This window comes from Seriola dumerili, unplaced genomic scaffold (genome assembly GCF_002260705.1).
Source record: "Seriola dumerili isolate Sdu_G_001 unplaced genomic scaffold, Sdu_1.0 BDQW01001323.1, whole genome shotgun sequence".
In the NCBI taxonomy this organism is placed as follows: domain Eukaryota; kingdom Metazoa; phylum Chordata; class Actinopteri; order Carangiformes; family Carangidae; genus Seriola; species Seriola dumerili.
The window spans coordinates 150274-291018 of NW_019175578.1; the positions used below are offsets into that span (position 1 = coordinate 150274).

Genomic DNA, 140745 nt, shown 5'->3' on the forward strand with positions numbered 1-140745 from the left:
TTTGTGAAATAAAACAGCATTTTAATCAAGTGATACGTCAACCATATTCCACTTTACCTGTTTTACTCTGCTATAGATCCGCAATTACAGAAAAAATGTTATATCTGTTGAGTATGAGTGGAATTTCCGGTGTTTTGTTGACCATCTTGGGCGCAGTGTGGTTGCGCGGTAAGGCCAGCTTATTTACATGTGACCCAGCATGATGGACAGGACAGCCCACTGGGAGAGGGCGGCCCATAAATGTAAAGGTCACACCATGTGGCCTCAGATGGCTGTTTAGGATGTTAAAGAAAGGATGTGCGGGCTCCTCCTGGAATAACGCTTGAAATTAGAAATTCAAGTCAGGTTTTCCGAGTTGTAACACAACCACAAGGTATTTTATTCAAAGGCTCGTAACAAAGACATGTTTGTATGTGAATACAGCACAGGAAAGGGACATAGTCAACCCACATTAAGACATACAAAGTGACTTTTATTCCACCAGACACTGGTTGAAGACAATTCAAATAGTATTACAGGGAAGATTGTGTAAATTAAAACAAATATTCAGCCTTTAATATGGATTATTGTTATTATTGATTAAATATCTTTATAGAACAGCGTGAGCAGTGAGTGAGTGAACAAGTAGGACAACAATTGAACAGTCTGTGAACACCAGAGCAGCAATGTGAGATACAGCTGTCACAGCTGAATGTACAGTGACGAGCTGAGACTCCTGCACACCGACACTCGCAGCCATGACAACGTTTTTCTGGTCGCCATCTTGTGCACCTGCCGTATATGAGCACTGCTATCATTTTCAGTCAGGTCTCTTTCAATGTGTATATAGTCTATGTAATGAATAGCACTGCCACTGCTCAAATGTACTAATATCCCACCTAAAAACTGCTTCTCCTTCACACCTTAAAACACCTGGGAACTGATTTCCTTTCTATTTCCTCTCTTCAAACTAATGCAGCAATCATAAGAAATTAAAAGAGGAGAGCAGAGACAGGATGATGTAAACTGGATGATGGATTTACATTCTTGTAAATGTGTATTAAGGAAGTCATTCATTTTGCCGTGACAACTTCTTTCACTTCCATCTGAAACAAGAGTCCAGTATTTAAAGTCCGTTCTCTGGCCTTCTGTCTCAGATGACTGTGGAAGATTGTTTTGAACTGAGGCGTCTGGCTCTGCGTCGGTATGTATCCACTGTGCTGTCAGAGAGTCAGTCCAGGAGGCCGTCGTCCCGCCAGCCTGCTGCATAGACATGCTTTTGTTGATGAGCTCAAGTCCAGCTCACACGCCGCATACCGGATTCCATCGACAACCTATCTCAGAATGCTGCACCTACTGGTAATCTTGGCAAACCCTTGATCTGTGCAAACTGTGGGCTGCTCAATAGTCTGACAAAGGAATGTACTACATTGTTTACTTTTACAGCACACAACACTGATTTGTTCATTCAAACAGAATAACTAGTTACTTCAATGGATTAAGTTGTGGTTTACACCATTTCAACTTGCATCCTACCTGAGGAATTTAAAGGCATTCTTTTTACATAGTAGACAAAAGTCTGGTTTATAACAGTTTATTTTAGCCTGTCTTCTAATTTCCCAAACATATTTTTCTGAAACTTTCTGTCTTTTGTTAAAGACTCTCTTTAGTTGTCATTGAAAGGATTAGACAGTAAATTCTTTGGTGTTTGCTTCCCAGAATCAACATGGAGACTTAACAGAATCATCAGTGCTGTCACACCTTTCTGATGACTTTCTACTTCTGGAATTGGTATTTTTGTAAGTGTTGTTTTTGTCTCACAGTGGCCATGGATGCTCATGATGACAGCTGGTGCTTTTAAATACTTTAGCAAACTACTGTTGCTGTCCTTTCTGTGGCTTACAGAAAGGCACTTCACCAGAGGGTGCATAGGTCCCTATTATATTTATGTACAGTGACAAAAATAAATGCTAAGGGCTTAAAGCTTAAGAAGATATATGTTCGGTGACTGGTGTATTTCAACAACTGTCACCAGAGTGTAGCAAAGCATAAATACATGCATATGTAAATTTACAGACTAGTACTTTTAGGGCAATTGTTCATTAGCTTGACTACCCTGACAGGGAGGAAAGAGGGCAGGCTTGACTAGAGACATAGAGTGAGTACATTGCAAAACATGACACCATTTAATGAAAAAAGAAATCAACAAGTAATTCAATATATATGTGTTTTTCAACTTTGTGACTTATACCTGGGAGTTCAGGGCTTAAAACTATGAGCTGACCAAGTACATACTAACACTTACTGGACATTAACTAAACGGATCACATCATAGTGTAAAAAGAAACACGGTTAACATAGCATCATATTTAGTTCTTGTTCTGGTTCTCCTGCACTACATTTGAAGCAACTCTCCAAAAACCCTCCACTCTTCTAGCATGGATAAAGTTACTATGAGCATTAACAGTGTTTCATGAGTTTGTTAATGACAATAAAAAATGAAATTGCTATATTCAATTGAAATTAGTATTGTGCAGTTTGATTCAATGCTCTGTGATATGTTTAATCTTATACAAGTATTCAATGATGAACACAATTGGGAGTGGTAAAAACCGCACAATAATGTAATCACCCTCTGATTTCTCAGCACACAATGTCATCATTGTGACTCATGGCCAAGTGACACTGCATCTGAGGTCTTATACATCCATTGTCTGAGCACTGGAGTGGACTTCAGATCATCAAATGTTAGATTCAGCTAAAACTGAACTACTAATAATAAGTTAAATCTTTCCGAATTGTTTTCAAAACAAGAGATAACCTAGAAGTACGTTAAAAGGCAGGCTGTCAATGTCGCTTCACTGTATTTGTCAATTTCTTCAAATTGCCACCTCCCTTCCTGTTTAGATTCTGTTCCACTAAAGTTTATTTCATCAGCCCTCATGAACTTGTCGGGAATATGATACTAGGTTTTTCTCTGTGTGTACATGCATATTGTTATTGATGATCACCTCCTAATTTTGTTAGCATTTAGCAGCCACAGCTCCCATTAGCCATTGAGGCAGTATCAACTTTCCTTTTTAATTATATGTTATGCTTAATGCTAACAAGATAATTATCATTTTAAAAATAACTAGGTTCTACAATCTATCAAAGTAGACAGCACACTGTGGACAGAAAACCAGGATATCATGTTTGAGCTTCACAAAAAGGTGGGCTAGGGCGAGCGCTGCACAACAGTAGCTAGTTTTCAAATCCCTGTTTGCTGATTTTCATCCTGTGAATGCTGCCGCTCTTCCTCACTACAGTTTGTTCACCATAATACATATTAAATACATTTTCAGTTCGTCTTTTAGCTATAATCTGGCTTCTTTATTACAGTTTTTTGTGTCAAAAGTGCTAATTCTCAGCCCACGTTTAAAACCACTCAACCTAACAAAGTGACTCCACTGTAGCAGTGTTTAAAACACTACACATATAACTTTGTTTAGCTAAATCATGCACGCAACGGCACAATTTTAGCTTTATCAGCCGCCATATTGGAGCTGGACACTGCAGGGATGTGGACGACACGCCGGTTGCCATGACAGCGGCATCATTTAAAACGACTGTGTCAACTGTTGGACATTTTCTGTGAACCCTACAGCCTCAGTACGTTCATTACTGTGCTTGCCTGTAACACCCCCGCCCCCAGCCCTTCAACCGCCGTCCTCCCCCTCTCCTTTTACCTCTTACGCAAAAAGCAGCGGAAGATTGTGATTTGCTGGAGTCACTCCCTCCCACTTAGGGGGTAACTTATTACGGGAGTTTGCGGGCGGAGCCGGTTTCCCTGAGAGATAAATTGTGTGTGGTACAATTGGTGGAGTCGGGTACAAAACTGTCCTTTTTCGTTTCCTGAGAGGGACGGTTAACAGTCTAGGCTAAAAGTACCCGAGCTAAACGGTTGAATCACTTAGAAAAAAAAAAAGGGGGATATTACCGGGGAAGCAACATGTCGGGAAATAAAGACAGTGACGGCGGATGGAGGAAATTTGTGTGGAATTCAGAGAAGAGCGAGTTTCTAGGACGTACGGGGATCAGTTGGTGTAAGTAGTCGATTTTAATGTATTTCACTTGAACTAACGAGCTAGCTACTGTTCATAAACGACGGCATGGAGTCAAATAAGCAGTCATGTCGCCCATTTGGCAGACGCGGGGTGGAAACTGACTGTGTTAGCGGGTATTTTTCTTCTTTTTCTTTCTCCGTTTCCTGACTACAGACACACAGCACCTGTTAGAGCTCGGTGGCTGTGACACGCTGCGTCGTGACTTCGTTTTTCAATGGAGACTGTAGGTAGAAGTTGAGCCGTAAAATCTGAATAAACTCCTTTGTGAGAGATGAAACTGGCTTATTTTAAAAAAAAAAGTTAGCCTACTGGATACGCCACAGGTCGTGTGTAGTCAAAATTAAGACTAATTAATATATACATATATATATATATGTGTGTGTGTGTGTGTTTTTAATATATGTTAACTCGCACTGTGAGTGAATGACCCCCCTTTACACGTTTGCATTGATTGTCTGATGTCAGCTTATATGATTTTATATTTAAAATAGACAATTGCTTTTATGGTTAATACATTGTAATATGAAATGGTTGCCCGAGGCGTAAACCATATCGGTCCATTCATTAATAAACGTCCTTTATGAAAAGGTCATCTTGAAGGACAGTGTGTGGTGGGCCAGAACTGAACCAAATGGTGAAAGTTGGGGCAGGTTTATTGTCTGCCTCACTGGACCACCTCTTTAATTTAGCCTTTCAAGGTGAGCAGAAAGGAAACAGAGGACATTTTATCCCCCCCCCCCATTAATAAACTGAATAGCTAATCTCTGGCTCCTGTGCACAGGCCCGGTTAGTCTTCCCTCCCTTTCACTCAAACCCGAGATTACTGGATCCAGCTCTAATCGTTTTACCACTGTTTTCAATACTTTTAAGACGAGGGAATGCTCGCCTAATCCGGCCAGCAGTGGTTGTTGATTTGATAGGATAACTACACGCCATTATATAGTGCTCTTTAAGATCACTAAACCGTTTTACAAATTATAAATGGCATTCTTTTTCACCCCCTCCTCCTCCTTGTGTGAAACAGCCAGGTTTGGCCAGACAGACATCGCTTGGTAACACGGTGCTGTGGAACAGATCACGACTCACATGTCTCAAGGGCCGCCCCTCTCCTTCAGCCAGTTATTTATTTTTTTATTTCCTGGAAAACAGGAGACCTTGGGTCTGCGTGTTTTTCGCCAGTTTAAAGCTCTCACCCCTCAAACCTCTGAGCTCACACAGTTCATTTCCGAGAAGAAGAAGAAGAAGAGAAAAAACAAACAAAACAAACAGTAACGCTGCCATAGTATCGCCCTCATAAGCTGGTATGTGGCAGTCAATAGCGAGTTCATAGCGAACTTACCGGAGCTGCTTAAAGGTGAAATTTAAAATCACCACACGCTAATGTTGTAGTAATATCTACCAGTCACGTAGTTACAGTGTTATGGAGCATCTATTACAGGGTTACCGTCGGTGTTAGTCGTGAGGGAGAGTGATGTCGCACCATGTAAAAAGTGAGCGATGTTGCCCTAAAAGCAACAGGTATGTCTGTGCCCTTGAGTTGCTGAAACCACCACAGCTCGTCGAGTGAAACCCCCCCACCCCCACCCCCCCCTTCTGGAAAATGTTAATTTCTTAGGTTAGACTGGGTTTTGAAATCAGCTATTTCCAATTGTGTTGATCGAAATATGGGAAAATACAAGGAAATGACGAGTGTCAGCGTTAGACAGGGCGCTCGTATCTTCACCCCCCCCCTCCCCCCGGTGTTTCTGTGTGTTCATTTCGTCGTGTTACGCCGCTGAATCTGTTGGGAGAATACACACACACCGCAGAGCTGGTGAAGCGTGGTGAGGGCTTCGACAGAAACCGTCAGTAAAAGTCTAGAGACATCAGTGTGGTGTGAATGTGGCGATGGCCCCTTCACAAGACGCTGCAGCAGTCTGGTGGGGGAGGTGCTCTCCATTCAAACTCAGCCCTTTCAACACCAGCAGCCCAGTCTCTGTGCCATTGACGTTTTGTGTTGATATCTGGCCTTTTTCTGGCCACAAAAAAAGGTGCTGTGGACCCATATCACCCACGTGTACCGACACAAAACTGATCTCCTGTCAGTATAAAGCTCATGTGATTGGCTATAATGCTCATTACAGTAGTCCTGTTCTGATTTTAACCAGTTGAGAAACAGTAAAGTAAAGTCACTAGGCCACAAAGAGAAACACTGGCTGTAACCTCCAACATCCTGGCGCACTCGTTCACCTGATCTTCAGCTGCACCCATGAGACAAAAATGTAATTTGTTTTGCAAATACTACTTGTCCATACAAAAGGTCTATTATTTCTCCGAAGGCCCATTCCTAACAAATCACCTGCAATTCTACACAACTCGTCAGCACAGGATGTGTAGAAGACAAAAGGCAATCAGTCTAGAGTTTACATCAGACAGAAATCCTGCCACCATGGCTGCAGACTTGCTCATTAGAAAATACCTCACCAGGCATTTACATTGGTAGCAGGTGTTGTGGCAACTGGTAGCCATGTTACAACACAAAATCAAGGGCATCTGTCTCCACTAAAGACATTAAACGATTATTCTGATATCTAACTCTTATTTTGAATAAGGTTAACATTTCCCTGCTTCTGCTGGGAGTTTTTTTTTTTGTTGTTGCAGTTTTGATATGAGCCACGCAGTCTCATATGCACAAGGTTCAGCATCAGAGCATCAAATAAAATGTCATGTGCTGGAAACACTGCTCACGTGTTCTAAGTAGCAAAAACTGGCGGTTTTCGAGTGAGACAAACGAATCTCCTCTCCACAGTCAACAGTCTGTGGCAGGAGATAAAGCAGTGGCGCTGAACCTGCGATCAACCCGCCAAACTGGTTTCACAGTGGCTGATTTGAAAATGTAACAGGCGGCCGGCCGAAAGACATTTTGAGGCGGTGCAACGACAACAGCAAATGCATCAGGAATGAGAACAGTGATGGTGAACTAGCCGAGAGCTGTCTGTCTGTGGTGCGGCATCAAATATGGAATGAGGTTTGGCATTGAAAGATTTGCAATATGTGGCAAGGCAGAGTAATAGTTAAGTTTTGGAATAAGAGTTATGTAAATGCATATTAAATATGTTCAATTCAATACCCATACCCAGTCCAAGAGGTGCAAGTGAAATCAGATAAACCTGTTACTGCAGAAACATGAAAGTAAAGTTAACTGTGGGCTGCTTTGAACTGGTGCAGTTGGATCAGACTATAAAGTAAATTCTGGGCTTCATTTGAGTCATATGCTGTTTCCAGAGATAATCTGATCTGAGATCATCTCAAGTGGCATTTTTACCACCACATTATGACATCTCACAGTTGTAGTACAGATACCGTATTTTATAGCTGGAGAACAAGAACAACAGGTCTAATCTAAAGGTGATAAAAAAAAAACTATCGACAAGCCACAGCACAAGCCATGTATTTCTCCCCCACTGGAATTGATTGAAACTAGCCAAACAAGAAATGCCAATTACAAGTTTCTGTCTCCAACAGTGGCACGAATAAAACCAGAGACAGAAACAATGAGGCCGTTTTGTTCATGCAAGCGAGGATAGTGTGGTTTTTTTTTTTTTTTTTGCCTAACCTGTTGTAAGTGGCGACACAGCGGGGGAAGGGTCCGCTGTGACAGGCATGACCAGTGACTCATCTTGTTCTACTGGAATCGCAGCCCTCCTGCTGTTGCATAATTGGGTGAAGTTTTGAATTGGGAGAAGAAGAAAAAAACCTGTCATTGTTCTAAAATGGCTTTGGTGATGAGAAAAGAAAGGGATCATACTGAGTGGAAGCAGTTTGTGGAGGATCTATTTAATACAATTCCCAAGGTTTTTTCTTTTCTTCTGGAGGTTTTGTCCAAATTTTGCTCCTGAATGCTAACAGTTGTTTAAAGACTCAGGACAATAAACCAAGTGTTTTTCTGTGAAAATAAAAGCCTTACTCATTAAATCCAACATCACCTGATATATTCACTTCATTTCAAGCTGGTCTTATTCTATGATGTTTAATCAAAAGATCTCAAAATCGTAAAAAAAATAAATAAATAAATGTCCAAGGTGGGATTTAAATGCATTGATTTGACCGACCAACATTGACTTCTTTACAATGATGTAAAATTGAGAAAAACAGCAAATTCTCATTCTTGAGAGGCTGAAATCAGAAAATGATTATTATTTTTGTTTCATACATGAATGAAACAATACTGAAAAATCAGTAAATGTACTTCTTCTTCAGTGTTAATTATTAAAATTGATATTTATGACATTTACTTTTCCCCCCTACAGTTAAGATCTTCTTGTTCTACGTGATATTCTACGGATGCTTGGCTGGAATTTTCATTGGGACCATTCAGGCGTTGCTGCTTACGTTAAGCAACTACAAACCCACCTATCAGGACAGAGTTGCTCCCCCAGGTAAACATTTTCCAAAACCTTTTTTTTTTTCTTTTCTTCTTGCTTTTGCCTTTTCAAACTGATCTGCTGGATGTTTCATCAGCTCAAAAGTTAAACCAACGAAAGAATGGACACTGATCAGAAAAGTTTTAGGCTGAGTGTCTGAGATAATGTGGCTGTATGTCTTGTCTTGTGTGATTAAAAATAACTGTTGGGGTGTGTCTGTAAGCTGTTACTCTATCAGGAGTCTCTCTGACCTTAGATAGGTTCAGCCATTTTGTCCTTCACTCCTCTCAGCCAGTCAATGTTTCCCCCCTCAGGCTACAGGGGAACTGTTGAAGCTTACACCCATTGTAACAAAAAGAATTCATGTGTGCTATGATTATGCGTCACAGCCTACATGTTTACATATGCATGTGTGGCAGCCAGAGTTTGTTAGTTTATTTATTAAAAAAGATTTGGTTTTGCCTCAGCTCAGAGGCCTCTAAGCTTGTTTTGCTGGAGAAAAATTCTAATCTGTAATCTTTTGAGAACAACACCATCAAACACTGCCACAGTCATACTATGAGCGTTTCGAAATTTCCTGCAAGCTTGGAGACGGAGTAGATTTTTTTTTTTAAAGTGCCCAGCCTCGACTTGTTTGCACAGCACATGCTCTGCCCTTGGCGGTATTTTTAGCAGCCAGTGTAAATGAGTGGCTCCATGCACACGGGTTAGTTTGCCTGCCGTTTTGTCTGTCAGCCGTCCACGGCTGTTGACAATCAAAGAGTAGCCCGGCAAAGCAACAAAGTAAGTGTGGAGTGCTTTGAGCTGAAGTGAGTTTCCAGTAGTGGCATGATAAAGGAAGCAGAGAGTGGTTAGATTTTTTTTTTTTTTTTTTTTTTTTTTTTCTCAGAGCCCGCCTCTCACTCTGAGGCTAAAAGTTTCCATTGTGAGAGAGACACACACGTGAGAGTGGATGGGTGGGGACAGGGGGATTGGTGAACTTTCACAAGCCACCACTGAAATTGTAATGACTAAATGTTAGTTCCCTCTCTCTCTGCTGCACACACAACTCCAGTCCTGCTCTTAACTAAAGCAACAAATAAACAAATCCACCAGTGAAGCTGGAAAAAGGTTCACAAATGTCTCGTTTCCTTTCACTCCCTGTACCCATCTCATTCTCCTCATGCCACGCCTCACTGAGGCCTTGTGCACAAGGTCTGTGGAAAATTACTGCTATAAAGAGCTGACAGAGACCATCTGAGGAAATCCCCAAGACCCTACATTGTGTTGTCCTAAGATAATAGACAGGGACTCTCTCTGGGCCCCACAAAGAATAGCTTGCATGACACACAGTGTGGCTTCTGTCAGGAAACTCACTTCTTTCCACAAACAAAAGAAGTTGTAAATTCTTTCTCAGTTGTTGTATTTAATTCTCTTTTAATCAATACATTACCCTTTATTTTATAATATTTTATCAATCAACGTTCTGTTTTCAGGTCTGTCACACACCCCACGCTCAGAGAAATCAGAAATTTCTTACAAGAGGTCTGATGAAAATTCATTTAAGAAGTACATCGACAGCATGGATAAGTTCCTTCAACAGTATGATGATGGTGGCCAGACTGAACAAATGAAATTTGAAGACTGTGGAGGCAAGTATAAGCCAATCATCAATCAGGGATTGTCATACTCTCTGGCTGATCCCTGATGGGTATGTAAAAATCATCAATCAAGATTTGTCACTCATATGTACAGTATCTAGATCCATTAACGAATACATTCTCACAACAAACAGCAGCCTAATATTAATTATCCTAACTTCATGTTGATACAAGTAAGAATGTGCTTGAAAAAAATGGTCTAATGTGTCTTTCTTTATCTCTTGCAGACACTCCTCAGCCATACAAAGAACGTGGAAGTGTGGAAACTGACGTGGGACAGAGGTCAGCCTGCCGTTTCAGCAGGTCCTTGCTTGGCATTTGCTCAGGGATCACTGATAAAACTTATGGCTTTAAGGATGGAAGGCCCTGCATTATTGTCAAGCTCAACAGGATCGTCAACTTCAGACCAAGGGTAAGTGTTTTTAGCATTCACACTGAAATAGAAGGTAGAGTTTGGAATTAAATGAATGAACATGTTCTACAGGGCATGGTGTTGGAAAGTGAGCTCAACAGACTTCTGCTCCTCATCTGTTTGAGGCTAGTAGCATGAGGCTACATTAGCCGCTACTAGCATAATGACTTTCGCATCAACCTCCAACTTGTAAATAAGAATCTGAGACATTGCGAATTACTGACACCGACGAAACCTCCCGCTTGGTGAAGAGAAAAACAGACATGCACAGATGCACCACCGCTGGCAGCTATATAAAGATAAAATCCAACATCGACACCGATACAGCGATCGACTCATTTTACAGGAGTTCTTTGTGTCTTGTTTAACTTGGTCATGAACAACCACATAACACAAAAAAAAGAAGCTAATTCAGGCTGTTTATCCGAACACCGGGGCTGACCCTGTCGGAATAATGCATGGACACCACAAACTGTGGCTAGAGTTGCACTGTGGGTAATGTAATTTTCAGCAACTTTTACACAGACAGATCTTGATATATTGCCGTTAAGAAGACTCCTCGTTACGCTGCCTTTGTCGCGCGCCCGTGTTCCGCACTCAGAGGCGTGACGTGTAACACAACAGCGTCAGCATCCTACCTGCTCGCCCTTTTACACAGATGTCGATCCGCCTCTGCTGTCAGCATAAAGGCGGAACAACACTACCCCCACACCCACCCACACACACACACACACACACACACACACACCCACCCACACACATTCCACGTTCGTAGTTTTTACACAGAACAGAGAGGAGGAATAACAACCCACATTCCACAAAGTGACCATGTTCAGCGTTAGGAAACTTGTCACATTTAAGGTGGCGGCATACTTCAGTACTGTTCTCAATAATAAACTCAAACCACACTAAGCTGCATGCAAGTTGCAAAATGTAAAACCACTTATAGCAACAGCAGGTTCTGCTGGGGATCGAACCTAGCGTAACCGTCTGCTCAGGATGTTGTTCATCCACCACTCTCTCTTTTGTTAGGCTCCTGCTGACAATCAGTCACTCCCGGAGGCTCTGCAGGGAAAACTTCCGCCCAACCTGATCCCCATTCACTGCAAAAATAAGGTACGTTTGATTTGACAGCGTCTGGCCTCGATGTATTAGCACTCATATACTTGTCTTCAGCATAATGTTGAAAATGGGTTCGATTCTAAATGAAACTCTGCCATCGTGTTTGCAGAGAGAAGAGGATGCAAGCAAAATTGGAGAGATCAAGTACTTTGGCATGGGCGAAGGCTTTCCTCTCCAGTACTACCCGTACTACGGCAAACTGCTGCACCCTCAGTACCTGCAGCCTCTGGTGGCCATTCAGTTTTCCAACCTCACCCTGGACGAGGAGCTCCGCATCGAGTGCAAAGCATATGGAGCGAACATTGACTACAGCGAGAAAGACCGCTATCAAGGACGTTTTGATGTTAAGATCACAATCAGCTCGTGACCTCAGCCATGACGAGCACTCTCATTTTAAAAACAAATAAAATGTAGAGAGAATTAAAGAGTTCAGATAAACACCACTAGTCTTTGAACATTCATAATATACAGGACCTACGCTTAATCCGTGTGCTTTACACTAGCTTTTCTGTGTGTTTGTCGAGGGTTAGTATGTAAAATACAAGAGTAGCAATAGCAAATATTTATTCTACTGTAAATGAAAATATTCCTTGAGCCATGGGATGTGTTCATCTATTACTGTAAAACCGCAATTCCACTACTGACGTGTTTCTGTCCCCAAAGTATTTCATCCTAATGTGGTTTCTATATATTTTTGGAGTGTCCAGTGCTGTAGTCTAGTCCTGTTGTAATCTCTTTTGTCTTATGTCAGCTTTAGCGGTCCAAGGTGTGTGCGTGTGCGCTCGTGTCTGTGTGCAGGTGTGTTAGTTTATGTGAGTGTGTGAAGTGTCTGTTAATGTGCTCTGATTAACTGAAATACTAGCATGGTACTCTGAACCTTTAAGGCCCATGTATGAGTCAATGACTGCGCTCCATGGAATCTCTTTCTTTTTTTTTTTTTTTGATTGTTTCTCTATCCGAGTTGTTCAAGTTGACTGTGGAAGGATACATTTGTACACCTTTTCTTTGTTGTTCACCTTAGCTGTAGGATATGGTTTGATGACATTTCTGTTTCATATTCTTACATCTGTTCATTCTTAATTCATAGTGTAGAGCTTTGTGGGTCCAGCCTAGAAGACTGTCACCTCCATGGAAACAGTGGCAACTCAGTGCTTTGAAATCTGTTTTGCTGGAGACATCACATGACGTGATGCTACTTACTATTGAATGTTTTAGCCATTTTCATGGTGGAAGAATTTTATATTTATGCAGTTGTACATTTTTTTCAAAGTGTAATGTTTGAATCCAATACCAAAGTCGCTGGTCAGAAAGTTAGAGAATATCAGAGGCAATGCAGTATCCCGTGTAATAAGATGTTTAGTTGGTGTGAAAATACTTAATTCAGTGTTGAAGATCAAAACACTTGTCAGGAGTCTGCTCTTGTCACTTTATTTAATCTGCATAAGGCTGAAACAATAAACTGAAAAATGAGACAACTGTGAAGTCTTTGAGTCTGGAGTGAGCATGTTTTCTTGTTTGTATTCATCCATCCAAGATCTTGAAGAAATACTGCACCTGGAATAAGAAATGAAAATTAATTACAGCACCTACTGAATCAAAACAAAACATCAAAGTGTCAGCCAGTCCTCCCTCTCCGATAACAGAACAGTCACACAGTGAACTCTCCTCTGTACAAGCCCTTTCTTGGCCACTATGTCCCAGTCTTGGGAAAATGGCAGCTCAGTCAGTCACAGGCTAATGTTTAACAAGGAGGCATTTGTCCAGGCCACAGATCAGGAGTTTTCCTGAACAATGACGCTCGATGGGTCAGACCCACTCCCTGTTAAACAATGGTTTTGTTTCAAATTCCTCTGCCATTCTTGTTCTCCTCAAAACCAGTGTGATCTAAGGTTGCCCCAAGCCCACAGAGCAGAGTCATGAGACTCGGCTTCACAGAGTCGAGGGGGTTTTGTTCTTGGCTAAACACAAGGTAGTTATGCATGGACTGAAAGACAATGAGGAAACCTATTTGTAGGATCAGAGGCGCTACACAGATGAAATAATGTGGGTGTACTCTTCAGTACATGGAGAGTACAAGAGTGCGTGTGTCACTGAAATGCCACCCACCTCCAGAACACCATCCTCAGGGAGGTCTGTGCAGTGGACTGCGTTTTTCACTTTGTCTTTGCCATAAAGAGCACGCAATGTGGTTGGACGAAGATGCCGTGCAATTTCCTGTTGGGTGAAAACATCTGGATTGAGATTCCCTCACTAATAAAACACTGACAAAATAATTTCAGGAGCACTCAGCTCCTACGTGAAACAACAAAGATAAAGACGACGAGAGATCATTTAAAAAAACAGGTTTATACAATCATGAGTTTTGAAACAGAACATCCTGTACTGTTGTGTGTAACCAGAGTGATTACTCAGCAACTGAACATGTGATCCTGGGGAGGAAATGACAAAACACTGACACATGCAAACGTCTTACACACTGAATGTCGGGGGACAGATTACCACTGCCTCCCATTTACATTTCATGATGTAAGAAATGTCTAAGTCTCTTGCTATAATACCACAACAGGTACTATCTCCTTCAGTTCTACTAGGATTACTACATGATTACCATGTTTTTATTCCATATTCCAGATTAGTTTTATGAGTATATTTAATGATTTTCTGGAGTTTGTAACTCTTAAAAACTACATGTGCCACCACCCTCCACACAGTTCCACATTTCTGAAAGCTGTCAAGACAAAATGTCCAAATCTTCTCCGATGTTCTCATCACTGCACACTAAAAAATAAGGTATGGAGACATTTTATTTAACGGCTTAGCACAGCTCCTTTGTGTTGCTCACAAACGGTTAGCACTTATTCTCCAGGCAGCAGCTTAGTCTTGAGCGCCTGTCTATTTCCTTTCAACATGAGACACTCCCAAGGTCAAAGCCAGGCTTCCTTGCCCTTTGCTACTCTGTGCCGGGAAACACAACCCTCCCACAGGGTCCACCATCAGGGGAGGGACAATATGGGAATAATTAATTCACTGAGATGACTACTAACTCTAAAGGTTATGTAACATATACTTGTGTAATGTTTAATACATTGGGAAAAAGCAAACCATGTGATATTTCGCTCTAATAAAAAAGTTTTTTTCTTTAATGAGTATAAAGGCCACCATCAAGGAAAATACTGTAACTCTCAACTGGCCTCCTGTTTATGACAGATTCAATTATACAAGATAGAAATACATCTTTATAACACCACCAAAGGTTGGCTTTGGCTTTGGCTTTGGCCTTGGCTTTGTCTTTGTCTTTGTCTTTGTCTTTGTTTTGTAAAGTAAATAATCTGGCACTGGCTTGCGGCAGTGGAACATTTCCTATGACAAGGTCTTTATCCTGCAGTGGTTAATGAGGGCGCACACAAAAGGCAGGAATAAGTTTCAAGGTCGTAAATCAACGTACCCTTCTCCTCAAAGCCGCTCACCGTCTTTTAAAGCTAAAAAACATGGGACAAACGAGTCTCCTGGTTTAAATGACTGTACTATACAACACTGAAGTGAGTATGAAAGAAAAAAAAAATGTTCCAAGGTTCAAGGATCATGGGAACTGTAGATCACCAGGGAACAGTGGCTCCACTGAGTTATATTACACTTTTTTTCCAAAGCGTGTTGTATTTTATTACGTACACATTGTCAAATGTTAAATTAGGAAAATTATTATGGAGCATTTGACTATTATAGTGCCACGTATATACAAAGCCTGAACACTTTTTTTTTCAAATATGTGCCACTCTGAAAATGACTGACCTGATAACTTTCAGTGATGGCTGCTGCTCACTGGACAGACAGAACCAGGAAATTATAAAAACAAATCATGCACAGGTTCGGGATCTAAAGGCCTACATTTAAGACACTATATGGTACTGGTTTTGTGAAAAATGAAACCTGCAGGTACTTGAACAGTGCAAACACATGCAAGGTGACTGATTACAGACACAATGAAAAGCGACAGTATCTATGAGCCGATTATTGCCGGCATTAGCATTTAGCTCAAAGCACTGCTGCGTCTACGTACAGCCTTACAGAGCTGAGAGCATGGCTGCTAGTCTTGCTCTGCCAATTCAGTGTCATTATCAGTGATGAGCCGCAGAGGCCAAACAGTGAGGTGTTACAACTATCTTGATAAATCGTGGTATTGCAGTCCAGTGAAAGTGGTGAACAAAGCAAACAAGAAGAAACAGTAGCAGCACTACTGGTCTGGTTGTTCAGTTGTGAAACATCTCAGACTCTCAGAATAAGAACACCAGTCTCTACAATCTCAGTTTGTGTGTCAGGAAACTAAATACAGCCTCCTGTGCAGAACTGTCTACAACATGGATCTGACCAGGTAGCTGCATGTCATTTACGTACCACATGACACATGAGCCTGAAGCCAAGGATGGCAAAGGGGAAATTAGGGGGAGATCTACCTAGAGATAAAAGAATTCTTTGCGAAGCGCCGTCCTCTGTAATTGCATTAGCTACCCATGAGTGACCTGCTGTCAGAGTTTAATTTGATTTTAATGGGTCCCATAGTGTGCTAGACTGATGATCACGTAACAACTGCCTTCTTTTGTGGACAGTAACAGCCATGGCAGAGTGACCTGGTGGTTACGTGACCGTTCCAGAAATCAAAAAGTCTCACATCTGATCTGTTCATGCACTGCTGACTGTGCAACATTTTTTTTTTTTTTTTTTTCAAACCCACATTTCCTTTCGGGCACTGCTCCATCAAATGATTCTGCTACCACTCACACATCCATCCATACATACTAGTAAAAAAGTGAACAACTACTGGGGACATTTAAAAACTACCTAGAACTTTGACACAATGAAACAACTGAAGGTTTTGGTTGGCTCTCCAAAATAAGAGTTCTCTCTATACTTCCAAACCGAAGATATCACAAGGATTACTGCAAACAACAGACAGAAAGCAAATATGTACTTGTAGATATGTCTTGCACAAATAGTTCATGGAGCATTATTATTCATAACTCATATCTTTTTTTTATTTGATCATAAACATTTACTGTTGCTTTGTTGTGACCTTATTCCTTGTGCCTTTATTACCTCGTACGGTTTTTATTCTTTTATTACTACCACTACTACAACTCCTGCTACCGTCTGTTAGCACATCGCCTCTTTTATTTTTTATTTTTCCACATGATGACCGACCAGATAAAGAGCGAAAGAGTCTGAGCCTGTTAACGAAATGTCATACGTATACATGATGAGGCAAGAGTTGAATCTCAGTGGATTTGACAGAAGTTATAGTTTCTCTCAATCAGCAACATACTATTGCTTTAATCAGAATAAGAACATTTGAATTGTATCTTCTGTCAGTGATAAAGTGCATTAAATTTAGCACAGTGTCCACCAGGAATAGCTGATATCTTTTTCCACAAAAGCATTACATAGATACAAAATCAATATGTAAAGCATGTTTTATCTCAGCATGCGACAGGAAGCTTCGGCCTATTTGATCATATCTCACATTCATCCTCTACTGTAAGACAAAGTGAAGCAACACAGCATGTTGTGGCCGCTAGTTAGGAGCACTGACGTTTGATTACGTTGCTGATTTAAAGGAGACGTGTAAACTCCAGGCTGGGTCAGGACTGGCTCACAGACGACCGTTGTATCCGTCCACTCTGATATCAGGACACATCACAAGACAGAGCACAATCTCATGACTGAGTGAGTGCACGGCAAGGCAGCGCCGGGTGTGGAGGTGTGAATACACGATGGGCCTTTTTTTTTTTTTTGCAAGATACACAGCGCCTCGTTGAAGACCTGTTATATCTAGTGTCGCATACTTTGATGTTTCTGTTCTCTCATGTAAAATAAGCACCACAATTAAAATGATCTGCCATCAACTCTAAGATGATGAATTGTGTTTGAGGTCCATTAATCCAGCCATCCAGCTGTACAGTCACGTGTTTATTCACACAAGACCTGTGTTGTTTATAGATTAGTCTTTAGTCAACTGGAATTAATCAATAGCCTATTCTTATCACAAACAACTGACCCTTAACTATTAATAGACAGTCTGACCTCTGCATGCAGACTGTGGGTGCAGTGATTGTCCAGTCCAATCTGTCAGCCTGATAATGATGTGTGGAATGTCTTCACACACAGTGTTTAAAAAGAAAATGTACTGTACTTTGGTACTAACTCGTCAGAACAATGTTACATAGAGCCACACATGCCCTGTTGGTGACCTCATCAGATAGCCTCAAACACACTGATCTAGCTTACAACTTTTCTTCTTCTCTGAGATTTCATGGCTGCTGTGACTTTCCACTTATCTCATGTTTCAAATGACGAGGAGGAGTGCTAATGTTTAGGTTATTTGTCAGATAATACTGAGGTGAGTCTGAGGTCATGGAGTGATGAAACTGCTCGACCTCCCAGTTAGTCAGTAACGTCTGAAGCAATCAGAGAGGTTACAGACGATGAAAACAAATTAAAGCAGCTGAAGGAGAAAACAAATTTAAAGATAAACAAAACATTTATAACTATAATTATAATTCCACTCTTTGGATTTTTGGGTGCTTCATTGGTGCTTCAGTTGTGACGGTTGCATAAAACTACATAAACACAAAGAGCTTCACAGCAAGTGTTAACTGGTAAGAAACCAAACCACAGCCAGCTCTGAACAGAGTAACTAATAAAATAACAGAGGGCGGTAGCAAAGGCTTAATTATTTTGGCATCAGTGAGCAGTGGTGTAGTGTCATGTGACCTGGAAATCATTAGCTAATTAACAAAGCCTTTTCCTGCTCTGTGGCTGCAATGTCAGTAACATTTTGACTGTGGCCTGGAGGAGTGGTGATTAAGCGCAGAACATATAATAAACAAAGTAATTAATGTAAAAAAAATCACAAAGAAAGGAAAAGCTGAGTCATGGACAAATGCTGAGCTTGTAGAGGAATTGTGCAGGTGTGCGTAGTCCCTCATTTTTATGGTAACAACACAGTGATTGGAGGCAAAGCCTCTTATCATTAGATTTCACATCACGCACTAGCACAGCCCTGCAGCACTGGTTCCACAGTATCCAGGAACATGCATGCACGTGTTCACACACACACTCTCACTCTCACTCTCTCACACACACACACACACACACACACACACACACACACACACACACACACGCACACGCACACGCACACAGACCCAAAAGCCAATCTTTTAAAATGTACACTAAATTACAGCTATAAAAACCAAACATATTTTTACTTTTCATGCGATTGGTTTTGAATGAATCAGCGCTTGAGATCAAATATAAAAATCAGTTCAGAAATTTGGGGCTCCTCATTCACGTTTTGTTCCGGCTGGATTATCAGCAGCTGTGTCCCAGACTACACAGTAAAACCTCAACTCTGAAGATGTAGCCTGGTTTATACGAGGCTACAAGACACAAGGATTCCCACATAATTACCTGCAAAACATTTTTTAGAGTGTATGAAAAATATTTGCTCTGATCTTTGAAATATGAAAAATATTAGAACCTTCATGAAGGTGAGCTCGATTACAGGGCTGTTGTATTAGTTTTAGCTACATGTACATGTACCAAATAAACTGGCATTTATTGATAATACATGTTTTCTGTTATCGTTGACAACAAAGGCATTTGGAAAACTCACTTCAAAAGGATGATGGATGGAAATATTGATTCCCACCAAATTTAACTCAACTTTTGACATTTTACTTGTCAGACAGATTTCTAGTGCAGAATATAAAGAGGAAACAGGAGATAATTTTACGTATGTTTTCACTCACTGGATCGGCAGGCCCGCAGAATTCCCTGAATGTCTGCTGTGTGTCTGTGCTGTGGATCTCCAGGACCATGCAGGGTCCAGAACACAGCTCGGTCACCATACTCTGCAGGGAGTCGAAATGCAGTCAAAACAGGTTTTTGTTTTGTTTTTTTAAATGAAGAGTTGGTGATTACTGATAGTGATAATACTCCACTGACAAAATCTGTCACATCTTTTATGAGTACTCCAGATCCTGTCAAAAGATTAGGTAATGTTTGTATTTCTATTATCATCTAAAGTAACAATCTTCAGAACTACGATGCAGGTACTTGCCATGATGGCACAACAACACAGTGTTTATACTCACAGGATACTCTGCAACAACACCTTTGTAAACTTCATAGAATTCTTCTGCATTTGCCCGGTCCACATTAAACTGCGAAAAGGGAAATATTCCAGTTAATGAAATGTTTAAAAAACAGTAGAGGACACAACGAAGGATCTTTTATTAATCAAATGAAAATACTGAAGTTTAAAAACATTAACCTCAGTATCATAAAAATCTTTTGTAGTTTCCAAAAAAATAAGTTCTAACTAATGTATGAAGAACATGAAAGATATGAGATCATATCCTTGGGCGTTTATTTTATTCCCATTAATGCACAACACACTCTGCATGTGGTCACAGTGATAAATCCCTGATTGATTTATTTTTGTCCTTGGGCCCAGACTGTGCATCACATCTGATTTGGCAAAATAAATGGACTGTGAGAGGTCAGTGTTTGCAGCAGTGACGCTGACTTCAATTATGAAGTCAGGCTGGAGCAGAGTAAATCAATAGAGTACACATATTGGTTTCATGGGTATAGCTAAGATATATGGGGGTACGAGCAAATGAAATTTACTTTAAAACTGATTTACATGAACAGAGTGAAATCATATCAAGCTCAGTAATTGCATGACACTCTACAAGATCACAGCACGAGGACATGAGAATTATTCGTTAAACTTTTACCATCTGAAGGGCTGAGATTTCAAATCCAGCTGCAGATATGGCGTTCAGGATCTTCCCAGCCAGGCCTGTGAACACATCAAAGCTAATGTTAATGTCTCTTCGCTTTTATGAGCTTTTAAGTTTACACACACTGACAAGTGAGGTGTTTAGTGCAGCAATAAACTGTTCAGTGTAATCCTAAACAAATTATCTCTTCAGCAACAGTCACAGTTCAGACCACACGATCAAATAAATAATATTGTTCTTATTCTTATTCAGTGGCTTAGGTTATTATTATTTAATGTGCTATTTAGTTAAGAAGTCTTTATAATGCTGCTGCTCAAACATGAATGTTATCTTATGTTGCAACATCCTCAGATTATAGTGTCTCCTTTGCACAGAGCACAGTGAGATTGTCTTACAGATGTCCTGTCTACGAGAGGAGAGGAGACATTATTTTTGCCCAGACAGTCAACACTTCACAGATGCAGAGACTGTACCTCTTGTCACTGGGGCTGTGCATTAACGTAAAAAATGGCAGAGTCGCAGGGACGAAGGTGCAGCAGTGACAGTGAAGGTCAGACGGCTGCAGACACACATAATTGAAAGAGGGCGCCAGCCGCATAATCTCAGTCAGACATCCTGATAAAAAGTAGCCTGTGCTCTTGTCAGGCAGGTGTCTACATTTTCCATTAATACCAAATGCTGCTGTGTGTAATCACGACTTTCAGTTTGGACCAGGTGCTTACACCAGCGTTAATGAGTTTCTCTTATTTGTGTAATCGTCCAGTCCGGTACCGTATGTATTAGGTAAGTAACCACCTCCTGAGTCCTCTGTGCCCTCCCCAGCCGGCAGCCAGCAGCCAGACGAGGGTAAGCACACACTCAACGCAGCTCCCAAAAGCAGCTGGTGCTGTTGCTAGGAGATCCTATTCTGGGTGCCTGGCAACAGAAGCTTCTCTATTCCAGTCATGTCTGATTGCATTTCAGTCACAACTTGCTTTGTCACTACTGTGATTGGCTGCGCCCCGTACACGTAGCGTACATTAACCTCTTGAGTGATCCTCGAGGGAAATCAAAGCAAGCTTCTTGTTTCTCTTTGTCGTTGAATCCGACTAAAAATCTCAGCTTGGGGTCAGCTTGCCAAACCTCTCACACTGAGTTGCTATTTTTGGCTCAGACCACAGGTGTCAGCTCGTGACTGAAGGTAAACATTGCGTGATCACATTAAAATGTATGACCTTTCAGTGATGCAACTTCAACCCGAGCATCTGAAAATATGAATATAATCTCTCACTAAGCCAAATTTATTACTTATGGGCTTAGTTTGTGCTGTTTGCTGTAATACCTGCAGACTTTCTGTAAGACTGTTCTGATAAACACCAACTGAGTGTGGCAGACAGAAGCCAGATCAACCAATAAACTATGGAAAGTCAGTCGGGTGATGACAATCGTGAAGTGTGAACGTAAAGTACAGCCCGTTTCACACCTCGCATTTACTCAGAAATTGTTTTTGTTTGTTTGTTGGGTAGTTCAGACTTTGACAACCGTTTTAGCCACAATCTCTTTACAGCATAAATATAAAAAACCAATGGCAATACAGTAAGTGTGTGTAAATGAATGGGTCATAATGTCTCAGTGAGAAATGAACTGTCAGTTATACTTTAAACAGCGCGGCCTACTTGAAATGATGCAATCCAAATACCTACTGAGCTGCCAGCAAAGGGAAATTTGTGTTTACTTTGTACGGTTGCATAAACTCCTCCTAAGATAAAAGCCTACGGTGGAAATACTTAGATCGAATGTACTTTAACACCATTGAGAGAACATGTATTAGTGATAGCAAACTGCTGAAAGCGTCTGACTGAATTAACAGCTATAAACCTGCAGTTCTTTAAATTTTCTTCACAGTTTAACTTGTACAATAAACCTATATGTGACTTGTATTTTCTTATTTCAAAAGACACATTTTGATTGCATTTACTTTTTCATTTTCAGACATTGATCTTCGCAAGAAATTTGACAACTGCATGAGTTACCAGCCCTCCTCCCTCTAGTTTATTTTTTAAAATAAACCAACGAAACTGAAAGACTGAGAGAAACAAGAGAGAACTTTTGACATACTTAGTGACACAGATCTTAATGATAACACCATTGCTGCATACTGTTGAGAATAAATGAATTATTATCAGTAACCACTAGAATTAACTGAAGCATGCACACATGTGTACTTTGTGTTTTGGAGGAATTTAACATTGCACCTGATTTTGAATTCATCAGTTGCTCAATTATAACCTGCTGCAAAACAGAGCATGCCAGTACTTGTGTAGGTTTTTCAACAGGTCCTTTCTCATGGACTTTTCTCACAGCAGACACTTTTAACTTGTCACGACAGCAATAAGATTAATTATGACACCATTCCATGTAGGTGTGGCAGGAAGTCGTGCCAGTGAGCAGCATGCACAGAACCACGTTCCTGGCACACCTAGATATCATGCTGACACGCTGAGGATTAAAGACGTATATTTTTAAAAAACTGGACAACAATAAGTGCTCTAAACACATGATTACTATCTAATAGTATCTTTTCTGTCTGGTCCCTTTTATGTAGTTCTTCCTTTCAGATGTTGCTACTGAATAAATATTTCAAGCTAGGAGAAGAATCTCCTAATCAAAATGTCATCTTGTAATGTCTAATGTGTTGTATGTGTTTTTGACAAACAGAGAAGGAGAAAGACGAAGCACAAGTCCTGTACATACATTGAGACTAAATATAAACCAACTTCAAATCACCTACCAAACAAATTACCACTGAGGAAAAGCACTACACATCAAATCAGCACCACAGATCAGATTAAGTTACATGGCAGCACGGTGAGCCTATTCATTTTAATGAACTGCGTTTGGGCTTATATGTCCTGCACCAGTCCAGTCAACAATTTTTTTGTGTGCATACTTCAGCTCTGTGCAGAGAATTGCACATTTCACAGGTCAGAGCTCTAGTGGCATGCTCCATGAACAGGGATCAGGGCAGGGATTTGGAAAAATCCAAAGCCAAATTTGGTCACCATGTAGTGCCTTTGTGTGACAGAAACACATCAACTGCCATAGGTGGAAAGGCTTATACAAGTCCGCTCTTTTCACACACTGACTAAATTATGGATGTATCAACAGACAGACAGCGGCAGATGCATAAATAAATAATGTTGGCGTGTAGTTCTATGGATACTGAAAATTATCTCCAGCTGCAGATACTCTGAGTAGATGTGTGCTCCTTACCTTCTGACACAGCATGAGGTTTGATGATGCAGCATGTGCAGTCAGTATAGATAGCTGTATTAGAGGGACCATGGCCAATTGTAGATGGGAAAAAAAATTCAAGCTCCTGATAAAACAAAGAAACAGAGGGGAAAAAAACCAACTTAGATATCCGGTCACAATATCTGGCAATGTGGAGCATGGGGCTACAAGGGCACATATGAACATGCACAGGTTTAATGTCCTTACTCTAGCTGCTGCAGCAAGTGAGTCAGAGCCATGTCCAACATTTTTGATGCCATCTGTTCCAAACTGGGCACGGACACTCTGCGGTGCCTCCCTCCGTGCCACAGCAGAGTCTGCAGGTCCCAGGAGCCTCCTCCAGATAGACACGGCCTCATCACCCATCAGCTCCATGGCAACCACAGGCCCCGAGGACAAAAACTGCACAAGGTTACTGCAAAATGGAGCGTTTATTTAAACGCAATATCTACCAGCAGTGGGTCAGCTGCATTAAATGTCACTGCAACTTCATTATGATCATTGTCACTCAGGTTGAGCAGGTTCTGCTAATTATAGTGGCCAGCCGCTGCAAATCTTGTAGTGTTTCATACCTGCTCAAAACTGGGAAATCGTTTACACAGACACTCACTTGAAGAAAGGCTTTGACTGGTGTTCCACATAAAAGTCTGTTGCTTGGCTCCTGTAAGAAAAACCATAAACCACCGAGTTAAGGACCGACCAAGTTATCGTGCGTATTCAGTATAAACAGCAAAAACATTTACAGAGCTCAGTAATATTTCTGCGGAGGAACTGGTCCTTTCTGGTGAGTGAGATTTTATCTTCTTAATTGTTTGGGAAAATAAACAACCTATGACCCAGTATTTTTCCAACAGAAGTCTATTCCTGGCCGTGCGGAGAGGGCTTTGAGACAATAGTTAGACCTTTATATTGGCTAATGGAAATGGTAACACCATTTCCTAGTAATTTTCCTGGATGTTTCTGGAGAAAGATGTAATCTTTGTAAACTGGTACTAGTTATAGAGAAAACACAGATAAGAATTTAACCAGTTGTGTTATGTTCATAACAATTTATTGATTTTCAGTGACATTTCCAGAAAAAAAAGCTGCTCCATTTAAATACAATTTAGGCTAACAAAATAACAAAATGATAAATAAAGACTTCTGTACTTCTCCATTTAGACCTTCATGTTGGGGAAAAATTCCAAACAGTATGTAGTTACTGAACAGTAAAATGTGAAAAATCCAAGGAATTGAAAGATTGTTTTTGTTTATCTCAAGATTTTAGGGTGATGAGGGTGGGTGTGACTCAGTATTTTGAGGCTAAAGCCCTGACTTCAGATTCTTTAAAATACCACAATGTAAAAACACAACTACAAGCAAAGGTTCTTCACTCATAAGGAATATTTGCAATATATATATATATATAAGTACTCATTATATCCATTTCTACATCAGAGACCCTGACTGGTTTGATAAGATGATTACACCAAGAATGAACACCTGATAAAACAGTAAGCAGGTAATTAAATGCCAAACCCGTCTGGGCCTTGAGAATGCCATATGTTCCTAATGTGTGTGAGAAAGCAGAGCCATCCATCTGTTTATGTGAGGATACTGGCACCAAACAGCCCGTGTCTGCCTCTTTGACAAGCGTTTCTCTGATACATTACCAGAGTATGATTGTAGTATTATTAGACACTGACCAGTGAGGCGTTTGTCCTTACCATGTAAGCTTTGTCATTTTGGCTTTGGTCACAATCAAGTTGGAGGAGTATATCAATTCAAGGGCATCTCCGATCTTGGTAACTACATCTGGTTTTATCAAAGCCAGAGTTCTAGAAAAATGGGGAGAGGAAAAAACAAAGAAACATAAAGAGGAAAAATGCATCAGGATGTGAAAGGATATCTGACATTACAAACAACAGGAGACCTTAAGAAGATCTACACCATAACAAAAACACCTCTGCATCACAGTAATGTAAATGTATTTAGAATTTATAATGTATTGACATGTAGGGTTCAGTATTATACCTGAATGTACATTGGATGAAATGGAAATTGTGAGCACAAAGAAAAACCAAAAGCTGACAAGTTCTTGGTTAGTCTGATAGTCTTAGGTTTATTGTTTTATTACTTAATACTGTAGTTTTTGAGTTGTTGATGGAACTAATAGACAAAAAGAAAGTTACTTTGGTATTATTAGCAACAGCTAAGTATCGTATTTGCACCAGATTTGAAAAATTTTGAGTGATACCCAGCCGAAATATGAGGTACAATAAGATAGTCAAACACATTCACCTGAAATCAAATTGTTTGTTTGATCACAACAGAAATCTCTTTTCCAGCAGATGGTGCTTGATAAGCATGCATCACTGACAATACTGTATTTAAGAATAGAAAAAGACCTTCCATCAAATTATGAAAGTAAATTATGATAGAAAATGTAGAACAAATGTAGCTTACACAGCAGTTTAACAAAACATGTTACAGGAAATATGATTAATTTCCAAAAGATAAAAAAAAAAAGTAAATAAAAAATAATAATGTTCGGATAAAGATTATGAGCCACACTTGGTCGGTTTAATTACGGGGTGGGACAAACCTGTGAGGCATGTAACTGGTGAGGATAATACAGACTTATTGCACAACCTAAACAATCGTACCTTTCTTTTTTGCTGCCAAGTTTGTTTGCTGTGTATTGATCCCCATATTCAATCAGATTAAGTTGCCGTGAGAACACATTCACTCGATTCCCAACAAACAGGTCCTCTTGATGAATGTCATCATATTTGGTCCTTCTCAAAAATATTCGCTGGTTCTTTACATCAAACTGCAAATAAAAACAAGCATGTTAGTAGTTTTTCAAACATAAATGTGATGAATATTAAACTTTAGCACTTATAAAGATATCAAGTACTTAAAAAGTCAGCAATAAAAAAACATGTTCTAAAATCAAAATTTTATCCAAGGCTGTCAGAATCCATATTTATTTGATGTAAAGAATTCATTTGCACCTTACCCTACCAGTCACCAAAACATTCTGACTTTGATGCTAAAAAGCTTCATACATTTTAATTAAAATATCCTTGCTTTTCTAAGTAGCCTCAGAAGATGAAGCACCCAATGTAACAACAAATGTAGTATTAATTGAAATAGTAAATGTCTACCATTTCCACTGAGCTATCTTTGGGGTAGTAGAACAGTTGGTAGCGCCGCAGGAGAGCTGCAGTTGGGTCATACCACTCAGCAAGAAAGGCAAAGCGAACCTCCTGATAAAGTCAAAGGACAGAACAAATTAGAGTCATTTGGAGGCACAAAATAACTCATACTGTGGTTTACAAACATCAAAAATATATCACAATGCCGACTGAAACAATGAGGCTTTGATTCTGTTGCAACCAAAGTTAATGTCTTTATGTGAAATTGATTTTGTGTAGGCTTCAGTCACAGACACAGTTACCCAAATAGTTTCACAATAACCCTAAATGAGAACAAGGAAAACACTGATTAGTACGAGTCCAAACAATTCATGTTTAAGTAACATTTTTGCCAGGGGCAAAAACCCCATACTTGCTGCAGTAGATCTATCTGTCCATTAAGTATGTAAAACAGCCATTTCAGTGGAGTTTTTGCATGTTCTAGTCCATTTACTACAACTAATTATTCATTATTCACTAGTGTTAAATATTTTTCAATGAATGCTTTTGTGTTTGAGGTTTTTGAATGTATCTTCCAAACTTTTAGTTATCATTATTTTTGGCTAATTAGGTAACACAAAGCAGTGAACATCAAATCTAATTTATTTTGTAAAAAAACAAATGGTCAACTGATGGTAACTGTATTTAATAAGTCTATGCAAGACAACTGAAAGCATCCAAAAACATGAGTATGGTTCTTTAAAGAGCTAAGTTTAATCACATGGCAGACTATGGTAGACTTTTCTCGTTTAGCGAGTCTGGGCTACTACAAACTCAAGAGTAAAGTTTCTGGAAATCTCTCGTTAGCATGAAAGCCATCTTCAAATCAAAGAAGTGCTAAATGTCACTCGTTTTTGTGATTGTACTAACAATTAAGACTGACTGAGAATGACCTAATGTAAACACTTGAGCAAAGATAGACCTGGTTTTATTTATCTATTCTACCAAACCACACTGAGATTCCAAAAAGCAGAGAACACTAATACATACAAATGATTGCCTCAAATTAATTTGTCTTAAACCTTTAAAGTTTACTGAGGTAGCAGCTCAATTGTTAGCACTGTCACCTCATAGCAACAGAGGTCTGTGTTTGGCTTCCAGCACCCTCTGTGCAGACAGCCACCATGGGAGCTCTAGTTTCCTCCCACAGTCCAAAGTCATGCAGGTCAGGTGAATAGAAGACTTCATTCTGACTGTAGTCTGAGTGGGTTTGTGTCTGTGAAGGACAACATGTTCAAGGTGCTTTCTTGTCTTCTGCCTGTTGTTAAATTGAAAAAGCTCCAGCTCCTGTGACCTTGACTTGGTAGGCAAATAAAATAAACAATCCCCTCTTCTGCTCTACAAAAATGTAGGGGTTGATGACATAAACTCTACAAATATTTAGGTATTTATTGGATGAAATAATTTTATGAAACAAATTATCCAGGAATTCGTTTTTGTGCCTGGCACACACACAGATTCACAACATATTGGAAACATATTTAGATGTTTAATCCTGTTTAGATTCCCCACTGTCACAGAAAAGTCTCATAAACATTGAGATCAGTGCCCCAGATTCAGTGTCTTGCAGGAGGGCACTTAATCAGAACAGGTGAGTAACTTGTGCTGGCCAGCAAGCTAGCTACCTGAGACAGTTTGGTCCCTTTACAATGAAAGCCAAAAGGTTTTGACCACCCAACGTAGATTAACCTAATACACAAAAGATGTATATTCTAGCCGAATTAAAAACGACTCATCCCAATATCGATGTTGTTTTGTGGACGTAAGAAACCAACACTTTAGCACTAAATTAACGTTAGCGAGATTTAGCTACAACCTATCTTAATAATTAATATGTTGCTATTGCCATTAGCTCGTTTGTTGTTACTTATTGTTTCAAAGCACAATGTCTTACATCATTTGGTTACTAAAAATTGCTTACATTAATAAAAATGTCTAGGTTTAGTTTAGCTTAGAATAGTTAACAAGCTAACTAACTGATAACATTAGCGGAAATGCTATGTTTCCCTGTGGTTGTTATGCTAACATTAGCAAACAATTGTTCGTTTGGTTCGTTCAAGCGCACCTAAGTTTCTACTGGTGTGGTATACTTTTATAACTTATAAGTGAACAAGGACATATTAACCACTTACCATTTCTATAAAAATAACAATATTTTCATGACCCACTGTTGTCGTCAGCTTGCAAACGTTAGCTAGTCGGTGCTATGCTTCGTTTCTATAGTAACTGTAGTGACAAGCCAAGGTGCGTTCAAGAAACGTTGTAACGGTAACTTCTTTCAGGTTTTGGGAATGCAACTAAACTAATGATACAATTAAAATAATTATGGGGGATTGATGTTACTGTAGAAAAAAACAACAAAAGTAACAAGAAATATACAACACGAAATATAGCATTCATATATATTTGGAGTAGCAAGTTGTGGGTAAGTGAATGAGGTAGACGAGTACGGTTAAAGTCACATCTGGAGAAAGCCTGGCTGAATGGTGCTGTAGCCTTGTTCATTTCAGCGACAGAAGTCACAAGAACTGACTCATTCATGAGCTGGTCTGTACAATACCACACATCGTCTGATTCTGAATCATTGCAGTCATTGTGTAATGCGCCATCTAGTGGTGGCCTCACGGAATTGTGGAGGTGGGAATCACCCTAATATTTAAGTTTCGAGTGGCTTTAAACGCATCATTTGAACCTTGTCTGTAACCCGGAACAACAACAAGTCTGAAAAATAACCTGAAGTATTTCATGTACTATATAATACTGTCTGGTAGCAGTTTATTTATTGTGTGTTGAGTGTGAACAAAGTCTAGTCTTGGACATAACGTCAGTGCCTCGTAATTAAAGTGTTTCTCCATGGGTTCTCGTCTAAGACCTTATATGAGTGATAATGGACCTTTGATCCTGGACGGTGGACTAGCAACTGAACTGGAAGCACAAGGAGCTAATTTACAGGTTAGGCATAAAAAATAATTAAAAATATAGTAATCTGCTTCACACCATTAACTTGGGTCTCTATTCGACCACACTGCACAGTTTAATGTCAATGACTACCTGTCTTTTTTTTTTTTAATCATGCAATTAGCACCAATAAAATTATTCTATAGCTACATCTTAACTATGTGAGTCAAATATAGACTAATACACTTTATATATTTAAAACCTGTGCTTGGGAGTTTGTCTAAAACTAACAGGACTGTTACTGAAATTGCTTTAAACTGACTGACTATAATAAACAGGTGCCTGAAATTAAAAGTGCGTCATTTTGACCGTGTAGAGTTAACCAGCCTTAAGAGCTGTGCTTCCAGGGGGTTGGCGAATGATGGGAAAAGAAGACAGACATGGGTCATAATATATTATTGTGGTTTGATAATAAAATGGGGACTTGGCTGATTGGTTACTCCAAATTGATGCAGTAACATGTAAAATGCATTTTAGTGTTGTAGCCGGCTGCTTTAAAACTAATATTACTCATCTTATGTAAAGCTGGGTGATTTAATTTACTATACATGATCATTATATGTCTTGATCTGTAAAGTGTCTTGTAAATGTAGAGGAGAAAAAGTATATAGGAACATAACAATTAAAATACTCCAGTACAAATCTGAGTTACAGTAACTATATGAGATGGAGCCTACTTAGTTACTTTCCACCTCTGGGAAAAGATCTTCATGCTTTTGCTGTTGATGCAGTTTGAATGCACTGGGTGGAGCCACAGGCCACGTGCCCTTTATTCCTGTGTGTGTGGGTTGAGATGCCTCATTCAGCACTCTTACCTTCTGGTGCATGATCTGTGGAGAGTACACTTTTATTTTAGTGAGGTTACTGCGACATAATATGAATATACCACATATATTTTATGTGACTATATTGGGATATAACCAATATAAAGTTTCACATGTTGTTTACATACAATAAATAATCACCATGCTTGTGCTGCACTGGCAACTAATATTTTTGAGACATTTTACGAGTGTATGAGTGTATGATGCCCTGTATCAGTTTCAAATGCAAGAAGGAATCTGATATATTTTTATATCAGTCAAACACATTATTTTGAAAGGTGAAATGTCTGTGTCTTGTATGTCTCCAACAACTAGGGAGATCCGCTGTGGAGCGCCAGGCTTTTGCATACTACTCCTCAGGCCATACAAGATGCTCATTACAGGTAAGTCCGTGTAAAACATCTGGAGTCTGGATGTGAAGAAACGATAATAAAGTGCAGAAAACTTTTTTTTCTTCATTTGGCCACAGGTTCCTCCTTAGTGGAGCTGATGTCATCACCACAGCTACATACCAGGCAAGTATTACAGGATTCATCACTCACCTGGACGTGAGCTCTGAATGCGCCAGAGAGCTGCTGATGTCTGGTGTTCAACTGGCCAAAGAGTCAGTGGAGAGATTTGTCTCTGACAGTCGTCCGACAGGTACAGAACTACACACTCTTTGATATTTTCTGTCTCTGTGATGCTATTTCAATGTGTTTTAATTTTTCTTTTTATCTCTTAAGGGCAGAGACATCCCTTGGTGGCCGGCTCTGTTGGACCGTACGGGGCTTTTCTGCACAACGGCTCAGAGTACACTGGGTCTTATGCAGAGGAGATGAGTATAGAGGTGGGTGGCTCTCAGCACACTCATACTGATTCCACATTAAAGTCATTATTTATTATATAAAGCATTTATATTGCTTGTCATTGGACTTTTAACCTGCTTTTGATGAGTTCAATTTTAATCCTGGTGTAATTACTTGATTATCAGAGACGTCTTTGTTTTCTAAGGAGCTTAAAGTTTGGCACCGGCCTCAGATTGATTGCTTAACAGCAGCAGGAGCTGATCTCATTGCTTTTGAGACAATCCCAAGTCTGAAAGAGGCGGAGGCTCTGGTGGAGCTGCTGAGAGAGTTCCCGAGCTCTAAAGCCTGGCTCTCCTTCTCCTGTAAGGTAACCATTGCACGTGAAGAGCACATTTAGTGTTGATCCACTAGTTTATCAAAATGACTCACGTTTGTAAAAAAAAAAACAACTCTGTCAGGATGGGAGGTGTATATCAGACGGCAGCCCCTTCACAGATGCAGTGCAGATGGCTCACAGATGCACACAGCTGGTCGCTGTAGGAGTCAACTGCTGTTGTCCAGCCGTGGTGGAGCCGCTGCTGGAGTCTGCCGGGTCCCTGCTGAGCCCAGACATGAGCTGGGTGGTGTACCCCAACAGTGGAGAAGACTGGGACACTGAGAGGGGGTGAGTGGGAGTTTTAGTAATAAAGTCACAGCTTTAATAGCTACTGTGTTTTTTATCAACAGATGTGACATGTCAAATTCTTTTTCAACAAAACACTGTACTGTATTTTTTTTTTTTCAAGCTGGCGATGGAGAGACTGAAAACACACTGACACATCTCTCCACATAAAATAATAAAGCAGTAGCTGGTCACATGAACAGTAAAAATATATATATTCAAATGTGAAAGAAAGGCGGGAATAAAATTCTCTAGTTAACGTCTCAAATGGCAAAAAAGTGATATTTGATTGTGGAATAACTGAAATTAGTGAACTATAATTCTTATTCTGCATTTTCTGTTATTGAGACAAAGATCTAATGTGACTTTTAAAAGACACAGACATGGATTAAACTTAACCACGATGTCGAGCAGTGGTTTCATTTCAAAAAGTGACATGGCAATGTGAAAAAAGATGCGTAAATGTTCCTTTTCTGCTTTTACATATTGTGGACAATATGGGGACTTATCTGTTGAAATCTTGTTCATCCTAACTCACGTGAGACAAGATTTGTGAGAGACATACAACTAACTCTGTTCCTGTTTTCATACAAAGGTGGTCAACACCAGTGAAAAAATCAGCATCGATACCTGAGCTCAGTCGTACGTGGATGAAGCGAGGAGCTGCTTTGATCGGTAAGACGAACTGTTTTCTCTTCTTCTGTCCTCATTTTGTTTTTCAGTGCTTTTCTCTGACGAGTCTCTTTGTCCATTAGGAGGTTGCTGCCGTATTGGACCTGCACACATAACAGAGTTACGACAGCAGTTAAAAGGAAGTTGCACGTCTCCAGCCTCTGCAGTGTGACTGGACGGAAAATGTAATGCTTGTTGTAAAGAAAGACGTCTGTTCCAGGAGCTTATAAAAATCTTATTTTATTGTAAAATAAATAAATAAACCACTACATCAAATCCACGTGAGTACACAAAGACATCTGTGTTGGGTCAGGGACAAATGGCAGCACAAAGGTGCAAACAAAAGTGTGAGAACAGATCTCGTCTGAAACTAAACCATGCAGTCTTCACTTTCTGTGGTTCACATTTTGTTTCCGGGTGAATGAGGGATTCCACGATCATCTTCTGTACAGCTCCTGTCTTTTTAAAAACTGGGATCATCTACACAACAGTCTCACTGTAGGTTTCACTAAGCACAACAAAATGTCAGCTGCTTTCACAACACTTTGACTGGACGCTATTTCCACTGAACTAACCACTGTACGTCAGGCGCAACACAAGCCCACTTACTGTACCTGTACAATGAAGTGTGGAGCTGTGTGTGTTGTTAAACAGAATTTACAGCAAATGCATCTTTGTCGTGTGTTTCCTAGACAGCACTAGTTGAATGTAATGTGCACTCTCACAGTATCACTGCAGTCAGTTAAAGATGATATGATATAAACATACTTAAATTCAGAGACACATGTTTGTGATTAGTATTAAGATGACATGAAAATAATCCTGTGGTGTGACTAGAACATGTAAGAACACCTAAACTACCACTTTTGGTTGAAATACATGGGTGGACAAAATAAAAGAAACACCTTATAGTGTGGTGGCCCTTTGAAGCTCACGTTGCCAAAAACCGTGTAAGTTTTGATTCAGTCAACTTCGTGTTTGAGGCCATAGTTCGACGTCTGCTGTCCCTCGTCAGTGAAGTTTTCTTCTGTTTGCAATATGTCATCATGAGTTTTGAGACTTAAAACATTTGAAACTGATGCTCAAGCAATCCAGACAGCAACATCTGTCCTCTGTGCGCCTGCAAAGGTGTCGCATCGCTGCCTCGAAGGTCGACTTACAAAAACAGTAACAGTCAGATCACGATTAAAACTTGTTGCTCACCTCTAAAGAATAATCAATTCAATATGGCTCACTTGTGTAGCTGCCTGTGTCACTGTGCTGGTGCATCAGTCGCAGTCTAATGACATAAATGTGCCAAAAGAAAATCTTTCGAAAATCGCGAGGACCATCAAAGAGGAACAGTAGACCAAAACCACCCTCAAAAAAACACTGAACAACGCTACGGCCTCAAAGTGACAGTTGGGTTGAATCTAAATGTGACGTTAATTCAGCAACATTAAAGGAGAAGTCTGGTGATATTCTATATTTTTCTTGTTATTAACAAAATACCACAACTAACAATGAATGTATCCAGCTAACGAGCATTACATGTGTATGCAGAGCCTGGTGTCTCTGTATCTATTGTCCTAATATATTGAAAACACATCCGTGAGACGCGCTGTTGCACCGGTATTATGCTGCAGGAAATCCTCACTAGAGCGCTGATTGTGTATTAATCCACCGCAGAAAATAGTCCCCTAATAAAATTCACAATTTACTCCTCTTTGAATATTGTTTTTCTAAAAGCTACAGTGCCAAGCTGCGTTCGGACATTATTTAGCATTTTTGTTAAATGAAACTATATATTTGTGATACATTTTTGAGGATTTACGTCGTCGGTAGGAACCAGTGGGCTTGTGTAAGTGCTACAGACAGGGTAGAGGGGTCAGAGAGTACAGACAAGAGTGAAATACAGAACAATACCAGACTTATTCTTCAAATGTATCTTAAGGCTACTGTACTGTGTTACTTTGTCCTCCCACTGTATGTGCCGATAAACCTCTTCAGTCTGCGATGTCTTCTTCCAGATCGCTGCCGGGGGAGCTCTTCTGTCTGTACTCCGTAGTGTTGGACATGCGTTTCCAGCTGGTGTCTTTCTGGCTTCCCATACTGTGTGAGCGTCCCAGGTGGGCCAGGCGCTTGCTCGACGTCCTCTCCTCCGTGTCCTCTGAGGCGCCGCGTCCGTGGGCTCGCTCCGCGCCGGAGTGGTGGAAGTCGTGGCGCAGGTTCTCCAAATTCAGAGCCCAGGGGCCGAGCTTCTGCCAGTTCACCCTCTGGAAGGCCATGATGCAGTGCAGGTTGCCACCCACCTGTGAACCAGGGGACGTGTTTTAGTGCTCGTGTGTTCACATAAAAGAGCAACACTTAAATTGACAGATGTGAGAAGAGGAACCTTTTTGGTCTTGCGGCGTTGAATCCCCCTCTCTGTGTGACGGATGTCCAGGTAATCTGGATTCTGTGTGTTGAGGTCGGTCACGATGTCCAGCCATCTGAGAGGAGAGCTTTAATATTATTCCACTGAACAACAGTGCTGATTAAAAAAAAAGGTAGAAGCACAGAAACAGAACTTACTTTTTACAGTGAATCGCTGGGTGTTTCCTGCTGGGCTCCCCAATCAGGATCCAATGCTCCATTTCATTTGTGGGTAGAGGGCCCCTTCGCACAGCAGAGAACATGCATCAGCTTATAAACTCTTTAGAGCTGAAACAAGTTGATTAACTGATTAGTCAATCAATAGAAAAATATTCAGCAACTATTTTGGAAGTCGATTAATCGCTTTTTCCATTTCCAAGCAAATATGAATTGTAAACGTTCTCTCGTTCCAGCGTCTCCTGTGTCATTATTTCCTGCTGTTTCATATCATTATGAAAGGAAATGTTTTTGGATTTTATACGGATAGTTGAACAAAACAAGACTGATAATGATATCCCTCATTTCACATAAAGATCCATAAACCTGCTTAGAAATCATAGAGGAAAGATGCTCCTAGTAACTCCAGAACTTGCCTGAGAATCATCCCGTGCACATATTACACTTTTGGAGTTTTTGTCTTTCCTTTAGTGTGTTGTTCCTGTATCATTTAAAAAGTTCTGCTGAGTTACAAAGCCCAAAGAAAACACTGCTCCTGAAGTGGCTGAAATGCCTCGTATGTAACTTATCTACATCACTGTTTTAACAAATTCACATACTTCACGTCTGCCAGCTCGTTAAACCTTAAACTTGGATGGTTGAAGTCTGGTTAGTTTCAGCCTGTCACCGCGTAGAGAAGACGCAGTTTTTCTGTGCAAACACAAAGTCTCTTTGCATACTAATAACGGACGGTGCAGGTTTCCTATAGAGTTGTTTGGCGACAGCAGAACAACATTTTACCAGCAACGTTAGCTTTGGTATTTCCTGGCAGCAGACGTTTCCACTTCAGTTTCCCACAAATACAGGGACATTTATAGAAAGAAACAAACATACTGATTGTGATTGAAAGACTAAATCCCCCCTTGTGTCACACAATAAGCAGGTAATGGCCGTAACATTAACTGAACAGAGACGTCCTGCTGTAATCTTTGTTGTGCTGTCAACTCTCATATTTCAGGCTTGAACGTGTACGGATGGATTTGAGAAGCTGCCAGTTTTATTACTTAGTTTTACAGTTTGCTTTCAGAGGACTCAGTGCTGCCCCTCAGCACAAGTTTGGCCAAAAAGGGGCTTTTAAAAGAGGCCGATATTTCCTTTTTGAGTCATCGGCAGTATGAGATAAATAAGAGCTTTCTTTGAACTGTGAATCATGCAAAGCTGCTCGAGTGAAGCTGGAAAGGAGCATAACAGGTCGCCTTTAAGTTTTCCTTCAGTGTCAAATAATCCAGTGCAAACAGGAACAGCTGATAGCTAATTCAGCATACTTTTAATTGTGCTGAAATGTGAAGAAAACCATGCAAAAAAAAAAAGGGGGGGGGGGATCAAGTTGTAGCCGACAGCTCTCTAACTGACTCAAGGGCAACATTATACTTCCTGTTTACATCCTCAAAAGAATTATTGGAACAAAAACTAACAAACACAAGTAAGAAGTGTGTTTCTCAATTGTGTCTGAAAACCCGTGAGCTAAACGTCTAATCAGTCATTCACAACAATAATCACCTATAATGGAAAACAAAGGGCTTAAACTGCAGCGATGCGACTTACCTATAAGCCTTTGCTGCTTTGAGTGGCGTGGCTTCAAAGCCCACCGGGCAGAAGTAGTGGTTCTGGCAGTGGTAGATGTAGGCCATAGTCTCATCCTTCAGCCCTTGTGTCAGTTTCATCAGCGCTCCTTCAGCTAAACAGATCAGAGCGGTTATCACTTTTGCTTTAGCTCTTCATGAACAGACCTGCAGGCGAGTTCGGGGACTCACCCGTCTCTCCTGCTGTCTTGTGTTTTCCGTGTGGTTTGTACAGAATGTAGGAGCAACCTCGCACTCGGAAGTTGTCATTGATTTGTCTGAACCACCTGTAAGACAGACGCACTGATTGCACCGAGCTGCGTACATTTCCTGAAGTCCGGTGATTATTTACACATGCTAAAGGAGCAGTTTGTTTACCGCATCAGAGTAGCGTTTCCTGTGAAAGGACCAAACTTGATTTCTTCAAAAGGCGGCTGAAACCCCAGAATATGCAGAGCCTCCTCCTGAGAGATGGGTGGAAGACTAGAAACACAGACAAATGTTCAGTCATCAGAAAGTGATAGCAGCCAACAAATCCAAAACAGCTTAAAGAGCACCGGCCACCCGCCAGTCGTAGCTCGTTGTGCTGTTGTCGTCTCTTTTTAGACTCTTCTTGTGTGTATTTTTTAGCTAATTGTACGATATTATAAACTCTATAAACTCTTTGTGCAACACATTAGTTTCACACCCTGTTTTGAACCTATATCAAACTGCATTGTCCCAACAAATAAATAAACTGAACTAAAACTAAACTGAACAGTCACTCACTCACTGACCATCGACTTGTTTTAAGGGTTTTGTATTTTCTGACTGACAGACAACAGAGTGTTGTAGTGAACGGCTGTTTATCTGGAGCTGCAGTAACAAGGACGGGCTCGCCTCAAGGGTGAGGGAAATCTAATCGCCTTTATTTTTCATCATGTTGACTGACGGCTGCGGAGGCTGCAAGGACCGTAGCTTACATGACGACACTGCACTGCGGTCTCTCCTTCACAGTCCAGAGCAGGACCGTGCCTGTGCTCTCCACACTTTTGTAAAGTGGTGCGATGAAAATTTTATGTAGAATTGATTGTATCAAAAAGCAATGAACTAATTGCTGATTTTAGACAAACTCAGTTAAAAACAACTTAATCTTTTAACCTTTTCTTTTATTTACTGGTCTGACAGAGACAGAAACAGCCTCAACGTTAATGTTAAGATCTGTCCAAAGATTATTGGCGATCTGACTTCATTTTGTGTCGAGGAGGGAAAACAATGAGCGCACTGAACCTTCCTAAAGACGTCACAGCAGGTGAGTTCTCGTTGCTGCGTTCAGGACATCAAACCCACTCGAAGTGACCTGACTTGAACTGAGTGTCACATGAGCCGTATTTCTACATGAAATCTGACAGAAGACAGAATGTGCTGCTCACCTTCCTGCTCCCAGCGTGCTGTATAAGAAGTTCCAGCAGGACACCAGAGAAGAGATTCCACATGAAGTCTTGTACTGAGGCCGACTGATGCAATACCTGACACACAAAGTAATACACAAATCCACAGATTAAATTATATCACATTCATCATGTGATGTAATGTTGTCATTTGCAGTATTTGGTCTGTAAAGAGTAGCAGCTGTAAACGATATGTTTTTTTTACTATTTCTGCCCTGATGAGGCTGAATAAAGGTTTTAATATAACTCCTGTCCTTGCTCTGAGTAAAAGTGCCGGAACAGCACTCTCTTTTGTGATACTTTCTTTTTACATTTTCAAGTACGCCTTCAGGTTTCCTCCTGCTCCTGCATGTGTAACACAGTGAGCGCTTGGCCTCCTCGTTTTTCCATGAATCATTATGTACTGAAAAGGATTCAGACGGATCTGCCACAGGCGAAGGTGAAGCTCACTTTAATGCGTTTTTCTTTTAAAACTTTTGAAGCACTAAAAGTGACTTTACCATCTTCTGAGGTCGAGCACTTTTCTCTGTTTGATCTCCTCCAGTGAGGCATGAGGGGAGACGTCTTGCAGGTTTCGGCTGGGTCTGTCTGATGACTTCATCTTCTTGGTGCTGCATTTCTTCGTATTGCCTGAAACACAGTGTTAGTCACTAAAGGATGTGCCAGGATTTAAAGCATCCAGCAATTAAAGACCAGATAAACGGTCATATTCTTTCCTGTTTAAAACAGAAATGGCAGCTTTGGGTGATGACTGAACCGTCAAGGTGAATAATTCATACCAAAGACTTCAATAATGAGGAATGATTTTTCTTACTTGTTCTTATTTTTCTAGTAAGCACAGCATCGAAGTCTGTTGTATCAATCTCCCAGGCCAAAATAGGCTTAGTGTTTCCAGAAGACACTTCCTCCATGTCACAGTCCCCGTCTGATCCCACATGGGCCCCTCCGGTCAGACCAGCGCTGAAGTCAGCTGAGGATTTGGGCTTCACCAGCGGCGGCCCGTCGTCCTGCTTCTTCTGGGCCACGTCTCTGGCTGTGTTTGGAGGACAGTACACGGAAGCGGCCTGGTTGAGGAAAGCATAATCAGAGCAGACTGTGTAGAACTTCTCCCGGGAGTGAGTGACCGGGCAGGTCCACGGCAGGTGCAGCTCGGCGCTCGATGCCCTCCTTACTCTGGCAGCGTCCCGGGCGAGGGAGCTGAGCAGACCGTGGTCCTCCTCCCCATCAGTGGTCCTTTGCAGCCCTGACGGCTCTGGTGGCCCGGATAGGTTTGCCCCTTGACCTTCTGATGTATTAGGCATTGAACTGCCACTTGTATGGTGTGTGGGTGAGAGAACTGGCTGAGGCTGATTGTGATGCTGAAGTGATGGCTGTCTCCTCTGGGAATGAAAGGACAGGCATTTTTAGAAACAGATATAAAGGGAAGACGTAGGGGAGGCGCAGTGACACAGAGTCCCAACACTGTGAACTCAGGGGGGGGGGACATCTGATCTCATAAACAATCTTTAGACAAGGGTTTTCAAAGTCACAACCCTGACTGTCTTTGTTTTAACTTCCAGCGACATTAGACAACATCAGACAACATTACCTTTGGCCTATAGTAAGTCACCTATTATAAGTGGCTCTTATTATTAAACATTAACTAACATTTCACCTGCGAAGCCGCTTTGGTCCAGATGAACACACAGCTACATCAGGGCTGTATTGTAGTTAGCCGATGTCAACACGCCCAGCTGTTACGTTAATTTTCCCATCATACCGTGCGCAATGTCTCACGACTGAACGGGGCTGTGGGTTGGCAAAACGTCAAACTAACAACATATCGTTAAACCTCGGTGGACATTAGCCTGGGACCTGTTAAAAATGAACCATAAGGGTCCCGAGACGCCGTCCTCCTGACCCGTATCCTCTTCCTGTGCAGGTTTAACGGACCGTACCATTCCGAGTAACAAACGGGGTGTCCTAAAAACAAACAAACAAAACAAATAAAGCTGGGTAATTTCATAAAAACACTCAAGTGAAAGACAATGTCAAATACAAACTGTATTTCGCTTATTTAAGACATTTTATTGCATTTTATTTAATTCACTTTGAAAACCTATGTCACTTCCTTAGCGGCTACACACCCGTGTAAGGAAACAATGAAATGATCCTACAATTCAAACCAATCACAGGAGCGGCTTCTGCGCCCCTTTAAAGTTTACTTCACAGACTAGAGGTAAGTGTGTTCACTTTAATCCTTAAAAAAGCTAAAAACGATAACTGCGCTGTATATCTGACAACTTAAGGCGAGACACGGTAGGTGACAACAGCGTTTTTCCAAGCGCTGATCAATTTTGAGATTTTGTGATATTTTGCTTCCTTTACATGTCTTCTTTCATGCTAGTAAAAAAAATATGGTCAAAATACACATTTAGGTGTTCATTTCACTCCACTTTGTCCGTGATGCGCCTGTAGATTTCTCCTAAATTCACTAAAAGTCAGCTTTTTGAAACTGCGCGAGGCTCCGCCAGCCTCGTCTGTGCCCTGTCATATGTGGTGCCGTTGGAAAGCTCTATTTCCCCTGCACGTCTGTCAGATCCAAATATGGGCATATCCGTTGTATTAGCAACCAATCATGAAAGTAGAAAGGCAGGTCTGAAGCTAAACTCAACATCTCATTGGTTGGTGACGGTTTCTGACAACGTGATTGGTTCAGAAGCGTCATGTGACTGGCTGCGCTCCGCTGCTCTCTTCCGCGGGGTTTTAGAAATGCCGGGCAAGCCGCGAATAAAGACTTCTAAAAGAAGACAAAACCAACTAAAATACGCACGAAAACATCGGAGAAAGACAGATGAAGGAGAGGAGAAGGGAAACCCGACCTATGTAAGTTCATCCGGCCATAAGTTGTCCTTAGGACAAGGCAACGAAGGGGGAGACGAGTACGTGTCTCAGCAGTGGCTTGTCATTCACGTTTCACGTCTGAATGAACTGACAAGTGATCTGATCTGTCCAGTGTGTGGGAACACGGGCCTGAAAATAAAAATAGATTCAGAAAACCAAGGCTTCTGCAGTAACCTTCTGCTGGAGTGCGGTCTGTGTGAAAGTAGTGATCGATACAGAAAAGGTGTTTACACCTCCACTCGTCTCCATGCAGAAACGCGCAAGAATGTTGCGTTTGACGTGAACGTCAGGATGGTGCTGCTGGCACATGAACTTGGGCTGGGATATGCAGCGCTAAATAAAATCTCAAAAGTGTTGGGGATCCCTGGGCTTCACATAAAGACGTACCAGAGACACGACAAAAAAGTGAAAGGTGTGTGACATTTTTGCATTGTGTGTATGTGTGTGTGATATTGATGAAATAATAATAAAACCTGACCAGACAAAGATAAGCAGCATCACACACTCTACATTTCATTTCAGTTGCAGAAATTGAGAGAGGGCTACAGTCGCTGCACAAGGCCAGGGAGCAGATCAGGCAGGCATATGCAGATGTAGACCCAGATGTGGCGGAGTTGCTGAGGGAGGATGCAGATACAGTCCCACTATGGGATTGGTGTGTGCATTGACCTGCTCACAGGACTGGTGATAGACTATGAGGTCTTGTCTTCTTATTGTCATGCTTGTGCCCTGAAAGAAAGTGCAAAGCAACAGAAAAAAATGACAGTGCAGGAGTTTGACAACTGGAAAGAGGGACACAAGGACTGTGCTAAAAACTTTGCAGGCTCAAGTAAGGCAATGGAGAAAGAGTCAGCGAGGAGGATGTGGACCAGTACTGTGACTCGCCACCAATTGCGTTACACTGAAATGCTGTCAGATGGTAACAGTACAGCATACGGGGAGGTTGTTGCACTGAACCCATACAATGGGCATGAAATTGTCAAACTGGAGTGCATCAATCATGCCCACAAGCGGATGGGCACAGCACTAAGAAAGTTGAGTGCAGAGGCTAAGCTGGGAGGGAAGGGTGTGGGGAAGTTGACTGCCAACAAGTGTAAAACCCTGCAAAATTATTACAGAGGAGCAATTCTCAATAACCAGGGCTCACTTGATCAGATGAAGGCAGCCATATGGGCAGGTCTCCTTCATGTCATGTCCACTGATGACAACCCCCTGCACACCAGGTGTGATCCCTCCTGGTGTTGGTACAGGAAAGCAGAGGAGAATGGGGAAACACCTGATAGCCATAAACGCCATGCTGGAAATTTTCTAGCACGAGAGGTGGGCAGGAAGCTGATTCCAGTGTACCACCGCATGTCCAGTGACAGCCTGCTACAGCGGATGCAGCATGGAGGCACGCAAAATGCAAATGAGTGTCTCAACTCCGTTATATGGGCGCGGTGTCCAAAAACGGTGTTTGTGGGGAAAACCAGACTCGAGGCAGCAGCAAGTATGGCCATCTCCACTTTCAATGAAGGTGCCTCTGCCATGATAAGTGTAATGGAGAGGTTGTGGCTTCAGAGCACACATGTTACCATCAGTGCAATGAGGGAAACTGATACGCTCAGAGTATCAAAAGCTGAGGCCATCGCAACTGCAAGTGCAAAGCGTAAGCGCAAGAGTCTGAGCACAGCTAAAAAAGTGAAAAGACATCAGCTAGAGCTGAGTGAGGGGCCGACATATGGAGCAGGCATGGACAACTAGCCTGGCATGACTGGCTGACATAGTTGTGCAGGACAGACAGGTGTGTGTGTGTGTGTGTGTGTGTGTGTGTGTGTGTGTGTGTGTGACTCTTACTGTGTTACCTGGTTTGGACTCAGCAGTTTTTGTGGTTCTGTTCAGGTGAAGTTTATACATTGAATTATAAATGTAGATGATGAATGATTTAGTTGAAATAAGGATGTAAATAGGGCAGACATGCTGTTTTTCAGTAATATATTCATTTCATTGTACCTGTACAGGTAAATAAAGATCTTAATGTAAAAACAGATCGTATGTTAATAAGCCATTGTCTCATAATCAGTCTATGCCTGTTATAATAGTTATAGTTATAATATTAAGTTATAATATGTAACTTAAAATGTTTTCAGCATTTCTCAAACTGAGAGAAATACGTGATTTTAATGGGTTATTTTTTTAAATTTGACTTTTGCAGAAGACCATGGCAACGAAACTGGTGATCATCGACACAGACTGCGGCATAGATGACGCCCAGGCCATCATGATGGCGCTGGCAGCACCTAACATTCAGATCCTGGGCGTCACCTGCGTGTTTGGGAACGCAGCAGTTGAGAACGTGTGTCAGAACGTTTTGAGGGTTCTCTCCGTCTGTGAGCGAGAGGGGGTAAGGTCACTGAAGCTATTACTACATTCATTCATACAGGATTGACTGTTCAACACTTTCTAACTGATATTAATTTATTTATTATTTTGTCGTTTCCTTCCAACACAACCTGTGTCACTATATGGCAGTTTTCTGATCTGCTAAATCTGAAGTGAAGGTTTGGATTGTGCAGCTACCTGCTGTGGTGATAAATTCAGCATATATACTGAATGTCCATTAATTCACATTTTTCATAAACATAAGAAAATATTTTCTTGACTCTGATTTTCTACTTAATGCTTGAGGTGTTACAGCATCTGTGGTCGTTGCAGCAGTGTAAATATGCAGTAATGAAGGGAAGAAGTGGAAGCAGCCTGCAGTTTAGTCTAATACACTGTCCTACTATTGCTGTTCTTTTTGTTGTGTTGTTGCCATCTGCTGGGCTGGACCAGTGGAGCAGGTAATGACTCACATTGTGGTAATAGAGAAGTGTGTCTCTTACTAACACAAATATTAGATCTACAGACCGGCTTAAATTTGCTGCTTCTCTAACGATGAGCTTCAATTATTGATAGTGTGAGAAAGACAAACAGACACAGTGTCGCTTTTATGAGGTCTTGTTTGACTACTCATGAATCCCAATGTTTTATTGGGTCATTTACACCAATATATTGGATGCAGGAGGAAGCTAGTGCTGAATATTGCTTGGGACATGGCCCACAGGAAAGAGAATACAAAATACACAGTTTTTTTGCGGTTAATTTTATACTGTACAGCTTTATGACCAAACTTCAACTTCTTTTTTTCCATTTTAAATATATAATAATATTAATAAAAATAGTAATATTCATGAAGTTTTGTGGCTGGTGGGGTGCTTGACGTCACCCTCTATGAACGGCCATTACTGGTTCCATGCTATTCATATTAGCAAGAGGACGCTGTCAGGAAAATGTAAACATAGGTTTTTTATTAGCATCTTAACAAACAGCGAACGAGAGCGAACTGGTGAAAATAAACTCAGACCTTTTTTTTCAACAAATGAGAAACAACAACACAAACCCGTAGACGCCCAAAGTGCCACGGTTCCATACTAAAGATAATATCTTGGGAACAGGAAGTCAGATTTATGGCACCATGACATTGTGGGCCACTTGTCTGAGATAGCAGGGTGGTTTTTTTTTGTTTGCTCATTGGTGGGTTATATTTAAAGATCCCATCCAGTGTAAAGGTCTCTGTCCATGTGTAGTGTGATTATAGATCAGGTCTAGCTTCTATATTAACACTGTGAAAGTATCAAAGCCTCAGTCCACAGAGAAATGCACACAGCCTGTATTCAGAAACTGAGCCTTAAAACCAGCCGTCAGGACTTCTGGAACTTTGTGATGTCACAACAAAGCAGTTACCAAGCCCCGCCCACCTGGACCCACCATCCAAACCTTGCAGGATTTGGTTTCTCTGAGTGTTTTTACCTGAAATCTGCTTTATTTTTATTGGATCACTCAGAAAACAGTCAGCCAATCAGAAGAGATGCTCAGAGCCTCCTCTCTTCTGATTGGCTCACCGACCTGTTGTTACTAGAGCTCCAGAGAGAAGCCTGAGAGAGGAGATGTAAAACTACACTGAGATGGTTTTTGGTTCTTGAAACCACAAATATATCTTCTTATGGATCAACACTTCAAAATAAAAGACAGGAAAAGAGTAAAATACGGGACATTTTACGAATCTTGTTCTAGATCTTTGACGACTTCATCCTCACTTCAATGCACACAAGAAGTTAACAGCTGTGGTCATGTGATTATTAACACTAAACAGGTAACGCTAATTAATATAAAATAAATATTGTACTTATTAATTTGTATTTGTAAATGTATAACCTGCAAAGTAGAAACGTTTTATTGGTCACTATTGTGTTCAGTGGGATTAAATGGGTTAATTAAAAAATGGTGACATTTTGTAATAAGGAAACATGAGCAGCCGGGTTTATGCTTTAATAGTTCACAAGAAGGAGACGTCTAATAATTACGCTGGACCGAATCTGTGTCAACAAATCCCACTGAGCAGAACTCTTTGTTCCTCAGATCCCAGTGTTTCGAGGTTGTGGTGGTCCTCTGGTCGGAGACAGTAACTCGAGTAGTGACCACTTTGGAGGTGATGGACTCGGAGATGTGATCACAGACAAAGATCCACAGTGGGAGGAGAAACTCCAGAGGGAGCATGCGGTCAATGCAATGATTAGACTGGTGTCTGAAAACCAGAACCAGGTGAGAACCAGCCTCTCTGTGGTGTGTCTGTAATCTTTGACGACTGGAGGAATACAACTATTAATTTCTAACAACCATCCATCGCGCCCTCTGCTGTTACTGAAACGCGCCTCCACAGGTCTCCCTGGTGGCCCTCGGCCCGCTCACTAATCTGGCTCTGGCCGTCAGATTGGATCCAAGTTTTCCTCAAAAGCTCAAACATCTGTTCATCATGGGTGGAAACATGGAAGGTGACAAACTCCACGACATGAATACAGTGATTGTATTTGAGACATTCAGCCGCGTATAACCTGCTTTTGTCTTTGTAGGAAAAGGGAATTTGACGCTATGTGCAGAGTTTAACTTTGCATTGGACCCAGAGTCTGCCCACATTGTCCTTGAAGACTTTCTGTGCCCTACACACATTGCATCATGGGAATACTCGTGCAGAAACGCACTGACATGGGTAAGATGTGTAGAACTACACACACAACCGTGTATAACGACTATCTCGCTTTACTCTGATCTCACTGCTTTCGCCTGTGCAGGAGTTCTTTGAGGAGCTGATGAATCAGGACGCACCTGCTGCACGCTTTATGAAGACGATAACATCTAAATGCTGGGCCTACTCCAAAGAGGCTATGAAGACGAAGAGGGACGTGTACTTCAGACCTGGCTTCGTCTCTTATGACGCCTATGCGATGGCGGCCTGCATCGACGGCAGCGTGGTGACAGAGAGCATCGAGTGTCCTGTTCGTGTGGAGCTGCAGGGGTCGATGTGTCGCGGCATGATGGCTCTGGATCGCACTAATAAGCTAAAGAAGAGTCACAGTGTGTTTGTTATGTCTAAATGTGATGTGGCCAAGTTTAGTCAGCTACTAATGGAGTCTCTAAGACAACCGTGTAATAAATAATCTTTGGTGTATTCAAGGAAAATAGATATGTCTCATACACTGGTGAGAAATAACACAAATTTAGAGCGAATGGTTTCTTGAGTATGACCATGATGTGAATCAGATGCTGTGACCTTCAGTTAGAAATGAAGAAGACGTTAGACAGCGCTCTCCACCACCATCATTCACGCAACAAACGAGGGAATATCTTTTAGAAGAATGGTGTTCATCTCTCCAGTAGAGACTCCACAGACACAGAAGCTGTTTTTAATGTTTTTGTCACCAATGTGTAAGTGTGTAGATGCAAATGGAATCAAATCACAAAAAACAAGATGTTTTGCAGAAATCCTTTATTTAAATTTGCTGACAAAAAAAAAAAGGATACCATACAAACCTCAAACTTAAAGTACTCTTTTATTACGTGACCAATTTATTCTCACAGAAGGCTTTGATAGTTTCAGGGCAGAGCCCATTTTAAAATGGGGAACATGAAGCTTTCTGGGCCATTGGTGTTCTTAAGAATCACGTGTCAGATTATGAAAGATCTCTGCTGCCAAATAAAAGTCTAGCGCAATGATTCAAATCCAAATTTATCCAAATTTGACTTTTCAAACCAAGTTTTATAAGAAACCAATAAGATGCAAAATGATTGTGAAAACAGGATATGGCTTAAAATAAGATGTCTGTTCCAACATTAATACTGATCTGTGCAGAGACTGCGCCATGTTTCAATCTTTGAGAAGGAATGCAGCATCACCAGCCTTTTCTATATCAGCAAAAAATGTCTGCATTGGTATTAGCATACCATGCTATCAACATTTTTAAAGTAGGGGGCACCTGTTAAAACAAATCCAAATAAAAGTTAGCATTTCTGGCCCCATGAATAAAAAGCTGCAGAGAACTATATTGCACGGTTGGTAACCTAGAGCACTGGGCTACCAAACGTTTCAGGTAACGTTGCTTTCTGTTGGGATTCTCCGTTTAAAAATAAGAATTTAATTCAGCGCACAGAGTATATCAAATCCTTGACATGTCTCTGTTAAGTGCCATCATGTGCCGTTTAACTGCCGTTGTCAGGGGAGCTAGGCCAGGGCTCTGAGCTACGCCTGCTCAGGGTGGGGCGCCACATGCTCCACGGGTTGTAGGTCCGACTCATCTCAGTAGAAGCTGGTGGCGACGGGGCGGAACTGTTGCCCAGACCGGTCAGAGCTGTCGTGTTGGTCGTCGGAGCAAAAGGGTGTAAGGCTGAATCTGCGCTCGTAGACCAAATGGAGCTGCCGAAGGGTGTGGTTGTAGACCAGGGGTTGCGGGTGTTTCCCAGGAGTGACTACACAAAAAAAAGAGAGAAGAAGCTTCACAATAGTAACATGAACCGGAAGGTGGATCTGGGAGCTACATCGACACCAAATAAGGGATCTTACTGCAGTCGGGGCGGTGGGTGAGCTGGAGTTGCTGGGCCAGGAGTGCAGGGAGTCACTGTTTGGTATGTCCCAGATGGAGGAGGGTACGGTGTTGAACTCAGGCCAGCTCTGCTGAGGCTCAGACGATTTTGGGAGATTCATTCCACTGAAAACTAGACCAGAAAACACAAACACACTTTAGCCAGTCAAGTAAGCCAGTCTCCACATTGTTGTGTTTGTTTGTGACCAGCCACACAGGTTACCTCCTGTCAGGTTGAAGGAATTGTTGGGCCCAAAAGCGGAGAACGAGTTGGCAGAATGGTAGTTTGGACTGCTGGCCGTGTCAATGGGACTCCATAATCCAGAGCTATGGGAGGAAAAAGTATACAAACTCAGCTGGGGTCATATCTTGACGTCACGTCTGGACGTCTATTTCGTCTTTTCCCTCACATTACCTGTCAGAGCTGTCACTTTCCACTGAAGTCATGTGAGCCAGACTCTTTCCTTGGCTGTCAGTTTTACCTGGACCGGAGCCGCCTGACGAGACAAACACAGCATTAGTGTAAACGAATCACCGTGAGAACGATGTGAACGTTTCCATCCAGTGTTTGTCGTTACATATTTACCTGGGCTCTTGTCATAACCAGCAGCTACAGCGGCAAACGTGGGGTTCCCATTTTTGCCTGGGAGCGGAGTGGCTGTAGACAGTTTATTTCCCGGGGCCTTCTTCTGGTGCCCCTCACTGCAAAACACGTCAGAAACACACAAGCAATCCGGATCAGGTTCAGGTGTTAGTTAAAATGTCATGACATGGTATTTAAACAGCATAGATCTCAGTGTCATCTGTATAACAATGGTACTGAACCTTTTGTGTGCAGATAATGTGAACAACAGTGGGCCAAGGACAGAGCTCTGCGGAACACTGCACAGTAAAGATCGGTCTATAATAGTGATTTGTTCAGTGCTGTTTAAGTTTCTTACTCAAGAATGCTATTTAAGTACATTTGGGAAAATAAAGTAAAGTTAATTATGTTCTAAATTAATTTTTTCTCTCTTACAAAATAACAAAAATCACAGATAAGAGTACCGTTAAAATACCTGATCAATAAGTGCTATTGATAAACGTAGTAGTACTGTTAAAATCTAAACGATACCCAGAGATTTTCTGTATATAGTCGTGAGAGACCAGGTGCTGTTTGGCTGCTATCCCACGCTCAGTTATCTTTAACTTATATTGTAAAAACACTTAGACACAACACTTTTTGTTTTGAAATCTGAAATGTTTAAGGTTTAGTAAATGTGCAGTGTTTCCAAAGTCAATAAGTAATCTAGACTACCTGATTACTATGAGCATTTGTACAGAAATTATTCTGTCCCAAGCTTTTTCATCCATATAAGCTGTTGATCACTGCAGGTTTCCACTGTGTCTAAAATTTAAAAATTTCCTTAGAAATGGGAACGTGTTTAAGGCCAGAAACCAGCGGAAAGAAAACCATTTACAAAGGTTAAAAAAATGACAGCAACAAGAAATCTAGTAGGAAAAAAAATGAAGGGCTTGATTTGAATTTAGCATCTATGTCCCTTGAAGAGCACAGAGGAGGACAGTCACATGATATCAGGCTCCTGATCTGTCTTATGTTGTTGAAGAAGCATAAAAACTTTTCACAAACGACAGAATTTATAGTTTTAAAAAAAGGACCTTGGTGTTGTGACAGTTTCTGGAAATGATGCTGGAGAAACAGGAAGAGCTGACTGTTTCATTAGTGCCGTTAAGTTGTGCGTTCGACCACCAGTGGATACCTGTTGCTGTTGAGCACACTGCTGTAGGTGCCGCGGGACAGTATGCTGGGGGAGGTCGGCGGAGGGGAGCCGGTCCCGGCTGTGGCCGATCTCTTCAGGAAAGGGTCTGCGTTTATAGTCTGGAGGGAGATCTGCTGCAGACTATCTGCCTCCGCTTGAGGAGAACAGGAGAGCGCACAGTGAATATTTGAAACGGGCACGAGAAGCACAGTCAGCTGACATGACGGGACGGTGTCGGGGGGGTCTCCACTTACGGATGCTGTTTTTTGTAAGAGGAACATCCCACTCCGGAGAAGCAAAGTCCTTCTCGCCCTCAGAGCTGCTGCTGTGGCCCGGTTCAGGCACCGAGCTGCTGGACAGGAGTTTGGCCAACAGAGACGGACGCCCGTCCTCCAGATTCCCATCTACTGCCAAAACAAACGTGTCAAACACATCTGGTATCCAGACAAAAGGCAAAGTGACGACATTAAGAAGAACAAAACTCACATCTTTGCTTCTGCAGGGGTTTCGTCTTTGGGATGGCGGCGAGAGGGTGGAGATTTTTGGATGTGAAGCTCTTACGCTGTTTGTTCTCCAGCGGCGTCACATACGGCAGCTCCAGAGAACTGAGGACAAGAGATCTTTGTCAAAAAGAGGATAGAAAAAAAACAAAAGACAAAATGACATTTTAATTAAAAGCAAACCTGGATTTTTCTGCTTGGGCCTCTTTCTTTGTGGTTCCTTGCTTCTTGGTTTTGGGCTTGATTGAGAAGTTTGAAGTTTCTTCTTTCACATTTCCAGCGGTTACCGTCCTTCCTTTCTTTTTCACTGGTTCCTGGAAGACATGATGGGAAACGGGTTTTAATAAAATCCATAACTTTAATACGTACAACAAGAGAGTTAATGTGAGATGGACAACGTCATTATTATTTACCTCTCTGATGTTTGTCTCCACATCTGGATTGGAGGTCTCTGTCGTGGTGGAGGAGCTGTCGTCGTTGTCAGCCAGGTTATCTTTCAGCTCGTCTCCCTGAGTCTTTCCTGTTGATTTCTTCTCCTTCTCTTCCTTCTTCCTCTGGGCTTTTGTTTTACCCCGCAGCTTCCCTTTGGATTCCAACACTGTGCAAACAATAACAACACCAGTGTTAACCTCAGAGGGGCATCTTGCAGAAGACACCTGTAACCATGGTAACTACACAAAGAAGGTGACAGCTGTAGCCTCAAAACACTAAATGTAAATGTATGTAGAAAAGGAGACGGACATGTCTCATTTTAAAAATCAAAAATGTTAAAAAAGGATAAAATAAATAATAAAAATCAACTAAAACTAATTTGTGTTTTCTGTCAAAAGACGGATGCGCAGGTATTCTCGACCTGTGAGTGGTTACAGAGACCCGTGCTGTAAGAACCTGTGTACCTTTGTTTTGTACGGACTGCTCCTGTAGAGCCTCGGCACTGAGTGACTCTGGACGGTCGAGGTCGTTGTCCATGGCTCCTATCAGGTTGGCGTATTCTGCTTCCTCAGGGCAGAGGCTTCTGTGAGGCAGCGACGACACGGGTAAAGTTTGATTCTGGAGGTCCAGTTGTTTGGTGCTCCGAGCCTTGCGGTTGGTTAGCTGGCAGGCGGCTGGAGGACCTTCTTGGCCTGAGGTTGTACTTCCTTTGGTCAGCTGGGAGGAAGTAGCTTGCATAGGTGGGCGGCTGAAGCCGATCCTGGACCTCTTGTCTTGGCTGTCGGAGTCTGATATGGTGCGGCTGTTGGCCTGTCGGCCTCCAGGCCGCGCTGCTCCGTTGCTGGACGCATACAATCCTCTGGAGTTCTGGGGTGAGTCGCTGCAATGATTCAATGACAACATTGACAAAAGTCTGTTAAACGCTCTCCAGTTACATTTCTGACGCTTAAATCCACTTTCTTTGAATCTGTTCATATATTATAAGGTATTGACTTCGTTCTGTCGTCAATTTCCTCTTCATTTCAGAAAGCAGAGAATCTCCTGGAAGTGACTTTCTTAGTTACTTTTTTTTTTACTTAAGTTTATTGTCACGTCAGTTAAGATAAGAAATTTTACACGAAGATCCATGATGTTCAGGGCCCTGACGCACTGAGCTGACCTCATAGAAGTAGAGCCAACAGAAGCTGATGAAATGTCGTGTATCACTCGCACAGTCTCATGTCTTCTGATTAGACAGAACAAAAACTGTGGCTTCCGTCAGTTTTAACTGACTGTGTGATGTGCTGCTGTGAGGTTCAGGTTCAGTCTGTGGTTTGCGTCTGGATAAAAGACAAATGTAAGGAGAGGCTGCACTTGATGGGTGAAATCACTAATTTGCCTGTGAGACAACTCGCTCTCACAGTCGGCCTCAGATTAAACATACAAAGCAGCTGAATAGCCAGTGATAGAGGCCGATTAGTGGTTACAGCACCATGCATGGCAAAAACTGTGGCCAGTGGTTAGCCACCGACACTTCACCAGAGTCCAGGAGCAGCTGAGCTTCTTCAGTGTGTCCGAGCCGTTAAATCACCTGATCAATCAGAGTGACCGCATGTTACTCGAAGGCTTCAGAGCCGATTCAAGAGCAGTTAACAAGGTGTCGATTAAATGTTCATGTTACGCTCCAAAATATTGAATACTTTGTTTTTAAAGTTGGTCTTTATCCACATTAATTTAACAATATATGATTCTGTGTAGTGATAATATCATATGGCTTGATAAACGATGCAACTCACTCTTTTCCATGTGTCACTTACTTTGAATCACTGTGAATTTGCACAATGTCCCTGAGATTAAATGGTCTCCCAGTCTCCAAGGTGGAGTTGGACTCCACAGACACACGTCTCTTGAAAGGCTCCCAGATGCTCTGAGCCTCCAGGTACGCCGTGGCAATCACCAACAGAAACATGGAACTGCAGAGACAAAAACAGAAACAATCCTCAGCTGTTCGTCAGGTTGAAGTAAAGTGTTTTGGCGTTTCTCGTGTCGTCTCGATGCCACGGAGCAACATTTACCTCATAATGAGAGATACTATGATGTAGAGCTCCAGCTCCCAGCTCGGTCTGGGCAGGGTCTCTGCACATGCAGCTAACATGTGGTAGGGCAAGGAGGCGTTCAGGACAAACACAAACTCAGAGCCTCCACATGTCACTAATTTCAGCTCCCGGATCACTCGAGATGAAGTGAAGTCGGGTGTAAACCTGTGAGAAAAAGGAGAGAAATGTCTTTTTTAAAATCAAAAACCTGAGATCCAAGTAGGACTCTTAATTACAGCCAAGAGATCAGAGGACACGAGTGAAGGCTAATTGGAAAACCTGGGAGGTGATTCAGGAATCTGTGAACCATCTGTCAGCATCAGCATCTAGTCTGTGGTCTGAAAACACTAGTTCAACAGTCTTTTCAATCTGCCCAGTGACTGCGAAGTGTGGCGTGAGAAGGTTTGAAATCTCCTTTGTCTGGATAAAAGCAGCAAATGTCCTTTACAGACTGACAGTTAAAATGAACACATCTGAGGCGGGGCGTGCAGCAAACCTGTTTGAGAAAGCCGCGTCTCTCTGGCACTGCAAACACATCGCGCTGCATGTGACCCTGAGCGTTTATGGTACAACTTATCTCTTTTCTGGCCGATCAAGTAGCTGCTAGAGCAAATTTAAGTTCAAAATGTTGTGAAAGTGACAGTAATAGAAAGCACAGGGGCAATTGATAACATTAGTAATTGCCACATTCCATTTGGGTGCGTCAGCACCAGTCCCTGCCATTGTGCTTTCTGGCTAACTGGCATGATTCAATGTCTGGGTCACTTCAATAGAACAAAGTATCAGGAGCAGGTGTTGTTATTGGCTCCACCTGTGCTTTTCCTGCAATGATGAGTCAGAGTGTCTGCTGTGTGAGAAAAGTCTGAGGCAGAATGAAACTAGATGGAAAAGTTGCGAGTTCACTTTGTTCACCATTATCAGCAGTCGTTGCACTGGTGCCGACATTGATAAAATTTAATGTGCAATATCTAAAGTTGAGCTGTGGTCAGACCGAAATCCGTTCAGCAGCATTTACTTGCAGGCGGGACAGGAAACTGCCAGGGAAGGTAGTAAACACAAACTGTGAGACGTAACAGAACACAGTTATAAATTATACATTGTTTTATCACATTTTACTGTCATTACCCTCACGCCATTACACTTACACTGCACCTACACAACATCCTGCTTTCTCCTGCAGTCATAAAACAAGAATCTAGACAAACAATAGTTCCTGAATAAGAGGTCTGTCCCACCCTGGGTGTCTGATTGGCTCCACAGGGAACAGCCTCACAATTTTGCATGTTTGATCAGATTGAACTCTGATAACTGAAGGAGGCAGGTCCATTCGTCCAAAATGTGGTCCGACTGCACCATCACTTACAGGCCACACCTCAATCCCCCTCAGAGATCTGCCTGAATCAGCTGCTACCTCCTAAACCAACTGGATCACTCATCTAAATACTGCACATTTTATTCATACCATCTGAATGTAAAATGCATCATAAGGTGGTATGCAGTTCACTGAGGCAAACGATCTGATTACTTGTCACGACTTGCTGCCGTCGTGTGGACTCTGAAAGCGAGTAGCAAGTGAGTTGGCGAGCCGCCAGCATCTGCTCCTTTACAGCCGGCAAGCTTAATCCAAATCAGAAAAACTATCAGTGCAGTTGCCGTGGCTTTATGTTTGATACATTGGACACTGTGCAAATGAAACACGTGTTTTCAGTCATATCGGCTGATTACAGCCCTGGGCAGAGCTCTGCTAGGAGTCGACTTTATCACAGCACACATTTTGGGTGTGTTTCTATTAACACGGCTCAGCGTCCCAGTCGAGCCCCGACAGTGGACCAGCATCCACTAAGTAATTCATTTCATTATTTACATTTGTGCTTTTCCTGCTGCCACATGTCACAATGTCTTCTTCTGTGAAAAAAGGCCCGTTTTCTACCAATGACAGCGATAAAGGTAGAAATTGCGACAGGTGTAGGTTAACATTACGTTCACACCCACAGTTCTGAGAAGAGGTAAAATATGTGGAGACACCCATGGGCGTGTAGGGCTTTTAAAACATGTCACTTCAAAGTTTAATTATAGGAGCAGATTTATCACTTCTATTACAATTTCAGCAACTTGTTATGTCATCATTTGATTGTTGGGAGTTTACAGTAGTTTAATAGCTTATTATTAGTGTCACAGCAAAGCAGAACTGACCCATAGTCTAGTGGCATTTGGAAGCACTCAGCAGGCAAATATCTACAGTGGTTGTACCATTTTAAAAATGACACCTTTGTTATTAGAATGACAGAAACTGTCACAGGAAGCCAGCAGACGACAGTTTTAACACTGATGTCAGGATAGGTGGTAAGGGGAAATTAACTTAGTTTCACCAAAGCCAGCACAAGGACACTGTTCCTGATCATGAAAGAGGAACTTAGACACACAGGGGGTGCACGCCGACATGTTTTCAGCTATAAATTCTGAGCTGAAAACATTCAAGTATTTTAGGTTTTTTTTTTTTTTAATTTGTAAATGGATAACAAGTGATGATGAAAAATGAGACCTGAGGCTGCAGAGAGACAGAGAGCCAATTCATCCTCTTACTGAAGGCTTACTCAGCCGGAGAGGCTGAGGACAAGTATTAATAGAGCTTGTGGCTGGTGAGGAGAGGAGAGCGCACACACACACACACGTGGCAGTTTGTTCAAATACAGTATGATGAGGTCTTTTGAAGCATTTGGCTTAAGTGCAAATTCTTGACAATTGAGAACTTTGAATCCGTATCCTTCACAGGCTTGTCCGTTGATTTCTGCTGATCTGATGGTGATCGGGAGCAGGCCTGTGTTCTCCACCCTGAAGGTTCTCTTCAGGGTGAAGTTTGGCTCTTTGACTTTTGTCTCTGAAATAAATGAAGGGATAATAATTAATGATATAGCGGTTTTTAACAAGAGACACAGGTCAACCAAGACTGTTTCCATGTCTGTACCAGACTATACACACACACTTGATACGTAGTGGTGTGTACGTTTTTGCGCAGGACTTTGTGGATTTAGCATGCTTTTAATTTGAAAAGGTAGAGGATAACACTTGTGGCACGGTATTTCCCACTTTTCTTTCGTTCTTTTGGATGAAATATATTTATGTAATGATAACTTAAATGCCAGACAGAGACCATTTATGCAGGAGAGACTTTGTGAATGCATCTGTGCTTTAAGTGTGGTCCTTGTCCAAAATACAACACACACACAAACTCACTCCGCGTGCATGAGATAATATTGTTGGAGAATCGCTCAGAATAACAAAAATGTGTGTGAACGCATAAACGCAGGTATTGGATTTAATTTCCTTATAGTTTAACTACACTTTAGAACATGGAGACATCTCAAAGGAAACAGTATTTGTTCATAAAAATGGTTTCATATTCCCCCAATATGTGAGAACCACAGGACTGACTGGAGTGGGGATGACAGCTACGACTCGAAAATCAAAATGTGAAAAGAAATGTAGAATAAATCTGGATTCTTATTATACATCATATTATCAAATAGGCTGATGTTAATGATGAGCAGTAAACAATCTGAGAATGCACTGATATTCCTGTACTCATGCTGCATCTGCTTAGATTTTGTGGTGCTGATGGATTTTGTCCCAAGTGAAACAGAGTCCATGTTGACATTGACGTGGGCCTCAGCAACACAAACTCACTCTCTGTGCAGTCTTTCAGAAGGGCCTCAGTCATCTTGAACCTCAGCGAGCTGCCTTGTCCCGGAGGCTTCCCCGCAACTTTCAGGCTCTCCGTCGTCCCTCGTCCGTGGAGCACGATCGTGTCGATCACAGTCAGATTGTTCCTGAACAGATTCCCAGTGAAGGACACAATGTTAGAAGAGAAACACACATTTAATTGAAAAGGGACTGTTTGTTTAGTGACATTAAAAAACAGAGACATTACCGGACTATGAGGAGGGAGGAGACACTGTGGTTGCTGATGGGAGTGAACCTCACGCTGAACGACTTTACTTCACCGGGCAGCAGGACGAGGTTGTACACAAAGGGTCTGGTTGAGCCCTCTGCGAAACCGGTACTGGTCTTCATTAGGGATGTCTGCCAAACAAACAGAGCGCCTGTTAGAGTCAAACAGCTTCCACATGCTGCCTCAGGACCAGAGGAATGTGGTTATGCCAAGCAGCTGATTCTCTAAATTCTTGACTAACGCTGAAGTCAATCGTCACTCCTGTAGCACTCACTTGATTTCTGTGAACCTGGAACTCAAAGGTGTTTGTGTCGATGTTGATGTTGGACAAATTTCCCAATGGAAACCTGGGAAGTGAAGTTTTAGAGGATTACCATCAAGAGTAAGATGAGGGGATAAAGAACAAGAGCGTGAAGGTTTTTGTGGAGACTTTTCACCTGTCAGCCAGTTTTCCAGAGAACACTGAGGGGTTGGGCAACAGAGCCAAGGGGAGAACTTGGACGTAGACGGGGACGTCGGCAGGATTCTGCAGAATCACTTCCTCATCCTGCAGAGAAACAGAAACATTTCCCACCTCAATTTCAAAAACACAACATAAACAACACCTTAAAACAGTCCCGCGCGTGTTATTGGACATGCAGGAACAAGAGGTGGATTGTTTCTACTCACAGAGGAGCTGTTTGTGTTGGTCAGAGGGAACGTAATTCGTTGTGACGAGTTGACCAGTGAGGGCCAGGTCAAGTGCGCTGTTATTTTAGCTTGCACGTTTTTCTGCAGGTCTGTGTTGACTTCAAAGATGGCTTCAATCCTTGGGGCAAGAAAAGAAACATCTTGTGAAACTCTTTAAATGGTTCACCGAAGACGACCGAGTCATTTAACAGTGAAATTTGATGACCAAAGCCCAAGATCACTGAATCCCTGGTGTCTTTACTTGTGTCCTGCACGTTCTTTCAGCTCTTTCCATCGTCTGAGAAGTTTCTGATGTAGATCCACATCAGCATCCCAGATATCCTCCTGTAACGCCAGCCCATGAGGCTTGGACTCAGCTGTGGAAGAAAGAACATATTAACCATTTAAATTTGGATTTGGATCCCATTCAGATGGGATTAGCATTACAGAGGGAGGCGAGGAACAAAATATTCACTGTGCTCCTCGGTAATTTAACTCAAAGTTCTGGCCGGCGTTTTAAACATCACAAAATAGGCCCGGACAGTCCACAGGACGGAGCCAAAAAGAAAGCCAGGGGTAGGAATGGAGGGGGAAGATGTGAGGCAATACTGCGTCAGGTGAATTTGAGTCAAAATCGTAATACTGCTCGGTATCACAACTCAGACGTGAGGCGCACATTAATATCATTCAGTGTGACTTGTACTTGCTGAGGGTATCAGTATCTCTGATGTTCATTGCAAATAAAAGTCCATAAATGCTCAGAGAGAAAAGACATTCCTTATAACTGCCGAACCTGCCCGAGAATAATCATGTTTTTAACTTGTCTTCAGCATCAAAGCAGCAAGGATCTGTTAATAGGTAATTCAGCAAACTTTTATTTGCTGAAATGTAAACAAATAAAAGCTAACAAAAGAAAAACCAGGGCTCTAACAGAATACCAGGGCCATTAGCTAACATCACAACAGCAGATCTGATCCCCTTTTATGGGATCTTGCTCTCCTCATGGCTTTAACTTTTTATTTGTTAGTGTTAGCATGTTCACATCTATCAGATTATCAATTTTTGGTTTCCTTCAATTTCACACTGTACTGATTTAAAAACAAAAAAAACAAAAAAAAGAAGAGAAAATTAGAAGGAGAAGCTGCTTTTTCCTGTGGAAAAATCTCAGAGATCAACTCTAAGATTCATGGACGTTGCTCCGGGATATTGATGTTGCCAAAAAAACAGTAATGGTTGTAATTATTACCGGGCTGTGGGGGAAAGATTACCTACATACGTGACGCTGACCAGGGCAGCTGGTGTTAAACCACCCCACCTCCCCTGGAGAAATAAATCCGGTCTGAATGGGACTTTAATTTTGCATGAGATTTGAATGTTACACGCACTCAAAAAAAAAAAAAAAAACTTACATTTAAGCACAATGGGCAGCCCGACATAACAGTGATCACCACACTGCAAGCTGGCGTCAAAATAAATATTTGCCACCTGAAAAAGATGGAGAAATGAAATAAGTTTGTGTCTATAAGGAGAAATGTGTCTCGCTGATTCAGACTCCTCGAGGCGATTCTCTACCTTAGATTTACGTCTGGGCTCCAGCTCGTCCTTGTTGTTGCGGAGCCGTTTGTAATAAAAACGTATATCTTCTGTCAGGGAGCGGATCTGCTGCAGCCTCACTTTCTGTGTGAAAGAGCTCTGTATGCTGAAGCTTTGATGAACAACTTTCCCCTGAATGAAAACAAAAAAAAGAACATATACAGATACGTCAACACTTACAACACCTTTGGGTGATTAACAGGAAGGTAAATTCGCACTTTATCTTTGCAGGACAGGTGTGAAATCTTATTTCGCAAATGCATCTTAATGTTGCTTACCGGAAATGAAGGTGGTAAAACGATGTGTTTGGGAGAACTGTTTAACGTGCCCACTGCGATCAGAGCTTTCACTGGGATGGTTAATATCTGAGGGAAAAAGAAATATTCACGTCAGCATCACACATTAAACGCTGGTTGCATTTTACTGAAGAAGAACGGCGTTAAAAACCACACGACTGCCGTCCTACCTCATAATCTGTGGTTATGTGTACGGCTCCATCGTACGCACCCTCCAGTGCCTTGGCCACCAGTGTCACTCTGAATGCTGCGTAATAGCCGGATGCTAATATCACCTTTGCAGGGAGAAAAATATGAACATCAGTTTAGAGTCTTTTTTAACATATAAAGTAAAGACTCTCAAAATCAGGAAGCTGCTGGCTGTAAAGTACTTTCATCTTTAATTTCGTGACTTTGGAATAAGAACACTTTATCTGCAACCTGGTTTTGAGATACTGTGGTTTCATATCTGACATAATGAAACTTACAAACACTTAAGGGAAGTAGGTGAAAATAACAGGTATCCTTAACATACTCTAAGTATGTAATATCAAAATGACATTTCTCTCACGGGTTTTCATGGATTAACACGGTTCTATCTGGTAACAACAATAAGCAAGAATTTTCTTTTAAAATTTAAACCGTTCAGTCTTTGTTTTAATACAAAACTTGTATTAAACACTGAAGAGAGGTATGATGTAAGGTTTGGAATTTACATACTAAAATGAAAAATATTTCATGACAGATTTGACCTGATAACAAAATTCAGGAAGTTTTACTAAGCAAATGCAATTCATATCCATGTCCCTCTGTGTCCTGGTCTGTTCTGTGATCCATATGTCTTCCTTCTGATCCCACATTCATTCCTCCTGTTTTGCCTGGTCATGCTGAGTCACTGACATCACTGTGTGTTTGTCTGCTGCAGCACTCCAGTCAGAAACAGAGTCAGAGCGAGTAGAGTTAGCATCACTGCGCTCAGCAGCTAGAAGACCTACTTTAACAAACATTAGCATGAGCTGTGTTAGTAATCTTAGTCAGCTAGCTGCCTAGCATGATAGCTAATGGTGAAAATAAAAAGTCTGCGCTTGGTCGGCATTGTAACAGTGCTGTTCACATCATCTCTGATAAAAATCCTCATTATAAAGTATAAAATCATTTTTAGGTTCAAAGCAAAGGAACCATTTCTTTCTGTTTTATGTTTAGGTTTAATGAAAAACGAACCTACACAAAATGTTCATAACTTGTCTGAGAATATTGACACGTCATGTGACGCTGCTCCCCACTGACTCACCCACCTACTCCAGAGTTCGGGATTTCTACCGAACGGATAAAGCCAAAAGCAGCGTGACACTGTGGGGTGGGGTGGGGGGGTGTCTTACTGTTTTGTGATGGGAGGCTGAAGTGTTCTGCAGCTCTCTCAGGCGACTCAGGGCCACTGTTGTGTTTCCTTTCTCCGTCTTCAGCAGCTCCATGGAAAGACTGTCTCCTGTGACCAGCCAGGACTTGATCTCCAACTAAAGGACAGAAAGTAGCGTGAAAAGACAAGGACAAAAAAATATTGTATAACACTCATTGTACTGAAATTTCTTTTGTCCTTTTGGACAATGTGTGACTGAACTCTAAACTGCTGAAACACTATCAGCTACCATTGTGGGAATTAATATATTAGCGCAAAATATGTTGCAACATGATAAAGTTTTACCCAAAATGTTTGAAAGCACACGTCGGCATATTCTAAAGATTGCGTAAGCATGCCTTACTCAATGGACTGAGGAGCATATTGGCCAATGAACAGGAAAGACAATAACTAAACAGGCCGAGGAAGTTCTTCTCTTTATAATATCTATTCATTCTTACCTCTATAGGATTACTGTTGACCACCACAAACGTGATGCTGCTGGTGTCTGTTGCACTGCGGACACCAAAGTCCAGGAGGTTCTCCGTCAGACTGGGAGGCAGGACCAGGGGCTGTTCACACCAGGCCACAAAGAACAAACACCACGTTATACAGACACGTCCTCGCCAAGATTCATGACACATGGGCAAAACACAGAAACTACGTATTTGGCCAAACTTGACTTTGAGACCTGAATCTTGCGTAATATCACATAGAAAATAATTTTGCCATAAAATACACGGCTTCTTAAAATTTGTCATAACAACAAAACAGAGAGAAACACCTGAGCTACGCTGCTGTAAGTGTAATCTGTTTCTGTAGTTACTGCATTCTGGCTTTGCATTGCTGCCCAGGCTGCAGTAACTTTATACTGTGGCCTCTGGAAGTTGTGGTGGGAGAAACCACCAGCTACACAGCTAAAGCAAGACTGCTACATCAAATAAAAAGTTAGCCAGTGAGACAGTCAGTTTTACATGAAGCCAAAACGAATTTTACTTATTTATTTTCCCTACCTGTAAATAATATTTAGACAGAACAAGATCGTAATTCAGTTTGTTATTCCACATGATTAAAAGAGGAATCTGTTTTATTGCCCCTTGAATTTCATGAAGATTAGAGCAGTATCTACATTTTTGTTTTGGTTTCATGTAAGTTCCAAGCCAACAAGTTTTGAAGGTAAAATTGAACATCCTAAAATACATAAAATAAAGTTAATGCAACCCTTTCTATCTGCGACGGAGTTTGTCACTTAGCCTGAAAACTGAAAATGATATTCTTCCTCAGTTGCGTACCTCCAAGAAGCCCGTGTAGGCCCGGACAGGCAGGTGGAACTTTGATGCGTTTGTGACCAGCAGGATGTTGCTGTCTATGTGAATGGATGGTCGGACTGGCCGGAAGAGGAGGGAGAAGATGTAACGGGACTCGTGTGGGGGGATGAGGATAGGTGCACTAAAGTTCTGCACCTGAAACAGAAAGAGAAAAAGTGATGTCATTTTCCTCTCCACGCATATATATATATATATATATATACACACTATGATTGGTGGCACTCACATTAAACATGGTTTTGGCCTCTTCGGGCAGGGACACATTGTGTATCCGGATTGCAAAATTAAAGGCATTTGTGAGGAAGATGGGTCTGTCCACTGGGTCTACAGGACTGTCCCTGATGTGGAACAATGTAGCTGTGTGGTCAAAGCCCAGGTAGCTGCAAGAAGAAATTACATACCGGTGAAACAGCTGCAGTGTTTTTTTTTCCCCCCCCCTCCTATATAATACATAAAGCCGCCCACTCTCCATGTGCATCCACAAAATAACTCACCCTTCTAAAACCTCTGCCTGGTATGGGATTTCAAGCTTGGAGTAGCTCTTTTCTTTTGCTTTAACAGTTATTTTACCAGAGAACTGATATGGTCTTCTCGCTTTTGAAGCTGCAATGAAAAAACAAGATAAAGAGTGCAGATATGTGCGCTGCAAAAAGATACAAGGCCCTGCAAGAGGAAATTGTGCAACACTTGAACCAAAATGTGTATGAAACTGCTAAAGTAAGGGCATGATGTAAAAATTAAAGCTGAAGACCACTGTCGAGAGCAGAAACAATAACCACTGGATATGTGTTATCAGGCACACACACACACACAGTGGTGAAAAGGTAGTGACTATACAAGCTTCTGATTATTTTCATTTTCACAAGAGCATAAGAATAAACCTAAAACTGAGTTAAAACAAAATCCTTTTAAACAGGAAGTTGATATAAAACACACTGTAAACACACATAACTGCATCTTGACTCACATCGTGTTCAAAGGTTCCTGGTTAAGAGCCTATGTTCAGTGGAAAACGTGCATGTAACTGCACTTCCTGAAGATATTTTTTATTCATGTGTGTCTGCATCATATTCCACAGTTAGAAGTGGGTGGTAATGGATCAAGCGTATGGTGGCACAGGTGGGAATGTGCAACCAAAACGTACTTTAGTTTATATAAGAAAACAAATACATTTCAAAAGAACAAATGTCAAATGAACGACTTACCATCAAAAGTAATACTTGCAACTTTGGTATATCTGCTCTCTCCTGCTTTTAGCGTGACTGCTTTGAAATCTACTGTGACGGCTTCATTTGATGGGGTTGTGCGTACACTCTGTAAATTATAAATAAAAGAGCAGGTTACATAAGATGCAGGATAACAGTTTAAGTATATGGATTTAAAAAGACTACTCAGGATACCCACTGTAATTGGAACATCTTTTGTTCCTGAATTTAAAAGGTGTAGGTTCAGCAGTTTTGGACGATCTGCAACACGAAGCAGTCGGGAAACAGAGGAGAAAGATAATGAGCAAAGGAGGCCAGAGAAACATTAAGTGATTAAGTTGTAGCTTCGTTTGTAGAACTTTTTACCTTGTGAACGCAGCGTACCAAAGTCAAGCATCTCTGTGGAGGAGTAAATACCGGGGGCTGCGCGGAATAATCAAAAAGAAAATATGAAAAGATGAAAGCTGAAATGTCACTGGGAGTTACAGACAATGTCCTGTCGGTAATAAAACACACCTGATGTGACCTCCACCTCTACAGGCAGGATGATGAACTGGTCTTCGTTGGGGGCATTGGTTTTGATTCTGATGAAAGCCGTGTGGTTGTCTACATCTCTGGATGAGAAGCTGGCTCTCATCACCCCCTTCGTCTCAAACGGAGGAATCTCCTGGAGGGAGAAGATACAGGGCGAGTGACTGGGACTCAACTCAAATCAAAATCAGACTCGATACAAACAGCAGAAGAAGCTGAAACTAACCCATAATTTTCCAGTGCCTCCCTGTTGACCTGTGGGAAGCTCTAGATGTAGATCCCCACCACTGGAGTACATCTCAACAACCTAGGAGTAAGAGAGGGAACAGCAACACACCTTATTACACATCAAATACATTTACCGGCGCACAAAAATAAATCAAAGACGTGTAAATTTAACCGTCAGAGAGTCTCATGTCCCTGGGTTACCTGCAGTGGTTCACTGTACGGGTTGTGGATGTTTATTAGAGGTGAGAAGCTGCTGTTTACTGGGACTCGAGCCCCGATGAAGGGCCGCAGTCTGTAGGGGTTTGGGATGCCGACCCCAAAAACCTTCAGGACAGAGATGGAAAGAAAAAGAAAGGTTAGTGACACTTCTGATTATACATAACTTTAACTTTGGGGAAAAAAAGAAATAGTTTATTCACGTCTGTACCTGGTATGTAAACACTCCATGGTGCGAGGTGTTAATAAATAAAGTGTTTTCTACATTCCCAACTACTCGTGCGAGAAACACCACATCAAATGACGTGTTCCCTCCTGGTGGAATTATCTGATGAAAGAGCAGAAAAAAAGAAAAATAAAAGACAGAAAACACTTTAATAAACAGAGCAGATCATGGCCTCAGAGTTATTCACACATGTACTGACCCTGAAACAGCTTGGCTAATAACCACAAAGATCTTAACACTCGCATCTGCAAAAACCTTAACTTCCACTGCTACGAAAACATTACAGCTACACTCCAACTTTAGCATTTCGGTGGCGACTGTTCGGTGGTTTTTTTTTGCTGCAGATACGCCTGAAAACTTTCCAGCCAATTTACAGCAACATGAATAATTCACAGAAACAGCTAAATAAAAAGCTTGTTGATTTATATGGACTAAGACAACCTAAGGCGTCGAGTCCTCACGTCATGTCCAGACGTTGGACACGAATGTAACAGCACAGGACAGGACGGATCTTCCTGTTCTTCTCTGCTGCTGCAGAACATTCAGAGACTCTCAGATGGAAGCAGTAAAAGGCCGGTGGAATATGGAAAACATTTGTGCACATTTACTTTAGTGTGAGAAATTCACCACTAAACAGATAAAGGCTTGGTGGAACTGATAAAGCAAAAAAAAAGAAAAAAAAGATAAAAGGCATAATAGCAAACATACACTCACTAAGTCGCTTAATGGGAAAGATAGAGACGATATATAATCTTGTGTTTGCATCTGATGATCTAATGTGATTTAATCCAAACAACCTGCACCAACAAGGTAGGGGCAGACTGAGCCTGAGAGGTGAAACCCAGGGCAAAAAAAGATAAAGAAAAAGCACTCGTCGCCCCACTTGCCCCTGCTCCTTCAGATTATTGCTCGGATTGCAGGGTAATAACTGAAGGCAAATCAGATAAACAACAGTTTTATCAACTCCTCTCAGGTCTCATCTGGACTGCTGTGGCCGGCCGGTGAGATGACAATTCATTAAAGAGATGTTTGTAAGAAAATCAACCTGAAACTATAAAAGTCAGGGAGACAAATATAGGATTTTGAATAGGGACGGGGAGATCCCCCGCCCCATCCCCCGCCCCCGCCCACGCCCATCCCTGGTGGAAATTACACCCTTGCTATATACACTGGTAATTCTGAAAGCCAGACACTTGAAGTTATCATACTGAAGTGCACCATAATAAAAGCCACACAGGAAATGGAGGAGCCACATAAAACTGGCAGTTGGGCTCCAAAGTCCCAGTTTAACTGAAAGTCAAGTACATTCACTTGTTTTAAATACAAATATACTATGCAGTGTATATTTTGAAGTATTTGTACATAGTATTTAGCTGGGACACGTAATAAATCACTGGGTAAGTACTCATACAAAACATGTGCCACAGGAACATGTGACCACAGCAAAGATGTCTGGATAGATAATGAATATGAGGCTAGAAGAATCGGAGTATATAATCACATAAAACCAGCCTAAAATAAAACAGCAAAAGAGACATTAGGTACATGTAGTCTTGGAATAACATGTACTGGATTTATTAAAGAAAAATACCAAAAGATTAAATGTCCCAAGTGGATGAAGCTCTTTGACGTGTTTTCTCCTATCAGTTTTTTTTTTTTAATTCTTTTTATTAAAGTAAATTGGCTCTGGATACCAAAACATGAAACTCTCTGAACTACAAACAACCTGTAACCCTGTTCTTAAAAGCTGCAAAAACTTTCATGGAGAAAACTGGTGGAAACGACAGGCACATAAAACTATTAATCCAAAACCTCCCATCGCACATTATGTCACCACTAAAAAATCTGTAAAAAGGATCTCCCTGGAGACGTTAATTTGTCTACCCTAATGTACAAAGCCTTTATACAAACACACCCCATGACAGAAGACTCGAGGCCTTTGGTTGTTATCTTCAAAACCGCACTGAGTTCCCTCCCACTGAACGTCTTTGTGAACTAGACTCCCCTGTCCTGCAGTTGAATTTATTTTTGCACTTACCACATTACCGCCACATTAATGCACCAGACATTTTATGTTCATGATCTCTTTATGCACTTTTCTGAACTCAGTTTTAGTTACAGTCTAAAAGGTTCTTTTGTCTGTTTCAAGAAAAAAAAAAAAAGAAAACATTTCTTTAGAGTGCCAAAACTCATTTAAGATTTTCCTTTGGGTACGATTTGTCCTCTCTTTATATGCAGCTCAGTCTAAGTTATGAGAGCCTCGAATAAAGATCACAACACATTTATTTTCACAACTGCTCACTGCATGTTGCCAAAAATTCATAGGTCCTAGTTTTATCCAAAAGAAAACTATCTGGAAATAAACAACCTTCTCAGAGAGTCCTGTATAACCACACCACACACACATGCTAAAACAACAACAACAACAAACATCCTCCTCTAGACAACCTAACTTACAGTACATAATCAATGTCTTGGGGCAGTGTATTGGCCAATACATCCTTCAACCACTTGTTTAGCACTTGTTTGGCTCCACTTAAACAAATACATACAGAGTGGCTGCAGCGACAGAACGGGTCTTTCCTGTAAAGGGAGTCTCTGCATGCATGTACAAAAAAACATGAGTTATGTCTGTGTCAGAAAATATATATTGGAAATGCTTCACATTACCAGTAAAACACAAGGTCTGTGTCCTATAGACCTTCACTCTATGACTGCAGTCATTTGTTGCAAGGTACAGAATGTGTTTCCTCTTCTTCTTTATCTTCCTAGTAGAGTTATTTCAGACCTATGCTCTTGGGAAACTTTAGTGCTTTGCTTTATTAAATTCCACTGACAGTATGTGTTATTTTTAGACTGTATATACCAGATCACTTGATATTATTGCTGTTTTTCACTGTTTTATTTACTGTGTGATTCTGTGTATTGGACCGTCTCTTCATTCACTGGAACTCATCTATGTCCCTAAGCAGTTGGAGACTTCAGGGCCCGGAGCCGTCACATGTTCCAGTGGCACATGTGATTTGCATCAGGACTTCCCACATTATTGTCAGTGTCTAAATGCTGCTGTTTACTTGTTTGCTGTTGAAACTTGTTAACTACTCGAGTTTATTTGAGTTTAAAGCAAAAAAAAAAAAAAAAAGCAAATACCACCTGAGAGACGAGAGGATGCATCATGTATCTTGATCAGTGTTTACGATGATTATACCAAGTCACCACGCTGACTAATTAATGTTTAAAAATACCTAATGAAGCATAAAGTAACAATCAGCACAGCCATGGGACTAAAGACCGGAGGACAATCTGCATTTCCAAAGTTCTTAAGAGACAAAGATCTGATTTGTTGGGACAATGAACAAGGTGATTTTAAAGTGATAAGTACTTACCCTATTCTGGAAAAAGGATGCATGAAAATGTGCTGTTGTTGCTGATATCGATATCAAACTAATTTCTTCTGAGCTAGGATTATGTAAATAAACTTTCTCCATTTTTGGCATTCCAACAGGCCTGTGGAGAAAGAGGAGAAAAACATTTTTAGGGGGAAGGAAACAACAAATATATTTAAAGATTTAAGAAGCTACTTGTAAAAAGAATCATGTTGGATATAAGATATGAACAGGAACAATAACATGAAGACTGAGATTAAAACACAGGATGAATGACTCATATTACAGACTAAAAGAAAAAAGGAACAAGACAAGAAGGAACAAAAGAAGAAAGAAAAGTGGGGTCATAAATGTTCCTATACAGAGTTTTTTAAGGTAAAATGACAAACATAATCTCCCTGGGTTACCATCTTCAAACTGTTGATATGATTTACAGGACTATACCAGTGGTTTTGCATGTTATAACCCATTAACTACATACACTGTAATTCTACATCTAGGGCATATAATATATCTGTGATTTCCTGCAGCCTGTGGTTTCTTTCATTTCAATGTGGTATGAAAATCAACTTGTACAGACTTGAAACTCTGGGAGCTTTTATGATTCTCCCTGCTGCAAACGCACAATCATGCATGATGAGGTAACTCTGGCTAAAAAAAAAATAAAAGCTAATCAATTTTCACATTACGTCACATTAGGTCAAACCTGAAAATCAGCTCGTTTGGTCTTTTAAACAGTTTGATTGAGGCTGCTCATTCAAGTCCTGCCATCGTTTCAAGTGTGTTAGAGACAGAAGTAAGAATTTCTCAAGGTTTCATTTTCCTCAAAAACATTCACAGCCGATAAGTGATTGTTTATTGTTGTAGTGAGACGGGGGAGGACGGGCTGAGGCAGCCGGGCTCCTTACTGGGGTCCGAGCTTCTCCAGAGCACTACTGAATCATTTGCACTCTGTACCCTGCTAATGTACTGTTGGCTACACTTGAAAATGGGTCATACTATATGGGTCTGCACCTACTGTCAGGCTGGAATGTGATAGTATATGTCGGGGCTGGGTGAAGCTAGGTGCTGGTGCTGGACTTTAAAAAATATGTGGTTTTGTTAAGTGCATTCCATAGATAACTGATCAATCCATTTATTGGGGGCAGGCTGAGGAGAATTATACTTTAGCACATGTTGGCTTAGCAGCAGTCTCTGAACATGTGCACCAGGCATGGACAATGTTGTTTAATAAATAGATTTTGCTTTTGATAATATGTAAGAAAAATAATACTTCCAGCAAATGAGTTTTAAGGATAATCCGTCTCTTCATCTCAATTTAGAAAAATAACGTGAACATTACAAATAGCAGGTGTCCCACACAGTGAGAAATGTGATAAAAGCGTGGATCACACAGCAACAAGACAGTCAAATCATGTAAGAATACATAAGACACTCACTGTTCGTGAAAATCCAACATTGGAGGTTCAAATCGTATAGGTCGGCAGTTCCCACGGTGCGGGGATGTGCTGCGAGAGAGAGGAACACGTGACAGCAGCAGCAGCAAGCTAGGAAAAATAGTATCCATGTTTGTGTGTATTTCACAAAACAACAAAACAAATGAGGAACTAAACACACAAACACAGACGCCACAGTCTGTGTCCAGGCCTTTTTAACAATGCATCACGCCAGCCATGGGACCACTCCCATCTGCACTGCACTATCTCCACATGTAAAATCTCCATGAGAATCCATACATAGAAACAACAACAACAAAAATAAAAAATATATATATATATAAGGGGGAAGAAGAGAAACAAAAAGACGTATCTCTTCGAACCACCTTCAGAGAGCGTGATTCTCGCACACGAAGGCGACGACTTTTGAGCATCATTTGCACTCGCCTTGTTGTAGAACACAGGCATAACTAACCAAACCTGTTCAGCCACAGGTGTAGCCTAACAATAGACAAGGCCGTCCCCGAAGAGAAGCGCCTCTTCGTTGGTGGGACAGAACTGTGTAATGGGAGTCGTGAAATCTCATGAAGAGAGAAGTTCATCAGGGATGCAGCCGCGGTGCATTACCGGGCCTCAAGTCTCTTAAGGGTTGAAATGCAAACACCTAAACGTCACGTGCTCTTTTTACTGAGAAAATACAGAACCAGTCGTGGAAAAGATGTTACATGCGAGACAAAAGTGTTTTGTTCTCCTATTTTTTTTGGCACCACAGTTGGTGCAATGGTACCTAACACCATTCCCTTATACTTCACTCTAATGTAATTACTCTAACATCACCCCAGAGTCAGACAATTTACCAGAGATCAATTTCACCCATTTACTACCAAGCCTACGTGTACAGGAGCAGACAATGGCTGAGCTCGCTAGAGACGGGATGGATTTCCATCCCCTGAGGCGCACGGCAATCCACACAGAATCCCCAACCATGCAGTGTTCCTCTGGGATAATCTGTCATCTACAGCCTGTCCTCACTTCACTCATTAATATAACAACTACTGACAAAATTCTTGTGGGATTAAGGATTCAGATGGATCCTGGCTGTGAATTCTCTGCGGCCTTTCGCTCGCTGCTTCAGAGCCAATGTGTTGAATGTCAGTGTGTAATTGGAGGAGCTGGGGAGATCATGGGGAGGGCTGCGCCTCTTAGATCTGGGTATGTCCAGTGTCAGGCTAACCTTAAGTACATAAAAAAAAAAGGGGCCGTTAATAGCTGTGACTAGCATGTTGAAAGCTTCCTTCACAAAAGAGGAGCAGGCAGAGTAATACAAAGGAAATAACTATTAACAACAGAGATTCCCTAAAACTACACACACACTGTGGAGAAAGGGGAAGTTCAGCGTTCAGTCTGAAAACAACACAGTCAAACGTCAAAATACCTTCCCCCTAACATGAGGGAGTGGCCATACTGTGCTGGAGCAAGATAACCCTTTTATGGATTAGGACGTACTGTACAAATAGTAAAGGCTCTCTATATGTCTCACCCAGACAAAACATGAATGTGAATAGCAAGTACAGGGGATTGATGTTATGTGGACGGTTAGGTACAAAAACATGATGCTGAAAAGTAACTTTTATATGTTTCCGGCGTTTGAAACGGTGTGTGCTTGCTCTACCCATTTGACACAGTGCAAATTCCAGCCAGTCACACACTGAAGACTGCAATTTGTGCAATATCAAAGCATTTTAGAGGACTCACTGTACAGTTCTTAGACAGTCACTGTAGTTCTCACAGTGCTGGGATTTAAGAGTCTGATGTTTGTCTGAGATTGACACAAGAAAGCAAACTATAACTTCCCTAAAGAACTCTCCTGTCTGTGTCGTGTTTGTGTCTGCACATGGAGCATTTGAGCAATCCTGACTCTGAGGCAACCTGACCTAACCGTGGACACTTGTTTAGTATCAGAGGTGAGGCAGTACTCCAAAAAACACACAACCATCTGCCCGTCTGCTCCCCTCAGCCTCATCGGTGTGAGCACAAACTCTCAGACTCGCTTCGTTACGCCGTCCCTGCTTGACTCAACTCTTCCAAGTAGCTGCGGCAGGGCAGAGGCCGGTCTGGCCGAACAACAGGTGCCACAGACTGAGCAGTTTCCCTGACGACTGATGTCACCAACAGCACATGTTTCAGAGAGCTGGGGGGGGGGGGGCAACGCTTACAGGAGAAAAATCAGGGGGAAAAAAATGTTTCTCTGAAGGACTTCATGCTCATTACCAAATGTGTTGGCTTCAAGTGGCTGTCTTGCCTCAAGGCTCTGGCAGATTGTGATGCTCAAGCTTTTTATTTTGGGGAGTTAACTGATGCTATGTAGCCGGCCAGATGTAATAAAATTCCTGCACAGGTTTGTTGGCCTTGACAAAATAACCCTTTGTATTTGCTTGTTCTCGTGTTCATGGCAACTGATAATGCATTGGCCAGTTTGTTGGAGAGAAATTTCAGCTGCATCTTTGTCGTTTGCTACTTTTCTTTGGTAATGCTGGTTGTGTTAAATCTGGGAGAATAATGACGTGTGCTCGCCACTGTTGAGCTCAGTTACACTTACACTTTCCTCTGTATATTTACGGCACTTTACAATAGGATGCAATCCAGGCACAGTACAGATGTAGACGTACAACAACATCACCCGCCTACCTGACTACAACCTCACAACCTCACCATTTAAACACATAAATATCTAAATATATAACAAGTGGAGGATATTTCTAGGGTGAAAAATTAAAACGTACCTTTGTTGATGATATAAACTAAAATCAATGTCAGACTCCGCCTGCAAAAAAAAACAGAGACATACCGTAAGCATTCATTTAAGGGTGAAAAGTAATACAAATGTTAACGGAAACAAATGAGGAAAAAGCAGTAAATTACCTGTAAGAGGCTTCCTTCGCCAAAATGTAGAACTTCTAGAATTGTATCTGACTGAATGAATGCTGTAAAAAAAAAAAGTAAGAGGAAGACCATGTGAGTGTTATCAAAAAAAGGAGAACAATCCATTTCTTATTTCAGTTTACAGAACAAGTTCATGAAGCCCAACACGGTAAAGAAGTAAATGAAATGATACTAAATACAAATAGTATTGTATATGACATTTTAAAGTGTTGATGTTTTGCATGGCAAAGAGCCTGGAGAACGCAGAGACTGATTTTGGATGATGGTATGCCAGAAGTCAGGTTGGATAGTAGCAGCCAATATTACTCTATTTCAGTGTGGTGAAATCATACGAAAAACTACGGCCAGAAATAATTAAAAATAGCTCTCTGTTGGTAACTCCTCCTCTCAAATCTCCAAAGCAAAAGTCATCTGTTAGCAGTCATACCTTCTTGAACCACAAAGCAATATACTGGTAAAGATAACTCCTTACTTGAACTTTAATCTCTTGTACTTTCAAAGCAGACTAGAGAGAAGAGAAAGCTTCACTTGGTGTGGAAGTTTAGTGTCTAACCCCCGTCGTACTAAGTAAAAAACACTACATCTACCACTGTGAACACACAACATACACATCTATTTCTGGAAGTTACAAGGTGTCAGGCCACTCGGCATTTTGGTGTAAGAGACATGGTTCAAATTGTCTCCTAGATAAAAAAAAAAAAGGAACCTAAGTCAGCATGCCCTGATGTTCTTGAGTTGTGTGTTAAAAAGGCAGAGAAGCCTTTGTAATCACATTATTATAAACAGGATTCACACTGGACGTCTCTCCTATTCACTGGCATATGACTCACTCAAAGTATGAATCTACAAGCTTAGAGAGCCTAAAACTCAACTCACTACTCAGCATTTATTATGCTTTCACTGTACTGAGAAGCTTTTCACCTGACACCGGCTACATCCCACAGCTTGTGCTGCAAGATCAACGTTTCCAGATCATATTCACAGCACGCTTCTTTGTTTCAGTTTAAAATACCCGAGCAGATCCAGGTGATCTAATAACTTGGTGCAACAATTCAAAGTTTTGGTTCCTTCTTAGGTTTCACTTCTGTCATGACACAAGTATGTCTCACACAGCAAACTTTAGACCTATTCTGCTGTGTATGAGCATCAGTCTTTCCAAGTTCAAGTCACCTCTTTTGTATACAATTATATGGAGGGACAAAACTTTTCCTACTGTACCACAGTGAAAAATACAAGACAAAATAAGACTAGACAGTGAAAATTAGACTGGACTAGAGCGCTGAATGAAAAGTGAAACGTACTAAATTAAAAAATGCCCTTAACAAATATAGTTTTTGGTCCTCAGTCTGTCTTTAACATGCTTTATCTCTGGGCCTACTGGTCACAACTGTTGGCCAAGTGCAACTGTGGGATTTTTGGCAATTGCCAAAGTGAAAGACAGCAAGAACGTTAATCATTTCTCTCCATTAAACCATGTGTCACTTCTCCTGGCTTAGGCCTGTGTAAATCTGTACAGATAGTTGAAATAGTGCAGCCTGTGGTGTGAGTATCAGTGATCTACTTCAAGATTTAACTCAGTATTTGCCAAATAACTCATACAATGCCCCTTTATCACTGGAGCGTATTTCTTTGGGTTGTGCTGCAAATGCAAGGGACCAATGCAAACGAGTTATAGGCACCAGACACGTTTCAAGAGTTGGCACAGCATATCTTGTACATGAACTGCAGCTGTCCACTCGCGACTTGTGGACTTATCACTGTGCCCTGACATGATCAGTAGATCTGACAGCTGGACACTTCAGTCCGCTGGATAAACAACATGCGGCTGTCATTTGGCCCGCGGGCTGATCAGTGCCAAGCTGGAGCCCACCGAGGGTCAAATCAAAACGTCTCAGCCACGTTTACAAATAACTGTCATCTGGCCGACTCAGGCATTTCCTACATTGGAGCCCAGTATGAGGAAGTAATGATAGGTGGCCAGCCTGCTACAGGGTTGTCAATAATGTCGCCAGTCTGACATCTCTTCATTCCAATGCATTAAGATCACACAGTAGCTGATGCAAGCTAACATCAGTACTAGCTTTAATGCTAACGAGCTACTCTTTCCGTTTCTGCCTTGTACTGTTTTCTATGTTTGCTAGAGAGGGTGTTTGCCCAACTTAGCCATATAAGGAAGGGATGACAACATGACAACAAGCTACAAACGAAGCTAACGTTTACTGTAACGTTAAAAGGCCACATACAGCTAACTAACGGTAGCACTTTCATTGTGAACTATGCTTAGCGATTTAAATGTAAACCCACTCCGGTCATTAATGAGTTTTCGTTTATGGCAACGAAAAATAACTACAATTGGGGTTGGAGAGGTATTAATGTTTAGCGATGTAGCGGGCTAGCTGTGGTAAAGTTGGCCCGCAGAGGTAACCTCAACCGACACTTGGTAGAAATGCCTACGGAAGTTAGCGCAGGCTAATGCGGACATCGCCAGCTAAGTTACAAACCTTGTTTATTTGCCCGCGTCGTGTGAATAAAAGCAATAAATAACATCCTCAGAAATCCGATACATGGTGTTCTTGTTCTTGTGTGTGTGTGGCGACAACTCTTGGCTCTTTCTTGACTCGCCATGCTGCAAATCTTCCCGTTACGATAACAACCGAGCGGGTTCGCGGACATGCCCGTGTAAACCTCTGCTGACTCTGTCAATCATAGCCGTTAAAAAAAAAACTGGAACTCCACCGAGCAGCGGCAGCTAACTACTGAGCAGGAGGCTGGCCGGCCTGCTTCTTCTTCGCCTCCTCTTCCGCTCCACGTGTGACGCGGCACGGCGGAGGGTACTGCTGCCTGCTGCAGGGGAGTGAGGGGAAACAGCTGGGTATTTTGTGTACGGGCAAAGATCAACAATGATGTCTGTGCGTCCTGTTTAAAACCCTCGCCTGCTTCATATCGGAGAGGGCCGCTTAATTACAAAGGGCTCTGGAAAGCAGTAGCTGCCTGTACACTGCAGATGTGCAGGGTGCTCTACACCCTGCACATCTGCAGTGTATTTTATTCACTGCGCTTGAACTGCTGAAAATTTCAATGCAAAACTGGAAAAATTGGGTTGTTCTAAAAGTTTTTACCAGTAGTGTATATGTCCCACTACTTTTACTGCAATGTACGGTGTCCTGAAGTTGACAAAAGTAGTAGTATTAAGCTTAGTAGAAAAAGAAATTATGATAAAAAATGTCAAAATGTAAAAAATAAAAATAAAAATAGTATAAATAGTATAAATAAATATTGTTAAAATAATTTTAAAAAGACATATATACTTTCCTCTAACCTCCAATAACTTGAAAAAGGAGAGAAAGTGTTTGGTGTTTTTATTTACCACCAATTAGTTAATAAAATAAACTTCTTGTACTCTTGTATGCTTTTTCTTCATGCTAATTAACAGCTGTTTGTCAGATTTGTGGCTCCACAGTAACAGACATTTTTACTCCTAATTGTTAGTCCAACAATTCCATAATTAATTCAAATAGATTCCTACTAAAAACATTTTAGGTATCAATTTTTAAAGAGAAATTTTCATCAGTGTTGTAAGGTATCTACTGTGAGCACATTTACTCTAATACTGCACTTAAGCACAGGTACTGAGTTTTTCTATTTCACTGCTAGTTTATTCTTCTGTTACACAACATGTGAGAGGGAAATATTGAACTCCTTATATATTGATTAGACAGACATAGTTAGTGATTACTTTGCAGACATATACAGTAAACATTAAATGATCTTTTAAAATATAACATACTGTTAGATACAACTTCAACAAGCAGTGAAAATAGAAGAATATGTCATCCACCATTGGCTATCATGTTTTGTTTATTCATTAATGTTTATTTTATTGGATCTCCATGATTTTAGTCCAGATAGCGAGATAACAAAGGAACTCCTGTATCAACGTCGACACGTAGTATGTAGAATGTATTCAGATAGAAAAGAGAGAGAGATATAATATTAAAGATAAATGATACAACACGTGGCTGCTGTAGGATAATGAGATAATGGTTAAAGGTTGACAGTGATAAAGCCTGATGATTGTTGACAAGTGAAGTTTAGGCAGGAAATTGAGGATAAAGCAAGATAACAGGAGATGATTTTATTGAACATGATAAGTTCTTGTGTATATTTGAAGTTGTCTCTGAGCTGCTGATGGCAGGTGAGTGTGTCTGGTGTGGTTTGGTCACTTGTTCCTTTCTGTGGACGCTCTGTATGCTCTTTGACCCTGTCGACTACAGTTTGCCCTCGGGCCTAACACAACGTTGACCTGCACTGTGAGGGGAACTTTCTACAAGTTTCACTCTTCAAGTTTTGTGCTGAAAAATTAACGATGTGTCCAGAGAGGGAGAGAAAATAGTCCCTATTTTTTTGTAATCCACTATCAGCAGAGCATATCACCAAAGAGCCCTCAAAGCAAGATAACACTAATAAACATATGACTTGTTTGATAATTACAAGGGTAACAAAGGTTGGTTATTTGCTGCTGGGTGTAAAACCTCTTCTCATTATTAGTACAACACCTTCTGTTTGCTTTTACCAGGAAAAGTGATTCCTAATCATTTGCTCTTGCTGCAGTCCCGGCCTCAACTGATGATCACAGATTTTGGTTTGTATGGTACAGTACTATTTAAAATCACGTTGTTTTGCTTCCTCTAAATGCTCATAAGTATGTCAGTGTGTGTCGAGCTGAATAAATAATACATCATCAAAGTCTTTAGGCATCAACATGTCACTATTAACATGTTTTGTTTTGGCAAAATGTACGTACTCTTACTCTTATTCTCTTTTTCTATTTCTCCAGATCATGTTACAGGGTTTTTGAAATACATCTCAACTATTAATGACTAAGAAAACAAGATGTTAATGATGCATATTTGGATTTTACCTGTCAAACTTTTGGGAAATTTTGGGAGTGTCAAACAGACATACAACCAATCATCACTGACAAACTGCAAACTCCCTTTTTTTTTTTTTTTTGCGGCAACTAACAACAAGGAACTGTCCCGGGTGTAGCATATATCAATCACTCACAAATAAATGTTAAATAATGAAATGCATAACTAAGTTTCAGACCAAGGCAAGTCAAAATATAGACAAGTAATGAAAAAAACTAGAAGACAGTCATGTTATTATCACTCATTACTCTGATATCCAATATAGAAATATGAGTCATGTAGGACCAGCCCAGCTATTAGTCATTACTACACACCGTAGTTCATATCTACTTCAAATAATGAGGTAACAGTATTGACACGGCTGTAACAGCAGGAAGCCACTGATTGGCTCATTGACTAACCTTTAAGTCTTAAGGACGTTTTAGGAAATGAACGATGCAGTGGTCTGTTACGTTTATATGCCGACATTTTGTTAAACCTTTCCCAAAGACAAGGCAGTGGCAGAGGATCACTATGGCTTTAAAATAATGTTTTAAAAAAGCAGAACAACAGCAGCCCATTTCCTTCATACTCTTCTATACATGTAGGCCTGTGCAGGGAATGAGAAAGTTAACATGTTATGGTCTAATTGTTTTTTATTGGCTAACCAAAACTCAAAAACCAGAAGATGTTGAGTTCACTATTAAAGAAAAGTAGGTAAACTAGCAAATATTTGTATTCAATGTAAATATACATTTAATTTCTGGCATTTATTTGCTTGAAAATACATTTTCTTGTGGCTCTGGAGCTCTAGGTTGGTGTCTGGGTGTCTGGGAGAATAATGAAACTGTGTATAATGAGGGTTAATAGAGACTCATCAACACAATTTTTGTTTGTTGCTGTTGACTGTAAACGTGTGACCTGATGGACGAGGAAACTGTAGGAGTTCTTTGCCAGAGGGCTGTAAACTGCAGAAAAACAGTCAATACCACCACCTACAAACTTTGAAGTTGACCCTGAAGGCAGCACGTATCATTTTACAGCATGTTCAGAAATGTTCACTTTCAAGTTTCGGTGAAGCGAGCGTCCATCCTGCAGCGACACACGCACAGTCATCAGGTCAAACCAGATTCAAGTGACAAAGACATTTATCAAAGTGACAAAGAGATTCTTAAGTGGCTGACATTTTGACTTGTCTCAAATGTTTCACTAATTACATCAACAACTCCATTACATAATTGTAACTGTTCCAGGGCCGTGCTATTCTGCGTTCTGTCACTGTGACACGATGATATACAACTGAGTCACTGCTAATGTTTTTAGTTACACTTTGCCTTTCCTGCCGTGAGAGTTTCAAATGTTTGCGGTGAAAGAAAAAAAACTGGTCTGATCAACCATCACTGAACCACCTCAAGGGACATTGTGTGTCATTTCTCAAGCTTCCTGCAGAGGGCAGAGATGGGAGCTGCTCACACACTTTAGGTCCATGCTTAAAAACTTCCATCATCACTTTCATCAGAACACAGTTGGGACATGAACGCTCGTTCTCTCCTTCTAATGAATCTAATGATAAAAGTCGTCAATATAAAGCAGATGAAATGTAAGTTGTGGAAGCTGTTTTTGTGCGTTATAAAGGGCTAAAGGTTGTCGAGGTTTGAGAGTTTTGTTGAATTTAAATGACATTAATTTGACCTTTTTAAGACATCACCATCTGTAATTAACCGCTGATTAGATTTTACACGCACACATATGGACACACTATTCTCACATTTACTGGTTTCTTACATCTATGTACTGTATCATTTATTTTTACATACCTGTACACAACTGTGTGTATATAAACATGTATATATGGTGCAGTGGAAAAGGGTTCAGCGGCGCTACAGGCCTCTCTCAGTACACCCAGTACACCCAGTACACCCAGTACATCCAGTACACCCAGTACACCCAGTACACCCAGTGCTTCCTGCACCCTCTCAAGGCCGTTTACCAAACATGGAGTTGAGACTCTCTTCTGTTTTCTAGTCAGCATCTATTCCTCTGTTTCTTAGAGCTGTCATAACTTGATGAGATGCACCTGTGTGTGACGTGTATAAAACTAGAATCACCTGCTCGCGGTTGTATCCCTCCACCACTCAGACTGGATTCAGGTGACATCTCTGTTTATCCAGATTCAGAAATTCATTCATAAAATATGAACCGTTTGTGTGAAATTTTGTCATAATTGCTTTGTGAAGTCTTGAGTAATGGCTTGACCTTTGAACTTTAGCCACCAAAATCTAATCAGTTCATCCTTGAGTCCTTGTGAATGTTTGTGCTAAATCTGAAGAATTTCAATCAAGGCGTTGTGAACACGATATCTCAGTAATGCCTTGAGGGATTTTCTTCAATCCTTGGACTCAAAGATGAACTGATAAGAATTTGGTGGTCCAAGGTCAAAGGTCACGGTGATCTCACGTTCCTGTGAATGCAATATATCAGCAGCGCTTAGAGGGAATATCAGGACTTCTGGCACACTGTGACCTCACAAAACACATTTTTTCACCATTACTCACAAATTCATACTTTAATTACGACACAGTCTAACTCAGATAACTAAGATAAAAATGAAGTGATGACATTTTATATCCAAATGATCAAAAAGGTCAACTTCACTGGTGACATCATAATGTTTTGTAAAAGCACTTCTGGCCATAATTCACTGCTGTAGCTCAGGACCTTGAGATTGTGACCATATTTCCTGCAACTTGTCTGACTGAAGGAGACGAGACGAGGTGGGAATTCAAGTTTTATTGCTGAAACCTGTCGGGTTCCTTCTGTCACACGTCAAAGTGTCTTCTGTAAAAACAAACAAACAAAAAAGGTCCAGGAGAGAAAAGCAATATTTCTTTGTGAACGTGCCACAGCCTCACGCGGGGGCTGCAGGTTAAATCTGAATGAAGTCTGAGCCGAGACGCTCGACAGAGGAGACAATCAGCCAATCACGCACACTGTAGAAATCATGTAATTCACGTGTGATTGTAAAGGAGAAGGGGTAATTTAAAGGTAAGCACACACACACACATACAAACACTTACCTGTGAAGTGATTGTAAGTGGGAGCAGCGTAAGTGGAGCTGATTACAGATGAAATGACTGCACTTTTACAGGATTATGAAACGAAGAAATAAAAACCAAATCAACACAAAGCCTCACACACGCAGTGACAGCAGACAAGAGTCTCACATTTTCCCTCACGTCTGGTATATGTTGTGTTTGTCTGGCAAAAAGCCACAAAGTCGTCCTTGAGGTTGTTATAGCAACCCAGAGTAAGTGTTCGGCGGAGGATAAATTATTCTCCCTGTCTGGAATAAAACAATGACAAGGTTCAGCTAATCATCTTCAGCATCTGATGAACAGGGTGCAATCATCAGCACAAGAGGACTCACAGCTCGGCCACTCAGACTCTCACTGCTGCCAAGACACATCTGAGGGCCTGTTTATTATGCAGCTGGCGCCTTGACTTCACATTACAGACGTGTGTGGGATGGTTTGTTCCTTTATTTTATTGTTAAAAAAATCATTTAATTTTGTGGAGTCTATTATGGACTAAAAGATTTGACACGTTTCTGAAGCTGTTTTTCTTTTAGTTTGTCGCTCTGAAGCTCAACACCAAGAGAAGAACATTTCCAACCTCTCTACATCTCCCAGCGCGTTTCAAGGATGTGCCAATCTGCACAGCAACAGAGGAAAGGAATATGTTTGCTCTCTTTTTTTATTTTGTTTAACTCACCACACTGTTGCACCAGGTGAAATGTGAGTATTTCAAGTCCAGTGAATAACCTTAAAACGGTACAAAGGGTAAACTCTACAAAAGAAAGAGCGAACAAACAAAAAGAAATAAAAGAAATAGATGAAATAAAAACTGAAAAATCATTTGAAATCATCTGCTCCACCAAATTGTCCCGCTTCCTCCCAAATATTTCATTTTCTCCTGGTCGATCTGACCAATCATAAACATGTCACATTCAAATAATCGAAGATAAAATCAAATGTTTAGATTGTTTATATTCCGTGGCTTTAGCTTTTAGATAATTAGGATTGTAGTCACAGAGAGACCACTCAGAGTAACCCAGTAATGAGTCTTGAAGTCTGGCAGTTAGTCCAAGCAGCCTGGAGCCCAAAGGGTTAAAAGGGAGGTGTTGGGTGGGGCTGGACATAATAGGAGCATTTCATGTCATTGTTTTTTCCTGTAAAGTCTTGTGATAACTCCCAAAATGCCAATAAAATATATTCACAAAATAAAAAAGAAAGGTGAGAAAAGAAAGTAAAGGGAGGACAGAGGTCAGTGACGGCGATGGGACGAACTTTGATTTCTATTGTAGAAATAAACATTTATCACAAATGGAGGAAGAAGATTTTATATCAAAGTCAATATATTCAGTGTCAGGCGTCTTCTTCCCGCGACTGATCTGCTCTTGATCTGCTGATCAGAGACTCATCGCATCTCCTCGCTGCATGGCTGAGGGGTTACAGATGAAGAGGGTGCGGAGTCTGACCGGCTTGGAAATAGACAACGCTGCACTGTGTCATGGTGCACTCTGGGAAAAGCCAGGGTTTAGGATGCAGTAATTACCCTGTGCCTTCTGGCAGAGATGTAAAGAGGCTTTCAATAGATCTCTGCGCACCTGGAGACAGACCTAAAACCTAATGAGGTTTTTGGAGAAAGGGAGAGTGATTGGTCAACCGCTGCTTTCATTTTCTTTCAAATAAAAGCGTCCTGAAATGGAATAATCTGTTTTTCATGCCTTATGGCTAAAAGCAGTGCGTGTTAAGCCTGTGACAACTGGTGTGAGCAACGACCCCACAACTTAAAGGAGCATTAGACCCAACAATAGCTCTGACATGTCGTACTTTCGGTCACTGTATATTTAAATCAGACGCAGGATTCAGAGAGGGCGTAAAGAAATGTTATTTCTGGCTGCTAGTGTCCATTGACTCTCTGTATACGGTATAAGCACCTTTTCAGTATATCCACTACACTGTTTCTATTAATGGATTGCCCCAAAGCCATTCTCAGTGAGGACAATCCTAAAGTCTATTATACTGCTAATTCCCCTTCAGTTGAGGTGACCACAGACACACAAACAGGAGAAACAAACAGTTCCCGGTTTGGCAGCAGCGTTGTTCTCATATGAATCACAAAGGGTGATTTTTTATTTTATTTTATTTTTTTAAATCATGTTGTTAAAAGCAAGTCAGTTAATATACGAGCAATTCAACAACTACATCCCGGAGCCGTGAGCGTGGATGACTGAGAGCAGCTGAAGTCCGACTGCTCGTGACCTTTATGGAAATATTCACACGCGAGGAAAAATTGTTGCACAAAAGTGACATATTGTTTGAAGTGAAGAGCCGCTCGGTGGCTGAAATAGGTTCTCAGGTCTAAGCTGGGATTAGCGGTGCAGCTCCGTATACTGCCAAGGGATTTCTCTTTTAACCTCATGTCATAAGGTGATGTGGGGGGGGGGGCGGGCTCTCTCTCTCTCTCTCTCTCTCTCTCTCTCTCTCTGCCTTAATTATCTTCATTATTGCTCATCAAGTCACTTGCCACCAGTTCATTCAAAAGCACCATTACGTCTGGATATGTCGTTTTAATCGGCCTGTTTCCCCAAAAACCTAATGCTGATGTTTATCCAGTAGAACAAAGTACAACTTAGCAAAGTTACATTTGCTCCAATAGCAGAACTTCCTGTTTTTCTATGCAGTAGAGCAGGACATGAGGCCTGTAGTAACGTACACTCCCTGGACACTTTATTAGGTACACCACTACAACAGATCTGCCACTTTACATGTAATCCCCCATAATCAGCTTTTGTACTGGAGCCACTCAGTGTATTTAAACAATGAAATATCATCGAAGAGGTCATTTCATCATCCCTCTGCAGAGAGGAGGAAGTAGACATACATGAAATACTCTTATCATGCAGATTGGCTCCTTCCAGAATGTTGTGTTGTATTATTATCATCATTATTATTATGATTATTATTATTATTATAGGATTCTAATTAGTGATTATTAACATGCATTTGAATGTTGTTATTGTTGCTGGTGGAGGTGAAGCTATTTTGATGGCCTTATATTGTTGGGGAGTTGATTCTATAAACTCGTCACATTTTGGAAGTAGAATCTTTCTAACTGTAAAGTAAACAGCGTATTTTATTTTGAAATGTTGTGGAGTAGAATAAAATGGAAATGTCTTTGGTTTCTGCAAAAGAGCAGGATTCATATAATACTCCTACATACATGTATACAGCACGTTTCCAACTTGTGTTTTTAATGTGACATTTTATAAATATTTCATGTTTTAAATGTGTTTCTGTTTCTCCATCACTTCAGTATCCCGTGTGTGTGTGTGTGTGTGTGTGTGTGTGTGTGTGTGTGTGTGTGTGTGTGTGTGTGTGTGTGTGTGTGTGTGTGTGTGTTGTGAGTCGTGGACACAGTGATGGACAGGACTCCTCCCCTTGTCTGATCTGGGACCTGTGAGCTCAGTCTCCTCTCCTCATCCTGCAGAGCCGCAGCTGCTAACCATGGACAGCCCGCATCGATATTTTTGGTGACACTGATCTCGGACGAAGCGAGCGGGAAAAAAAAAATAATTTCATGGGAGAAAATCTATTATGTTGTTTGTTTTGAAGATGGAAATATCAGGAAACAATCAGAGAAGACCTGCCGGTTCCGTCGGCTCAGAAAACTCAGTGTGAAAAGGCGTCAGACAGGTGAGTGCATGTCCTCCGCCTTCACTCACTTTGCAAGTTTCAAACTTTTCTATAATTAGAGTCTCTGTGGCGCATTTCACCAAGAAAACCTGCGTTTACATCCGTTTCTGTCGCTGCAACAAGTGAACTGTCGAAGATGCTCAAAAGAATTCCCACTAAAGGTGTCAAGGCTTTAATATTTTTTATTTGAACTCAACTTATAACTTATAAAAATGTCCAAAAATGTGGAGTTATAGCAATTACACTTACCGAGCCACCACAAACTGACAGGCCTATTACAATATAAGGTTATAATATATATACTATATATATATAGAATCAGATGTCATGTTTCCAGTAAATAAATAATGCCCTCGCTACAAGGTGCATGCCTAAGCTTGTTTAATATGTGAACCCTGTGCTTTACCAAGGCAGCTGGACTTGAGCCTCTTCAACAACCTCAAGCGAGTCCAGTTGGCTTGGTACCCAGCAGCTATACATGTGTAACAGGCTTTAATGTGGCCGACAACACATGTGTATCAGGGCAGCGCATGTCCTGACGAATGCACAACCTTTACCACAAGTCACAAGCTTCTTAGCGGGTCTTGACCCGCGGCTGCTGCAGGGCAACTAATCTCCAGGAAACAAAAACAGAAGAAGAGTTAAACTTCGATTTTGATGTGGAAGTGCCGTTTATCACACAGTTAACTCTCCAGAGCATCACGTCTGTGTATTCATTTATTCTAAACACAATCTCACCAGCAGCAAATGATTCAGACTGATTCATTTTGATTGGAAATATCAAACATCAGCCTTTCAAAAAAGCATTTTTCTACATTTTAACCATCATGAAAACAATCCTGTAGAATAAAAAATCTCTTAAATGGCAGATATTTCCACCATCTGTGTGTGTGTGTATCAACAGAACCGGTGTGTGGTTCGGTGATGATGATGATGATGATGATGATGATGATGATGATGATGTAACTCACATTCAGTGTGCAGACACACCGTGGGCTTTACCTTTCATCACCCCTCAAGCACTCAGCTTCTCAGTGACTCTGGCAGTGTGATTTAATTTAGTGGGGGTTGGTTAACTCCCTGGTATTAGCACTAATCTACATGTGTGCACGTGTTACAACAATTGGTGTTCCCCAGAGATCAGTGAGTCATTATTTACCAGCAAACAAATAAATCTATTATTTCAGGCAAAAAAAGAATTAGACCTTATTTAACGTGTTACATTTTTAATGTTTTAATTAGGCAGAAATTTTCAGCTGAAATTGATCAAAACATGAAAATGATATTTTTTAAATGCAGTTCTTGGGGACTTTACACATTGTTGATGTGGCTGTTTTCTCCACACTGTACCCAGACCTGAAGAGAGTACCTGCCCTCAGCCACGTACACCTGAACCTGTTCTTTAAGTGGCGCCCTAATAGACTTAACCCGCCGTATACATGACCGAACATAGCAGCAACAGTCCACCTGTAAGCCATAGCTTAGTTATTTTAAAAAGCAGCTGATCGTTCACAGAGAGAGGGCACTGATCCTGTTTAGTGTTAAGGACATAATGAGCATGTATTTTTAGGTGCTGGTCTCAGACGGACGGTGAAAAGTGTAGTTCAGTAAACACATCAACAACGGTTGTCATGAGTCGCATTCATGGTTGTGATGGGTGACTTCTGGCGTGTATGATCTGAAGTGTGTGTCATGATGCGTCGGTCTTACAGTGTGTTTTTTATCTCTGCACCTGTGTGCTGCAGGTCAGCTCAGCCAGACACGACAACATGGCAGAAAACTCCTTTTCAACCAGGCAGCGGTTGTCCACCAACACACACGATGACGAGCTCGCGGTCATTGAAAATGGGGACAGCAGGTCTGACATCACCTCTAAACACAGTTCACACTCATTATCTGCTCATACTGCAGGCGGCATTTTGGGAACTAACTTGACTTCATTCCTACTTTATCAGTGGCTTCTGCATTGTTGTTGCATATTGCCCTTTAACCTTTCTGACACCTGACAACACATCCTGCACGTTTGACAAAGTAGAATTTAATTGCTTGGAAGTTGCTTCATGCAGTTTGCATAGCATCAGCTTCAGCATGTCACTTGACACTTTTTCCAACCTGCTGTCTTCCAGAGCTCACTCTCTTCGTGAAGACAACTCTGAAACAGCGCTATCTTCACAGTCCCACAGGGACTCATTTACAGGTGCTGGGGCAATGGCCAGGTAAACGTCTGTAGTAATATTTTAAAGTAGTAGTTACTAGTAAACAACTGGTAGTTAGAGTAGTTATTCCACTTCCATCACCTCCATTATATTTCAGAATTAAATTTGGTAATTTTTTTTCCACATTTGGCAGCTTTAGTTTCTAGTTACATTCCAGATTATACACAAGATTAAAGATTAAGGTTACATACGCTTTTGACTTGTAACCCCTTACGAAAAGCTTCTAGAGTCTTTTAAGTTTGGCGTTTAAGTTGACCCTTTGGACGAGATCGAGCCTTACGTTGGGAACCCAGTGGACCATCAACCTGTATATAAAGTACTTTAAACTGTCTCCACCATGAGCAGCTACAACAGTAAAATTCTGCTTACACATTGATGCAATAGTATTAACAATTTAATAATGTAACACATGATAATATACTGCATCTTCTGTACTGGTACTTTTAGTGAAGTGTAGGGTCTGAATACTTTGTCCACCGCCGGTGTTTACATATTCTGGGAGATGGGATGACATAGTTAATTCCTAGCCTAGTCACCTTGTACCCTCTTACCTCCCGCTGACCCTCTAGGCTCTCTTACTTCTTCTTCATGCTGCGAAACTGGGCGTCTCACAGAATGAAGCCCGAGACACAGAGGCACGACTCTTTCCTGGAGCGCTTCAGAGGCCCCGAGCTCAAAGACATGCACAGTCGAGAGAGCAATGCCCAGTCTGTGGGTCACAACGACACGCTCTGCAAGAGAAAGTAAGTACTGGGCACAAAACGGGATAATTAATCAGCAAATACATGAGTAACAATCAATCCCTTCAAAGCTTTGACAAGTAAAACTGGGCAGAATGGAAATGGAAAAAGATCATCAGCATCTTTAGCTTCAGTAATGTAAAATACAGAAGGGTCCAAAGGTCTGAGACCAAGTGGACCCTGTATTTCCATTTGGCCTCCACACAAACATCCCTCACCCACCCGGATCACGAGAAGGAGGCTGAGGGTGAAATTAATAAATAAGACGTCAACTGCATTCTTTGGAAAATGTGAGTTTTTTTTTAGCTAAAAAATCAACCTCACACCTACTGTGATGTCGCTCTGCTAGCTAACCACGAGCTAACGGTGAAGTGCGGTCAATGTAATCGTCCCAGAGATGAGTCATCAGAAAATATTGTCACAGGATGAGAAAAGAGGAAGAAATGAAAAAAAATGCTCATTTTTCGTCTCTACATTTATCATGTTACAAAAGACGGATGAATATTCAACACACGGACACAGGATTGTATTTTTCATCTCATCGCGTCTTCAAGAGCTTTAATGTCTGACACTTTAGGGTTCACTGTGCAAAAACTTGTGTCCTTTATCTCTTCCCAAAGTCTTGCCAGTAAGTGGCCGCTAGCTGCTTACAACATGAATAACTGCAACAACACAGACGAGTAAGTGTGTAAACTATATCTCTATATCTCGCAGGAAACAGCATAGCTAATAGCATAGAGAAATCCTTGAAACCACGTCTTCCAATTCTACATTCCTTTTTGACTTTTCCTCCTGCAGTAGACAGAATAAAACCCTGTCCCTTTGCTTGCTTGAGTGAAGTTATGATGTGGGTTATACTGATTTTAAGTTGTAAACCGAACAAGGCCACGGAAACTTGCCTGTGTTATGATGCCATCTGCTGGACAGATGATGTATGACCTGCACCAGATCTTCCAACAATGTCTTGAACCCAAAAACTGTGGACCCTCCAGTAGACTCCCCTCCGTGTAGTCTGGTAGACGCTGTCCTTTCTCACATAAAAACTAAACTTGTGACCCCATAGCAAAAAAGAGGACAAAAAAGACGAGATTAAAAAAGATGAGAAAAAGGAGGAGGAGAAAAAAGACGAGAAAAAAGACGGGGACAAGAAGGAAGAGGAAAAGAAGGACGAGAAGAAGGACGAGAAGAAGGATGAGAAGAAAGACGAGAAGAAAGATGATAAGAAGGATGAGAAAAAGAAAGAGGAGCCCCCGTAAGTAGACCAGTAGGTAGTGTAAGTCTCTTGAGACTGAAATAAATTAATTACAGAAAACACGTCTGTTGTTTCATATTTGTGTCAAAATAATTAAGTCTTGTGACATCAATAAATTTTAAATTGTTTTCCTAGGAAAGAAATCTGGATTATGGATCCAGCTGCAGACCAATACTACAAATGGCTGACCGTCATCGCAGGCCCAGTATTTTATAACCTGATCATGATCGTAACAAGGTATTGTCCATTTAACATGCTTTAAAATGTATTCTTCACTCAGTGGGATGTTCACAAAAGTTGAAAAAGCTTTATCCTCGTCTTCCAGAGCCTGTTTTAATGAACTCCAGGACTCGTATACAAACCTCTGGATATTCCTGGACTACGCCTCGGACATGGTCTACTTCGGTGACACGTTCGTCAGATCAAGAACAGGTTGGATTCTTAAAAAAATAAGACAGAAATCATATGCACAAAATCAGTGTCTGTGTAGTTTGTAAATTTGGCTCCTATTTTTTTTTTTTACGTTTGTCCCTCAGGTTACTTGGAGCAAGGCCTGCTGGTGAAAGATTCCAAGAAACTGAGAGATAATTACAGAACAACACCTCAGTTCAAGTACGATGTCATTTCAATGATACCCACCGATCTGCTGTTTCTGAAATTCGGATTCAACAACCCGGAGTTTAGATTCAACCGTCTTTGCAAAATTTCGAGGCTTTTTGAGTTCTTTGAGCGGACTGAAACCAGAACCAGCTTCCCGAACATGTTCCGAATCAGCAATCTCGTACTTTATATCCTCATTATTATCCACTGGAATGCTTGTGTATTCTTTGCCATTTCCAAAACCATTGGTTTTGGAACCGACACTTGGGTGTATCCCAATATCAGCCACCCAGAGCACGGCCGCTTGGCCAGAAAGTACATCTACTCCCTGTACTGGTCCACACTGACCCTCACCACCATCGGAGAGACCCCTCCGCCAGTCAAGGATGTTGAATACCTCTTCGTCATTGCCGACTTCCTCACCGGTGTCCTGATCTTTGCTAGTATCGTCGGTAACGTTGGTGCCATGATCTCCAACATGAACGCCTCTCGTGCAGAGTTCCAGGCAAAGATTGACTCTATAAAGCAGTACATGCAGTTTCGAAAGGTCACCAAAGACCTGGAGGCCAGGGTCATCAAGTGGTTCGACTACCTCTGGACGGAGAAAAAGACCTGTGATGAGAAGGAAGTGTTGAAGAACCTCCCCGACAAGCTCAAGGCTGAGATTGCCATCAACGTCCATTTGGATACGCTGAAAAAAGTGCGTATTTTCCAGGATTGTGAAGCCGGTCTCCTGATTGAATTGGTGCTTAAGCTGCAGCCACAGGTGTTCAGCCCCGGAGATTACATCTGTAAGAAGGGGGATATTGGCAGGGAGATGTACATCATCAAGGAAGGGAAGCTGGCGGTGGTGGCAGATGATGGCGTCACTCAGTTTGTGGTGCTCAGTGACGGCGCGTACTTTGGGGAAATTAGTATCTTGGGAATCAAGGGCAGTAAGGCAGGCAACAGGAGAACGGCCAACATTAGAAGTGTAGGTTATTCCGATCTCTTTGCCCTATCCAAAGACGACTTGATGGAAGCGCTCACTGAGTATCCGGACGCCAAGAAGGCGCTGGAGGAGAAGGGGAAAGCCATTCTGATGAAAGACAACCTGATTGACGAGGCGATCGCCAACGCCGGCGCCGACCCCAAAGACCTGGAGGAAAAGATCACCAAACTGCAGGCCAACCTGGAAGTAACACAGACCAAGTTTGCCCAGCTGATGGCACAGTTCACCTCCAGCCAGACGAGGATGAAGCAGAGGATCACCGACATGGAGTCCAAAGTGAAATCCGTACGACCAGAGGACTTGTCTGAAGTGATGGCTGACAAAGACAAAAAAGTCCAGTAACGTGAGAGACACCCGAGGACTTGACTGTAAATGAAGGGATTTTTCATTTAGAACAGTACAGTGACACTTTTTAAAGGCCCATGTTTATATCTATTTATACATCCTGTTTATTATCTTCCTTGTGTCAAATTGTGTACAGTGTATGCAGCAAATATATATATTTGTGTGCATGCTATCCTCGACAGCTAATTTCGTGTTGTCATGAAACTACTTGAGTATGTTGATCACTCGTGTCTGCGTATAATAAGGAATTTCTTCTTTTATGAATCAAACTCTTATTGCAATACTGCAATGGAAATATCCATTTGATTGACTGTATATGAATGTACAAAATAAACCCAAATGCCAGTTATGTTTATAAGTTATTGTCAACATACATTATCGGTTGTAAGTCTGCAATGTTAAATGTGAATAAACATTAAAATATGAATGTAACATATATGCCTTACAGTAGGTGTTTATGTTGTTATATTGAAGGAAAAAGGAAACTTCTGCAGCGGTGAGAGAATCAAGACATTTTGTTTCCCCAGCAAGTATTTCTTGTATAACATTAAATATAGACGACTGAATTTTGAAAAGTTAAAAGTTAAGTTAATTGGCTTCATTAGGACTGTGTGGTTGTGGTTTGATCTGATATGATTTGATTGACAACTTGGAATTATTGTACTTTATCGCACAAGTACAAATAACAATAAACAAAAAAACATCTAAAAACAAAAGTGTTCTAACTTTGGCAGAAAGTTTTGTGTTTTTAAATCAAGACTTTTTTTTTGTCAAAGTAAGAATGTGGTTGACAAATACATTTTCAAGGCCTAAGAACCTGCAATCAATGATTTATTTATTTGTTTTGTCCAACACTGACTTTATTCCATCGATGGCGAACTCGTTAGTGAGCAGTTGCCTGTTTACACATTCAGCCGATATGAAGCATCGTTAGCGACGAGTACAAGTCCAATATTCTCCTCCCGAGGGAACCATCTGCTTTTTTAGCTGCTACAAGTGCTCCACCGTGTTCACCCAGCTAGTCTCTGATCTTGTCGGTCTGCTCTTTGGCAGGAAGTGTTCCAGTGGGTGTTAAAGAATCCAAACAATTAATTTGTGAGGCAGAAAATAACAACAACGACTTGAAAGCTCTGTAGAGTGGAGTAGAACTGCAGAGTCCAGGGATAATTCTCTGTGGGTTCGTCAATAAGATCGACCACTTCCACATTACGCATCGTCATGTGATGTATTTCTACTGTAAAAAAAAAATATCGACTACAACAGCTTTGAGTTATCTGTAATCATATGATGTTAATAGAAATTCCTTTATTGTATATTTTAGACAAAGTTTATGGATTTTTTTCACCTTTATTCACCTTGCATAATTGTTGCTTTACAGAAGAGTTTCACATTATCTGCACATTCTTTATGTACCTGAGATATTTGGCCAAATAAAACATTTCATGTGACTCTTTTTCCTCATACAGGCATTGCACATATGGGGACTGCACTTACTCATGTGCAATCAGCAACACTTTACAGCAAACAAAGAGAAGAAGAAGAAGAAAAAAAAACAAAAAAAAAACTTTTTTCAGGATGTGAAAATCTGAACCGACCAATCGGTGAACACATTCTGAAAAAACCCTGCAAGCTATCGAAACCACGCCGTCTGCTGGGGTTCACCGTTTCACAACACACAGTATTCATTTAAAATGTAACACAAGAGGCACAAAACACAGAAATACTTTAAAATAACCTTTAGGTTAGAGGTGAGTTCGTCTTCGCACCAACAGGGAAGTTTAAATATAAGCTCGTGAGTGAGGCTGTGTGGGTTAGTAGTAGGCTTCACCTCATTATAATCACAATGACAATCATGACCGAGAAGCACCATTATGCCCAGTCCACTCAGTGGTGGAAAGATGGCCTGAGGACTGATTACTGCTACTAACGGCAAAAACAAGTCAATCTAAATCAACAAATATAATGCATGTGCTGGCATTCACTAAAATCCTGTGTGTAAGTACACTTTCACAGTTTTCACTAATTCATTTTTTAATGTTCGCTCGGAAACAAAACACACGTGAAAATAAAAAATTAACTAATCGAAGTGCCGTGTTAAAACTCTTTGGGGAAATCTAATGTATATGAAGGTGATTCTCAGAGGAAGTGAGGCCTCAGAGTGAAAGGCTGACAGTTGAGTCTGACTGGTAGAGGTTGGTTAGGCACCGGGTTACTGCAGCATTTTGTTTCATGGCGTTTCCCTCTGCGTGTTTATCATACTCCCTTTTTTTAATTTTTTTTTTAATTTGTTAAAATGTGGTCAGAAAAACTTTCCCTTGTGGATCTGTCACAGCATCCCGAATCCTTTGGCGTAAGTGATGGCCTTGAGGAGTCTCTCTTTCAGTTTTTCTTTGGAGGAGTATTCTGGGAGCAGCAGAGCATTAAAGCAGGTGTGAGAGGTTGGTAGCCTGAAAAGAAAGGATGAAAGTAAAAACCCTGCACTTAATGGTAGATGTCTGCTTTTATCCAAAATGCTTTACAGTTTGCCTCTCATTTGTTTTTCTCCTGAGCACCACAAACGTCCTTTTCATTTTGGTTTGTAACTGTATTTCAAAATGCTATGCTTACGAAACGTAGCACCAGCCAGTGTCTTTCCTGTCACATACTACTTGGCCGGTTTTTCGTCACAAGTCGCAGCAGCAGTTACATTGTGAGAAACCCGTCATCTCAAAAGTGCGACCTTTGGATCGATGTGCAAAGATTTTAACACGTTTCTCTCATGATTGTCGACTTGCATCTCAGAAACAGCCGAACGATCGCACAGTGTAAATCTGGACTGAGATGAGCTTCACAAGAAGGTTCGAGCAGAAACGAAATGCTCTGAATCTTTACTCTTCCGACTGACACACTCTTCTTTTGTCTTTTTAGAGCCAATGGAATAAATAAATAAATAAATAAAAATAAAGTTTGGTACCTGTCTGTGTCTGAGCCGTTCTTGGCGATGATCATTTTTAATTTCCCGAGCCCGCCCACTGGTGCTCTGTCTGTACCGGTGGTAAACTGAAGAAACAACCTCTTCTGCTCCTCTCCAAATGAGTGAATTGTTTCCCAGAAATCTCTGTGGGCAGAAAACAGAAGAGAAACTTTATACAGCACTGATCTTGACCTATAAAATCTGTGTCAATCTGAATTATGATTTAGGACTTACTTGATAACTTGACTATCTTTGCTGTAACCTCCATCGTACTCTGTTGTCTTTTCAAGTGCTTCAAAATCAAGTTTCTGTGAAATCACAAGAGATCTCTCTGTAAGTCACGAAAACACTGGCTACAATAAAGCAACCAAAATCAAAATTAGTGTTGGCTTCCTCACCCTGCTTCCACAGATAAGCAGCTCTACTTCCTCTGGTCTAAACAAGTATTTCAGTGGGGACTCATTTGTGACCATTAGGAAACCTTTTTTAAAGGCTCTGAACTGTCGCTCCATGCTCTTGTTCAGTATGTACTCAGCATACAGGTCCACAAACTCCTGTGAATTATAGATGTGAATTACAAAAATACCTTTAAATATACAGAGAAGCATCATCGTTTACTTTATAACAGTGAGTCAGTCTATTTTGTGAGGAAAGAAGATGAAATGACAGTTGTATTATATGATTTTGAGCTATATATATATACATATATATATATATATGTATATATATCGAGCTGTGAAATCAATTCAATCAAAGGAGGAAAATGCGTCAGTTATTGCTTCTTTGCTTTTTATAAAATGTGGTCAGGAAAACTGTAACTTTGTGTGTACATGTCTGCTGCGTCGCTGCTACTGCCACCTCTATCTTTCTTCTTAGAGTTAGAGTTTGCAGGCTACTCGAATGTTGGATTTCTTGTCATAAATTAATTTGATAGTTAAATCTGATAGTCAATTCTATGTAATGTTGCTGGTATGATGTCAATATGACATATTTTTACTGGGAACTGCACGTCATGTGTGAAAAATAGGCGAGACGCCGAATCTCTAGATCATGCAACGCATCACACACGCTCTAACCCGTTAACATGGGGGCTGAAATGCAAAGAGAGACAATCTGCAGCCGCCACACACACGCAGAGCATCCAGTGTGTTCCTGACCTTACACTAAATTTTAGCTTTTAAATCATTATCTTGTAATTGTGCAGCCACTGTCAACAAAAAGTCCATAGACTCGCTTTAAACACCAATAGATTTCACCTGTCTGTTCTCCTTGGTAACAGGGATCTGGTCTCCCTGTTCCTTCAGGTCATATAATATTGGGTTCCCGAACAGGTCTGTGTGTGAGATCTGAAAGGTGAGCGTCATGTCTTCCTCCACGTTGCCAGTATATTCAAGCAATCTCTTCAGACTTTGGTAGAGAGCCTGCAATGGGAGAAAGAAGAGCCACAGTGAACACACAGCAACAGAATATCTGGAGTTATGATTGTGATTTTCTTCCTCGAAAAACTGCAGCATGGTTATCATTATTTTACCAGTAAAATCTAGAACATGCACAACATTTTGGAACTACAGGACTGATGTATAGTCTTTCACTGTATATTAATTTCGGAGAAAGTTACTATACTGGATGTGAGTCTGACAGGTCCAAGTAGGTCCCTCTCTTGCCCAACAGTTTCCTGTAGACAACCATGGGGAAATGGACGTCCAGGATGCAGTTGTTGTAGATGGCGAGCCCCAGGACGATTCCAATGAGGGTGTACTGAGCTTCGGTCTCAAGTGAGGACGAATTAAACCAGAAAAGTTTTGTGTCGTCGTCATACGTGAACATTCCTGTTCAGAAAATCAAAGAGTAAGAGAAAAACGAAACAGTTAGAAATACACTTATTCAGTTTGTGAGTAGATTGATGCGACTCTCAGATCTGTGCCCTAAAAATCAATCAAGAAAGACATTTCGCATAAAGACTGGAAATGGGGAAACAGGCTGGCTCTGACCGACAGTGACAAAATCCACCTACCAGCATGTCTGAAGCTCAGTAATTAACATGTTATATCTTGTTTCTTCCCAGGCAACCTCCCGGCCAAGAAACAGTGCAACAAACATCCCCTCGTAAAACCAGGAATTGTCGTTCTTTGGTTTTTGTACAGATGTAACGATGGAGATATCGTGTGTTAACCAGCGATCACACTATCACACTATTAATCACACTATTAATGCGTGCGTTAATAGTGTGATTAGAGGTGATGGTAGGTGGATTTTGTTACCTTCGGGCAGAACCAGACTAGCTGTTTCCGCCAGTTCTGGTCTTTGTGCTAAGCTAAGCTAACTGTCTCCAGTTCTGTAGCTTCATATCTAACAGACCGAGAGGTATAAACCCTCTCAAAGCTAGGTTTCCTGAATGTTAAACTATTACTTGAATATGATATAAAACAGGGATACAAGCAAATGTAAACACTAAAATTGTCTCACCTATGTCGAGATTGAAAATTTCCTCCAGGACCAACTGAAAAAACTCCTTTGAAACTCCTCCTTCGTCTACGCCTTGCTCCCCCTCAAACTCAACAAACAGCTGCTTCTTCAGGTCGGATGGATTCTCCATGGAGATCATCTCCAGCTGCAACAGAGGGGATTAAATGAACGGAAAAACACAGAGGGACTAAGTCACTTCGACTCAATGCGATGATAACGTAACGTAGTGTGCTGCGACTCACCCTGACGAGGGCGTCATCAATGATGTGATCTCTCCGAACTTTGAGCTTGAGATAGGGGTTGGGCTGCTGGCCCTGAACCATGCTGTAAAGGGCGGTGAGGCGACGCTCGCTGTACATCCTGATCCTGTTGTCATAGTAAAGTCCTTGGTTCTTGGTGATGACGTTGAGGATGAAGGGGCAGCTCTGAAAAGAAAACTTAGTCTCGGCATTGACCTTGAAGAAGGTGAAATCTTTGTCCATCTCCACTACGTCGTTCACTGACTCGTTAATAAAATCCTCAAAGGGGATGAGGGGTTTTATGCAGTCTACAGGCCGAACTCCCAGTTCTTTCTCCAGAGGATCGACCCGAGGTCCCTTCTTATAGAGCCGCTCCTCACCTAGCAGCTCATGCAGGGTGAGCTCATCGGACTCGGAGTCATCCTCATCCTCCTCATTGTGCTCGACATCCACTTCACCGCCAAGGATACTTGCATAGAAGACGACCTTTAAACACTGGGTTGCAGCCACCACAGTCTCGTCGTCATTCACCAGATTTTCACCGTCATAGTCGTTGCTGATGACTGTGAAAGTGATGAGCTGTTGGAAGGTCTCCATTATACGGCGGATGTGTCGGAGACCGTACGATGACCAGAGCTTTGACAGTCTTGCGAGTGCAGTCACGGGCAGTTTGCTCATTGCCTTGCAGAACTGTGGCATCGCCACTTCAAGGTACTCTGGACTGTGAAGGTTACTGTTCTCCATCACGATGATGAAAATGTTCAGGTAATCGGGGTTTGTTTCGTACACATCGAGGTAGTCCAGGTCAAGTTCCATATTTGGGGTGAGGTAAACGAGTGCGTTCACAAGAGCTGCCTCCACCTGCTCGATGGATAGAAGTTTGTCGTAGACTCTCCTCACGGCGTTGATGTCCACAGTAACCTCACAGGGGTCTAACATTTCAGTGGGAGACTCATCCGGTAACGAAGCTGCAGAGGAGGCACCCATCTTCTCCGAGGGTTGCTCACTCTGCTTATCATCTGTTGGTGTGAAAGAGTCCAGGTTTTTTGTACGGTTCGGTTCATCCTTCCTAAAACTCTTCACCAGGGCTTCTGAATTGGAGAAAACCTTGCCGATGATGCGGATGAGAGCGGAGTAGTCCCCTTCCTCCTCGCAGGAACTCAGGATCATACACACAGTGTTCTCTGTGAGGTAATGAACATCTGCAACAAAACAGTGCATTGAACAGTGAATAAAGAGAGAGAGAGAGAGAGCTAAATCAAAGTCAGAGTCCATAAGAATCAGTCAGTTCTGCAGTACCTGAGATGTCCTCCTTGTTGGGACTAAGGTCCATATCACTCATCTTATTGTCCAGTTGCGTGTTTTCCTCAGCACTGGAGTCTGGATAGGATTCTCTCTTGGAGGGGTGAGGACAGAGTTTGGCATTAATCTTAAACAGCTCAAGCGCTTTGGCAGCTGCTGAATTGTTATCCAAAGGTCGAAAATCACAACACGATGCGCAAAACTCATTCGTGCAGTTGCCATTTCCACAGCCTTCAGTTAACTGCTGAAAGTAGCGCTCAATTAGATGCTTTGCAGTCGCTCTGTTCCTGTGTAAGACATTCAAACAGGAAATCAGATTGATGATTTGGTGTCATCAATGTTTAGCAAAAAGCATAAACAGATATTTGCTTTGCAGGTAATAATAAATATGTCTAATACGTTTTGCAACCCTACGGAGCTGAATACTGAACAAGCACATATTTATATTTTATTTCAAAAGGCTAAAACATAATGACACATGGACAGGAACTACGGATAAAGAACATCAAAGGGTGCCACCCCTAAATGAAATATTAGTTTAACTAATTGCATGTAAATTAGTTTAGCTACTAGAATAACTACTTGAGTGCAAGTCCTAACAGAGTGTCTTACATTCGGCTGGATTCAGGTGTCCTCCTGCAGGCCCAAAGGACGGTCCTCTGAAAGTTTAACAGTGATGTTTACTATAATAAAAGAGTAAATTCGTTAACTGATCTTTAGGTTCTCCGCAAACAAAAGTAATTTTCAGAGTGACACTACTGATGAACTACTGTATTGATCACAAAAAAATTCTGTTATAAAATATTATTATCAATTTATAACTATATATATATATATATATATTTTACATAAACACAACAAAAAAAAACCCATTAAATTTGTTTTTAAGAGCGCTGGTTTCATATTGAGTCTGACACTTTACAGTTGAAAAAGTCAGTGTGGACAAATTTCTCTTACTAACTGAGTGACACATGCTGGTAACAATTACAATAACCGGTAAAATCAGCTGGGCTCCAGTGTGTGATTTTAATAAGCTCTTACCTCCTTCATTGCAGAGGGAAATTATTTGACAGATTTAATAACCACATAATCAATTATCCCAAGAAATGAAGGTAAAAACATCTGTCTGCAAACATCAACAACCAAATGACCAATTTACTAACAAAACTGTGACCAGTATTATGTTGTAAATTTACAAATATACAGTAAAGAACTGAAAATTTATATCTAGTAATAAACTGTAATTCTAAAACATAGTAAGAAACTAAAAAAAATGCAGAACAAACAATAAACACAAACAAATAAAATAAACGAACAAATCACAGACTACCATTAAAAAAAACACAACGTAAAGGATGTAAAAGAGCCGTTACTTATTAGTATAATAACCCTGGTTAAAATCACATTTATCAGCCACATTTCACCATCAACATGATATTGCAGAAATCCGTCAGCTGACCACGAGCTGTCAAACTGAGCTGGTATTTTAATGATTCGAGCTGCTCACGTCGCTTCGACACTTTCACCGCCTCTTGCTAATTTATCATCGGACACGCTCACGAAATGAACACGGTGCGAGAAAACGTTTAAAAATCAGTGTCACGGCTCCAACAGCCTCGTGTACCGACCTGTGATTTGAAGGATAGTCCCGTCTCTGTCAGTGACTGTGCAAAAAAAATAAATAAATAAAAAAAAAATCTCTTCCGTTAGTGAGACAGCGGCTGTTTGAGAAATAATTCAGTCCAGCGAGCCTCCGTAGCTCCGTCTGAAACTGCTTCAGTTTGTCGTCGACACGTAAATAAGGCTCCTGTGAGGCAACGTTAGGGAGTCATGCGACTTTGGTTTGTTGCAAGTCAGAGCGAGATTTGCTGCTCTACCATCTTGTAAACAAGAGCGCCATGTATCCCGGCATGCAGCGCGAGAATGTCAAACATCATGCCGCCCCTCCACGACCCACAGAAATAAAGAAACGCAACCTTTTTTTTTTATTATTATTTTACTGGGGAAATTTCATATTCATAAGGCGAAATTTCTTCTCAGTTCAGTCATTTAAATAGTTTATAATTGATACTGAACGTTATTTAAACTGATAACAAACAAGAAATCCATGTCAACAGTTAATATATATTCTGAAATGTCTGAATTAGTCTGTTACTCAAATTTTATATTTGTCCTTTGTTAATTTATGTATTTTTATGGGTTTTTTTATTGATTTTTTTCTCTGTTTATCTGTAAGAACTGATATGTGTGATTGTTTGTGAAAATTTCCAATTTAAATAAAGAAAAATAAAAAACAAACTTCAAACTTCCAAATAAAAAAAAAAGAAATACAGAAACGCGCCAGTGATAAACAGTATTCCTCTGTGGAAACAATACGTTTCATTTACTCAGTAAGAAGTACAGTTGTTTCTTGTTGTTTCCCTTTCTTTTCTTTTTTTTTTTGATTTTGAAGCGGTTTGTATATATTTTTTAAGTCTTCCTTGAAACAACTTTCCTCCCTCCCTCCCTCCCAATCTCTCACCCATGAACTGAGCCATCAGAGTTTATGAATAATAATGGTTTACTAAATGTTGATAAATAATTTACTTAAACATACCAATGCGTTTATATGCATACCTACATACATGTATATCAAAGAAAAAAAGGTCTCGCTTAGGGGGGGGGGGCAGCTTATGCGGCTCCTGCCCCCGGAAGTTTATTATATTATTTATATTTATAACTTCAACTTGATGTCATTTCCTGTCACTCTCTCTCACTGGACCGGCAAATCAACGGAGCTCTATTAGAACTGCACTGGGGAAATGGCCGTTTAAATTATTATTTGAAGCCATGAGGGAAAACGAGTAAGAGAGCGCGGGAACGGGACAGGACAACCTGTTCATGAGTCTCAAGTAAGTTTATATTTACTTTATAATGTCTGTACAGATGAACGTGGAACCTTCAGGGGAAATTGCTCCCAAAGTTAAACCAGACTTGTGGAGATCTTTTGTCATGAACAAAGTAGATGATGACTTTACTGACTTACCAAAACTTTAGTTTGCTTAGTTAAAAAAATGAACTTTTAATGACTTCTAGACCTGTAATGCTGCGAGCTACTACCTGACAGAACAGGGTTTTTATATAAGATCTGAAACTGTCACATTACTCTGTATCTATAAATGACCATTTATTTTTCCCTCTCCAGAGATCAGTCTCTCACAATACATACAGTATCATTAGTTACATTTTTATTTTCTATTTACATCCACTTTGTTATATAAATATAATACATAATTTTCAGAAAAGCTGTCAAGTCGATGCATACAAGAGCTCAATCACAATACAGTGAGGTTAAACAGACTGGGGGGAGGGGAAGGGAGGGAGGGAGGGAGGGAGGGAGGGAGGGGTGATTGGATTGGCTGGAATTTAGAAAATCAACAGCGTGCACGTGAGGACACGGTGGTGTGTTGTCCTGACAGAGTGACGGTCACACAGAGACCGCTGGGTGGAGACGCTGCAGGCGTCGGGGCTGGGTGGTGAGATGAACGATGTTCAGGATGTAAACAGCTTGTTAGGATGTCACAGTAAGAGACATGTCAACACCACTGCTCAGTCCATTTGGGAGTTTGACGTCTGATTTCTCTAGAGTTCAGAGTATTTGCAGATACAGACCTAAAGAATGATGGCGTCGGTGAAATGAGCACTCGACGTGGACACACACACACACACACACACACACACACACACACCCTGCACACAACAGGTGCAGCAGTTTGTCTCTGACTTTGCTTCAGGGTTTTAGATCAGAGTCAACATCCTGTGTTTGAGATGCTGGTGACAGGTGGGTGGAGCGGGGCGGGTGGAGGCAGCAGAGGTATGGAGGCTGGATGGTAGGAGGGTAAACCTGTGAGACGACGGCTAACGTGCGAGTGAGACTCTTTGATGCTTGGCGGATGAAACTTGATATTTCTGAGGTCCATGAACTGTCTGACCACTTCACCTGTAACGTCAGCTCATCAGTCTCTGGAAACTGTAGCTGTTTGTTTTAAATAAACATTTTTTTTCTATTATACTAATTATTACAAAACCTCTGTCCAGTTTTATTCAAGAAGACCGAGCGTGGTCGTGCACAGAGTCGCTGGTGGACTCTGGTCATTGGTTTGTGTGTCCACGGCGTCCTGACCCTCCTCTCTACAGGCCGCGGCGCTCCTCTCAGGCATTGTTGATGATGATGAGAGCGGGACTCGCCGTCTGCTGACTCGTCTCACACATGGTCCCCTGCTTGGCCGGTTTGGCAAAGACCCGCGGCGTGTTCAGGTTGTAGACTCCTGCCTGGAGGAAACAGGCTCGCAGGGTCAGACACAGCACCTCCTCGGGCTTCAGCTGCAGCTTGTACTGGCTCTGACCCACCCAGGTGAACGAGTTGTGGACCTCCAGAGACTCTGGGCTGGAAAGGGCATTAGATGGAAGGAGAACACAGTCTATTTAATATGAAGCCACTATTTAATTGTGATTGTATCGTATAACGGTTGCTGATGCAGCTGCCTGTCGCAGTGGGACCTTACCTCGTTCAATAAACTGAGCTATTGTAAAATAAAATTGTATTCAACTGTCTGTCAAAAACAAGTCCTCACATCCTCTGTCAAACAGCAACACGCCTTCACTGTGAACACTTCACTGGATTCACAAAGACTCTTCCTTAACTGGAACTTTACAGCATCACATTTGAATTCAGTCTCTGAAATATATTAACTTTAATTAAAAGCAAAGAAAAGAAATAAACAGAATCACCTCTTTTTAGGGGGTACATTTTGTTTACACATTTATAAAAATAAACTGAAGGTGGAGTTTAAAGACGTGGGTGTTTACAGCAGCTGGGGTCAAATGAAAATGTGAGATCCAGTTGCATTATGGGAATTCCACCCATGCATGCAAGTCCCTGCAGGTCACAGAGGTGTGACACTAAATTCCTCCTCTCCATATTCACTAACTCCTGTCATGTCTCAGGAGGGACATCACATGACACATACAGTAAAACACATGATCTACCAAGAAACTCACCTTGTGCTTTTGTGCCGCAAGTCAATGATGACGTCCACGTGAGCCAACGAGCAGTTGGACAAAGTCAGAGTGACTGGAACCAGACAGAGACTAGAAACGGAGAGAAAGCAGAACGTGAGATCACTGTGACCTTTGACCTTTGTCCACCAAACTGTAATCAGTTCATCTTTGAGTCCAGGTGAATGTTTGTGCCAAATCTAAACAAATTTCCTCAAGGTGGTTTTCAGATGCCACATTGGAGAGGTGAGGTCAGCGTCAGTGTCACTGTCCGCCTCCTCTGAGACAGGCGTGTCAAACTCAACCAGAGCGGCCAAAGTTAAGAACTGGGTCCAAGTCGACGAACAAACCTCATCAAATGTATTGATCATGTTTCGCTTCTTAGTGTCGTCTTATGTTAAATTCTTTAACCACAGCCACATCATCTTTGCTGAGTTAGAGTCATTAACGATGCTGAGGGCAACTGTTCACCAACACTATTATGACCTCATGAAGCTGTCATCAAGGTAAATGGAGGCTGCTAATATATGAAATACATTAAAAATATTTTTTCAAACACTACATGATTCAACACGTGTTATTTCATTGTTGTGACGATTTAGGAAAGAGTCAAAATAAACGTATGGGCGGGTTCTGATGTACTTTTGACTAGTACTGACTGTGTGTGTGTGTGTGTGTGTGTGTGTGTGTGTGTGTGTGTGTGTGTGTGTGTGTGTGTGTCTCACCTATCCTGGACAAACGTGTGTGTGTAGGTCTCGGGGTAGTGCAGGTTGGTCTTGATGAGCTGGGACAGCTCTGCAGACGGCACGACGACAGGAAGAGGCAGCTCTGATTTAAACTTGAGCAGAACCATCTCCTGAGCTTCCTGGAACAAAAACACACACAAACACACTCCAAGTTACAGCGCTCAACACTCGCTCTGAACCTCGTCCAATCAGCTTTGAGTCCCTACTGAGAGATGAAGCAGCACATCAGCTTTAGAGTCTGAAGCTGCCTCTGTATGTGAGGATTTCACTGTACCGGCAGAATATCGAAAACATAAATGGTCAAATTTTGTCTCACTCGCCTGAAACGCAGTGAAACGAACGTGTGTCTCCACTCCTGACACTGTCAATAACACACTCTATAACATCAATATCTACACTGTTTTGTTTTTGTGAATGGATTCCTTACAATAGAAATAAAATGTTCCTCTGCTGCCACCCTCAGGACTGTCACAGTAACAGCAGTCACTCCTGTGTAACTAAATATAGGATAAAAATAATAAAAGAGACGACCCTTATAACGGATTTATGAATAGTTTATAACTAGTTTATTAATTAGCTTGTTAACAAATCAGTTAACAATTATAAGCTGTTATAACACATTAGATAAAAACGGCAACAGTGACCTGTCGCTTGCCAAATAGTGAGCCCACATTTCTCTGTACTGCTCAGCCTCGTCTCTCATTAGTTACTGAGCTTTCTTTGTTTTCTCCACCGTCCAGCGTTTGTACCTGCTGCTTCATCACATATTTGTATATTGCACAGACCGTAAGGATGGTGACCTCTGACCTCTGACTTATTTCTGAAGTCATTTCATGGTTTTATCTTGGTGCTGTGTCCAGTGTTGATCCCACGTCAGCTTTCAGCTTTTTATTTATTTATTCTTTTTTTAGAGGAAATACATGTGATGCTGAACGTTGGACAGGTAAGCAGGTTCACCGAGTTGCAGTGTGTGTGTGTGTGTGTGTATGTGTGCGCACGTGTGTGTGTGTGTGTGCGTGTGACTCCTGACCTCTTTGGGAGTCAGAGAAGTGGCCTCTTTGCCGATGGTCTGCAGCGCCACGTGGAGCTGGCCCTCCAGGATCAGCTGTTTGTTGTCCTCCACCACGTAAGCCTGTACAGACCCACAGATCACACACTGTCACCTGCAGCACTCACTGTCCATTCAGAGCTTCAGCGAAGTGTGTGAACAAAATATTCAAATGTAGATCATGTGACAAACAGTCAAACACAGGAGCCGTTTACACAGGACTAGTTACATCTGTGAATCACCACCTCTGATGGCTGATGACCCGAGTATAACGAGAATGACAGAGTAAAAATTTTAAATAAAAAATTAAATAAAAATTATTTCTGGCTTCAATGAGCCTGAAAAAGTGTCACGGGGTCGGTCGTCATCTGGCCGTGTTCACGCACCTTCCAGATGACGATGATGTTGAGGTCCAGCTCGTTACACTTCTTGACGATGTTGGTGATGTCGGAGGCTCTGTTCTCCGAGAGGACGCCGCCTTGACTCTTGCTGCTGGACGACGTCCTGGACGACGCCACATCCACTCGCTGAGACTCCGCGGTCCGGCAGCAGCGGAAGAAGAAATCTCCGCAGGGTGTGGAGGAACTGATGATCTGCAGCGAGACAGTAGAAGAAGAGACGAGGGGAGGGCAGAGAGCAGGAAAACACACAGGAAGAAGAAGCAGAGTCAGAGCTAAAAATCAGTTATTGCCGTTTTAAATGCTTTTCACAGCATCATGTGTTCATCTACAGAGACAGTAATGAGTTTACTGTAGCTCTGAGCACCAAAGGAACTATGAGAACAAATTAAACTGACAACAGCATTTCAACTTATCCTTTCTCTAATATCAACGTGTTAAATTTACCCGTTCATTTCCCAGATTCAGGTCTGCAAACGTGTATTTCTGCACGGCGCCCGAGGTAGCTACAAACAGACAGGACAGTCAAATCAGTGCTTGTTGAACCTGGCGAATCTACAGCAGACTGGTGGGGGTTGTGTTTTGTCTCTGTGTGAATTACCTTGGTGGGGTTTGCATCGTGTGGCCCTGAAGCACAGCTTGGCTCTTTCTCTGCTGGTGAGTTTACAGTCTGGAGACAGAGAGAAGCAGCGATCGATACAGAGAACGTCCAACAACTCCAACATGACACTTGGGTTTGTTCCACTCATTGATGAAGACTATGAGATGTGGTGTGAAAGTTCAGAGACCTCATTTAAATTCACTTAACCGTACATGTCTTATGAAACTTACTATGGTTGTTTTGCAGGGTTTCTGTGGAGGTTACTAAAGGACAGAGCGGTGGCCACTCCCAGACCCCACCTGTCTGAACTATAAGCCACAGCCACAACTGTAGTTCAGTTAAGTGTAGATCATTTCCACGTTAGTTTAGAGCTTTTTGTTTTGGGCTCTGTGTTTTAGAAATGAGTCAGAGACGGACGGGACACTGGGAAAATCTTCCTCGCTCCTGATGTTCACGATACGACACGAGAGGAAGGTGGAAAACAAGAGTCGTATAATAATAAATTTAAATTCAGCACCGACTGCAGCTCGTGTGTCACCTGGCTGTGTTTTGTTTTTATCTGCGGTCCAGATACAGTGATAAGCTTTTGTTAAAATGGAGACTGCAGCTGTGTTCACCACTCGTGCACTTACATATGAATGTATAAAAGAATAAAAAGGACATAGTGACTCACCTTTATCCCTGGATGGGTTGATGCACTTGTGGAGGCGCCAGTGTTGGCTGCTGCTGGACACCTGGACAATGTGGAATTCACGCACGCCGGACTCACTCTGCGAGGCGAGAGGAGGCGAGTTCAAACAAAGTCCAAACGATGACAAAGAAAAGTGTGTGGCGTCCTGCGTATCTCACCGTGTTGATGTTCTCCACGTCGATAAAGACCAGCGTCCCGCCGCTGCCTTTGTCGTCCAGGCTGTGATGTGGAGGGACGCTGCTGCGGGAGGCCGACGCCTGCACACTCAGAGAGCGACTGGCACAGATGAACACCGTGTGGCGTAACACCCGATGACTTCACATGAAGAGAGAGACAGTGAGAGATGATGGAGCTGGGTCGTCTACACATGATAAACAGACCTCGCCAACATTTTATCACTAATTACTTTGTAATAGAACTTCTGCATCAAATCTATGATGATAAAAAGACAAAAATATTTTTAAATCCAGACATTAGTCATAATCTGATTAGATACGTTTGCAGACAGCTTTTTTTTTTCCTGCTAAAATGTTTTGCAAAGGTCATTTTCAGCTTTTGCTTTTATTTTATAGTAGAAACAGGAAACATGGAGGAGAGAGCCACTGGAACTAAACTATAACATAAGAAACTATAATATTGTAACGGTACTTTCACAATAAGAGTCTGCTTTAATACTTCTCAAAAGCAAACAGACGCTGGTCCATTATTACTGATAGAGTCAGTTTCTCTCTGGAGTTTTCTTTCTACACTTTTCATGTGAAAAAAACAAGTGCGACAGTATAAATGTCTCCCGGGAGAGACTGTCTGAAAACATGTGCCGTGATTTAAACAATCTAAACAAGAACAATCACAGAAACTGAAGAGGTGTGATTACGCCCCCTGGTGTCATCGAGTGAGGATTAGAGATAAACTTGATGTCTCTCTCTCTCTCTCATTTGATCTCAGATTCTTTGCATGTTCTCTCTCTCTTCTTTGACTAGTTAATTTTGGTTATACCGTAACAGATGTTATATCATATACAGATGTTCTGCTCCACATTGATCGTATCTATAAATGCTATGAGCTTTTCCTTTGTGCAACAAGCAGCTCATGAAGTGGTTTGTGTCTTCAAATCTTACTGCGGATGCCTTAAAGTTAATTCCACTTATATTCTCACCTGATTTTGATTCCTTTCTCTGCGCTCTCGTAGTAGAACAGGAAGTTGATCTCATGGACTCCCTCCTGGTCCGGTCCTCTGAGCCAGAGAGGCAGCTGGGTGGACTCCCCCGGCTGCAGTGTGTTGCCCTCTATGGGGATCTCCATCACGCTGGACAGCTGACTGAAATCCTCAGCTGAGACCAGCATCTCGGTCGCCACCGAGCCCAGCTGGGGGGTGGTGGCCAAAGTTTTATAGGCCGAGCAGCTCTCAGCGGAGTTCGGGCTCAGCGGCGTGACGGGCGTTGTGGCCTGACTGCCGAAGGTGAAGAAATCAGGGTGTGTTGACGCCACGCGCAGGCCGCACAACGCAACGCTGCTGACGTTACAGAACTCAACGTAGGCCTTCCTGATCTCACCACACAGCAGAGCAGTGGGAAACTGCAGGAAGAAGACCTGACACACACACACACACACACACACACACACACACACACACACACACACACATACACACACACACACACACACACACACACAGAATATAAATGGTTATAAAACATGTTACAAGCTGTGAATGACTGAATTCTGCTTTTTAGGTAAAATGTGGTGACTGACACGTTTCCCATCAGACCCACATGTTCAGACTTGCACTTGTGCAGTTTGTATTTTATTTGTTCTTGTGTTTATTACGACTTATTATCATTATTTCCTCCTGCTTTCCTTCCTTGCTGCTCTGTCTTTTGTCGTGAAGCACAGTGCGGTCTGTAACACTTCTTCTTCGGGCCTTGTGGGCAGAGGCTTTGCTCCATCTCTGATGCACAGGAAGTGATTGGTTTTTGTGACATGGAGTTGTAGTTTCAGCAGCATTAACTTATTGTAAAGAGGGAAAAGTGTGAACCGGACAGGTGTATTTTGTAGGAAAATATCAGTAGATACTCAATATTAACTGAAATTAAAACTGATCAGTCTCAGTCTTTAGATTGGTCAGACTCTGTTAGCTCTGGGTGGGGTTAATATCTTTACAGTCAGTGAGTCAGTGGTACCTCCATCAGGGGCATGGATGGTGTTATGATGGGGTCCAGGCGTCGATCAGGACCGTGTCGGACCAACATCTTGTCCTCTTTGGTCTGGTTGAGTCGTGGGCCGCGGATATTCAGGTCCTGTTTTCCACGAACCACCATCACATTCCCGCTCTGCTGGCCTGAAGGCGGGAAGAAGATCCACAGTGTGTGTGAGCGCGGCAGCAAGAGACAAAACATCCAGAAACATCTGTCACTGGGTTTTTTTTTACTTTACGTCATGAATGGTTTTTCAAACACGAAAGAAGAGAAAATGTAAATTCAGCCACATTCAGGTTCTGAGCTTCAAGCACATTCAATAAAATAAAAAATAAATAAATAAATAAAATATAAAACAAAACAAAACTTTAATTTAATGAACTAAAACAAAACAAAACTTTAATTTAATGAACTAAAACATAACAAAACAAAAATTGAAATAATTAAAATTAAAATTAAATTAAATAAAAACAAAAGTGAAAAATATAATTAAAATTGAATTAATTTAAATAAAATAAAATAATTAAAATTAAAATTAAAATTAAAATTAAAATTAAAGTAAAAATACAATTAAAATTGAATTAATTAAAATAAAATTAAAATTCATTTAAAATTAAATGTGTCCAATCACTTCTGAGCCCTTAAACTTTGGGCTCTGTGTGTGATAAAGGCTGTATCTCCCACACAGTTGTTCCTATGTGGACCCACTCAGTTTAAAGCCGACACTTGGTCTCTGTGTTACCGTCAGTGCTGGGAGCCGTCTCTCCAGAGGACGCTTCAGCCAGGTTGTACACCACACCGACAATGTTCAGCTGTCCGGTTCTGTGTGGCAGCAGCCTGAGTCGAGCCTGAGATCAAAGGTCACAGTGACATCATGACTACATTTTTGTCTCTCATGAACCACAGAAGGATTTGAAATTTTAATTTTGGCAATTTTAATGTTTTTTATGCAGTTTCATAGCCAACATGTGCAGACGTCGAAGTGAAGACAGATTATATTTATATACTGATTTTAAATGTGACGCATCTCTGTGATTCTTCAGTGGTTTATAATAATTCATTTAGTTTTGGAGAGGCAATGATTTGGGGCTGGTGAAGGATGGGTAGAAGGAGTTTCTGTTGAAAAACAATAGCGACCTATTTATCTAAAAAACAAAAAAAAATCAGAAGTTCATTTTCATCTGTATGAACTGAACTTTGAACTAGTTCTTTTTAAATGTGAATTGGCACAACACTGGTTGAACTTATGTATCTACAATAACACTTGCACATGCTGCTTTTAAATATAAAAATCTATAATGTGTGTGTGTGAATTATCTGTGTGTCCATTTTAATCCCCATGAATTCATGTGTCTATCTATAAACTGTTAATGTCTATTTTTGTACACGTTTCTCTTGAAGAAGATTTCCCGATGTCAACGAGACGACCTGTTTAAATAAAGGATTTAATAATAATAAAATTATGTTTCCAAAATAAGTTCAAGGCAGAAGTGAAACCTGATTACTGACCTGCTTCATGTAACTACAGATGATCATTAAGCTCGTTTGAACTCGTTTGAAGAGTCGGCACAGTGACGCCGCAGTGTGTGATTTACGATGCGTGCAGATGTTCAGGTGACACAACAGGTGCACTGCACAGTCGACCCTCACAGAGTCGTGAGAGCGTCTTACCGTTTTGGTCTCCTCCGGACCCATGTGAAAATCGAGGATGGTCTCCGTGGTGACAATGTCGTCTTTCTGAGTCATCTGCAAGAGGAAAGAGGTGTTGAAGAGATCATGGAAATCTTAGTTTTGGGTTTTTATTGCATCCATCCTTGGAACTGAATAATAAAAACATCATAATAATCTAAAAAGAAATGTGCTCGGGTTGCCCACCCCTCGAGCCAGGGTCTCCTCATTGGTGATGGCCTCTCCTTCCAGCTCTTCAGTCGTCTTCTCCGTTGATGGAGACGCAGCATCGGCGGTGAACCTCCAGAGGAGGGAGAGGTTGGACAGAGCCAGAGAAACCTTCAGAGGGTTCCTGAATGTCACCTCCACTATGATTGGCTCTGCAGGGACAGAGAGAGGTGCTGTATTCTGGGCAGCGACAGGATGGACGTCTGACTAATCTAATGGTCTAATGGTCAAGATGCAGACCACATAACCTCTCTCTCCCCCACACTTCCTGTTCGGATCTCTACTGCTGCTCTGTGTGATTCCTGATTTGCTCTTACCCTCCACCACAGCCAGTGGGTGGCGCAGGTTGTCCGTCTGGCTGTTCAGGCAGCTCTGGGTGGGCTGGAAGTTCACTGGGACAGTCCCTCGGTTGGCGGCGGCCACGAGCTGCTCCTCCAGGTGGCACCACATCGTCGCCAAATCCTGGTCATACTCCTGATCCAGAGACACATGAGTGGCTGCCTGTTTCTCCCCTGCACATATCAGATAATTAGAATCAAACACTGGTGGTTAGTCGTTGTAGAGTAAACCTTTGCTCTACAGTAACACATCACGGTTCATAAATAAGTATATTATATAATGTGTCGGTCAGACATCACCTGTAACACATACTACATGTTATTTTGAAAAACAGACTATATCACAGGATTTGAGTTCAACACGTTAAATTTTATACTTTTATTTATCAAATATGTTTTATTGAGCCAAGGAAAGTTGAGCATGCAGTAAACTGTCGTACCAGAGCTAATAACCAGATAATGTACATTCACAGGTTTAAAACAGGTGATATAAAAGGTATAAGGATTTGAACGTTATTCAAGATAAACCATTGAAAAAGAAAAAGGCATAAAAAAAAAACTAAATAAATAAATAAGTGAAAGAAATTATTAAATATTTACACAAAATAAATGTGTGAGTGCTAAATAATAAATAAAGGAGAAAAGATTAATCTGAATCTAAGAGTGGAAACATAACTCAGATAAAGGAGCCCGACCTTTTATCTTCCCTCTCAGATTTTAGATTTTTTTTAAATTCACACCGACAATAACAAGCAAAGGTTCTGGATTTAACGGAGTGATAATAAAGTCTGAGATACTTTTGAAGATATGTGAACAAAAAGGTGAAACTTTGGGGCGAAGTACGAAGCTACGAGAAACATTCAACTGTGAGGAACGTCGCTCATCACACATGGGTATATAGATATATATATATAGATTTAGTTCCTCAGGAAATAATGTTTGGATGGTGTTGACATCTATGAGTTTGTAGAGTTTGGCACAGATTATATATCATAATAATCCAGATCTGGTGGATCAGGCCTGACGAGGACCGGTCACCCTCCTGTGTTGGGATGGAGTGGAGCTTGAATCAGAAATGATTCATCGGCGTGTTACCTTCTGCCAGGCGGCGCTCGTGTCCGAAGTAAACCCTCGTGGCCGAGCTGTGGATGCAGGGCAGAGGCAGCTGGGGGAGGCTGACTTCATTTCCCCCCATCACACTCTGAAAGACACACACACACACACGTCATTCTTATTTCTACACTCACTCACTCACTGGACGACCTTCCTGTGGGAGTGTCTCCTCATCGTCTACCCGAGAGCTGCTGCTGGTTTGTTTGATTCCCATGTCAGTGATGTTACTGTGAAAGATCTGATGTATTCTGGGATTCATGTAACAGGAATGCTGACATTCCCTGACGTCTCAAATCTACTTCCTGTTTCCTTTTTACTTTTCTATAAGAGCCAGACAGACGTGTGCAGGACTGATGTGGCGTTGAAGCTGGTTTGACACTAATTATTTTACTGTGTTCTTATTCTGAGCTGATGCACGTAGATGTGAAGGTTTGAGAACGGAGCCTTGGGGAACTCCACGCCATTGTTATTCACTCAGGTGTGTGATTACCGAGCGCCTATCCTGTAATGACAGGTAATGATGACACGGTTACAAACTGGAGTTACCTTATAAACATAGAGATACTCTCTGAGAAAGGCGCCCTGCTGCGTGGCCGTCTGTCTGCTGTCATTGGTCAGGATCTGTCTGAAGGCTACGACGGCGCTCTCTGGTTGGCGGAGTGTGAAGGACTGACGGCCGATGGTGAAGTTGATGTGGTCTTCCGCCAAAGACCAGCCCCTCTCCTTGTACACCTGCATGGCCTGGCAGTAGCAGCGCAGTGCATGTCTCCTCTACGCGAAGCGACGAGCAGAGAGGGAGAAAGAAGAGGGTGTGAAGTTCACAACGCAACCAACAGCAGGAAACACAGAGGAAGAGGAGCACAAGGAACATGTTATTATTATTCATAATGGATCACTGAACCCACCCAAATGTAGGTGTTTGGTGCCTCCATGGCTCCACACCTCAGCCTTACAGCCAGTTTGTCCCAGTGGCCAAAAAAAAAATTATGAATTTCTAATTCACAAAGGTTTTTTATTTTTGTTTGACTTTCCCAGAGTCTGGAACAAAGAAGTTTGTATTTTCATGATGTCATACTCGTATATAAAGTCTATTAGCTTAGCGGGGTCAGCGGGCCGAACCTTAATGTGCAGGTGAGTATGGTAAGAAAGAAGAAAGTGGGGTAATAATCAAAGAGGATATTTGTGAGTTTTCTCTGCGGCAGAGTTTCTTGCCGGGAGCAGGCGGCGGTGATCGTCGCTTGTCGAGAGCTTCGGTCATCGGTTATAATGTATATACACACTCTGAGCAGCGCCACGTCTTCAGGGCAGATCGGAGGCTACAGTGAGTCGCTGTCGGAAAGTGACAAGTCAAGCCGGAGCTAGCTGGTTAGCGTGCTAACTTCAGTAGAAGAAAAGACGGAGAGTTAACATTGGCGTTTGTTTCCACCTCTGGAGACAGATGTTGGTGAGGAAATGAATGAACTTTGATGTTGAACTCACAACGTTTCTTCTAGGCTGGTGAGTAAACAGCTGTTAATGCTAACGTTAGCTATGTAGCAATAGCAAAACTTACATATAGCTCCTTTAAGATGGAAGAATTGAACGTACGCAAATTCTGATCTGTGTTTCAGACACAGACACATGATCTGCCTCTCTGTGCACACACAAACAAACCAGTGCGGTGAGAGTTCGCTACAGATTAAAGACGAACTTTGGCTGAAACAAAGAAAAAAAACAAACAAACCTGGTTACGAGAATTATTAGGTGTTCCCTTCACAGACAGACACATCACCTGACTCACAGGTGTAAACTCATTTAGAGCTCCAGACAGTCCGACCTCACAGATCAGTGACGGATGAAAATCTCACCTGTCCCGCTTTGCTGAAACGATGACCAGCCAGGATCATGTGGAAGGCGAACTTGCGCACCATGGGGTTACGCATGTTAATGAAGCAGTGGGCGGCCTGTTCCAACAGCAGAGCACTGCGCAGGTCCGAGTCCTGGACGAGAAAGGTCAAACGAAGGTCAAATCAAGAAAAGAATCAGAAGAAGCAGAATCATTTCACACAGTATGATGTGAATGTGTTTCCTGTTTTCATGAAAGTGCGGTGGGTTTCCTCACCTCGCTGGTCATCTTGATGAGCAGCGTCGCAGCCTCGGAGTATTTTCCCTGACTCTTGAGAATCTCAGCGCTGAGTAAAGCACATCGCTCGGCCAGCACCATGTTCCTGCAGAGACGGAGATTACGCACGATACAATAACCATTCAGATTCTGTCGCACGTTTTAAATCACGGTGAAGCTTCGTGAGAATTTCAGAGAGAAAACTTCATGAGAAAACTGGACTCAGGTGAGGGTCAGGGTCAAAATCATGAAAATAGAGACATTAAGCATCTGAAACTTCTGTCTGGGAACAAAAAGCGCATCAGAGTTTTATAGCTGTAGGAGTCTTTTCCAAAAAAAACTGAAAACAAAACTTACTTGCAGACGTCTCTGTACGTCTGTATTGCCGTGTCCATGTAGTGTGCTGGATACGGTCTGGCAGCTCCAGCCTGCAGAAAGGCCGACACTGCAGCCATTTCCTGCAGAAGAGGACGGGGAGGGACGGACGGACAGAAGACGTGGACAGATCACAAAGGAAAGGTTGAGAGGATAAAACGTCATGATTATGATTCAGCTTTAAAATGAATGACATCATAAGGGCGGATAGAAAGGTGTAGGTGTGGGGGGGGGGGTGTCGTCTCACCAGTGCTCCTGCAGCGTACAGCATGGCCTGGTCTGACAGGAAGTCTTTCTTGGCGGTGTGGTAGCAGCTGTAGGCCAGCTCGTAGTGCTGAACCAGGAAGCACAGGTCCGCCATCTTCCTGATCTGCAGCTCGGGGGCTTCTGGGGGATATCTGACATCAGAGACAAGAAATGTCAAACCAACAATGTGCAGCGTTTACAGAGCAACACGACGACATGTGAAAAAGGTGACTACGTCCTGAACGCACTGCGGCATGCATGGTGTAAATACATATGAGGTGTGATGAGGATGTAGCGGCGGGGAGCTTACAGGAGGCCACACGTGCTCTTTGGTTCACTGATGCTCTTCTCTGGACCTTTCCCTCCGCCAAACCACTTCTTGGTGGCGGTGAACAGAGACCGGCTCAGACCTTTCCTGGAGACCAGCTGTGGACAGAGAGGCAGATCGTGTGTCTCAGGGCTGCCAGGATGTGCGACAGTTTATGGGGTAAAACTATTTAAAGTGCGACGTGAACTTGCTGCGTCGCTGCTCCCAAACCACAACAAAAGGCTAAATCACTTATTTCTTTTTAAGATACGACACTGACAAACAGACAAAGACACAAAAGCAAATAAAACATTCAAGTGTAAAAATGTAATCTGCATATTTACTGAAATTAAACACAGCTGCCAATTTTTTAGGTAAAACTAACGCAGCCTAATAACACAGGCCTGCGATAAATCCTCCGTCGTGAAGGTTATAATGTTCAGTTTTTATAGAGGTGTTGATTCAACTACTGGATCATTTTAATGGCTGCGGTTTATGTTGCTGTGGAGCTGCACTGAGTTGTACTGACAGCTCATCCACCTCATTCATATTAACGAGGGTAGGCGACATAACAGAAACTGTTCTGCTCTCTGTTTGAGTGCATGTCTGTTACAGTCAGCTGCAGTTGGACCAAAAGATTTATTGTTATTGTTCTGAGTCTCAATCTGAATCAATCTGGTAATAACTGAACAGACTTCAGGAGAAGTTTTAATTGAAAACATCTCTGAAGTTTGGAGAGCAGACAATCAAAAGTTTAAACGTTGAGTGGCACCTGGTCGTTGAGCTGCCGGATGTTCTTCTCTATGTGAGGCAGGAGGCCCCTGAAGGTGAACTCTTGGATGAACTGTCTGATGTGGTCATGGTCATTCAGGGTCAAACACGCCCCGTGGCTCCCTGCTCCTCCCGCCGTACTCTCTGGATCTCTGGCACCTTTCTTCAGGTCAGTGTTCACGGCGCCGAGGGCGTGCAGGCTCCCCGAGCCGCTCTCCGCGTCCAGCTGGAGAGGATGGCTCTCCAGGCTGTTGGAAACTCCGTCTGGTAGGAAACAGGGTGGAAACACAACACAGAGAGCTTTAGTCTTCACCTGATTTATCTGAGCTTTCATTTGTCACAGAAACCAAACAGCTCTGCACAGGATTTGACTCAAAACGTGACACATTACTCAGTGTTGTTAGGGGGTTTCCTGTGGAGGCATCCCATGATCATAGTCACTAAATCAGGGGTCTCCAACCTTTTTACTCTGAGAGCTACAAAACACTCAAACTGATCTCCAAACCAAATCAGATGAATAAGATCATTCAACAAATCATCAAATATCAACATCCAACACTCACATTATTTACCAAAAACATCTGAAACTCACATCAGACAGAAATCAGAGTCATGATTCAGTGAGAGCCGAACACACAGACATGAAAACACCACTGTAAACAAACCTCCACTGATCTGATCAGACACCAGAGAAGAAGAAGCTCCTCAGTCAGTGATCAGTGATAGTGGTCAGTTCATCAATGGTTCACAACAAACAGGAAGTTAAACATAGATCATTCACTAAATTTTATTTTCCAAAATATTAACTCACTGTATCCATGGCAACATATTTTTCTGTCACTGCATGCGACCTACAGCTGATCTGATGTAAACAAACCTGACAGTGTAACTTTGTACAGACTATATTCTCAGGACGTTTGGGTGAGCTGCTGGTAGACAAGTGATAAGACATCTGTCCGCCTCTCAACCTGACAGCCAATCAGGTCAAATCAAACACAGCAGCACAAGAAGAGCGGTTGGTATTTTGGAGGAAAATGAATCTTGGACTCAGTGCAGAGAATAGACGTTGTTAGGACAGTTTTATTTATTGTTGTCGTTATCAAGGCTGTGGCCGGTGAACTGCTTGTTGTGGTGGGTTTCGCTGGTGGTCTTGTGTCGCATCTAGAGGCAGCGATGATCGTTTACAGAACCTGCTGAACTCACTGACCTTTCTCCGTTGACTGAGGGAGATCCACTTCAGCTGCACCGACACTGTTCTCAGCGGCGGCGCTGTTCACAGCCGGATCGTCGAGCGTATCCTGCAGCAGACGTCACAATGTTAACACAAGGCACATCTTCTGATGGTGCACACAACAGAATGAAGCTCCGGCTGATTCATGTGTCCCTGTCCTCACTACTGTGACTGAGACGAAAGCACAGACGTTGTATGTGGAACTTTATTTAAACAAGTGTAAAGTGCAGCAGCTTCAGAGAGTATTCAGACTAGGGATGGACGGATAATCAGTGGTAATATTAAACATTTTCCGATTCTTGTAACGTTATGTTTTTTTAACTGATAAAATAAAATAAAATCTCTCTCTCTGTCTATGATAAAACTGTGTCAAAGCTCAGGGTATAAAACCATTTCTCAATAATAATAATAATAATAATAATGGACTGAGTCACAATCAGTCAAAATGACGGAGAGGTCCTGGGAGGAAACCTGATCCGGAGAGCAGGAAACCTGACACTGGGTTCACTCATCAGCACAACAATGATCCGAAGCACACGGCCAAGACACAGCTGGAGTCAAACCCTGGAGCCGCAGCCCAGGACTAAATGCCCAAATCCAGCTGTGCAAACCTTGTGGAGACTCACCCATGAGGGTCTGAAGACAGGCTTCAGTTACTGGTTTTTAAAACATTTCTGTCTGGACTCTGAAGCCACTGAATGTTTTTGACACAGCCTGCGTAGGAAACTGCTTTTACTTGGCAGCGTATTATTATAAATGGACGAACTTGAAATTTCTGATTAAATAAAATATCAAAATAAATATGTATGTAATAGACTGCACACCGACGTCCTGGCTCTCCATTGGCCTTTAACTAACTCTATTGTTGCTGCAGCTAAACATGCTGGACCATGTGGAGGAAGCTACGGCGCTTACCTGGTTCTGCAGATTAGTCCTGTGCAGGTACTGACTCCAGGGGTCCGGGATCTGCTCGTCTTCTTCAGCTGAGGAGGTACGAGAGTTCATCTTCAACAGATAGCAGCCCTGAGGACCGTACCTCTGCTTCATGTCCTCGTACACCACATCTGCCCTGGAAGAGGAAGACCAACAGTTGATCAAACACCGACAGCTTCCTCCACCACAACACTAGTTGTGTTTAAAGAGAAACTACTACTAGTCGAGTCGTCATAGTTCTTTAACACAGAAATCATAACACACGACATATTTCAGCATCTGCAGATGTCTCCAGATGTGCCCAGTGAAGCGTCTTGTCAGTACCTCTGTTCATCCCCCTCGCTCATGTCGTGCAGTAAGACGTAGTACTTGAGCGTGTTGGGGATAAACCACTTGGGGTTGGTGTAGTCTCCGCTGTGCTGGATCCTGTGCTGCTCCTGGGAAAGCTTGAGGAACTGCTCCACGGGCACCGCCTCAGTGGAGGACACCACCAGCAGGCCTGCACCAGCCAGGAGGTCAAGGACACAACTGTGACCCGTGTGGATCCATCAGAGGAGCGCAGGTACACTGAGCCAGGAGGGTCAGAGGGAGCAGAGGACGACTACTACTGATGGTAGTTATTATTAGTGTTACGTGCAGAATCTACAGGAAATGCATCACATCTTGCAACGAGTGTTGTCTGTCGTGGGACCATCGTGTCGCACAAACACCACGCACAGCAAAACTGTATTGAACAAATTTAAAATAATATCCAACTGATAATCGATGTTTCTGACAAATACTACAATTACAACTGTAAATATTTTGATTAAAATAAATTCCACATCTGTATTTGTGGCCGACATAGTCTACATTAATTAAACAAACAGATTTGTTACTTTGCGCTTTTCCCATTCACGTTACGACAGCAGCACTGTCCTGCAGGTCGGAGACGTCTCCACGATGCAGGTGGAACTCATGTTTTCATAAACAGACTGTAAACATGCAACGGACATTTGCCACGAGGTAACGGTCACATTATTCTGCCACAGCAGAGAAGCATAAAGTCGGTGGAAAGTTAAATACTGAAAGACAAAACTGTTGCGTTTGTCTCGTTTGCCAAGAGACCGTCGCTGTTGTGAGAGAGTTCAATGTGCAGAGACATTACGAGACGAACCACGATTCAGACCAGTCCTGTCCTACTGTCCTGCAGTGAACAGGTGGAGGAAGTGAAACACCTTGAAGCCAGCCTGTCACTTTTCACACGGCATGGCCAACAGGTATTTTCACATTATCAAATCTATATATATATATATATATATACACGAAACTATATATTTTCTCAGTTTTCCATAGTGAGGGCAGGACTCAGGTGGGAAAAGGTGATGTCACATATTTCTGTGCACTAACCAGGACTGAGCAGCGTTTGACATTTGGGATTCTCTGATTATTATGATTAGATGTTGAAGGTTCTGCTGTTTGTGTTTCTGTTGGAAGGATACAGGCGAGGTAGTGGTTGAGGAACTCGTGGTCGGAGGCGGGCATCGTTTGCAGGAAGTTCTCCCTGTAGGTTTCGAACCAGGGCGTGGTTGCTAGAAACAAAGCCAAAATGAGATAATCAGCCATTGTTTAATACTGTATGGTTTTGTCCTGTCTGCCTGATCACTGTTACTGTATCTGTATCTGAATGACACGTGCCTGTTACTGCTGCGACTGTAGCTGTGTCACGTTTTCATCAACATTACACAGCAGCCTCTGTGTTGCTTTCAGCCCATTCATCTTGTGTCAGAAGGATCAGAAGAGGGATTAACCAGCATGCATTGCTCTCTGGGCACAGCGTCAGTCTTGATACTAACACAGGATGGTGCCATGGCAACTCCTTTTCAAATCCTTCAGACTTCCTTTCCTGTCCTCTCTATTCTCTATCTAATAATAATATTTGATGATAATAATTTGAAGAGTAACGGAGGAGGTTTTGTTAGTAAAAAGACAGATATCTCATATTGAGTAATGGCTTCATAAATATTAAACGTATGTGATGCCAATACTGCACCTGCTTCATGTTGGACACAGTGAGCCGGTACAGCATCCTCTACGCCACAAATGTCACAAATGTATATTATATATTATTGTGGAGATGCGGCCGGTGCACGTGTGCCGAGCTCCGCAATAATATATAACAGCTTAAGCCTAAAAACTTCTCTTTAGACCTGTCGATAAACAAAGTGCAAATTCAATGACTGAGTCGCATCGATGAGGTTTCTCCAACCGCACCAGAACAGCTGTCATTACACACAACCAGCGCCTCGTTATATTCTAATCATTTATCATATGTAGAGTACCTTTAAACCGGCATCGTCATAATTACTAAACATCAGAAAAATGATGAAATTCAGCACTCGTAAACAATTATTTGAGATTAAGCTTGTAAATATGCCTCTAACTGAACTTTTCTAGATTGTTGAGTTGACAGAAAAACTAATACAGTTGGTAAACAACTTAAAAGCTTTTATTCTATAAGATAAGATATATCACCTTATGTTCGGTTTAGAAAACCGAGTGTACGCCTGCTCTGAAGTATGTGTGGGAAATCTGTTTTTATTTTAACATTTGGCCACAGGTCACAAACAACCTGTTATTTCATATTTCCGGCAATCTCTATATATACAAAACAAAGCACCCACTACCTTACAACAAAAAAGGAGGGACGCCCACAAGACATGGCAGCTACTGGAAACTAGAGGGAGAGGAGTGGGGGCGGGTGTGGAGCTGAGAGGACTAGGACTATCCACACACGAGCCACGAGGTGAGCTGATACCTGTGCAGTGCTGGGAGGTGCTGACTTCCAACAGTGTTTCTCTCCAGGCACTGTACCATGGGAGGCTAGCTTTAAGAGAGTGATCTGACAGGTGGAAGCAGAGAGCCAAGGTCATGTTAGTAACATCCAATTTCCTGCAAGGTCTCCTCATTCAACATGAGGATGTAAAGATCAAGAGAAAAATCAGGGAGGAGAAGAAGGAGAGGTTGTTGTGTAAAACGCTGAGAAAAACGCTGATTGTGTCGTTTGAATTTAAAGCAGAGAAAAGACGGAAAAGTGTCAGTGAGTCTCAACAAAATAATAGTCAGTTAATTAAAAGTTCAAATTTCACTTCTGTTCTATTTTACACACGTTTTGCTTTTCTGCTCTGTGGATCACAGCAGATCACATTTCCCACTATTTTATTTCAAATGTAATGTGCTGGAAACACAAAGCCAGAAGAACAAAAGATGAGTAACTGTGTTATATAATTAATTCTGGTCTGGAGGTGACGGAGTGAAACATATTCTGCCTTTGCTCAGACGTCTTACGTCGCAGCAGGAAGTCGTCAACTCCTCTGGGAGTTCTCTCAGCCGGCGAGGTTGATGGAGTGAGGATGGTCTGTATTTATAACTCCAGCAAACGAGTCTCACGGTAACGACTTAAAATGAGTCAGTCTGTATTTTTGAACAGTCTGACTAACATCAGACTGATCTGTGAATAAAATGAAGACTGGACCAACACTACAGACCAGTCTGAAACATCTTATAGACCTGCTTCCTCTCTGCACGGTGAGATCTCACAAACATTGAAAGCTGGGTATTATCTCTGATATCGGTTGATTCACCTGCTGCTAAGCTTATTCATGGTGCACTCTTGACTGTAGCTGCACGTCTTCTGCTAAAAGCTCAGCTCGTCTCGTAGCTGCTGCAGCTGACAGAGGGATTTGCTTGATTTTTTTCCAGCACTTTCTCTTTTTGTTCACAGTCTAACAATGTTTCAGCAGCTGCTTTCATTCACTCCTACACACATCCCTGTTCTGGAAACAGATTTTTGTTTCTCTAAAAATCCATTGTATCCTCAGTTAATACTCATTTCCAGACTGTGGAGCTGTGGAGGACTGGGAGAGGGGACTCTGTGGACTGGTCATACTGGACTTCATACTGGCCTCGCTGCGTTTGTTGTACAGAGAATAAAGATGTATTTGCGTTAATCTTTAAAACACTGTTGTAACTAAAGGATAAACAGACTAAAGGAGCCACACAGCTCTGCTGGGCTGGCCACTCTGCGCTTGTTGAAAAATGTCACCGATTATTATTTCAATCTGAAATTATTTGCAATCTGGATAGAAGTCTCTCTGGGTCCAGATCCAGACCAGAACCAGTCAGTCAGTCAGTTTCTCACTCGATCAACAGAAACTGAAAATTATTGAAGTGAATTTTTCCAGCAATAAAATTCAAAATGTGTGTGAATGTACAGATCTCATGAGGAAACAGAAGGGCTTTTTCTAAGAGGTTGGTAAAGCAAAAGAAGTGATTATTAGTATATTAGAGAAATTATTAGTAGCATGTAAAGAAACGGGGTGAAAACAGCATTTGATTTGATTCCTTCTCTGACTCATTGTCTTACTGTTAATTTGAGCTGGACTGTTCTACAGTAAGAACCATTTTTAAACGGTTCACCCAGATTACTGCATTAACTCAGTGACTGGAGAGAAACTGATGAGAAGAAGAATTGATATTTCAGCGCAGTGTTTGATAGAACTGATCAGAAGTTGTGATTGAATACGATGAACTGTTTCGGCGTCGAACCATCGGCAGCTGCACTGATCAAACGTTTTCTTATTAACAGGAAACGTACAATAAATGTGAATGTATGTTATTCTGAAGTGTGGTGTGCATCAAGGAATTTGTTTAGGATTGCTTTTATTATTAATTATTTAGCAGCCGACGGAAATGAGTCGCACGCCCTGATGATGTAATAGAGACAGTTTGTGCCAAAGGACTTTCTGCCAGCTGATCAATGTTATAACTTCATCACTCAGTCAGTCAGTCATGGACATTTGTGTTTGTAGAGCTAACTCCTACTGAATACTTGCTTACTGAACAATTATAATTACTAACAACAGTAACGATAATAATCACAATAACAATAATTACTCCAGGGAAGTTTAGTGTTGTAGTTGATGTTTGTTTTTCAACTATATATCTTTAATAACTAAATGTTTGTTTGTGTTTTGGTAGAAAGATTAACATGATCTGATTTTCTAAACCCTTAAATACAGAATCGACCCTTAAAAATCCAGGATCAGTCCGGCTCCGGCCCTTACCACTGAAGTTGAGGTCGTAGTCTCCCGCTGTGATCACACTGGTCACAGCGCCCTCCTGTGGCTGACAGGATAACACCACTTCATTGAGCAGCCGGCGCTGGGCGGGACTCAGCGCAGCAGACGTCGCGTTTGGGCTCGTCACCACATTGTTGACACAGATACGCAGGTTTTTCACGACCTGCACCTGGTTGTTGGGGTCCCGGATGTGACCTTGAAGAGACAAGAACAGTCAGGACAGGACACTATCCTGTTGTCCAAGGTCAAAAAATAAACTTAAACACTTAAAAAGTGAATTGTTTAAGTTATTTGTCAAGTAAAATCTCAACGTCTATCTCCAGCTGTCCAATGTGATGATTTGCTGCTTTTCTCTAAATATTTCAGAAGTCATATTATGCTGTGAGAAAGTGTGAAATTTTATAGATTTAAGTTATTTAACTAAAAAAAGGAAAAAGCATCAACAGATGAGATATAATCAGAATAACCTTTAGTTAAGGTTACAACATTTCTCTATTCATTGTATCATTAAAAGAGCCGTACATAACAGCTTCACAGCACTACGCATCTGTAGAGAATAAATATCCATACAATGGCATTTTCATGTTCATTTTCAGCATGTATAACTACTTACTCAGTACTTACTTATAATATTCTTTCTGGTAAAGCTCTCAGAACATTTGATACAACATATTTTTCACAGCCTGTGAAATATGATTCATTGCAGGGCTGAAAATGTGGCTATTATTTCCATGTGACTTCACTTCAAGCTTTTTTATTCTGTAGCCCCTTTACAGACACACATCACCTCACCTGAATCTGAGAGCAATCTCATGTCTGAATGAGCACCATGGTCACTTTCACATAAAAGTCACAGTGGCAATCTTACTAGGTCGCTAGTAAGCAACTTGCAACACGAGTCTGAGATGAATGCTGCTATTGAATAACTTAAAGGCTGCAGCAGCACAAAGGATCAACCACTGGTTTTTATCCCTCAAAGGTTTTTCTATGTCACTTGTTCTGGTCATGTCTGTAATCTCACACATCTTGGTAAGATGCTGGTACATTTATAAGTCAATCTCCCTTTCTTATGAACATGTACCATTTTATTAATTATTCCTCCATTAAATCTAATGAGGTTTATTTTATTAACTTATTAACGGGCCATCATTTTTAGTCTTTGAAACTGATATTGGTGCATTAAAGGGAACAAGAAAGAGAAGAAGAAAAGCTTGTAGTATGTTCAATGAATTACTTTATTAAAGGCTTTTGTTTAATAATCTTGTCCTTATGTCATTTTTATTTATGATAGTTCAACACAGTTTAAAAAATGTCCATTTCCTGCTCTAACAAGACATAATGTGCAGCAGCGAGAGGTTCAGTGTTGCCTGCTTCAGTCAGACCAGACAGGTTTAGATTAGCCTCAAAAATTCTCCAATTACACTCAGCATTTGTTTAACAAAATAGTGATTTTTACCCCATAATAAATAATTGTTGAACGGAGTGCTTGCCCCCACTTGCTGCAGTTGTATAATATGCAGGCAGCTGGTTTGGAAAACAAGTGGCATCTATTTTTTTTATCCCAAATTGAGCACTAGGCCACACTACTGCTGAAATCCTGATCCTGAACAGTCGAATCCAGTTCACCGTCCTGATTGTTGAATGACAGAATAAAAACTGACACTGACGGGACACTGGCAGGAGGGAGCAGCTGACTCAGGGTAAAGTGAAAGTGAAACAATATGCTTCATTCACAAAATGTTAGATAAAGCTGATAAATTATGAAATCAAGAAGTGATTGTATTGATGCTACGTGTGTGTTATTACAGCAAATAAGCAAAAATCTACCAGCTCTTCATGTCTGTTGGATCTCGACAGAAAAGCAGAAACTAGGACTTGACCTGGAGATGATAAATACAGGAAAACAGTAGTAATATCCACTGACTAACAAGTAAGCAGTAACTGTCTGACTCTGGTACATGAACGAATCTGACGAGCCCTGAAGCTCCTACTCCACGAGTACAGGAAGTGTCGAGGAGGAGAGCTGGTTATTAGCAGCAGCCAAGAGTCAAGTCGAGTAAATGGGTTTATATTGTTTTGTCGTACTTCATGGGTTTCAGCAGCAACTGCATTCACTGCCATAGATGCACCATCAGGAAAGGCAAACGCTTGTGGACCCCAAGGGGAAATGGAGCCCCTGATGGCCCCTCATATTGGCACATTTTGCAATTACAACTATAAAAGCACCTTAAGCCTCCCATATAGACATTACTGTTTATAGACATTTTACCTATTTTACCTTTTTAGTCTGGCTTTTAATTGAATTTTATTTATTAATTTATTATGTCAAGCTGTTTTACTGGTTTGTCTTTTTATTCTATGATTATTTTCAGGATTAGTTTCCCTTTTAATTGCTCACTTTTATTTCTGGTCATCTCTTCTATTTATACTTTTATTTCTGGTTTTACTCACTTCCAAACATTCCCACTCATTTTAATATATCTCCTGTTTTAGAATTATTATTTTATCTTTATCACTCCATCATTTCATTATCTTTGCTTTCCAGACTTCAGTGTTTCCTCAGTGCAAATTTATGAGATTCATGATAGCATTTCCTCAGTTCCTGTCATCATTGTTTTATTTTGATTGGTTTTATTTATTACTTGGTAATTTATTTTTCTGTGTGCGTGTGTGTAGGGTTTTTGTATTCTGTAAAGCACTTTGTGTTGCATTGTTTTTATTAAAAGTGCTATGCAAATAAAGTCTGAATGATCGATTGACTGATGCTGTAGCCTGTACTCATGTCTTGCATGTGATGCATTCAGGGGACATCTGTAAATCCTCCAATAGTCTGCATGTGTGGAGGTGGGTCCGGGGTCGCCACTGTTTACTCCTGTCACCACCTGCACACTTACTCTGCTGTGAAAAGGCGTCATTTTAACTCCAACCCTAACCTTAATCCAAAACAAACCCTAACCAATCATCACTCTTCAGGCCTAACCCTCATCTTTAAGGGGGGGGGGGTCCTGGAGGCAGTATGTACCAGACTAAACTGTATTCATAACGAACTCACAACAATACTAATAGAAAAGACCGGTGTGTTCATTGTGGGGCCTGCACCGGTACAGACTGTCTTTAAAATGTCTTTAATGCACCTTAATGTCACTGTCCCTGCTTTAGTCCACTTTCCAGTCGAGGCGCAGTAACGTCTGTAACGTTACACTCCGTGTGTTGACTGCAACTAAAGCGCATTAGCCAATTAGCTTCCTTACTGTTTCAGCTATTTGTTGTTCGGTCTGATAATCCAGCATCAACTTAAATGTTAGCCGGCTGCTTGAAAGTTTTCGCCTGAGAGCAGCTCTCAGTGCTGAATGGTCAAGTGTCACTCGGCCCTTCGTGTCTCCTCCTGCTGCTTAGTCACAGTCCAGCCTGCTAGCCGTCTGCTAGCGCGGAGCTAATGTCAACTGACACATCCCAGGCTAACCATGCTAGCTAGTTAGCTCACTACAGCTCAGTTTGTGACAGCTCTGAGACTGACAGTCAATGGACACGGTGGGAACCGAGCAGCCGTCCTTACCTTCGGACGTTAGCCTGCAGAAAGGCCTCAGCAGCTCGGCGAAATTCAGATTGTTCTTGCGGGTCATTCTCTCCGCTTCTTCGCTACATAAGACGGCCACCATCGGGACGAACGAGTCCTGGACGAACTCCTGGACAGACTGAACACATTGGGCCATGGCGGACCGGCTAACAGTCAACACCAGCTAACACACAGAACTGAGTCAATTGTCCTATAATTTAAGAAAGCCCAGACTATTTCATTGCTGAAGACAAGCCCTCCTCTATTTGCAGACAACAGCCATGTTGAATTCGCCAACCCACTTCCTGTGTAGAGCTGAGACGGTCAGGTGACGCCTCGAGGCTGGACGAGCACTTCCTCTTCCGTCCCGGTTGTTTGGAAACATGTTGTCGATGTCACCTGGAGGCTGCAGCAGGTTTAATAAACTTCTTACATAAAAATATAAAATTTGGTCTTCAAACGGAAAACCAAAAAATTGAATTTGGGAATGAAAATGTAATACTTTTAGCAAAATATTTTATACATAAATACCGTTTCTTAAAAACCACTCCTATATTTGATGCCTATTTAAATGAAATAATGTGATACGCTGTAATACTAAAAAAGCCCAACATGTGTATGATTATCTGTGCACTTTTATTACCTGACTGATCTCTTATTTTGTCCCTTTTATTTTATTGCTCAGTTGTTGTTGAGTGCTCAGTTGAATGTGGTTTATGCCTTTTTGACTGTCATAAACATTGTCATTTAAAAAAAAAAAAGGTTTAATAAACTTTTAACTTCAACCTGAACTCTGGGGGGTCGTGCTTTGAGATGGGAAACTCAACTTTCAGGTTAATTCAAACTGCCATCATCAATGGAGCGCCGATACTACGATTCACCATGGCAACGGGTAAATAAAGAGCTATGCCTCCATTTTAATCCAGTGGAGCTACAAGTATTACTGTGACATTAATGCGCATTCATCTTTAAAACACACATTGCAGTGAACGAGATATTTATTATTACAACATATATACACTTTATTTATTACATTTTTATTCCTTAAGTAAATAAGGTAATAATAACATTTGAGTGACCACCTGGCAGTTGTCTTAATCATCAATCTGCACTTAATATCCCATAATGACAAAGTGAACCAGGATTTAAGATTTTAGAATTTATTTTGCAAATTTATTAAAAGGGAAAAACTGAACTATCACATTGACAGAAGTATTCAGACACTTTGCTATGACACTTTGAATTAAGCTCAGGTTCCTCCCATTTCTCCTCATCATCTCTGAGATGTTTCTACACCTTGACAGGAGTCCACCTGTGGTCAACTCTATGCTGACAACGCACAGCAGAGCATAAACCAATTCATGAGGAGGAAGGTGCCTGCACAGCTCAGAGACAGGATTATGTTGAGGATCAGATCTGGTTCTAACGGTGGCCTCCATCATTCTCACATGGAAGAAGTGCGGAACAACCAGGACTCTTCTTAGAGCTGGACGCTTTCGTTACAACTCATTACAGACCAACTGGGTGCACTCTGCCGGGTGCCTGCAGACTCCTCTTGACAGCCAACACTAGGTTTATTTAAGAGTATCATACTATTTATCAATACATATCAATTATCAGGTCATTTCTGATTTGTTTCTTATTTGTTCCTTGATAACTACTCAGTGTTCCTTTCACCTTGCTGTAGTGTTACCCCTTTTTATTTAATTTCTTGAACATAACCAAAGTTATATAATCATGTGTGTATCCACACGCTCATGCTCTAGTTTCTTTTGACTCAAACCCACATACACCATCCTGCTGAAAAGCTCGCTGGAGCACAAAATGCGGATATGCGGATTAATCCGCTGCTGAGAACAGTTCCCAATGAATGCACTACTCTCTCCAGTTTGAATAATGTGTGTTAAAAGTGTGTGAATGCAGTGAATCCTGGGCCGAGAGACAAAGACAGTGGAGTTGCAGAATGAAAACACAGGATTAATTCAATATCAGCAGCACTGTAGAAATCTTATATACAACATAGTCAATACCGTTTGGCAGATATCGTGACTCCAGTGTCATAAAGCGACGACCATTTCCCAGTCAGATGGGCAAAAACCTGGTTTAACATCCAGGACCGAATCACAGGAAACCGTCAACGCTGCACTGAAGAAGACAGAGACACTGCTTGATGCTTTCCAGGTGTAAAGGCAGGAATGTGGTGTTTAACAGGAGGCACACGTATTAATCAGAGAGTGTCCTGGGCGATTATTTGATGTTGCGTAATATGCGCCGAGAGTGACTGGTCTTCATGGCGGCCAGCGCGGCCTCCAGTGTGGAGATGAGGTGCAGGAGGGTGCTGGGGTCTGCCTGGAGGACCCTGATGCTGTGGTCACTGCGGCTGTCGCTGCCTCTCGTTAGGAGCAGACGCATCGTCAGCGCGGGAATGACCTGCTGACGGGCCGAGCGACTCGCCAGCTGGCATGAAGGAGCGAGAAAAAAAGAAGAAGTTAAAATCAGAATATTTATAAAGTGAACTGTTAAAATACAAACTGTATGAGCACAGGTTAGAAATATAAATGTTGCTTTTTCAAAATTAATCACAATTACACATAAAAAGCACATACAGTATCCACTGTATCTACAACATGATCTATGTGAAGAGCAGATTTAAGAGGAACACGTGAACACACACACACCTGTACATCCAGTCTCCACTCCAGGTTCTGGTAGGCAGGCAGGTTGGAGGGCAGCTGACTCAGGATGCTGCGGATCTGACTGTGGTGCTGCAGGTACAGCTGCAACACAAACACAAACACTCACACGCTCAAGCTGGAGTGCAGCGAACCGTCCAACACACAAGCTCTGCTCAAAACCATCTCCTCACACGAATAAAACAAATCCAAAGTCACCTGTAAGAGCATCTGGTTAAGCTCATCACCGAACCCCAGAGCTAACACTGAGTCCAGGAAGTCCACTTCTGAGATCTACACACAAACACACACAGGGAGAACAGTGACACTGGGAACAGCTGATGTTCACCACAGCTGCTAAAACATCTGGCTCACTAGTTTTTGCTGTGTTGGTGATCTGTGATGACACACATCACTAAATGTTACAGACAGACTTTATCAGTGGACAGGTGCTGCTCCTCCTGAGGCAGCTCATCATTCAGTTTTGAATTCACGGTTCAGTAAGAAAAAAGACATGAAAAACATTACATTTCTTTTTAACATAAAGAAAAGCTGCCTGAAGCTTCACAGAAGAGTTTTTGACAAGATGTAAAAGGAATGTGATGCTTTTCATTGTCCTTGTATAAAGTATATCTCAGTGGCGGTTATCAAACTTCAAAGCTTTCTCCTTCTTCCTACTTGTTTCACATCATGTTTCTGGAGAAAGTGTTCAGTGTGGAAAATGAAACAGATCTCTTCGATCTTGGACTTCAGAGTGTCAGCGTGTGCGTGAGTCACCATGTGTTTGGAGCTCTCCGTCATCAGGAACATCAGGCCCTCCACTCCGTGCTGCACCATATCCACAGGAACAGACAGCTTCCCTGTAAGCACAGGTGCATTATGGATCAATAATGGTAGTACAGGTAGGCGGGGAGTATCAGGAAGTAGCACATGTGTCAAAGCTGTTTGATGTGGAAAAATACCAAAAAGGTTTCAGTTCTGTTTAGCACTAATAACAATGATCTCAAACCACCCGTATTAACCTTCACATGAATCCATGGATCCAACAGTTCAGACTGGTGATGGTGGTCTAACAGTGCAGAGTTACTTTTTACTTTTCACTTCAAAAATCAACACGATATAGAATTTACCATATATTATACCATACCATTTACCATATATATTACCATATTAATTTAGCATTGTTTAATATCCTTATTATTTACTGAGTTATTCTGTAACTGTTTCATACTATTTTAATATTGACTAGTCACAGTGTTAGATCCTCTGGAGCCTCATTAGGACTCTCTAGTCCCAATGAATGACATTCAGAGTAAAACAGGACGTTACATTAGAGTGATTGTACTAAAGTAAACTGATGCATGTTTTAACCTCAGTTTCACAATCAGTGAAATTGTTCTTCTTCCTCATCTTGCTTCTCTGTGTCTGATCACTTGTGGCACAAACTTTATACAAATTGATTGATTAAGGGAGTGTCTTCATCCATTTGAGGTTAATTGTGGGAGTGGAAATGAGGCTCGTGAACATGTGAGTGAGATTTATGAAGCTGAACCATGTGAACACACAGCTTTATCACTCTGATGAAAAGAATGTGTATGAATATTTCCTGTTTTGTGCGTACACCTAGTTCTAGTCATTAATCTACACATGGCCCCTGAGCTGGAAATGTCTCTACTGCCCAAAGCGTTGAGCTTTTAGCAGAGTGGAGCAGTCGGCTGCTTGGTGAGGAGTGTGTGATGACAGGTGCAGGGTCTTACTGGCTGCTCCCTCATAGATCTTGGGGCTGCTTCCTCTCCTTAGAAACTCCAGTGCAATGCGACCAAACTCTCCAACCACTGAAAACAAACAAACAAACAAAAAATCTAAGTCATTCTCTGAGGAAACCATTCTCATATTTATTTTTCAAACATCATATATATATATCAATATCAAACATACTTCAAACAAGCTTCACGGCTGCGTCAAAGGTAGGGAGTCGTCATTTTATCATTCGGCGTTCACAAAAGTTTATTACAAAACAACAGTTACCGTGGCCAGAATACATGACAGTCGCCCTTTTTTTTATCTCAGGTAAAAACATTGAATACTTTAATGATAAACTGACCGCGAACTGGAAACGTCTCCAGTTTTTATTTCAGATATCTGGTCACCTTGACATATAGCTACATGATAAATGTTGTACTCCACATCAAAAGTAATTTTCCTTTTATTTCTTTTTAATAGACTTTTCTAATGTACTTTTACTTGTAATGGAGGTTTGTTTGTTTTTAGTTTTCTCCAGCTATAGTGTATTATACATGATAACACTGTAACTGACACAGTGTGGACATTACACGCACATTATTGTGGTGCAGGTGAACAGTGTGTGATGCTGATATTAGGTGTTTTCTAAAAGCAGGTCGTTGTTGTCAGTGCAGCTGATCCCGTGCTCTGCATCAGTCACGTTTCTGACGGTCAGCAGTTCATCACAGGAGAAGCAGCTGATCTGATCTAATCTGATCTGATCTGATCTGATCCGGATCCGGAGTGATTTACCTGCGGTGTCGACCGTCGGCAGGAAAGCCAGGTGTTCTTTATGGTCGTCAGACAAAACCAGCAGCATCCTGAACCTCAGCGTCCCGCTCAGCACCGCGACAACACTTTAAAACAGTCACCAACAAGCATACACCCGGAAAACGACTTGGACAATAGCTTTTCCTTCCTTCTTCTTCTTCTTCTTCTCCTTATTTTGATTTGATTGTCGGTTGGCAACCAGCTTTCAGATGCGTTAGCGCCACCTACCGGACTGCAGTGTGGAAAATAAACCCCCAAAATTTGTTATCAACCCTGTGTTTTTGAGATACGTCATTAGATGAATGAATATTCCCTTTGATGCCTCTACGAATAGGTTCCCAACAGTGAGTGTTAGCTTAGCATTCTTTAGCGTTTCCTTCTTCTTCACTGTTAGCTCGTTGTTCTTCTTCTTGTTTAGCTCCGGCAGACTGGATGCTGCCCCCCTCAGGTCGGAGTTAGATTGCAGTTTGTGATTTTTTTTTTCCTCATTTCTTTATTTCACAAATTTCACATAATCAATAAGACAAGTGACCACAACAGCAGCTCAGTTCAAAAACCTATAAAGACCACAAATAACACTTGATGACTAGATAATAATACATGTTTTTATGATGAGTTAAGGAGTCTGTAACAGAAAATACATAGACAATACACAGAGGAGAGTTTATCACTAAAATAACTATTATATCTTAATTTGAACTGAACACAGATTCAATAAAAACAGTATTATTCTCTAAGTGCATCAAGTGTTATTTGTGGTCTTTATAGGATTGGGACTGAGCGTGACTGTTGTGGTCACCAATTTGATCTTGTTGATTAATGGGTAAATTTGTGAAATTATAAGGAATGAGAGAAAGGAAAAAAATCACAAGAAACTGGCAATCTAACTGGCCATAGTGCAATAGGGGGGCAGCCTCCAGTCTGCGGCGGCTAAACAAGAAGAGAACAACGAGCTAACAGTGAAGAACGAAGGAAAACGCTAGAGAAGAGGCTAAGACTAACACTCACGTGTGGAGGATGGATCTTTCGATAGAGGGTCATCATAAGGGAATATTCATTCATCCTAATGGAACGTATTCATACAGAAACACAGGGTTGATGAACAAATTTTGGGGGTTTGTCGGCACAATGCCAGTTGCTCGGTACAGGTGGCGCTAGGTCGGCATCTGAGAAGCTCGGAATTTGCCAACGGAGCGCCAGTCACACTGAGAAAGAGGAGAAGGAAGAAAAGAAGAAGAAGTGAAAAGTATTGGGCCGGGTGGATAGTGCTAGTTGGTGAGTTTTAAAAGTGTTGTCGCGGTGCTGAGTTCTGGTGATACGCCTTGATGTTGGGATCAGGAGTGCAGCTAAGTGGTTTTGTCTGACGACGTAGAAACACCTGTGGCTTTGTCACTAGGACAGGTCGACACCCATGCAGAGTAATTCACTTTCCGGGAGGATCCGGAAGAGATCAGATCAGATCCAGATTTAAGATCTAATCAGCTCGCATTTCTCTGTGAATGAACTGCTGACCTCCAGTAAAACGTGACTGATGTCAGAGCACGGGATCTAGCATGACAGCTTGACAACAACGACCGTGCTTTTATGAAACCTACCTAATATACAGCATCACCAACCACTGTTCACCTGCAGCACAAGAAATGTGCGTGGAGAAATGTCCACACTGTTGTCAGTTACAGTGGTTATCGAGGTTGGACAAATGTATAAATACACTATACGCTTGGAAGAATGACAAAACGCGTATTATCCTTGGAGGATAAGAAGTACATTAGAAAATTAGTCTATTAAAAAATGAAATAAAAGGAAAATTAGTACTTTTGATGGGAGTAACATCATTTTAATCATGATAAGCTATATGTCAAGTGTGACCAGAGTAATCTGGAAGATAAAAAATGGAGACGTTTCCCAGTTCGCGATACAGTTTAGTCATTAAAGTATTCACACTGTTTTTTACCCCCTGAGATACCAACAATAAAAAAGTGGCGAGCTCGTCTGAATTGTTATTCATGGCCACGTTTAACCATGTATTTGTTTTTGTAATAAAATTTTGTGAAAGGCCCGAATGATAAAATGACGATCCTAACCTTTGACTGCAGGGGCCGGGTAGCTATGTTTTGAAGTACTAGTTTGATATTGATGATATATATGTGTGTAGTGTATATGAATGTGAACACACTCACACACTGGATTACATGCAGGTTATTCCCGCATGAGAATTGTTCTCTAGATTTTTGTGGCTTGGGTATTGTGTTGCTATATTAGTTTTCAGTGTGTTGGAGAGTTTGAGTACGCATTGCACTGGGAAGTTTCGTTAAAGGAGCGGAAGCAGCCCCAAAGATCCTTGATGAAGGAGGCAGCCAGTAAAGACCCTGCACCTGTCATCACAACACTCACCTCACCCATAAGCAGTTTGGGTTTAGCCCGACTGCTCCAATCTCTGCTAAAAGCTCAACACTTTGGGACAGTAGGAGAGTAATCATATGCTCGCGTGTCAGTAGGGGCCATGTTGATTAGATTAAAGTGAAGCTGAAAACTGACGAGGTGTATTGCAGCAAAACAAGTAGTAAATAAGTTGCTATGATAACTATTCAGATTGCTTTTCACTGCAGAGTGATAATCAGCATGTGTGTTCCACTTATGGTTCCCAGCCTTCTAATCAAATACTTCACTCACATGTACATAGAGGCGCTCCAGTTTCCACTGATTCTCCATAGAACAGTTGATGTAACTGGCAGTTCTAAAAATTGGTATGAAGAACACTATAGCGCGTTTGTGTGCAGACAAGACAACGTATGCTGCATAAGTGTTGGGTGGGTAGGAGATTCAGGGAGACACAGAGAAGCAAGATTGGAGATAGGAAGATGTATAGAAAGCATATTATCAACATGATTTAGTGAAACTGGTGTGGTTAGATATACAGTGCAGTGCAGTTTGACTTTAGTAACAATCACTGCAGTAATTGTCAAGCGTCCTGTTTAGTTTTTAACTTCTCGCACACTGGTCATTAGATAATTCATTGGGGATCTTAGAGATGTCCTAATGAGGCTGGCCAGAAGGCATCTATACACTGTGGGTACGTAGATGACCCGATAATATATATGTCAGTGTAATATGAGAGAAAGAGAGGTTGATCGCAGGAAATAAAGACTCGCGTATGATAGATGTAGTGGGATTATATAAAGCAATGGGTCTAAATATTCAGATATGGGTATTATAGTATTGGTAAATATGGGAGTAGTATTGTATTTGCTATAAGTGGTAAAATTCTAATATATTCGTAGTAGTTGATATTTCTTAGGGGAAGTGGAAATAAGTAAAAAAGTAATCGTCTGCAGACTGTTAGATATATTTTGACACGCAATCAAACGGCGCAGTCGTCAGTGCTTGAAACTGGTTGATTTGCCATGGATTTTCATTATGTGATGGTTAATAAGGTGTAGTTTGGAGATGTCATTGGGTTATTGAAGGTGCTTTTGAAGATAGTAACTGGAAGGAAAGACACCTTTTTGTGGGGCATAGTTGATTGTGCCCAACATGGATGACGTACGGCGATTGTGGCCACAGGTGTGCTTAGCTGGATCCTGGATTATTGTGACGTAAGCTATACGCGAACGCCTTCTCCACTACACCATTCGATGTGATCATATTGGTGCGATGATAAGCCTTGATAGTGTTCCGCATATGTATAAACCTGTGACTGTACAGGGAAGGCTGTCTGAGTCTGTAGGATAGGAGAGGTGCGGGTGGAGGGGCACTGGTGATAAGGTGTGACCTGATGGTGACGGAATTAGCTCAGACTTACACTGGTGGGAAGATATTCGTGCAGCGCGTCGATTGATCCTTGAGCAATAGAACTGATCCAATGATGCGAAGAGATTTCTAGTATTCATATATGTCCATACGGAGCTTGTTGTTACTGTGCCATGAAACATGATGTGGAAAACAAGTAAGAGGACATAGGAGGATAGTCTCTTGCAAATATCCACGCCATATGACCAGAGGAGACGGAGTATAATCTTTGAATACATAGGATCATAGTGGAAAAGCGATCACACATCTTTTGACATCTTGTAAAAAGCTCTATCTATATGTAAAAGCTTACAGAGCTTTTTCTTTGTGTAATAAACAGCAGCTCTAGACTCAGTCTTTCAATGTTACTTCTTCCTCTACCTAGACCCGAGTGAAATTTCAAAACTGAATGATGACGCTGCCTCAGGAGGTGAAGGGCATCACCTGTCACTGTATGAAGAAGTCTGTCTTGTGAACAATTAGTGAATGCTAGGATCTTCAGATCACCAAAAAGCAGAATCTTAGTAGAGATCCCAGATGTTTTAGCAGCTGTGGTGCATCGTCGTTCAGTGTCATGTAAATAGGCAAAACCTGATGTGTGTATTGTGTGATAGATCTCAGAAGTGGACTATCTGGAACCAGTGTTAGCTCAACCTGCGAGGTATTCGAGCATGATGAGCATTCTACACACAGAAATATATCCAGGCTGACATTTGGATTATGTTTCTTGCAGTGCCGTCCACGCTCGAACGGAGCAACAAAGGATCTTTACTTGAGCAGACGCTCAGCGTAGTGTTGCGACCGATCACTACGACCCTGCACTCACCAAACGAGCTTGAGCGTGTGAGTGTTTGTGTTTGTGTTGCAGCTGTTACCTGCCAAGCACCCACACCAAAAACACGCTCGATCATCGCAGCATCCTGAGTCAGCTGCCTCACCAACTGCTGCCTACTCAGAACAACCATGGAGTGGAGACTTATACGACAATTATGGGGGAGTGGTAAGACGAGGGTGTGTGGTGTGTGTTTCAAAACTGTTGTATTCCTCTAAAATACTGCTGTTCATTCACATAGATCAAGGACACAGTATTAGAGTCAGTGGAATAACTAGTAGTGTGCTTTTTATGTTGTAAGATTGTGATTCCATATTTTGAGAAAGCAACATTAATCAGTTTGCTATTAAGCTTTAGTGCTCATACTGCAATGTAGTAATACTGAACAGTTCACTTTTAATAAGAATAGTTCTAGATATCCTCTTTATAGCGATATCGAGATTCCTTTCAATAGCAGACACAGACTGCGGTAGACGCTACGCCGGCCACCACGACGAACCCGCAATCCACGCACCTACTACACAACCACCATATTAATCACTCGAAGCAGATCAATTCCGGGGCATGACAGATGCGTCGTGCTCCTAACCGAGAGGCAGCAGACGGAGTGACAGCTCAGGGTCCTTCTCAGAGCAGACCCGGCAGCTCACATGACGCATCATCTACACACTTGGGGCCAGCAGCTGGCCGACATGTAGACAACAGAAATACGAGTACATCAGGCAGCATTTATAGCCATACAATAATCGCAACACAGAGATCTACTCTCATGATTAAGTACGTGTGTTGGCCTGCCTGTTAAAAACCAACTGAAAGAATTCCTGCTTTAAGGACTGGAAAGCATTCGAAGGACAGTGTCTCTGTCGTTCTTCAGTTGCAGGCGTTGAACTGGTTGTACCTGTGATTAGAGTCGTGTTAAACAAGGGTGTGATGGCCCATGCTTTGGGACTGGGATGGTTTGCAACGTCGGTCTTTAGTGACACTGGGAGTTCAACGATAATTATGCCAAAAACGGTTTATTGATCGATGTATGTACTGTTATATTTCTATGCATAATGTGGTCTCGGCTGGTATTGTGTGTTTCGCGATTTCTTGTCATTCTGGCCTAACTTGATGTGCTCGCACCACTGTCTTTGTCTCTCGGACCGCAGGAATTCACTGCATTACACTTTTAACACTCACATATACTGGAGATTGCAATATCATGGGTAACTGTATCTCAAAGACAGGCGGTTAAAGTCCGCATATTCCCATTTTGTGGCTCCAGCAGAAGCTGTTCAGCAGGCAATGTGTGTAATGTGGGTGTTTGAGTCGAAAGAGACGTAGAGCAGTACAGAGCCAGTGATGTGTATACACACACATGATAATGATAAACTTTGAGTTATGTGTCTCAACGAATTAAATAAAAGTGGGTTAACACTACAGAAGGTGAAAAAGGATAAACTGAGTATACAGGCACACATAACTCTAAAGCAACAAAAATCAGAATGACTTTGATGAATTTGAATTTGGTTTATTTGGGATAAGTAGGTAGATAACTCTTATTGATAAACCGCTAGGTATAGGCTTGTCAAAAAGGTAGTCTGCAGGCACCCGCAGAGTGCACGCCATTGGTAGTCTGATAATAGAGTTTTGTAAAACTAGAAAGCGTAACCAGCTCTAAGAAGAGTCTCCATATGGTTGATTTCCAGCACTTCTTTCCATGTGAGCAAATGGATGGGGACCACCGTTATGCACGCATTCTCACACTCCAACATATGGATATATCTCTGAGTCTTGTCCTGGGAGATAGCGATGAATGCTAGTGAGCACCTTCCTCCTCATCGATTGGGGTTATTACATGCTATCTGCTGTGCGTTGTAAGCATAGAGTTGACCAACTAGGTGGAAATCCTGTCTGGAATGTGAGTGTAGTAAACATCTCAGAAGATGATGAGGAGTATAAATGGGAGGAACCATGAGGCTTAATTTCAAAGTGTCCATAGCACAAAGTGGGCCTGCACACTAATTGGGCTGGGAGAAGTAATTCACACGACTTGTTCTTGTCCATCTTTAATAAATTTGCAAAAATAAATTCTAAAGATCTGATATCTACCTGGTTTCACCTTTGTCATATCTGGATATTTAAGTGCAGATTGATGAATTAGTATCAAACTGCCTAGGTGGTCACATCAACATGTGTATTATTACCATTATTTAGTACTTAAGGAAATAAAAATGAAATAACATAAGTGTAATATTGTTGTCGCATAAGTATAAAATATCTCGTTCCACTGGCAATGTGTGTATTTAAAGATGAATGCTCGCATATAACAAAGGTACAGTATATACTTGTAGTCCATGGATTAAAATGGAGCATGCTTTTTATTTACCCGTTGCCGATGGTGAATCGTAGTATCGGCGCTACCATTGAATGATGGCTAGATTTTGGAATTGATACCTGAAAGTTGAGTTATCCCGTCTGACAAGCAAGACGTCCAACAGATTCAGGTTGAAGTTAAAGAATAGTTTATTAACCTTTTTTTTTTTTTAAATAGAACAATGTTTATGGACAAGTCAAAAAAGGCATAAACCTACAATTCAAAGCTGACTGATCAAAACAACAACTAGGAGCTCAAATAAGAAAAAGGGACAAAAATAAAGAGATAAGTCAAGGTAATTAGAAGTTGTCAACAGATAAATCATCACACATGTTGGGACTTATATTTTTTAGTATTACATAATGCGTATCACATTATATTTCTTTAATAGGCATCAAATATCAAGGAGTGGTTATTTAGAAACGGTTAAATTTATGTATATAAATATTTATGCTAAAAGTATTACATTTTCATTATCCCAAGATTCCATTTTTTGGTTTTCCGTTGGAAGACAAATTTTAGTAATTTTAGTAGAAGTTTAAATTAAACCTGCTGGCAGACCTCAAGGTGACAATCGAATGACATGTTTCCAAACAACCGGGGCCGGAAGAAGGAAGTGCTCGTCCAGCCTGCGAGCGTCACCTGACCGTCTCAGCTCTATCACAGGAAGTGGTTGGACGAATTCAACAATGGGCTTGTTGCTCTGCAAATAGAGGAGGGCTATTGTCTATTCAGACAATGAATAGTACTGAGTCTTTCTTCAATTATAGGACAATTGACATCTAGTTCTTGTGTGTTAGCTGGTGTTGACTGTTAGCCCGAGTTCCGTTCCCATGGGCCCAAATGTGTTCAATTCTGTCCCAAGGAGGTTCGTCCAGGACTCGATTCGTGCCGATGTTGGCCGTCATTATGTAGCGAAGAAGCGAGAGAGGAATAATGACCCGCAAGTACAATCTCTTGTAATTTCGCCGATGTCATGCTGAGAGGCCTATTCTGCAGGTAAGCAAGTTCGAGGTACGGACGGCTGCTCGGTTCCACCGTGTCAATTGACTGTCAGTCTCAGAGATGTTCACATAACTGAGCTGTAGTGAAGCTAACATAGCTAGCATGGTTAGCCTGGGAGATGTGTCAGTTGACATTAGCTAGTTCCGCGCTAGCAAGGAACGGCTAGCAGGCCTGGTACTGTGACTAAGCAGGTCAGGACAGGAGGAGACTACGGAAGTGGCCAGAGTGACACTTTGACCATATCAGCACTGAGTAGGCTGCTCGTCGAGGCGAAATCTTTCAAGCAGACCGGCTAACCATTTAAAGTTGATGCTGGAATTCAAGACCGAACCAACAAATAGGCTGAAACAGTATGGAATCTCATTGGCTAGATGCGCTTTAAGTTGCAGTCAACACACGGAGTGTAACGTTACAGTGACGTTACTGATGCGCCGTCGACTGGAAAGGGCCTAAAGCAGGGACAGTGACATTTAAGATATAGTCATTAATAAGACATTTTAGATAGACAGGTACTTGACCGGTAGGCTGGTGCCTCACGAAAAGACACACAGCCAGGTCTTATTCTATTGTTTTCTCTCGCACTCTCGCTTATGAATTAATATATCAGCAGTGAGTCTAGGTACGAATGTACTGTTCCAGGAGTACCCGCACGTGTTAAAATATAGCGTGTATAGCGCCTGTGAGTAGGTTGAAGTGGCAGAGCGAGAACGCAGTGCTATCATCCGGGTCCTGAGTCGTTTGGTTAAGAAGCGAAGTGGATATATATATATTGTTTATTCGAAGAGTTCAACGAAGGTAACGCCACTTCGAGCGTGATGGACAGAAGGTGGTGGTACTAGAGCCGCATTTCGCACGTAGCGCTGGACCCACATTCAGAGATTCGCAGGGCAGCTAATTGGTTAATCGCAGATCGTCCTGAAGTCTGTCAAATGCAAGACATGAGTACAGAAGAAGGATATGATATATATATATATAACTGGGAGTCTATTGCACCAGTCGCTAATATGATCGATAACATATAGGTATATATATATGTAGTGGTCAGGCAGTGTGACGACTCGTTGTAAGACTGTAGATAGGTCACAAATTATATAGGAGTAAGCACGCGATTGGCACAAAGCCTAAAAGCCTTATACATAGGAGATAGAAAAGATCCCGCGCTAGATCAGTAAGAGTGCTGAGAGGACTGTCGTACACGTCCCCACACTATCAGAAATGTGTAGCTACTCACACTGCGAAGTAATAATAAAAACACATATCAAGATATACAAACAATGATGACAGGGAGCTATGAGGAAATGCATCATGAATGACAATCGAATAAATTATTTGTTGAACTGGAGGAAACACAGTCTAGGCCAAAGATAACATGAAATGATGGAGTAAGGAGTAAAGATAAAATAAATAAATCTAAAACAAAGGGAGATATATAAATGAGTAGGGGAATGTTTGGACCAGTGAGTAAAAACCAGAATAAAAGTATAAATAGAAAGAGATTGACCAGAAATGAAAGTGATCAGTTAAAAGGGAAATAATCCTGAAATAATCATGAACAAAACAAGACAGAACCACTAAAACATTCTGAAATAATAACTAATTATGAAATAAAATATCAATTAAGCCAGCACTCTAAAAAGAGTAATAAGGTAAAGATGTCTATAAACAGTATGT

General features: G+C 41.5%; 10 protein-coding genes across 21 annotated transcripts; 4 read left to right on the forward strand and 6 right to left on the reverse strand.

Moving 5' to 3' along the window:
* The first annotated feature begins 3809 nt into the window (after positions 1-3809).
* atp1b1 (ATPase Na+/K+ transporting subunit beta 1) lies at positions 3810-13144 on the forward strand. The gene is made up of 6 exons (XM_022767947.1): positions 3810-4064; positions 8375-8503; positions 9964-10119; positions 10356-10540; positions 11573-11656; positions 11772-13144. Exons 1-6 carry the CDS (start codon positions 3971-3973, stop codon positions 12027-12029), a joined length of 906 nt encoding a protein of 301 aa, XP_022623668.1. The 5' UTR covers positions 3810-3970; the 3' UTR covers positions 12030-13144.
* On the reverse strand, positions 12590-29138 carry nme7 (NME/NM23 family member 7). The gene is made up of 12 exons (XM_022767946.1): positions 29051-29138; positions 26889-26990; positions 26385-26551; positions 25446-25556; positions 24350-24400; positions 23947-24154; positions 23719-23824; positions 20461-20525; positions 19813-19881; positions 19468-19569; positions 13769-13876; positions 12590-13216 (listed from the first exon to the last, which is right to left on the reverse strand). Exons 1-12 carry the CDS (start codon positions 29051-29053, stop codon positions 13184-13186), a joined length of 1125 nt encoding a protein of 374 aa, XP_022623667.1. The 5' UTR covers positions 29054-29138; the 3' UTR covers positions 12590-13183.
* Positions 29139-29634: 496 nt separating this feature from the next.
* On the forward strand, positions 29635-34756 carry LOC111238457 (homocysteine S-methyltransferase YbgG-like). Its single transcript, XM_022767981.1, has 8 exons — positions 29635-29870; positions 31016-31083; positions 31170-31342; positions 31426-31529; positions 31694-31855; positions 31947-32152; positions 32745-32824; positions 32905-34756. Exons 1-8 carry the CDS (start codon positions 29772-29774, stop codon positions 32991-32993), a joined length of 981 nt encoding a protein of 326 aa, XP_022623702.1. The 5' UTR covers positions 29635-29771; the 3' UTR covers positions 32994-34756.
* Positions 34757-34786: 30 nt separating this feature from the next.
* bivm (basic, immunoglobulin-like variable motif containing) lies at positions 34787-40866 on the reverse strand. Of its 3 annotated transcripts, none has more exons than XM_022767976.1 (10): positions 40833-40866; positions 39238-39802; positions 38924-39053; positions 38406-38501; positions 37372-37476; positions 37186-37280; positions 36977-37109; positions 35375-35458; positions 35196-35292; positions 34787-35112 (listed from the first exon to the last, which is right to left on the reverse strand). In XM_022767976.1, the coding sequence occupies exons 2-10, from the start codon at positions 39722-39724 to the stop codon at positions 34807-34809; spliced, it is 1533 nt and encodes a 510-aa protein (XP_022623697.1). In that variant the 5' UTR covers positions 39725-39802; positions 40833-40866; the 3' UTR covers positions 34787-34806. The 3 variants fall into 3 exon arrangements, with proteins under 3 accessions (XP_022623697.1, XP_022623696.1, XP_022623695.1); XM_022767975.1 differs by lacking the exon at positions 40833-40866 and adding an exon at positions 40078-40310; XM_022767974.1 differs by lacking the exon at positions 40833-40866 and adding an exon at positions 40071-40310.
* Positions 40544-47829, forward strand: LOC111238456 (inosine-uridine preferring nucleoside hydrolase-like). Of its 3 annotated transcripts, none has more exons than XM_022767978.1 (6): positions 40544-40641; positions 43501-43689; positions 45747-45929; positions 46048-46159; positions 46238-46374; positions 46457-47829. In XM_022767978.1, the coding sequence occupies exons 2-6, from the start codon at positions 43507-43509 to the stop codon at positions 46820-46822; spliced, it is 981 nt and encodes a 326-aa protein (XP_022623699.1). In that variant the 5' UTR covers positions 40544-40641; positions 43501-43506; the 3' UTR covers positions 46823-47829. The 3 variants fall into 3 exon arrangements, with proteins under 3 accessions (XP_022623699.1, XP_022623698.1, XP_022623701.1); XM_022767977.1 differs by lacking the exon at positions 40544-40641 and adding an exon at positions 40655-40721; XM_022767980.1 differs by lacking the exon at positions 40544-40641 and adding an exon at positions 41661-41718.
* Positions 47135-75197, reverse strand: tmem131 (transmembrane protein 131). Of its 5 annotated transcripts, none has more exons than XM_022767973.1 (41): positions 74891-75197; positions 72369-72430; positions 72230-72270; positions 69450-69518; positions 68011-68131; positions 64610-64726; positions 64384-64506; positions 64181-64261; positions 63940-64090; positions 63790-63846; positions 63623-63684; positions 63424-63532; positions 62713-62821; positions 62445-62598; positions 62183-62353; positions 61352-61462; positions 60874-61008; positions 59686-59790; positions 59498-59584; positions 59199-59351; positions 59036-59111; positions 57889-58003; positions 57627-57765; positions 57395-57504; positions 57232-57304; positions 56937-57088; positions 56693-56835; positions 55700-55886; positions 52988-53173; positions 52730-52885; positions 51398-51813; positions 50915-51099; positions 50685-50815; positions 50488-50606; positions 50256-50405; positions 50002-50155; positions 48828-48943; positions 48657-48738; positions 48465-48568; positions 48223-48374; positions 47135-48128 (listed from the first exon to the last, which is right to left on the reverse strand). In XM_022767973.1, exons 1-41 carry the CDS (start codon positions 75060-75062, stop codon positions 47862-47864), a joined length of 5403 nt encoding a protein of 1800 aa, XP_022623694.1. In that variant the 5' UTR covers positions 75063-75197; the 3' UTR covers positions 47135-47861. The 5 variants fall into 5 exon arrangements, with proteins under 5 accessions (XP_022623694.1, XP_022623692.1, XP_022623691.1 ...); XM_022767971.1 differs by having other exon boundaries at positions 50256-50408; XM_022767970.1 differs by having other exon boundaries at positions 69450-69557.
* Positions 75198-86838: 11641 nt separating this feature from the next.
* Positions 86839-90331, forward strand: cnga3 (cyclic nucleotide gated channel alpha 3). Of its 3 annotated transcripts, XM_022767962.1 has the most exons (6): positions 86839-87016; positions 87634-87693; positions 88077-88265; positions 88401-88502; positions 88591-88697; positions 88802-90331. In XM_022767962.1, exons 1-6 carry the CDS (start codon positions 86862-86864, stop codon positions 90196-90198), a joined length of 2010 nt encoding a protein of 669 aa, XP_022623683.1. In that variant the 5' UTR covers positions 86839-86861; the 3' UTR covers positions 90199-90331. The 3 variants fall into 3 exon arrangements, with proteins under 3 accessions (XP_022623683.1, XP_022623685.1, XP_022623684.1); XM_022767964.1 differs by lacking the exon at positions 87634-87693 and having other exon boundaries at positions 86839-86984; positions 88144-88178; XM_022767963.1 differs by lacking the exons at positions 87634-87693; positions 88077-88265.
* A 1141-nt stretch (positions 90332-91472) lies between these two features.
* LOC111238452 (ubiquitin-protein ligase E3A-like) lies at positions 91473-99039 on the reverse strand. 2 transcript variants are annotated; one of them, XM_022767966.1, is made up of 11 exons: positions 98790-99039; positions 97774-97820; positions 97159-97448; positions 95863-97061; positions 95621-95765; positions 94778-94983; positions 94411-94575; positions 93553-93708; positions 93389-93462; positions 93155-93298; positions 91473-92648 (listed from the first exon to the last, which is right to left on the reverse strand). In XM_022767966.1, coding segments are annotated over exons 2-11 (2502 nt in total). In that variant the 5' UTR covers positions 97776-97820; positions 98790-99039; the 3' UTR covers positions 91473-92527. The 2 variants fall into 2 exon arrangements, with proteins under 2 accessions (XP_022623687.1, XP_022623686.1); XM_022767965.1 differs by having other exon boundaries at positions 97774-97844.
* A 1506-nt stretch (positions 99040-100545) lies between these two features.
* On the reverse strand, positions 100546-126153 carry trappc8 (trafficking protein particle complex 8). Its single transcript, XM_022767967.1, has 29 exons — positions 125865-126153; positions 122294-122503; positions 118670-118759; positions 117513-117687; positions 117171-117324; positions 116232-116322; positions 115026-115288; positions 114257-114372; positions 113948-114098; positions 113683-113783; positions 113326-113431; positions 113072-113203; positions 111771-111995; positions 111207-111312; positions 110091-110285; positions 109753-109925; positions 109549-109623; positions 108620-108725; positions 107863-108020; positions 106839-107272; positions 105841-105997; positions 105665-105761; positions 104992-105060; positions 104838-104896; positions 104379-104585; positions 103975-104076; positions 102924-103063; positions 102202-102291; positions 100546-101587 (listed from the first exon to the last, which is right to left on the reverse strand). Exons 1-29 carry the CDS (start codon positions 126019-126021, stop codon positions 101353-101355), a joined length of 4374 nt encoding a protein of 1457 aa, XP_022623688.1. The 5' UTR covers positions 126022-126153; the 3' UTR covers positions 100546-101352.
* Positions 126154-126850: 697 nt separating this feature from the next.
* commd2 (COMM domain containing 2) lies at positions 126851-131238 on the reverse strand. Its single transcript, XM_022767957.1, has 6 exons — positions 131072-131238; positions 130294-130371; positions 129314-129396; positions 128756-128830; positions 128543-128641; positions 126851-128321 (listed from the first exon to the last, which is right to left on the reverse strand). The coding sequence occupies exons 1-6, from the start codon at positions 131136-131138 to the stop codon at positions 128112-128114; spliced, it is 612 nt and encodes a 203-aa protein (XP_022623678.1). The 5' UTR covers positions 131139-131238; the 3' UTR covers positions 126851-128111.
* Positions 131239-140745: the final 9507 nt, after the last annotated feature.

Excerpts from the sequence above, each read along its gene's own strand:
- LOC111238457 (XM_022767981.1), top strand. The coding sequence starts at position 29,772 with ATGGGTTCTCGTCTAAGACCTTATATGAGTGATAATGGACCTTTGATC. Across the intron at positions 31,856-31,946 it reads GGCTCTCCTTCTCCTGTAAG|GATGGGAGGTGTATATCAGA; the intron begins GTAACCATTGCA and ends CAACTCTGTCAG. Across the intron at positions 32,825-32,904 it reads GCGAGGAGCTGCTTTGATCG|GAGGTTGCTGCCGTATTGGA; the intron begins GTAAGACGAACT and ends TTTGTCCATTAG.
- trappc8 (XM_022767967.1), bottom strand. The coding sequence starts at position 126,021 with ATGGCCCAATGTGTTCAGTCTGTCCAGGAGTTCGTCCAGGACTCGTTC. Across the intron at positions 115,289-116,231 it reads CCCTCAGTCAACGGAGAAAG|ACGGAGTTTCCAACAGCCTG; the intron begins GTCAGTGAGTTC and ends GTTTCCTACCAG. Across the intron at positions 110,286-111,206 it reads CGAGCGCCGCCTGGCAGAAG|GGGAGAAACAGGCAGCCACT; the intron begins GTAACACGCCGA and ends TGATATGTGCAG.
- LOC111238456 (XM_022767978.1), top strand. The coding sequence starts at position 43,507 with ATGGCAACGAAACTGGTGATCATCGACACAGACTGCGGCATAGATGAC. Across the intron at positions 43,690-45,746 it reads CCGTCTGTGAGCGAGAGGGG|ATCCCAGTGTTTCGAGGTTG; the intron begins GTAAGGTCACTG and ends TTTGTTCCTCAG. Across the intron at positions 46,375-46,456 it reads GCAGAAACGCACTGACATGG|GAGTTCTTTGAGGAGCTGAT; the intron begins GTAAGATGTGTA and ends TCGCCTGTGCAG.
- tmem131 (XM_022767968.1), bottom strand. The coding sequence starts at position 75,062 with ATGTCCGCGAACCCGCTCGGTTGTTATCGTAACGGGAAGATTTGCAGC. Across the intron at positions 62,599-62,712 it reads CAGGCAGAGGTTTTAGAAGG|CTACCTGGGCTTTGACCACA; the intron begins GTGAGTTATTTT and ends TTCTTCTTGCAG. Across the intron at positions 52,886-52,987 it reads ATAGTATCTCTCATTATGAG|TTCCATGTTTCTGTTGGTGA; the intron begins GTAAATGTTGCT and ends TTGTCTCTGCAG.
- LOC111238452 (XM_022767966.1), bottom strand. Across the intron at positions 97,062-97,158 it reads CAACAAGGAGGACATCTCAG|ATGTTCATTACCTCACAGAG; the intron begins GTACTGCAGAAC and ends GTTTTGTTGCAG. Across the intron at positions 93,299-93,388 it reads AAAGATAGTCAAGTTATCAA|AGATTTCTGGGAAACAATTC; the intron begins GTAAGTCCTAAA and ends TTCTGCCCACAG.
- commd2 (XM_022767957.1), bottom strand. The coding sequence starts at position 131,138 with ATGCTGCTGGTTTTGTCTGACGACCATAAAGAACACCTGGCTTTCCTG. Across the intron at positions 130,372-131,071 it reads GCCGACGGTCGACACCGCAG|TGGTTGGAGAGTTTGGTCGC; the intron begins GTAAATCACTCC and ends GTTTGTTTTCAG. Across the intron at positions 128,831-129,313 it reads CGGAGAGCTCCAAACACATG|ATCTCAGAAGTGGACTTCCT; the intron begins GTGACTCACGCA and ends GTTTGTGTGTAG.
- nme7 (XM_022767946.1), bottom strand. Across the intron at positions 25,557-26,384 it reads CTTGGCAGCAAAAAAGAAAG|AACTCTGGCTTTGATAAAAC; the intron begins GTACGATTGTTT and ends CCATTTTTCTAG. Across the intron at positions 13,217-13,768 it reads CTGAGGATGGTGTTCTGGAG|GTGCAGTATTTCTTCAAGAT; the intron begins GTGGGTGGCATT and ends TTCTTATTCCAG.
- cnga3 (XM_022767962.1), top strand. The coding sequence starts at position 86,862 with ATGCTGCGAAACTGGGCGTCTCACAGAATGAAGCCCGAGACACAGAGG. Across the intron at positions 88,503-88,590 it reads CTGATCATGATCGTAACAAG|AGCCTGTTTTAATGAACTCC; the intron begins GTATTGTCCATT and ends CTCGTCTTCCAG. Across the intron at positions 88,698-88,801 it reads GTTCGTCAGATCAAGAACAG|GTTACTTGGAGCAAGGCCTG; the intron begins GTTGGATTCTTA and ends TTTGTCCCTCAG.
- atp1b1 (XM_022767947.1), top strand. The coding sequence starts at position 3,971 with ATGTCGGGAAATAAAGACAGTGACGGCGGATGGAGGAAATTTGTGTGG. Across the intron at positions 10,541-11,572 it reads TCGTCAACTTCAGACCAAGG|GCTCCTGCTGACAATCAGTC; the intron begins GTAAGTGTTTTT and ends CTCTTTTGTTAG. Across the intron at positions 11,657-11,771 it reads CCATTCACTGCAAAAATAAG|AGAGAAGAGGATGCAAGCAA; the intron begins GTACGTTTGATT and ends TCGTGTTTGCAG.
- bivm (XM_022767976.1), bottom strand. The coding sequence starts at position 39,724 with ATGCCTAATACATCAGAAGGTCAAGGGGCAAACCTATCCGGGCCACCA. Across the intron at positions 38,502-38,923 it reads GTGCTCGACCTCAGAAGATG|GTATTGCATCAGTCGGCCTC; the intron begins GTAAAGTCACTT and ends TTTGTGTGTCAG. Across the intron at positions 35,459-36,976 it reads AAAGCAGCAAAGGCTTATAG|GGGCCCTCTACCCACAAATG; the intron begins GTAAGTCGCATC and ends TGCTGTGCGAAG.